General features: G+C 44.6%; 10 protein-coding genes and 1 pseudogene across 15 annotated transcripts; 4 read left to right on the forward strand and 7 right to left on the reverse strand.

Annotated features, from left to right (window-relative positions):
• The first annotated feature begins 7780 nt into the window (after positions 1–7780).
• On the forward strand, positions 7781–15905 carry LOC120660269 (ferrochelatase-1, chloroplastic-like). Its single transcript, XM_039938695.1, has 10 exons — positions 7781–8153; positions 8360–8447; positions 9850–10147; positions 10443–10586; positions 10789–10890; positions 13129–13232; positions 13310–13436; positions 13924–14076; positions 14580–14680; positions 15286–15905. Exons 2-10 carry the CDS (start codon positions 8371–8373, stop codon positions 15599–15601), a joined length of 1422 nt encoding a protein of 473 aa, XP_039794629.1. The 5' UTR covers positions 7781–8153; positions 8360–8370; the 3' UTR covers positions 15602–15905.
• A 3085-nt stretch (positions 15906–18990) lies between these two features.
• LOC120660272 lies at positions 18991–22745 on the reverse strand. 2 transcript variants are annotated; one of them, XM_039938698.1, is made up of 2 exons: positions 21473–22745; positions 18991–19361 (listed from the first exon to the last, which is right to left on the reverse strand). In XM_039938698.1, the coding sequence occupies exons 1-2, from the start codon at positions 22251–22253 to the stop codon at positions 19345–19347; spliced, it is 798 nt and encodes a 265-aa protein (XP_039794632.1). In that variant the 5' UTR covers positions 22254–22745; the 3' UTR covers positions 18991–19344. The 2 variants fall into 2 exon arrangements, with proteins under 2 accessions (XP_039794632.1, XP_039794633.1); XM_039938699.1 differs by having other exon boundaries at positions 18995–19349.
• A 6089-nt stretch (positions 22746–28834) lies between these two features.
• On the reverse strand, positions 28835–31887 carry LOC120660273 (ubiquitin-conjugating enzyme E2 variant 1C-like). 2 transcript variants are annotated; one of them, XM_039938703.1, is made up of 4 exons: positions 31691–31887; positions 30033–30172; positions 29323–29448; positions 28835–29210 (listed from the first exon to the last, which is right to left on the reverse strand). In XM_039938703.1, the coding sequence occupies exons 1-4, from the start codon at positions 31728–31730 to the stop codon at positions 29070–29072; spliced, it is 447 nt and encodes a 148-aa protein (XP_039794637.1). In that variant the 5' UTR covers positions 31731–31887; the 3' UTR covers positions 28835–29069. The 2 variants fall into 2 exon arrangements, with proteins under 2 accessions (XP_039794637.1, XP_039794638.1); XM_039938704.1 differs by lacking the exon at positions 31691–31887 and adding an exon at positions 31419–31442.
• A 5425-nt stretch (positions 31888–37312) lies between these two features.
• LOC120660271 lies at positions 37313–41433 on the forward strand. 2 transcript variants are annotated; one of them, XM_039938696.1, is made up of 2 exons: positions 37313–38890; positions 38975–40364. In XM_039938696.1, exons 1-2 carry the CDS (start codon positions 38620–38622, stop codon positions 39892–39894), a joined length of 1191 nt encoding a protein of 396 aa, XP_039794630.1. In that variant the 5' UTR covers positions 37313–38619; the 3' UTR covers positions 39895–40364. The 2 variants fall into 2 exon arrangements, with proteins under 2 accessions (XP_039794630.1, XP_039794631.1); XM_039938697.1 differs by adding an exon at positions 41124–41433 and having other exon boundaries at positions 37314–39571.
• Positions 41434–46142: 4709 nt separating this feature from the next.
• On the forward strand, positions 46143–47857 carry LOC120658805 (sugar transport protein MST6-like). 2 transcript variants are annotated; one of them, XM_039936983.1, is made up of 2 exons: positions 46143–46560; positions 46663–47857. In XM_039936983.1, the coding sequence occupies exons 1-2, from the start codon at positions 46242–46244 to the stop codon at positions 47796–47798; spliced, it is 1455 nt and encodes a 484-aa protein (XP_039792917.1). In that variant the 5' UTR covers positions 46143–46241; the 3' UTR covers positions 47799–47857. The 2 variants fall into 2 exon arrangements, with proteins under 2 accessions (XP_039792917.1, XP_039792916.1); XM_039936982.1 differs by having other exon boundaries at positions 46143–47857.
• A 471-nt stretch (positions 47858–48328) lies between these two features.
• LOC120658806 (phosphoenolpyruvate/phosphate translocator 1, chloroplastic-like) lies at positions 48329–50645 on the reverse strand. 2 transcript variants are annotated; one of them, XR_005668850.1, is made up of 6 exons: positions 50114–50645; positions 49850–49972; positions 49301–49462; positions 49155–49223; positions 48694–49051; positions 48329–48551 (listed from the first exon to the last, which is right to left on the reverse strand). XR_005668850.1 is itself a non-coding variant. In XM_039936984.1 (5 exons), the coding sequence occupies exons 1-5, from the start codon at positions 50285–50287 to the stop codon at positions 48917–48919; spliced, it is 663 nt and encodes a 220-aa protein (XP_039792918.1). In that variant the 5' UTR covers positions 50288–50645; the 3' UTR covers positions 48329–48916. The 2 variants fall into 2 exon arrangements, 1 of the variants encoding a protein (XP_039792918.1); XM_039936984.1 differs by having other exon boundaries at positions 48329–49051.
• Positions 50646–51483: 838 nt separating this feature from the next.
• LOC120660274 (phosphoenolpyruvate/phosphate translocator 1, chloroplastic-like) lies at positions 51484–55299 on the reverse strand. The gene is made up of 9 exons (XM_039938705.1): positions 54800–55299; positions 53461–53583; positions 53226–53378; positions 53043–53128; positions 52663–52747; positions 52405–52524; positions 52253–52321; positions 51956–52085; positions 51484–51862 (listed from the first exon to the last, which is right to left on the reverse strand). The coding sequence occupies exons 1-9, from the start codon at positions 55145–55147 to the stop codon at positions 51786–51788; spliced, it is 1191 nt and encodes a 396-aa protein (XP_039794639.1). The 5' UTR covers positions 55148–55299; the 3' UTR covers positions 51484–51785.
• Positions 55300–59695: 4396 nt separating this feature from the next.
• LOC120660276 lies at positions 59696–60374 on the forward strand. The gene has a single exon (XM_039938707.1). It carries the CDS (start codon positions 59715–59717, stop codon positions 60258–60260), a length of 546 nt encoding a protein of 181 aa, XP_039794641.1. The 5' UTR covers positions 59696–59714; the 3' UTR covers positions 60261–60374.
• Positions 60375–60975: 601 nt separating this feature from the next.
• LOC120660275 (hsp70 nucleotide exchange factor FES1-like) lies at positions 60976–63864 on the reverse strand. Its single transcript, XM_039938706.1, has 8 exons — positions 63515–63864; positions 63271–63362; positions 62760–62910; positions 62301–62428; positions 61982–62140; positions 61721–61903; positions 61413–61619; positions 60976–61328 (listed from the first exon to the last, which is right to left on the reverse strand). Exons 1-8 carry the CDS (start codon positions 63798–63800, stop codon positions 61290–61292), a joined length of 1245 nt encoding a protein of 414 aa, XP_039794640.1. The 5' UTR covers positions 63801–63864; the 3' UTR covers positions 60976–61289.
• A 24502-nt stretch (positions 63865–88366) lies between these two features.
• Positions 88367–89456, reverse strand: LOC120662550 (annotated as a pseudogene).
• Positions 89457–120100: 30644 nt separating this feature from the next.
• Positions 120101–121995, reverse strand: LOC120660277 (cytochrome P450 99A2-like). Its single transcript, XM_039938708.1, has 2 exons — positions 121003–121995; positions 120101–120923 (listed from the first exon to the last, which is right to left on the reverse strand). The coding sequence occupies exons 1-2, from the start codon at positions 121882–121884 to the stop codon at positions 120297–120299; spliced, it is 1509 nt and encodes a 502-aa protein (XP_039794642.1). The 5' UTR covers positions 121885–121995; the 3' UTR covers positions 120101–120296.
• Between the last annotated feature and the right edge of the window lie 19382 nt (positions 121996–141377).

A 141377-nucleotide genomic window follows, 5' to 3' on the forward strand; every position in this document is an offset into this window, starting at 1 on the left:
CACTTGTTTCTGCACTCACCTGCTCACCCCCACTTTAAAACCACTTTAAAACATATAAGAGTTTCTGTGGTTCACTTGATATGTATGCCAATTGTTGATGTGTTAAGTCAAATTTGAAATTCAAAATTCATGGCATACATCAAAGGGGAGCTCTTATATGTCAGTACTTTACCGCATTATGATTATCAAATGAGCTACATGTGAGTTGTCATCAATCACCAAAAAAGGGGGAGAATGAAAGTGATCTAGGCCCCTAAGTGGGTTTTGGTGGTTAATGACAGAACACATGTACATTTAATTGTGGAATTGAGCATGTGTGCAGGTGATAAGTTTGAATAGATAAAACAAGTGATGATGGATGACTCCTCAAAAAGGGAATGAAAAGGCGGTGTTCAAGCGTGCTCAAGAAAATAGTTTTTATATTTGAAGTTTGAGTATAGGAACGCCGTACTATCAAGAGGGACTTGATTCAAAGGTTTTTATCTGGAACTAGTGCTCAAGAGAACCTAGAAAAACATGTGTGAGCCACAGATTCTAGCTGTACTCATGTATAAGTTTACAGTGCGAATCAACCTGTAAATCTTCACTTCTAGGAACCCCTAGTACTTATATTTTTGCTCGATCTAATTTTCATACATAGATTCTAGCTGTTTACTTTCAGTAATTTTATACCCGGAGTTTCTGGGCTTATACTCGGAGTTTCCGGGCTTAGTCTGTGACCGACAGTTTTAAAGTGCCTTTTAGCTACAGATTGCCTATTCACCCCCCCATCTAAGCATCTTAGAGGTCCTTTCACCCGCCATTTCATTTCATTCCGCTCGAGTCCCGACTCTCCTCCATTGTCCATTCCCCACTGCCTTCCTGGGTCGACCGGTAGAGGTTGTCATCCGCAAGAAGATCGTTGAACTGCTTCATCTTCCTCCTTAGGTGGGTGGGCTTGCTGGTCTCCTTTGTTCGTGTGGCAGTCCCGCCTAAATTAATTCGGCTTAAGTGTGCTAACCATCACCGAAACAGCAACCAGAGTTAACACGCACTTAAAACGGAGTAATCCGGCAGTGCTGTCGGATAAAATCCCGATGAAACCACTTGAAACAGGATCGACAAAGCAGTCCAGAGAATGCAACATTCCACAAATTTTACAGTACAGAGTATGAAACTGAATTGTTATTATTACAAACCGAGTTTGAGTTTATAAAAGTACAACAGAGTTCAAGTTTGACGAAAAACGAACGATAGTCTAGCGACAAAACCAGACGTCATGATGAAGCCCGTACATGACGTCAACCGTAACCTCCGATGTATCACCTGAAAAACAAAGCCACAAGTAAGGCTGAGTATACTAATACTCAGCAAGGCTTACCCAATTAAGGGTATACTTAGCCCACTACCTAGACATGCAAGGCTTTTGGCTTGAGGGGTTTATTTTGCCGAAAAGCATTAAGAGTATATCCTTAATTTCAGATTTTAGCTTCTAGGTTCTAGTTCCATTTACCATTCTAGGTGAGCATCTATCCAATAGCATACAAGGTGAAAACAATTATCTTTCATTATCCAACCAGCCATATTCATCATCATCATCTTCCACTTCTTACTCTATGTGATAAAAGGGTTAAGCAGTCTCATTGTCCATGAGCGGCGGAACGATACGAATCGATTTTGTTAACCTGGCCAGGCAGATCTAAACACACGTCACGTGGTTACTCCCAGAGTCACACGTGCAACTTTTCCCTTCAATTCCCGCTTCATGGAACAGGCCCACCGCCCTCGACTATAGAGCCCGGCTCTGCACCCGTCATCCCAGATGAGACCAAAGTCAAGACAGTGGGGAGTTATGTTCCGGCCTCGGTTCAATCCAGTAGTTAAGCTTACCGATTACCATATTCTCGGCATGTGTCTAGTACGTTCAAACGCTTAACCACCACTACCATACACTGCGGCCTTAGCATTTTCTTCACTAAACAGACGGGGTCTCATCCAGAAACATAGTACCCTGACCCCACCCGTAGACATTATATTCTGCAGTATGTAATAGAGAACCTATCATCTCGCGAGTGGCAGGAAACCACTCGACTTTTACCGGTCCTAATTAGCAGGGCATCTACTCGCACTTAACTTCTAGTAATCAGTACCTGGGTACCTAGGATCATGCATCTAAGGTTCCAGTCAACTCCTGTAAACGTAAATGCACAGATACATAATAGGAACATAATTTGAATAGCATTTAAAATACTGGGATTGATGCACCGGGGCTTGCCTGGGATTAACACTAGGTTAGTGTTAGTTAAAGGATAATTGCTCGGCGAGCATCTTCCTTCGGTCGTGCACATCGGGATCCATTCGTCCATCTTCTAGATATGTCCACCATTCACCGTCTTCTGGCTCGGCTCCAACATCACGTCATCCATGCGGTTCATCTATCGCACCTGAATGGAATGCAACAATGCATATGTATGAATGCAAAGTCCCGAGTTGCTTAGCGATTTAGATGTTATTATTTTTTCTTCCCGATAAAGTTTTAGTCCAACATGATGTGAGTTTGAATGTAAAACTTCTTAATTAACATTTCCTGGGCAGTCATTTATAGAGTAGTAATTTAACATGATTTAGTTCGTACGAGGAACGGGTGGTTTTCAAAATTTTGCTAAGTCATGCAAAACCACACCACAAGATTAAGTTGTACAGGCCAAACTATGCAAGTGCTGGTACAGAAGATTTAACTGAGTGTGATGATCCTATTATGAGCCTACTGTAAATTTCTCATATTTAAAGGATCAGTACACAAAGCATAAAAAAACAAGTGATAGCTACATTAATCAAGTTTAAATTGTACAAGTAGTTATACTGAGTTCCAGGGGCTCAAACTTTACTGTCATGATTATGTACTCAAGGAAAGGCTCTAGTAAAAATATTATATTTTTCCAGGCATAAGAACTATTTTTCATTATTTAGTACATTTCTTCCTACCAAAAATCAATATTTAATTAAAACTAAAGCTAAACATGAGAAGTGACGATGAAATTTTTATAGTAACACTAGAATCACATGTACATAATACCATGTCATGGCTCCCAACATCAGTTATTAAAATGATAGGAACAACTAGCATTTATGCACTATTAAATATAAATCTATTTTTGCAGCAAAAATTTCTAACTAAAACTTGTCATATTATGTAGATATTTTCATAAGGATTCCAAAAAGTATTTATTTGCTATTTTAGGATTTTTCTACGATTTTTAATTGAATTTACAATTTCACTGCAAAAATATAAAAACAAAACTAGATATTATGAATAGGTCCTTGGTTTTGCGCTGGTGTCCCTGGAACATCTTCTATTCTTGCCATCGGGTCCCTGGGCCGGCCAAAACAGAGGAGGCCGGAATCCGGCGATTTCCGGTGGCTCCGGTCACCGGCGGCGAGAGCCCCATGGGGGAAACGCAAGAGGAGGGCAGAAGCTACCTCGGGGTGGTCTTATTGAGGTCGGAGGCGGCTGGAACAGGTGCGCTGGCAGCGCACAGGGAGCGGCAGCGGCAGCTACAGCGAGCGGCGGCACTCCGGTGGCTTGGGGCGGCGGTGGAGGGGTCGGGGAGGACCAGTGAGCGACGAAGAAACTCTCGGGCGGGTCGGTTCGTGAGGATGGAGGCCAGAGGAGGGGTCTCCGCAGAAGCATGGCAGCGGCGGCAATGGAGTGCCGCGGCGGCGTCAGTTCGGCGGCGAAGGGGTGGTGCAGCCGTGTTTGGGAGGTCCGTTGGGAGGCGGTGGTCGTGCTGGGGTGCTTGAGTTGCAGAAGAAGAGGGCGGAGATGCGGGGCGCCGTGGTGGCTGTGGGCAGCGACGCCATGGGCGCAACGGCGAGCTCGCTCGCGAGCTGTAGGGGACAGGGCCGGGGTGCTCGAGCTCTGGCTCTAACGCGAGGAGAGGAAGAAGGGAAATCGAAGTTTGCTTCGTAGGACAACTGGAACAGTGGCGAGGGCAGTGGCGCGGCGACGCGTGTGGCTCCGACGTCGAGAGCGGCGACGGCGTTCGGCGGCGTGTCGCGCGGAGGGGCGACGGGGGCACGTGGCGAGCGCGGAAGGCGCCAGGGATGCCGGTGTGGGGGCAAAACCAGGGGCGGGAGAGGCGGTTTTGGCCGGGGCTCGGCACGTGACCGGCCAGCGGCGGCGCTGGCGGCGAACGCCGTCACGGCGAGAAATAGAGAGGGAGGAGTGGAGGTGATGGCAGACTTGTAAATAACTCAAAGTTCCAAAGTTCAGTTTCTAAATTCAGTTTTTCTCCTTGCTCCCGAGGTCAAACGAAAAACTTTTGAATACGAAAGTTGTTCAAAACTTCAAATACTACAACTTTTGTTTTGGGGACTTTTTCATTTGAAGCCTACATTAAAAGTTAATTTTAAACTCTTGCAAATTCGAATATGGCCCTTTTTAAAATTCAAGTTTTGCGTGGCAACTTGAAAAATCATGAACATGAAAGTTGTTCATCTTTCGAAAAAATACAACATTGGCTTTGGACAAAAGTTAATTTGAGCAATGGTTTAAAATTTATTTTTAAAACCTGTTCGTTACAATTTGAAAGATAATTTAAATGTTTCAAAACTGTAATTTGAAGAACTCGTCATTTCATATACAAAATTTTACTTTCTCACTTTGACTTCAACTAGACTTTGGTTTATCATGACATTAGTGACATGCCAACTCAATTTCTTATGCACATAGATACACATACACATAGACATTCATGCATGCACATGCATTCATTCTGATGCTTCTTGGTTAATGATGCATGATGATAGGTTTAATTTCTTCTGCTTAACATTTTAAAAACCTGGGCCGTCACAGTTCGGCTTGGCTTGGCTTCCTCTTCCTCGACCTCCGCTCCCCTAAGGCCAGTCTCAGTGTGGAGTATCATCGTATAGTTACCAAGACTGTGAATTAGGTAACCGAGCTGTCAGCCCATGACACTACAGACACAGCAGTCACGGGTGAAACAGAGCAGATTCTTGCTACAGTAAGCCACATGTGAATGAATAGGAAAGTGATAAGCATCCCGTGTTTTTGCTGAGAGATATTTCAGGTAATTTTGGTGTGGGATATCTACTTGTATTATTTTTCTGGGATACTTTCTAAAAAAGATGTCTCTTAGATATCAGATCTGATTTTGCTTGCTTATATAATCAGAATAAAACAAATGCCATGACTTATATTCTTAATTCCAAATCTTAGCTCGGGGGATTCCCACAAGTATTGAGATTTACATTTAAGGCTCGGGGGCCGTGGGATATGTGGCATCAAATGTTTATTTTTCAAATTTTCTAGAAACTAAAAGAAGAAAAAGACTGAAGAGACCCTCAGCCCGATTCTACGATTCAACCTAAGGTTCGGGGGATACTTCATATGGAGCACGAATACATCACACACCATCTAAGAGAAGAATTCGGGGCATTAAGCACCTCATAGCTTCGAAGCAACCAAAAGTACTTGGAAAACTACTTGAAGCACTTGATGAAAGACTCAGAAGCGCTCAAAGGGATGTTCAGAGCACTCGAAATATTCAAAGATGCCTCCACAAGTACTCGATGCCTGCAAGGCTCGGCTACGAAGAGCTCGAGGGTTTGTCAGACCCGGGGCAGCGGGATTGCTCATAGACATAAAATGTTCTAGAATAAGAAATAAATCAGGAATGTACCTTACTTCTATTGTAATTACTCGAATAGGTGTAGAACTAGTTGAAGTACAGGGAAACTACCCGACCCAGTTGAGGTAGGACTCCAACAGTACTCGGCTAGGACTTTCCATATAATCCTTTCCCCATACTATATAAGGGCGGGCGGGGACTCCCTTGAAACATACGACATCACATCAACCTCTTAGTCAATACAAGCAACCACATAGGACGCAAGATATTACGCACCTCGCGGCCTGAATCTGTCTAAATTCTTGTGTTCCTTGCACCATCGGGTTCCAGAGCTAGTCGATCCCTTACCTATAATCCTACTACTAAGAGCATCCCTGAGTAGACTTGACAGCTAAACACCGACGCATCTATCATCAATTCTATGGATATCTAAATCCTAACACCCCTCCTTTTTACATGTACTGAAATATTTTCCCTTCGTTGTTAAATTTAGTTTTTAATTATCATAACATAACAGACCTTTGGTGACTGTTTAGTAGACTGTTCGGGTTTCTTCAAAGACCATTGGCCAAACTTATTTCTACTTTTAGAGCCCCCAAGAGTAAGAGCAATCCCAACCCTCCAACTCAACTAGTTTACATAGCATTAAATACGTTGCCATGTAAACAAAAAATTGAGATGGCAGCAAAATTAATGAGGAGAGAAAATAAAATAAGAAGAAATCATGTCTCATGCAAGAAACTAGATTTAATGCAAGAAACTATGTCTACACGAAAACCAGGACAAAAAGAGAGATGATTGGAGAGGAATAGAAGAGAGAAGAGATATAATTGGATAGCAATTTATTTTGAAGAAACTATCCATTGAAGATATAGTTTCTATCTATATCAAGTATAGAAACTACTAGTAATTTTTTGGGTTAGGACTGGACTAAAGAAGGGTACGTATGGATAGGTGGTGGACACCTTAGAAAGATTTTCAGCAAATTTTGCCATAAATGATACATACGTCTTTTTCTCCACCTCTACATACAAGTGGCAAAGAGTTTTAAAATTTGACTTAGATAATTTAAAGGTTAGATTATAAAAAATCCGACTCTAATCTTATATAATTATAATTTTAAGATAAAATATATAAAAGTCAAAGTTAAGTTGGATTGTAACGAGACTAATATAGTCATCGTCCATTACCACATACAGTAATATACCAACGAAAGCTAAGACGACGGATGGACCATATGGGGGCAAAGCTAGTTTACGGGCGCCCGTAAGTTTTGATCCGTACGGTCGATTTTCCGATGGTTTTCATTAACTTTTTTGTTGTTTTGTGAGGGAAAAAAATTGAGGAACCGGAAAAATTTGAAAGAAAAAATTTCAAAAAACAAACTTAAAAAATTTGACGAGAAAACTTTTATATTCAAAACAATAAAGCTTGGATAAAAAATTTTTCATCCAAAACCAAATAAAAGTTTGGGTAAAAAATTTTTGTATCCAAAACAAAGAGAAAATCAGATAAAAAATTTCTAGAAACAATTTTGAAAAAAAAAACCGACTTACCTAGACGCGCGCCGCTGCCCCAGGCCTCTCCTGCCGCGCCCGCCGGAGCATCCCCACCGGCGGCGCACCTCGGAGCCTGCCACCGCACTGCTCGCTGTGCCCCCAGGAGTAGGATCCGGAGAAAGGAAAAAAGGAGAAGAGAAACATAGTGCCATGGGGGAAGTAGTTTCCCTCGCGAGATCCGGTTCCAGTCCGGGGCGGCGACCTTCTACCGACAAAGGAAAGCTCGAGCTCTGTCCTTCGTTGTGCTGCGCGTGCTCAAGCTCTGATGGATCTAGATCGAGCTACCGGCGGCCGAGCTCTCAAACAAATGGAAAGGGAAAAGGAGAAGAGAGAAAGGAAACGGAAAGACCAAGAGAGAGCGCGCTGGTCAAGAGGGGGAAACGATAAATTAGATGGACGTGGGTCCACCACGTGGGTCTGTTCGACCGGAAGTTCTGGTGGGAGCGAGCGATCGTAGATTGAGCATTGGGTACTATATGTGACGATGCTGTCCGTTCCATACGGACCCCGCGGTCGCGGAAGATCGGGAGTGCCGACGGGGACGGGGTAGTTGTGGATTCGGCATTTCAAGCTGTCACGTTTGACCCTGCATTTGTTGCCGCCTTCTTTATTCTTCGTCTTCTCCACACGCCCAACCGACCCCAAACTCCCAAAGCAGAGAAGGCGCAGGGAGGAGAGAGATCCGCCGCCCCCTGCTGCTCGCGCTACCCCTGCTCGTCTTGCACCTCTGCATCGCGCCGCCGTTTTGGCTTGCACGGCACGGACGCCAGGGTCTCGAGCGCCCCAAGGCCCAGCGCTCTCGGCCCCTTGCCTTCCCCCCTGCCTCGCATAGCCGCCGCCTTCACCTCCCCCAGCCCACCCTTCCCTGGCGCCCCCATCCCCGCGGGCCCCCTCCTCCGCGAGCAGGCATCACCAGCGGATCTCCCCCTCCACGCTGCGCCGCCTGTGCTTTCCCTTGTCCCCGGTTGGTAGCTTCTCTTCGCCCTCCATCTCCTATTTCTTCTTCACGCGCTTGGGCGGGTTCCATTCCTCTTACTGGATCGGGGACAGGAACATCAGCCACAAAGCTCCCCCCCCCCCGCCCCCCCCCCCCCCCCCACCCCCACCGCCCGGGCGGGGAAGTTCTTGGTTAATTGACCTTTTCAAATCGTATATTAAAAAACACTGCAGGACGGTGGATCATGGAGCACGGGGTTCTTGGCTCCAGGTGCGCCGCCGGGGCCGGGCAAATCTTGACGACCAAGTCCAGGGCCGCTGCGTGAGTGCCGCTCGTCCCCTTCTCTTTGTTGCCATTTTCCTTTCCTCCAGATGTTTCCTTTCTCGTGTGAAGGTTCATCTGCGACCAGAATTGGGATAGTATAATGGAATTAGCGCTTCAGGTTCTGTGCTGTTGGAACAGTTTTAGCTAAAGGTGTCCTGTTGAATCCTAGAATGAATGGATTTTCTGGTGCTCTTAGGATACAAACTCCATCTTCATGGGATTCTCGCATAATTTAGGATTTCTTGATGGGTTTATCTTCTCATTTTTTCTTTCTTTCAAGATGTTCCCTTTTTCTTGTGATGATTGATCTGTCATCAGAGATGGCACAGTTTCCTTCCATTTACTATGCTGGATGGAGCGGTTTTATCCAAAAAAGTTGCATTGAATTTGCCAGTGTCCTTGCGACGGTAAATCTGTGGGATTCTAGCACCATTTATGCTTCCTTATTATTTTTATTCTAGTAGTTTTATCCCCTACTGGAGGGGCACTCATTTCAGTACATTATTACTTGACTAAGATCATTTCATTAAAATCCTGAAATCATGATATGTTACCTGACATGATGTGATCTGGAGGCTAGATCCCACATTATTGTGTGTTTGCAAGTCACTTTGTTGGATTCAGATTTTCTGGAAAAAGGTTGATGTTATGAGATCTATCCCAATTTTTATCCCTTATTTGTTGATTATTTTGTAAAAAACACTTAGGTTTATGAATTTGATAGTAACAATTCATAAGGTATATGTAATCAGTTAAGTGCTGAAACAGTTGTATTGCTAGTAAATATTTTTTCTTGAACCCAGAATAAATCTTGACATATTCAGAATTTTATCCTTCCAGACACTAATTTCCATATCATTTAGAGATGTGTTCATACATGATATTGCCACTAGAAATGGACAGACAAACAGCCTTTGTTTTTAAATTGGATGATCTGTTCCGTTGGCATCCAAATCTACATCATGTTTTTAATATTGATTGGTTGTAGCTACTATTGGCAGGTCATGTGGCAAAAGAACTACTACAAGTTTTGCTTGTGGCTACTATTTCTTTATTGTTTATTGTACAGCACAGAAAACTCGAGGTTTTTTAAATTTAATAGGAACAAGTCATGAGATTTGAGATATATTTAAACAGTTAAGTTATATTGCTAAATAAGTTTTTGCTACTAGGGTTTTTATTTGAGTCCTGGATAAATGTTGGCATAATGATATACAGCTTTTATCCTTCCACAGAACTGATTTCCATATCTTTCAGAGATGTGTTCAAGCTTTGCTTAAACAATATTGCCACTGGGGATGGAAAGACAGAACACCTTTGTTCAATTTGGATGATACCTTCTGTTGGCATCCAAGTATACATGTTTTTAATATTGATGAGCTGTTGTTATTATTGGCAGGTCATGTGGCTATAGAACGTCAACAAGTGTTGCCAGTTCTCCCAAACATGATGTTAAGCCATTTCAATTAGCAGCAAATGGATCCTCTTGTTTGGCTAACACAAGTCCAGTACTTAAAAAGCAGCAGAATCTTTCTGTTAGGTCTAGCTCCGCACATGTGGTTACCACTTTTGATGATGCCAAAGGTGTATCTTCCAGTGTTGTTGAAGAAAAAATTGGAGTCCTCTTGTTAAATCTTGGTGGACCAGAGACCCTGGATGATGTTCAACCATTTTTGTTCAACCTATTTGCTGATCCAGTAAGTAAAACATACCCCACAATTTTATTACCACTGTACCTGTTCACTCATTGTTATTATACTCCCGTCAGCTGAATGAGTGCCAACAAACAGTAACTGTTTTTCAATATAATTGAACATTGGCCAGCACTATATTTATAACACATCTGTCATCAATTATATGGATATCTAATCCTGACACCCCCCCCCCCCCCCGCCGCCTCTTACATGTACTGAATTATATTTCCTTTTTCCCTTTGTTGTTAAATTCAGTTTTTATTTATCATAGGATAACAGAACTTTGCTGACTCTTCAGGATATCATTCGACTCCCTAGGCTGTTCAGGTTTCTTCAAAGACCACTGGCCAAACTTATTTCTACTTTTAGAGCTCCCAAGAGTAAAGAGGGGTATGCATCGATAGGTGGTGGATCACCATTGAGGAAAATTACTGATGAGCAGGTAAAAGTTCACAAGGTTGACTGTTCTGAAATTGCTGCTATTCTACTTTACTTTGGTCCGGAATTGATTGTAACTTGTCAGCTGGTCATAAACCTGGTGACCTCCTCTGAGTCTTGAATAACATTTTGACTTAATTTCAGTGTAGTTCTGATTAAAAAGTCTTCCCCATTCTCATTAGAATAACTGATAACTGATATTCCAGGCAAATGCTCTGAAGATTGCACTGGAAAAGAAAAACTTGCACACGAATATTTATGTTGGGATGCGTTATTGGTACCCTTTCACAGAAGAAGCCATTGATCAGGTGAAACTTCTTGACTCCATTGACTAATTTTTGCTTGTTGTAAATCCTTTTTCATAGGTTTCATCCTTTATATCTCTAGTAGCATAACTTCAGTTCCAAATGCTTGTTATTCTAGCGTACTGCAGAAGAACATAGTAACCTCATTAACTGGCATACATAGAGTTTTTCTCGAACACACACGAGAGCTGTGTGTGCTACTACATTATAGAAGAAGAGAGGTGGGCACACCCTGAAAAACCTCAAGTTACATTTGCGCCTTTTTTCTGTAAAAGAACGACCTGTAAATGACCTAGACGCGACGGGATGGGGCTGTCAAGAGGCAGATCCCTATAGCCCCTGCCAGGACCAAAATTGGGCTTCCTCTTCGGCAAGCAGTAAGATGGTTGACATATTTGCTATGGCGCCATCAAAAGACAACGGTTTTGCTTCCAAAGAGTCCTAGCGCCAAGAATAATAAGAGAATTGACCCCTTGTTGTTGTTGGCTGTTGGCAGCTTCATTGGTTCTATGCCACCAGTCCTCGAAAGATGCATCTTCCATTGCGGGAGACAGTGCTTGCAGACCATACTGTTGCAGGAGAGAACAAAAATTGTCTAGCAAATAAACTGTTATGAGTTGGTGATCCAGTGTCTCCTCGACCTGGTCACAATGTGGACAGCGTACTGGATGAGGCAATCCCCATTTTGCAAGTCAATCCGCAGTCCAGCAGCGCTTGTGTACCACAATCCACATAAAACATCTGCCTTTGCCAGGTGCCCAAGACTTCCATATGTACTCCCATAACCGGAGTTGAATAGATCCTTGGAAGAACCCCTCATAAACCAATTTAGCTGAGAAATGACCTGACAGTGCCAACGATGCGACTCCTCCACACCAAGGCTGTAGAACAATACCCAAGAGGTCCCAAAGATAAAAAAGATTCAGCAAGGATCCCCACCGAGATTGCTCCCTGGATATCCCGAATCGAGCTCTGATGGGCTAGGGCCTGCTGTATCGTGCGTTTGTTAGCTTTCCTGATAGGGACAGCAGCAAACAACAGAGGTGCAGTATCTTCAATCCGCTGCCCGTGTAACCATCTGTCCTTCCAAAATAAAGTGTTTGCTCCATCACCAACTGTAGTCTCAACTCTCAACTTCCATGGAAAAGAAAGACCGAGCACAATCATGGATCTTAATTTGAAATCTGGACCATGGCTTTCCAGGCTCAGTTCTTTTGAAGCCATAACCATGTCATCTTCAGAGACCACCCAAGTATTTTATGTTCTCAACCCTCCAAGCTCATGGAGCTGTTGTACCTTTGTCCTAGCAATTAACTAGTGAGCGCCTTTGGCATCCTTTTCTCTCCATAGAAACCTCTTTGAATTTTTTCGATTGCCTTGATAGCCCAAGCTGGTAGTTCAATGGCCATGGAAAAATATACAAGCACGAGTGTGAGCACACATACTGAACTTGTACAGCCCGACCAGCCTGTGTCGTCAAATCCACTTTCCAACCAGGAAGTTGATCGGCTATCCCGTTGATAATGGGCTGTAACTGAGCCTTTGTCAATTTTCTTACAGAGAGAGGTAACCAAAGGTATTTTCTACGGAATTCCTGCAGCTCACAAGGCAAATGCTCTTGGATCACTGCAAGATCTATATCTGAACATAGGATTGAAAGGACATTGCTCTTTTGCACATTTGTTGAGGCCCGAGGCATTCCCGAAAAGCTGAAGGATGTCTAAAACCATATCAATTTCATCTGCAACTGGCTGGAGAAAAATCCCCACATCATCCACATATAACGATATCTGATGTTGAAGGCATACATAGAGTTATCCTGATTAATTCCCACATGCATATGAACTTTCAACTGTACATGTTTGCACTACAATAATATATGGTAGCCAGATCCATTATTGCAACCAGCATTAATGGCATGGTGCTATATTTTTTGTTGAAAATTAGTATTCAGTAATAATAACATAGTGTAAGGGTGTATAAGAAACGGAATGCTTATTCATATCAAAACTTTAAAAAATTTGAATGACGTAGGTGGGAACAGGGAGGCTGTTTTTTTTTCTGATCTAATTTTCTTGAATGGAGTTAATATTTCGCATATTTTAGTTGAGATTTTATCTGCACTCATCTAATATATGTAATTTCATATGTTGAAGTATTCCATAAAATGCATTCACGGTACTGTTGTCCATCCAACTTCTTAATGATGATTAATTGTTTCCTGTTTTTGGTTGACAACAGATTAAGAAGGATAAGATTACCAAGCTAGTTGTTCTCCCACTTTACCCTCAGTACTCCATATCAACAAGTGGATCAAGCATTCGTGTTCTCCAAAACATCGTCAAGTAAGATGCCGCCTTCTTACAGAATCCAATCATGACACTGCAGGAACATAAATACTGATACGAAGGTACCCATGCAGGGAAGATTCATATTTTGCTGGCTTGCCAATTTCTATCATTGAATCATGGTACCAACGTGATGGCTATGTGAAGTCAATGGCTGACTTAATTGAGAAAGAGCTATCTGCCTTTTCCAATCCTGAAGAGGTCTGCTCATTCCTAATTCCTCATACTTCTGTCTTCATTCGAATTTTGCATATGATTGCAGGGGATTGCTTGTTCCAAATAAACATTTTAAATTTCATTACAGCTATTTGCATAGCTGTTACATTCCTTGTACAAATTTTATTGCAACTATGATTTAACATTGTTATATACATACCTTTCTCTAGATAAGGTTAGCAAGTAATATACAAAAAAAAAAGTATTAAAGGTGATCAAATGCAAAAAAAAGTGGTAGACTTTCAACGATAATACTTTGATAACATTGCATCTTTTGTTACCTTTACTAACATATCAGAACAAAATCAATATTCAGAGATGTATTCTGGGCATCAGTTAGTGGCAGAGTCAGTACTATATATTGTTTGCTGAATTCAGTATTGCAGTTGGTTTAACTGATAGCTGGAAAAAAATGTATGTGCTGGAGTTTCATTTTGACATTCCTTTATACTGTTATGAAAATAAATGCCAGGTTATGATTTTCTTCAGTGCACATGGTGTGCCTCTGACCTATGTTGAGGATGCTGGAGATCCTTACAGAGATCAGATGGAGGACTGTATTGCTTTGATCATGGGGGAATTGAGATCCAGAGGAATCTTAAACAGTCACACTCTGGCATACCAGGTACTCCCTCTGTCCCAAAAATATAGCTATTTTTAGTTTTTTCGTAGTCATATCTTTTAAACTTTGACTATGGATAGTAAAAAAAATCATAAAGATTGACAACATAAAAATGATATTATTGATTCAAAATGAAACCAACTATCAAAACATGTAACCTTTTCTATTTAAAATTAATTATTTTTGAAGATATTATCGGTCAAAGATGAAAATGTTTGATTTTGACCAAGTCTAGAAGTTATATTTTGAGATGGATGTGGTATATAGGATATTAAAATTTAAAATTTGATAGGTACTTGTGTCACTAACATCCTGAGTTGTAAAAATTTATTTGAGGAAATTCGAAGCAGATAATTTTTTTCCCTTATGTTCAAATGATTGAAATCTATTCCATCCAAAAAGTTTATAAGTCGAAAAAAATTCAAGTTTATGCAGCTCTGGATTAAACCCCTTTTTTATCTTTCTGGTTACTTTTTACCAGTGCTAACATATCTGTGTACATGCAGAGTCGGGTGGGGCCAGTTCAATGGCTGAAGCCATATACTGACGAAGTTCTAGTTGAACTTGGTCAAAAGGGTGTAAAGAGCCTCCTGGCTGTTCCAGTAAGGTAATCATCGAGTTTAGTATTATAATGTTTCTGTTTTTCCACATGTCTTGTAATTTTCTCACATTGTTTTCCCATACAAATGAGATGGGTACTGGAATATCTTCATTTTCTTGGGCTGTATGTAAAGCACATCGTCCTTCATTTCTGCCTTTATTTTATTGCATTGGTACCACTGGCACAATCTGGTATGTCTCATTGTCTCTGTGTTTGGGTTCCATTTCACGAGCCTTCCAGGTTTTGACACTCATATCACAATGACATGTGGGGCCAATCTGAATCATTGACATGTGGGTCAGGGTGTGAAATCCTGAAAGGCTCACGAATTGGAACCCAAATTCTGAAATTTCTTGTGTTAAAACTGGTACTTCATTCAGTAAATTGTGAGTTTCATATCTTTTTCCTTATTGGATGTTTTGCATGATAAAACAATCTCAGACCTGTTTTTGTATTACCAGTGCATGGCTATTGATTTTTTGCTTCATGAAGGTGCAGTATGCTAGTATCTGGTTTACTCTGCTTACAAGACAAGATTGACCTGATGTAGTTATTGGTACTTTTCTTACCATCCTTTGACCGCCTCTAATCTGAACCATCTAATTATACAGCTTTGTGAGCGAGCACATTGAGACTCTGGAAGAGATCGACATGGAGTACAAGGAGTTGGCTCTGGAATCTGGAATCGAGAACTGGGGCAGGGTTCCTGCTCTTGGATGTACTTCCTCATTCATCTCTGACCTTGCTGATGCTGTTGTCGAAGCCCTGCCTACTGCCTCGGCACTCGTGACCAGAAAGCCCGATGACACCGACTCTGACCTGGACCTGATGCATTACCTGACTAAGATGTTCTTCGGCTCAATCTTGGCATTCATCCTGCTGTTATCACCAAGACTAATTTCTGCTTTCCGGAACACTATGCTTTAGGTTGGTTAGGTAAGTAGAAAAACGTGTGATAAGCACTTATCCAAAACTTAGTTTTGAGATTGATAAGTGAAGAAGAAACAACTTGTTAATCATAACTAGAGGTTGCCTTTGACTTTAAGGTGGAGGCTTGTAGTTTGCTGGTTGTAATATTGCTCACAGGAAAAACTGAAACTATTGTTCACATAGCTCGACTACAGATCAAAGTTCATTATAGTTCCTTGAACTTCCTTCCTTTGGATGATTTGTCTGAACACTCCATCTTTAGTTTTGCTCACTGGTAACACCGAAGGCTGCTATGCGTGTATATGCTATTGCTACAATTGTTTATGCTTGTCAATGTGACCGTTAGTCCTTTGCTTATATTAAATGACCACAAATTAGATCTGTGGATCTGACCATCTGCATAATAGTAGGTTATGATTAATTCAGAGTGTTTCTAATTGAAGCCATCTTTACTGCAATTCTGGGTGAGGTGCAACGCAGCCTGCACCGGCTGCTGCTGCGGGGGTTCGTGACGTTAAATCGAGGATATTCATCTGAAACCAGGCCATGCGCCCGACAGCAGTTCAACATGCTGACAAGAAAGATGTACAGCTTCTTCCTCCGTTCCAAATTGTAGATCGTTTTGAAAAATCTAGATATATGATTTTTGCCATGATATAGTGTTTATCTATGTGCATAGTAAAAGTTATGTATTTAGATTTATCAAAACAACCTACAATTTAGAACGGAGGGAGTACATGAAGAAATAAAGGTAGCTCGATCTCAAGTTCTCAACTTATTTCTCGACTGAAGGAGCTCAAGCTAGACTTTGTTCTTTTGAAGTCGATCTCATGTATTTTGGGCGGAACTGAGAATACCGATGCTTTCGCAAAAGAGACACTGAAACACTGCATAATTCTGAGGGATAGTACATAATTCCACGATACTAGGATATCAAAAGGTCTGAACTGGAGCAAACTACTACTTCAGCTGCAGACAGAAATCATGGTCATTCATAATTATAAACTTGTGCCCGGCAATGTCTCTATTGAATATGATCTCCGTATGCTGCCCGGCTGTCCTGTGCGCACTGTTCGCTCTTCTTGTGCGGTCGTGCCAATGTGCCAAAGCAGTAAACGAACAAAAGATCGATGCATAAGAAATGAATCAAACAAAAGCTAAATTTATGTTGCAACATAAAGATAATATGCAGTCAAACAAGCTTCAATCTGTCAGCAAGTATCTGAGAGTTGATGCTACTCCCAGTCTTCAGAAAACAGGGTACAGAGCGAAGTAGAAAGGATAGCTCGCACCAGAATCAAAACCACCAACAAAGATAAATATTCTAGAACATTAACATTAAGGGGAATGGGCTTGCATGTCCCAACATTAACAAGAGAAAAAGAAGGGAATTTAACATATCAACCTGGCACAGTGGAAAACATGGAAGTTTGTGTGTAGGAGCTAGAGCAGGGAAAGGTACACAAGTCAGAAATGTAGGAAATTCTAACATAACTATTTATGGATTTGTTCATTCATCACGTACCTATACAAACAGCATAAGTAATATTTCATGCGAAAAAATAACAATTAAGATCGCAATATGGCGCAGTAGCACAGCATTATTAAACATGTAGCAGTTCACGCAGTGCATGAGCTGATGGATCCTACGGTAGACGGTTGCCGCATCTTAGACTTAGGAAGTGATAACGAAGGTGGCACACTAGTACAAAGTGATGGACTATGGATAAAAGTCCCCACCCCTCCCACTATAACACCTGGGTTTTATGGTCGGGTTGGCTAGGTGGGGCACGCTAACATGGTACCAGAGCCGAGGTCTCGAGTTCGAACCCACCTGGCCACGCATTTCCGCTGCGCGATTTCCCATGCGCCTCTCATGTGCTGAGACCTGCTGCGGGCTACGCCGGGCTCGCACGCCGTAGGGGGAATGATGGACTATGGATAAAAGTCATCACCCCTCCCACTATAACACCTGGGTTTTATGGTCGGGTTGGCTAGGTGGGGCGCGCTAACACAAAGGTTGAGTTTTAACTTTTAAGGTTTACTCTGGCTCGTTCACCTAAACAGTAAACGCGGTCGGTGTGGATCTATGTAGCATGTAAACTGTGTACACAGTATTACACAGATTGCATGTTTTTGTACTATATTGATAAAAATAATTATAATAACATGTATATATGTCTAAAATCAGCTAAAAATAATTTTAATGACAAGATGCAAATAAATAATTTTAACTGACAACACGACTATTGAAATGATTTGCATGCGCCTTGCACGAATTAAAATTGAATCCTTAAACAAGGACTACAAAAGACATGCTCTATCTCATAAACAGGATGCTACTTACCCTAAACAGCATGCTACTCACCTATTTAGGATGTTTTTCCCTGTGCCGTGTAGCCCATTTCGGTCGTGTACACACCGTGTAGCCCGTGTAACGTGTAATGTACCGTTTTGGACCTAAATTGCACAATAACACACTATGTACCTTTTACACGGCGTGTACACGACCGTGTAGCCTGTGTAGGCGAACACTACTCTCCCTCTTCCATATATGGAGGACAAGTAGTTCTTATAGTTCTTGGGAGGAAGGTTGAAGATAAACACAATGGAGATCTCAATAAACTATTTGGATTGCTTATAAGATCAGTACAATCTCTTGTATTGAAGGAAACTGTATGTAAATTATTAGTATTAGATTTCTAACTGTTTTAACTTTGTAAAAGAAACTATGAAGTTAAATAGATATGATCATAATATAGCCTTGTCAAGAAGTAAAAACTACAATCCTTCAATCTACCAGCCTATGTGCCATTGTCTACTGAAGCAATGGAAGGAATCGTGCAAGGCAATATTTTTGACATGGATCAGAGGAAGCTATCTGGGGCGAACTATGATACATTTGATGATTCAGAAGGTGATGATGTTCAATATAGTGTTCAAAGTAGCATGATTGTTGCAAAGTGCATCAGATCAGTGCTGAAGTCCTTGGTTGTGTGCCATTTTGGAGAAATCATACTTGACGAATTGTTCATGGAGACCACATTAGATTAGTGAATAGTGATAAACACCAAGAAGAGGACCAAGTTTCCAATCATAGCCATGTCATTGGAGAAAATATCATAGAGACATACAGGTGTTGTTTCTTAATTTTCTGATATTCAAAGATCAAATGATGCATGCGAAAATGAAAGCAAGTTTGGCCTGTTTTCTCTGCTTGTAACATAACAGTCTAAGGCCTGTTTGCAACCTCAGAAATAAGCAGAACTAGAATCACTTTCTTGGCTGTTTGGCTGCCGCAATGCATTGGAAAGTGAGATTCCAAGCCTTTCAGAGCCTGGAATGTTAATTTACCGGCTAAAGAAACAGAGACCAATTCCAATCCATGCCTCATCTCCTCCAGACCCACCTCTATCCCTGAGCACGAGGCTTCAGCAAGACAATTTGCAACATGCACCAACTGAAGTAGTAGACATTAGAACAATTGAGCAAAGCCAAATTTCAGTCAGCCAATTTATGGCCAATACAAATTGTTGCACTGAACTTAGACAAGAAATATCAAATCACAAAAAACACACTTATAGTTGAACATCAGTGAGCCTCCATAGGAAATCAGATTGCATGACCAATTCAAGAAACAGAAGAAAAATATGGCATCCACCAGCCACTGCAACCGCATGGCAAAGAGATATCAAAAGTTTGACACTTACACCCTTTTTCAACATTTTGCTGTCGAAACCTTAACCTGAAAGAAAAACTATTTTCTTTGTTAGTTATTTGGGTATGCAGAATGTATGAAGAAAAGATACAATGATACATGCACTATTCAGCCTCTATGCTTAAAGAAACAAATACAATAGTCAAAATCTCGTAATCATCTGGAACATATTTTCTGAGGAACTAGTTTGTGAAAAACATCTGAATCTTATATACAAAAGTCTACATGCAGCTTACATGAGGGCTAAGTTCAGTGATCATTCCAACCCATAAAGATAAAAAAAAAGAATCAATTATTCACTTCACACCATCTCAAATAAGGAATACACTAAGATCTTGACCACTACTAGCATCACACTAACTTATTTCGATATTGACCTTATATTTGCAATAGACATGGATATTGAATACATGTACCATTCCAGTCTACTGATTTAAACAACAGTAGTCCCATTCTTGAGTTGATTTCATGATTCTCCAATGAAAGAAGAGCCATTTATTTTCTGTTTTCTCATATAGGACAGTGACCCAAGATCTGTGCATAGGCCCATACATGTTGAATATATCTACGGCCTACGGGGTGAGAAGCATCAGAGAAAAATGACTTTGTCTACATGATTTATCAGTGGAACTGGCAAGAATCCTGTCAGGTTAACTAGGCCTGTCTGTGCAATTGACTAAACATGCTAAACGAACTAGAGCATGGCAAATTCCAAAACATTTGTTATATGCTATACTGATCCCTTATGAATTCCCGCCACCATGTTATTCAAAAAATGTTCCTTAATAGAAAACAAGCAATGGACACCTTTTTTTTGTCAGAACAGCCAGTGAGCATGTGCTCTATGCCTCTATAAGACATGCACAAGAATTATGTATCGTGTACACTGGGTGAACTAGCATTATCTAATAAATGTCAATCACATTATCATTAATGCTTTAGTGCCCTTCATAGAGTAAACAGGACAAGATTAGTTTAGGAAAACAGGATAGAATTTGAAGAAAATGCATTGGTCGTTGTAAGCTATATAATTGGTGGCTTAAGTTCAGGTGTTGAGATATTGGTCTTCATATACAAGCATTTATGGCAATAACATCAGGGAGGATTAAGATCATTTTCTGACAATAAAAAAAGGAGAGGTGAAGACGTGAAGTGCAGGTTTCAATTCTTTATATAAATGATTGTGTCATGGATGTTAACAGAATTCAACTACAATACCATGCAAAAGATATGAATACCAATGAAGTAAGTCTAGAAACTCCAACTGTATCCAACCAAGAAATTAAAAGATTATGTTGTGAAGATAGATATAGCATGTCAGAAATACAGAATAGGTGAAATATTGCAGAATCTATGTAGGCAACCATCTACACTACAAAAGAAATAAATGAAGTTGAAGGAGTTTGATATTATAAGGGCAATCCCAACCCATGGCGTCCATAGATGATGTCTATGATGCCACATAAGCAAGACATCACCTTCAAAAACTACACTCTACAACGCATGGTTTCTTAGTGCGGAGTCTAATAAATTTATTCTCCTCTCCACCTATCATATTTGTTTTCCATCTTATCTATGATGAAGACACTACATTCTCCCAATGCAAACTTACTAGTTTCTAGTGTGTTGGATTTCGTGTTGAAACCGAGTCTTGCATGAGACCCGGTTTCTTCCCCTCTCTTCTCTCTCTCGTTTATTATAGTGTCACATAAACTAAAAGTCCTATGTGACTATATTTAATGCCATGGACACCATCCTACATGGAGGGTTGGAATGCCCTGATGGACTACTAAAGGTGTTGCAATAATGGAACGGTGTCATACTAGTACTAGTAGGGTTGGCCCCAGAAAGGGATGGGGCTGTTTGGTTGACATCCTAAACCAAATCTGCTCAGTACGTGATGTACCATCTTATAACCTAACAATGCAGATAAATGTACAAAAAAGTAAAATTTACATAATTATCAGTGCGTGGAAAAAAAATTTAGATATAACCAATGGTGTCACACTAAAATTAGTTTCCCACAATTGCTCTGGTTTGATGTCAATTCATTTGAAAGAATAAGTGATCATTGCATCATGCACAAAAGTGGAGATACGATTATTACATAGAAACATAACAAGTATTACAATGTGTTTGGAATAAATCACCTTGAAGGAGAAGTCTTTGTTGCTCCGCAGGGCTAAGCAATGGTGGAGCCCATGTCATGAAGAAAGGAAATGCAGGACCTCGATATTTGTCAGTAGTATTGTTGGCAATCACCCTCAGCTTCATGGTCTCCCAGTTGAGCACAAGAAGATATGAATTGGGCTTTGTTATCGACCAGAACTCCATGTAGACACATCCATCCCTCACTGCCAGGATCCGCACCCTCTTCATCCACTCATCCTGCCGTAGCCTCTTCTTCTTTTTTTTTCTTTTTTTTTTTGAAACTTGCCGTAGCCTCTTCAACAACACAAATTGCTTTAGCAATGAGATCTGTTTTTTTATCACCCATCCTCCATCGTTGTCACGGACCCAGATCTGCACGACCTGGTCCTTGCTGGCCACAAGGCACAGCCCACCATGCTCAGCCATGTCCGCGACACAGTAGGACTCCTTGGCAGAGAACGGCACCTGGATGAGCGTCCATTCCATGGTAGTCGTGTCGAGCACCAAGGATCGCTCGATCTCTTCAGAATAGATGTACCTTTCCAACCTGGTGTTGGACTGCCAGTACGCGAACCGGCCGGCGCGCATGCCACCACGCATTCTCCAGGGCTCGGGCGCGCGCAAGAATGGGAGCGGTGCCCACTGGCCCGTTCGGGAAGAAAAGATGGCGGCCCTGACGCGGCCGTTCCAGAACTGCGCGCCAACCACCCGGAAGGAAGCGTCAGCGTCGTCGACCAGGAGGGCGTAGTGCACGGCGACGAACTCGAAGTCGAACTGCATGATGTAGGGCCTGCAGACCAAGTCGGCGGTGCGCGCGATGGGTCGTACACGGCGAGCTCCTCGTACTCCAGGAATCCGTAGGAGAGGAGGAGGAGGCCGCCGTCGTAGCCGCGGAGGAGCCAATCGTCAATGACGGAGCCGGAGCGGGGGTACATGTCGGCGAAGTCCAGGCAGTGGAAATCAGCGTTGGCGGCGGCGGCGTTGAGGTGGGGGTTGCGCGAGGGGGCGGGGACGAACAAGCGATCTGGGGCCTCGTAGGAGAAGGCTCGCGGAGGCGGCTCCGACATGATGAAGCCGAGCAGCGGCGGAGGGCCGTGCAGGGAGTGGAAGCGTCGGAGAAGGGGCGGGTCGGAGGCCACGCGGCGCCACCGCTTGCACGCGACCGCGGCGCGCGCGAGGGTCGCCGTGTCGGGGAGGCGGAGGAAGATGTCGCCGAGGAGTTCGTCGCCGATCGACGCCACAGCGGGGGACGCCGCTGCGCCGTTCGGCTTCTTGCGGCCGCCCTCCGGGGATTCCATTTTTTCGGTTGTTCTGGTTTTTTTTCCCCACCGTTTCCCCGGGCTAGCTTTTATGTGAAGTGGAAAGGGTACGGTTTAGGCGGGAGCTGAAATTGGTTTCGCGGGGCCTGGCGCCATTTTGCGTGTGTGTGTGTGTGATTTCAGCTGGAGCCAATTAAATTTAGCACTTTTTTGATTCGTTCAAAGAAATAATGAAATATACTCTTCTCGTTCCAAATTATAAGTCATCTCAAGAATTTTAGAGAGTCAATATTTTTCAAATTTGACCAAATTTATACAACAAGATAATAACATTTACGATATCAATTAAGTATCATTAGATTCTTTATTATTTATATTTTCATAGTATACCTATTTGATGTCATAAATCTTTATATTTCTCTCTATAATTTTGGTCAAACTTTGAGATGGTTTGACTCTCCAAGATTCTTGGAATGACTTATAATTTGAAACGGTTTCTGTCTTTTTATTCTCTTGTCGCCCCATGGCTATATATGAACAATGCAATTTGTAATCAACACACCCATAATGATGCGAGAAAAACAGGAATGATTGTTAGATTTGGGTGAAACTTTGTTATTGAATTTAGGATCAAGGCCGGATCGCTATCCATAATCTAAAATTCGTTCTAAGAATTCTTGTAACTTTTTTTTTTGCTATAGTCATTCACTTGTGAATGATCAAGGCCGGATCGCTATCCATAATCTAAAATTCGTTCTATTCGACTGGCTGTGGCTGGTTTATTGTGAGAAAAAAAAATACTGCTGGCCAGCTGGTGGCTAGTGTTAATTTGGTGTGAGAGAAAAAACACTGCGGCCTGTTTCGCTGACCAGCTGATATGGGTCCACCCACAAATAAAAAAATTAGACTGAAGCATGCAGTCCGCAGGCCGTGCACACCAAGCAGGGAGCAAGAGGAGATAAGAGAGAAATTGTTTGTTTATTTCTTATGATTGCACCTTACGCTTGTGGTGCACCTACGTTTTTTTCTCATAGAGTGCAGCTCTGTAATGACTATTGCCACTACATTTATTGTTTAATGTCACCTTTTGACCACATTATGGCTACCCTTACTGCATCTAACAACTCCTATATAGTCCGTTTAATTCGAGATTTATCCATCCTCTTGGTATGCATGCTCGCCATATGTTGCAGCTCGCCAGGACAACCAAAAGTGAATGTCAAAATATACAAGGTACTCCCTCCCTCTCAAAATAAGTGCATTTCGTTGACTTTCAGTAATCATATTGACCATTCATTTTATTTAAAAAATTTACATAAATATTATTTATTTTTTATCACTTATTATATCACTAAATATATTTTAATAATAAATTATTTATTTATAATTTATGTAAAAAAAATTGAATAAAACGAATGGTCAAACACGATGTCTGATGGTCAAAGAAATGTACTTAATTTGGGACTGAGCGAGTAACGATTTAAGAGTGGCCGGCCACGTGGAAGCGCTCACGCACGACACCCACGTGGCTTCCGTGTCTGCCCCGCTCTGTGAGTGGGTCCCACCGACGCCCAGCCTTACCTTCCATATCCCTTCGCCACTCATGGCCTTGTTTCGTTTAGGGGATGGAAAAAATTTCTTGGTAAACTTTTCATGTGTTTCGTTGGAAGAGTTGGAAATTTGGGCCTACGAGATGGGACCATAGGCGGGACCCACGTCAGAACGTGTTAGGTGTCCTCGTTTGCCGCCCACAGCGCAACGATGCGCCCACCTCCCACCCATACTGTTTCCGCCCGCACCTCCCTCCCTCGTCGCCGCCGCCTCTCCATGCGCCGCCACAAGCCGCCGCCGCCGGCTGCTGTTTCATGCTTTTGGGGATATATAGGTGTGTGCATGTAGTAATTTTTGACTTTGCATGCAATTCTCCTAACCAAACATATGGGAATGTTTCCATGAATTTTTTTTACACCGTAACCAAACAGGCCCCATCTTCCTATCCACTCCTCTCCCTCCCTCCTCTCCCGACGCCGATGCCCCTCCCCGCCGCTGCCTATCTTCCTATCCCATCCTCCACCGCGGCCTCCCCTCATCCCCCACCTATGCGTATGTCTTCCTTGCATGGGCGCAGCAGCTCGGCTCACTGCGGAGCAGGCGTAGCGTAGTGGCATGGGGCGGGCTGCGCTGGGCCTCCACAAGAGGCACAACAACCTCGAGGAGGTGCGATCCATCAAGGGATCTTCTGACGCGGGAGCATGTCATGCCCCGGCAAGGGAGCAGCGCGGTGCTCCCCGGCGATCGGCAACCCCCTGTGGCGGAGCAATGGTTTTGCAGCGACCTCTGACGAGGACGCGCATGGCGCCAGCCCTACTGGCCCCGCAAGGCGCGTCGTGCGCCCCAGCGAGGAAGCACCTCGGCGGCGGCACCCCGTCAGCTCAACTGCCTCAACATGCTCAGGATGGAGGTGAGATTGGCGTCCTTTTTTCTAGTTCCAGATTCACAGCCACTACGCTGGTATGGTGAGGCCTCCTATGCTCCTCCTACTCCCTCTCCCTCTCCCCCCCTCCTCCTCCCTCTCCCCCATCTCTACTCTTATTTGTGGCAACTTATACTAAATAAACAAGCAAATTATTCAGTTTAGTATTTTTTGTTTAAACTTTAGCATTAACCGTATGGGGATGCATCAAAGCAGGGATGCAACAATGTAGGCTACTTAGTGCATTTATCCAGGTAATAATGTGTTAAAAACATGGCAAACTCAGCGTATTTATCTGGGCAATTTTTTTTCTGATTTTTTCAGATATGCAACTGAATATATGTATTCAAGCAACAATGTGTTAACAACTAGGCAGAATAATACAAGCAACAATGTGTATGCAAGCAACAATATGTTATCAATGCATTTCATATTAAAAGTAGTGCTACCTGTTCCTGAAACCGGAAGGCCCCCTGGCCATTCCCTACCCTCTTGGTATGCTATCCATGTGTGTCATCCATTTCATATTAAAAGTAGTGTGTCTTTCTAATAAATTATCTAGAGTAATTATCATCCATCCACTATTTGATTCATATGTGTTTGATAACCTGCTGCATGTCCATGTACTGTTGATGTGCGAGCCACGGTAGCAAAAGTTGGGGAAAAATTAAAAGAAGGTAGCAATTGTTAATTGGTATAGATGTTGATTGATGATAGAGATGGAACATAGATAGTTTGATAGTAGCCGCTGCAAGCATGCTGGATTATAGACAGATGCAGATGCATCTTATTAGTTACCGAACTTCATTAGGCAGTTACAAAGCAATAATAGCTATGAGAATAAGCAAATAAATGTACTATAATCAAGTAATATTATGCCAAATTCAAGGCAAAACAGTTCAAGTTGTTGGGTAATTCTTACAACATTTTTTCTTCTCTAATTCTTTCTTATTTTTGTGTTCTTACATTGTAGGTCTCCAAGTTATCATGCATAAGCAATCACTGTCCATCTCTAGTTGTGTGCTCCCTGTGCTGCTTTTTTTCTGGCGGTCGGTGATGTTTTTTGTATGATCAGAACTGCTAGTCACCAATTTTAGCTATGTGCTGGTTGAATTGTCTTTTAGATTTTTTCTTTAATTGATAAGTATGTATCAGTAAACATGTTAGACCTAGTTCTATTAGAACACGATCGGCTAGAACTAAGTCATTATTGTTTTATTAGTGGTATTCTCACTGTAATTTTAATGCAATTTCACCTCTAGAAACATGAAGGTACATCGTTGTTTGCTAGCATTTTTGCAATATAATTCTAGAATAGGCAAAATGGTGTACTGCATTAGGTAAAAATAAGGTTTGATCATGCAGTATTGTAATGTTGGTCTGGAAGAGGCCAATTAGCTCATTTTTGCTATCAATCATTTCGATTCTACTGATCAACTTGCAGAATTCATTTGTAGGCAAGTTATGCAAACTCAAAAGGCAAGTTAGCATTTTTTTACAAGCACAAATGTATTTGTAACAGGATGCTATATTCATTTTATTTTAGGTCTAGTAACATGTACAGTGACAGTTTTTTTCATTGTTCATTAGGCAAAAATATCCTAGTAAACTAGGCAACTTATGTTACACCAACAAGCAATTTACCCACTGTGGTTCAACACTTTTATGTTCTAATTCTAGCAATCTTTTCATAGTACGGTGAATTTTATTATTTTGGTCTACTGAACAATTTCAAGCAAAAATTCATTCTTACTTTAGCATTTCATATCATCATTATTTGCGCTCCTTTAATAATAAATCATTTGAAAGAAAAAATTCGGTATTAATATTGATTCAATTCCTTGTTTCGGTGCCACAGCAGGCTCACACAATTTGATGATCGTGCCATTCCATGTTTTTCGCTTCTAGAGAATGTGGCCTGAAGACTTGCTTTGTCTGAATGTTTAGATGCGTGAAAAATACAATTGTAAATGTTCTAATTTTCTTAGAGTTCTTAAACTTTGCTTATGAGATCCCAAAAAGTTGCTTCATTGTATAGCCATTGAGTTGAATTGGTAGTATTAGGGAAGTAGAAACGTACAGAAGTGAGCAGGCTAGGAGAGGCGGCGGTGGATCTCATTCAAGCAGGAAAATTGCTTGGTATGCCAAACTTTGTGTTGTATTGACTGGAACTGGAGCAATTTACCCTTATATGGAAGATAGCATGTGCTTATTTCTATTGCTTTTCCTAATCAGGGCAGATGTACGGCTGACCTAATTTATGACGGTCGTACATTAGTTGTGTCCAATATATAAAGCCTCAGTATCAACCTAGCCATAGCCACAGCCCACAGCTTTATTTTATTTCCTGTCAATATGTTGCCCAACCCCTTGTCATATCTTCTTACCTTATCAAATGTAGTTTTGCTTCCCAAGTTCTAATAATGGTATGGTACATGTTTGAGAACAGGGCATTAACTGTTCTTGCTCTTAGAAGTAGAAGATTTGCTCCACGTGACCTAGCATCGATTACAGTCGTGTTATAAGGTTTAAGAAATTGAGGCTAGAAATCCTCATGGAGTGGCTATTCTATATACATGGGCAATTCACTTATATTCACCAATCTTTTAGTTTCCTCAAGCGCAATACATGTCAGTGTAGCCTTTCAACAAGCAATATGCAGGTGTCAGAAGGCCATGCATACGGTGACCGAACTGTCACATTATATGCATATTGAACTGACTTTTAGAGAATCTTGAAGTAAACTGATGGTCTACACTCTAGAGTGTTGCTGATGTTGTGAGGTTTTCAAAATAATTTGTTTCTTTTTAGACTAGAATAGTTTATTTCCAAGGTAATACTCTATCCATTCCAAATTATAGATCGTTTTGGTATCTTTAATTGCATAGTTTTTACCATGTATCTAGACATATTACATATCTGGGTGCATAACAAAAATTATGCACCTAGAAATACCAAAATGAAATATGCTTAATGCATCTTTCAGTGTTCTAGGTGAGCACGGTAACTGAATCATGTCCTCGCTTTTGAGCACTGTAGACTTGCTCTTCTACAGTTTTATTGTACAGAATCAGTTAGTTTTGAGACACATGACAATGCTTGTGGATCTGATGTCAATTGGTTATTAGAGTTGGCACCTGTAGATTCCTTTGACAAATAGTTGGAAAGGAATGTTTGGCATTACCAACGGTAGTTCTTGTATGGATCATTGGTAATGCCGAGGACTTATGGCTTCATCTGCCATCTTGAACATTTCATACTGAGTTGGCATGCGTGGTACATTTGCTATTGTACGTGTGGCTGTTTATACCATGTTGTATGTTCTAGCGTTGTATATTGATGTCATCTCACAATATATAGTTAAATTTATGAAAAGCAGCTTTTGGTGACTCCACCTTGCAAAGTGAGGTTTCTCAATCACTTCAGTTGATTTGCTTTCGTATACTTTTATACCAACGGACTATCCATTGGTATAGCGACTTATCCCCAATAGTCCGTAAATTGCTGTTCTAGGGTTGTGGTGTAGTATCGACAAGATAACCATGGTCAAGGAGAAAAAATTCAACCAGTGTCCGGCAGATGTTTGCTGCCGAAGCAGCAATTGCAGCAGCAAACCCAAAAGCAACAGATAAAGAAGACCAGCCAAACTGGGAACCATTTCATTCCATCTCTTTAGCAACCACCAGAAAAATTTGAAGGAACCAAATTCACTCGTACGCTTTCGAGGCGGTGGGTCAACAGATAGTAGGCACACATACTAGAAATCAACCATAGCTACCAAGTGAAGAAGCTGTTTTTGGAGTCACCATGGATGGCCATGAGATTCTGCTGTTGAATCCGCAGATGGGGCAGCAAATAGCTATTTCAGAAGAATGTTCCTTCTGGAGGCTGCACTAGTTTGCGGTTATGCGGGGAGGCCATCTCTTTCTTGAGCTGGGTCAGAATGTACTCCATTGTGTACTCCCGCTGCCAGTTTGCCAGTATACTGAACTTCTTTGGGTCAACCTGCATGCCCACAATAAAAAAGGATGAAGTGATGAACCACCGAAAACTAGCCAAAATCAAATCCAAAAGTTACATTCTGCATGAGAACCACCAAAAGAAAGAATGTTGTTACCACTCCAGTCTCATGATTAACACATGTCATGTTTATTCTTGAATGAAATCTAACAGATGGTGGCTTCTCAGGGTAGTCCTTGTCACAGAACAACTTCAGCTGGTAGATGCGACCCTCATGGACTGTCTGCCAGTTGAGAAAGATGCAAAGTGCAAGACAACTCAGTATACAAGTAATAACTGAAAGAAGCAATACAAAAGGGAGCAGAGTGCAACTTTTTGTCTACTCTTATCATTTATTAAGCTGAGTGATTTCCAATATGAGCTAGACCTTGTACGTGGCTTTGCAGGCCTTGTGCAAAAATTGGAAGGATGTTGAAAGGCTGAAGTGCATCTCTACATATGAATAATATGCCATGACTCTCTTCATGCATATGTTGCAGCCTCTGTCAGTTCTTTATTTTTTCCACTAGTCAATGACTAAGGCAGTATAAATGCATTATTGAACGAAGAACAGCATAAAAGAGGTTTTTTATATGTAGTTTCCAGCCTGGTTTTTTAAGAAACTATATTTGCATTCTTTCATGATCCCTAGTGGTTTGGAAACCAGATTTGATTGGAATTCTACAGAATCTGAAACAACAGAAATTACACTCATAAATTCTTGACCAAAACCTGCATCCAGATTTCCTGAGTCCTGACACAGGGTTATAGAGAGGAGGGAAATGGGAAATATACTGACAGATGGATTAAGAGTAAAGATAATCTCACATTATGTGGGCCAATGATAGTGCCAGTCCATGATCTCATGTAGATGTCATCTGCATCATCCATTCCATAGCTCACTGTACCATCTCCAATGCCCTTCTCCCCACGCTCGAGCTCTTCTAGTAGTCTGAAGTTCCGAGGAACTGCGGGAATTTTGCATTTCAGTCAGCTCCATAAGTATTGTAATAAACTTTTGATACCTTTATACATGCACATTCTTCTGCTATTAGGAAAAAAAAGGAATAGTTTCCTTTGTAATTGAATCAAAGATGATTAAAAGTTAGCCTTGAATATGCAACCTGTTTGCACGGAATCTAAACTCATAAAATAGAATAGCTGCTTCTAGAAATGAAATAAAAATGCAAATGAGACTCAGTTGCATTATGCTCTAATGGGATTCATTTGCACAACAATAGCTGACTTGCTATTTCGAATGGGATACAAAAGAAATGGAGTTGTTGCCAACAAGGGTCGGAGGATTGGTGCTATGCTGCTGAAATATGCAAACATATGGATAAACAAACACCAAAAAAAAGTATTAGAAACGGTTGCTTAAAAAAGTAGTATACACATAAAAAAATGTAAGTCGATTTGTGATTGGGAAAAAGAAGAAAATCAAGGAGTGATCAAGCTGTCTTGCAAGAAAGATCTACACTCAATAAACCATCTGACTTCTTTTCAACACCAAGAATTTGTGAATAACATCCTATATACACATGCCCAAAAACTAAGGCAACAAAAGAGGATTAGTGCAGTCTCGCAGCAGGTATAATGGTTAAAACTGATTATACACAATATTAGAAATGGATAGCGATTTTTAGTGGTCATGAGTTGTTCTCTGATAAGTCTGAGAATGGGTGTTACCATATGTTTGAATGTCAGGTGTAAAGCACTCGGAAAACCCAAGAACAAAGGGGATATTATGGTTTTCTTATAAACAGCTGCAATTCATTTGGCAATGACCTCAGCACAATATTTTTTTGCTTAGATCCTGAGAACAACAAATATACACAGCACAGGTAGAATAAGAATAGTGACAACACAATAGTCAGTGTGCAGCACAAACTAAATACCTAAATTGTGTACATGTCATGGTATAAAGATACCCAATGGACAATACACACCCACTTCACAGCTCAAAAGGATACCTAAAGGCTAACGGACAGCACAATAATCAGCTCTAAACGAACCCAAGCAAATTACTCGAAAATAACAAGCCGTTCTGATGTATCCGCACTCTACGGTTTGCTATAAATTATTAAAGGCCGTGAAATTGCATTCACCCCTTGGATTTCATCCTTGCCTGTATAACAAATTCCACCTCCCCAAATAAAGCAAAACAGAGAACGAGCAATCCGAGCCCACCGCCACAGCACGCAGTTTCCCCACCCCGTTGATCCAAAACCGCTTAAAGACAATCTTGGTGGCCAGTCAATTAACGCGTCCAATCGCTTGAAACCCCAAAATTGCCGCGAGTCGCATGGTACGAGCAAGAAATACGCCGGCGTCGGACCAAGAAACCACCAGATCAGACCCGCAGCGGACCACGGAATCAGGAGGGCAGGACCGGACCGCGCGATTTCCCGGCTGAAAAACACGAGCAAAAAACGGAGCAAGAAGGAAAGGAGGAGGAGGAGGAGGGGAAGGGGGGGGGGGCTTACCAACGACGCCCGATCCGGCGGCGGAGCTTCGTGGCGTCATCGCCGATGGATCGACGGGGCCGAGAGGAGCAGGAGCAGGAGCCGACGGGGTTGGGTTTGAGGGTTTGTTCGATCGCCTTGGCCGGAGAAAGGGGAAAGGTCGTTTCCACGCGAATCTTCTCCCGATGTTGGATTCGCTCCATCCTTTGGCGGCCTGACTCAGGGTTTAATTATCCGGCCGGTGACTGGTAACCGCCGGTCTCCGGTTCCGGTATACCGGTCCGGTTTGGCCAGTTACCGGTCGGAACTGGTCAAATTCAAATTTGAATTTAAACTTCCCAGTTCAACCGGTTCGTACCGGTATACCGGCCGGTTTGACCGGTATACCGACCGGTTTGGCCGGTAACCGGCCGGTTTGACTGTTAACCGGTCAAATTCAATTTTTTTCTTTTTTGGTTTAAATTCAAATACTAAATAAATGTTTGTATAACATATTTTAGTCTAAATGAACCCTCCAATCCTCTTTTGTACTACTTTTACATTGTATTTGTATACTTTTGTATGCACGTTTTTTTGTTTAACTTCAAATCCCCGCAAATTATACTAAATGAACGAATTTTTGAGAAAATTTGACACCATTAGATTCGTCGCACCTTAAAGTATTTTTAGAAATTTTTTCATTTTTTTGAATTTAAATTTAAAATTTGAATTTGGGCCGGTTTGGTACCGGCCCAAACCGGAACCGGACCGGTTTGACCGGTAACCGGTCAAATCGGACCGGTTCCCACCGGTTAGGGAAACCCTGGCCTGACTGCGAGTACAAAGGAATGGAATTCATTTTCAGGACGACTACCAACCGTTGGATTCGACATCAACGTCTCTGATGGCCAGGCAAAAGAGAGATTGTGGTGAATGAAAAATGTGTAGGATAAAACTCGAGGATAGGCTCTTCGGATGGTTTGTCGGTCAATAAGCTAATAGTATTTTTCTTTCATACCAAATTAATATTAGTCATCAGCCAGCAATATTTTTTTCTCACAACAAATTAGTACCAGCCACCAGCCACATCTATCCAACAGAATGAATGATCTTCGGCACTGGTATATAAAATCTGAGATGATTTAACAAACATATAAACTAAACTCTCCATTTCCATCTAAGGGTAAATTGATTGCCCTTCTGTTGCTTCCATAAGCACATAAAAGGAAGTAACTACCACGAGAAGAAAGTAACAACAGGAAAGGAAAAAACACTCCAGTGATGGGCGGCGCCTTGGCAAGTTTTGGTTTTGGGTTGGGCGTTGGGGGAGGGGTTACCTGTGCTTGCTGGACATAGAGGGAGCTCCGCGTGGGTGGCCGGCCCGGCGGGTGGCAGGCGGCGATGGCGCCACTGACTGGGGCCATGGAGGACGTTCGGTGGACGGTGCCGGGGACGGGGGCGTTGCTACGGAGAGCTGGAGTGGATAGGAGTATACCTATCATCTGTCAGATCGGATCGGGTTCGGGTCAGGTCACTTCGGGTTTTGTGTAAAAAAATGTTGGCCCATGCCCAGCCCATGACATGGTCGGGTGGGGTCGGGTTCGGGTTAGGTCGGGTTGGCCCGTAATTATGTGTGTAATTTTCGGGTTGGATCGGGTTCTTTTTTGAGTTTCGGATCAAATATTTCGGCCCGTACCTGACCCGTCACTTGGTCAGGTCGGGTTTTTTTCGGGCGGGTTGGATCGGGTTTACCGGGTTGGGTGGCCCGTGATCAGGTCTAGATAGGAGGGGTGGGTTGGGAGGAGGGCGGTCCTCACTAGCGAGGGAGAGGTCGGCGGCAGGGGCAGAGTCGGACGGATGAGCATCGCATGGCTTGAAGAGAAGGGGAAAGGGAGGGGAGGGGATGGGATGGGAGGTGGGTAATCCTCCAACATCGGCAAGCACATGGGCAGGTCGGGATCAGGTTGCTGGTGGTGCCGCGGCTGGTCGGTGTCGGAATTTATTATACACCTTGCAGGGGATCCCTGATCACATGCCACGCACAAGTTCCATGACAACTGCACGCGGCAACCTTTGGCAAGGAAGGCTAAACCCTAAACCAAGCTTACCCGGATTCGGGTTCGCACCCCCATGCAGGACCCCCTGTCGGGCTACGACCTCGCCAACTTCCCACGCCAAGTGGGGTAAAACTCGATACAAGAATTTAGGTTAACCAAGTTACTGGGCTTATCGGCCCCATTCAGCCGGCATGCAAATCAGTACGTTCAATACTTGATTCACAGGTAAATATACCATAGATCCTTTTTTTTCTTTGAAAGTGAGGACAGAATCGGAACTCCTCTTCTGTTCTGCACTCAAGGACTACCATACCTGTCATATGTTTCCTTGATTGAATGGAGTGAACCTTTTGCTAGTACCTTTATTATTATTGCTTTTAAAGTAATACACTTTTAGACAACTGGGTTGAATCTAAACTAGTTGAAAGGGGGCATAGATATCCTTAAGTCAAGGAAGTTAAACATGCATAAGATGGGTATTCAAACAACTCCTAGACTAAGCATTCAAATGTAGCGCGTAAATAATAAAATAAGTTAAGTCAAATTAGTAGGCGTAGATGCTCTGATACGCTTGCCTTGTTCTGCTTCGGAAGATGAAGCTTCATCTTGAAGTTCTTGGACAAGCTTTATCCCGATCAGTCTCCTTTCTCCTCTTCTGAAGCCTTGGACAATGGCTCGACGAGCTTGACTCAGACAGCTTCGCCTTCAGGCTCTAAGCGTATGATATGCAGAGTCAGTGTATGCAAAACATTTTAGAAAATGGATCACAACTTCCTTCTCGATTATGTTGCAATCCAACCCTAATTACCCTTCTAAAAACCCTAACACATTTTTATCCTATTTATTTAAACCCTAAGAAAATTTTTGAACAATTGATTATGGTTATCTTGAATTATTATATACTAAGAAAATCCTAATTTCCTATTTATTATTATTCCTAATTATCTCTAATAATTGGTTATGAGTTATCCATATTTTATAATTGTATCAAATAAGATCCATTAGCACTAATCAGTCTATGGAGGAATCTTAAGTAAGAAAGTATGAGGCACCGCGACACTCAGTTTCTCAATAGAGAAATTCTGGAAAATGAAATGTGAAACATTTTCCTTTCCCATGCTCAAGTTGAAGGTTTGCTTCATTTCCCAAAAAAAAAGTTGAAGGTTTGCTTCTTTGGAATCTTGGACGAGATTCTTTTAAGGGGGTAGGCTGTAACATCCCGCATTTTTAAGAGCATGGATCAACCCTAAATAACTAGGGTTAAGAAGATGAAAAGGAGAAGAGAAAAGAAAAGGAAAGGGAATAGAGTAAAGGAAAGTCAAATTTGGTCAAATTTCAACCAAATTTGAATACCAAACCATCTGAAGAATGTTAAGTAGTAGAAAAAAGTCAACAATAATCAAATTTCAGGATTGACATTCAAATTCAAAGAAAAAGAGTGAGAATTGACTGAATTACATGAAGTGATAAAAATGGATGACTATCCATGTTTGACATCTGTTGGTTTGAGGTTTTGTTGACTAAGTCAATATAGACAGCAAAAAAAAAGGAGTCAGTGTAAAGTATGTATTTGCAACGGAATTGAGTTTGAAGGGCTGGAATAGTGTTTTGACTTTTGATTATGTTTGAAAGCTCCAAAGTTTGAAGAAAAAGAAGGATCAGCTAAAGACTTAGAAAAATCTCTAAGTTCAGAAGTTGCAGCGGAAAAATGGTGAACTTTGAGCACAATAAAGTGATATTTTGTGTAGCAATTTTGGATGACAATTTTGGATGCTCAGGCTTTGCAAAGGTATCATTTATTTTCGTGGGAACAATCAACAAGGTACTTAAATTTGGATTCAAAGACAGTGATGACATTGCTGAAAACTCTGAAAAACAGCCTGCACCCTATCTATTCAGAGAAGTTTTTGTATAGATTAGAGTCCAAATCAGCAAATATGACTGAAATAAAAGTTGTATAGAATTGTCAAACCTAAAACTTTGTTTCTTGGAGATTTTATAGTTCAGTGGAAGAATTTGGACAAAAGTGCATTGCAAGTTTTAGGTTCAGAAAAGTTCAGTCTGAAACCAATGTATACAGCCAACTTTAGAGTAGTTTCTAGCTATGTTAGAGGCTGAATTTGAAGAAGTGCCTGAAACAAAAAATGTATACAAATATCAAGTAAACAACTTTAACCATTGGAGATTTTGAGGTTTACACACAAAATCAGGAGATAAATAGATCCAAACTGGCAGGTTTGGGCAGACAGTTGAAACACTTCATTTCAGCAAAAACCCCCAATGTTCAGGGATGTTTTCAGCAAGACAAAGACAAAATTACAGAAAGTGCCCAACATAAAAAGTGCAAAGGAATGTTCCCCCTAAAGGTTTGGTGTTCACAGTTTTTTGAAGTTTAGTAATCAATTTCGAAGATAAAACGCAAAGATGACAGGTTTAAGCAAGTTAACTGAAAACCCTGTATTTCAGTTAAAACCAACCTGTTCAGGGCCATTCTTGCGCAAGTTTGAGGCTGAGTTAGGGAAAGTGTTCAACACGAAATACTTAGAAGGAAGTATCCTCTACAACTTTTATATTTTCCAATTTCAATGTCCAGTGATGAAATTTGAAGATCTTTGGACCCAAAGACGGAAGGTTCAAGCAAATACACTGAAACTCTGAATTCAGAACAAACCCAACGATTTCAACAATATTCAGAGCTATTTTGATCAGGATTGAGGAAGAATTAAGACAAATGTTCAACATGAACGTTACAGATTGATGTTTCTTCTACAATTGTTATTTTGGCCAATTTGAATGTTCATACACAAATTTTGGTGAAAATGAGGGATGAAGGTCCAGGTCCAGAAGAAGCAAAGAGGAGTAGACTGCAGAGACATCAAAGCAGATAAGACTTAGTTCGTTCTTATCCTCGCCGCAGTCCAGTTCGCGGCAAAATTCAAAGAATCCAAGTGCAATTCATGGGTGAGGCCACGAGCAGGCAGCCAAGCAGGAGGTGGCCGATTTTGGGGCTGTGCTGATGCCTATATAATCGCCGAGGGGGCCTTCATCTTCCTCCTCCCGCCATTTGCTCTTCCCAGCTCAAGTTCATCTCGTCGCCGATTCTGACGCCGTGAGCCAGCCCAGTTCGATTCCTCTCAACCACAGCTGCACTACGACACCACAGTCCTGTTCGAGCAGACCCGAGCCATAGCCATCCCTTGCAGCAACCAATTCACGGTCGTCTTCTTCCTCTGACTGTCGCCGAGCAGGAAGAGCCAAGCCGCCGGTGAGAGTGCCTTTCCCGGCCATCCTAGCTCGATCCAGTACCACACACCACATCACTTGTACACATGGATGGTTTGGGGTTGATGAGCCGGCCTAGACCAACGGGAATATGCGCTGCCGCCATAACCAAGCCGCATATTGGGAGTTCGGCCCCAATAGGTTCTGGCCTCAGGAAATAGTGGGCTAGTATCTGGGCATTGTCGTGTGTCAGGACCAAGCATACTGGGCTGCTCAAGCGTGGCTAATGGGCCTCCAGTACGTGGGCTCGGCCCAGAACTAAGAGAGTTCCTGTGTCACCCGGTCGGCATGTGATCGGGAAGGATTTAAGCCGCCCAAAGGAGGCGCACAGGACATCGATTAGAATTTACCCTGTTCTTGGTTGCTCTGTTCTTCCATTCTTCTGAATCTTCTTCTTCTTTTTCCTCTATCCGGATCGATTCCTAGCTGTCTCATAACATTTGGTATCCAGAGCTTTGTATCCTCGATTCCGCTGTGTTTTGCCTAAATTTTGTTTTTTCGGACTCGCACTTCCGCCCTGACCTCGGCACCTCACTGGTGTGCTTGGTCGCTCCGCCGCGTTCACCCCGACCTCGGCGTCCACGCTCCGCCCACCAACTCCCAGTCGGCGGCGGCCACCGCATAGCGACGGTTAGCTTCTCCAGCGCCGTCGGCCACTTTTCCTCGCGCCGCTTAGGTTCTAGTTTGGCGGAAACGCATCCGCGGCCGCTCTAGCGTCGTGCAAGGCCTCCAAATTCGAGAGCCTCGTCACCACATCCAACGTCCTGCGACGACTCCTCCCCAGCCCCCGTCTCGGTGGATCAACCCGTTTGACCTCAACACGGCTCCACAGTAGGAGGCGCACCCACCTGCGTCTTCCTGGGAGCGGCCCAGCGGGCACCACACCGACATGAATCACCGGGATGCTGGCGGTGGGATTCTCGGATCCCGTCAGCCTCACCCGGTCACGAGTATGTCCACTCAACCCTCCCTTGAATTGTCGCTTGATTCTCGCACTGGTTCTTCTCGCTTGCCTCATCTCCCTAAAATGGAATTTCCCAAGTTCACCGGCGAGAACCCTAGGCTCTGGGTAGATAAGTGCGAGACATACTTTGAGCTGCTCTGTGTTAGCGGCAATTTGAAAACTCATTTCGCGGCTCTCAATTTCTCTGGCTCCAAACTCTTGAGTTGCGTGGCCGAATCACTAGTTGGGATAAGTTGTGTCAAGCTGTTTGTGCACGTTTTGATAAGGATCAGTATCAGATCTCTCTCCGGCATCTGGATAATCTGATACAGACTGGCTCGGTTGCTGAATATTATGATACTTTCGAGCAGTTGTCTCACACCATCTTACTTTACAACCCTTCTTATGACGACATATACTTTGTCACACGTTTTCTCAGCGGTCTTAAGGATGAGATTCGCATTCCTATTGCTCTTCATCGTCCTTCCAATGTGGATACTGCTAGTACTCTTGCTCTTCTACAGGAAGAAGAATTGTTGAATCAGCACAAGACCGGGCTTACTTGCTCTTCTATACCTGAATTCACCAAACAGGTGACCAAGACAGTTTCTCATACTGGTAAACAGAAACCCAAATTTGACAGCAAGAAACCAACTGAGGCCAAGCAACCAGATAAGCTGGAATTCTTAATGGCATACCGCAAACAAAAGGGTTTATGTTTCAAGTGTGGTGAACCTTGGAACAAGCAACACAAATGTCCTGCCCAGGTTCCATTACATATCATCGAGGAATTGTTAGAAGTCCTTGATTATTCAGATTCTGATATCTCTGATGACACTGAGCTAGGTTCTCCAGCTGAGGATTCCTTGATGGCTGTGACAGCTACTCCGCAGAAAAGAAGAACAATGCAATTTAAGGGTTTGGTAGGCAAACAGGAAATTCTCATATTGGTCGACTCAGGTAGCATATACTCTTTTCTCAGTACTCAGATGGCAGCTCATTTACACTGTAATTCCCAGTCCATTCCTGCTGAGCATTTTTCAGTTGCTGATGGAGCCAAAGTGCAGTGTACTAGCATGGTTCCAGATTTCCAGTGGTGGACACAGGGACATTCATTCACCCAAGATGTCAGAGTTCTTGATTTGGGAAGTTTTGATCTCATTTTAGGTGCTGATTGGTTGGAGGACCACAGTCCTATGTGGATCCATTGGAAATTGAAGAAAATGAGATTCGCACATATGGGCAAGATAATATTGTTAAGAGGCATTCATAATGTTCCCATTTCCTGCAAACCTATTGGGATCCATAAACTCAAAGGTCTTCTTCGCAGACAGGCTGTAACACATGTAATTGAGTTGACAAAGGTGTTTAGACCTACTGCACATTCTGATGTCCATCCTGTTCTTACTATTGATTCCACTCCTGACCACACTACAAAGCACCTTCCACCAGTCATTCAGCAAGTCATCCAAAGATATCCTGTGGTTTTCAGTGATCCCAATGATTTGCCTCCTCCACGAAAATGGGATAATACTATTCCTATGTTACCTGGTGCTACCCCAGTGCACACCAGGGCTTATAGATTCCCTCCTGATCAGAAGGATGAAATAGAGAAGCAATTAAAAGATATGATCTCCAAAGGTATTATTCGGCCCAGTGCTAGCCCTTATCCCTCTCCAGTGCTATTAGTTCGAAAGAAAGATGGATCGTGGCATTTTTGTGTGGATTATCGAAAATTAAATGCTCAAATAGTAAAGAACAAACACCCAATGCCAATTGTTGAGGAATTACTAGATGAACTTGCTGGGTCTTCTTGGTTCTCTAAGTTGGACTTAAGGTTTGGTTATCATCAGATTAGGATGTCTCCAGCAGATGTAAGCAAGACAACATTTAGAACTCATCAAGGCCTGTATGAATTCATGGTTATGCCATTCGGCCTCACTAATGCTCCAGCTACCTTTTAAGGCCTTAGAAAGGGTAATTAGGGTTGGATTGCAACTTTATCGAGAAGGAAAGTTGTGATCCATTTTCTAAAACATTTTGCATACACTGATCCTGCATATTATACGCTTAGAGCCTGAAGTCGACATCGTCGAAGTTAAGCTCGTCGAGACATTATCTGAGGATTTGGAAGAGGAGAAAGGAAGTTGATCAAGAGAAAGCTTGTACAAAAACTTCAAGTTGAAGCTTCACCTTCGAATCGGAGCAAGACAAGCACCGAAGCATCTACGCCTACTAATTTCACTTAACTTATGTTATTATTTAGATGCTGCATTTGAATGCTTAAGTCTAAGAGTTATTTGAATACCCATCTTATGCACGTTTAACTTCCTTGACTTAAAAACATCTATGCCACCTTTCAACTAGTTTAGATTCAACCCAGTTGTCTAAAAGTGTACTACTTTAAAAGCAATAATAGTCAAGATACTAGCAACACTCCATTCAATCAAGGAAACATAGGACATGTATGGTGGCCATTGAGTGCAGAACAGAAGAGGAGTTCTGATTCTGTCCTCACTTCCAAAGAAAGAAATAAGGATCTATGGCATGTTTAACCGTGGATCAAGTATTGAACGTACTGATTCGCATGCCGACTGAATGGGACCGGTAAGCCCAGTAACTCGGTTGACCTAAATTCTTGAATCGAGTTTTACCCCACTTGGGGTGAGAAGTTGGCGGGGTCGTAGCCTGAAACACGTGTTGAGATCAGGCCCGACGAGGGTCCTGCACGGGGGTGAGAACTCGGGTCTGGGTAAGCTTGGTTCAGGGTTTAGCCTTCCTTGCCAAAGGTTGCCAGTGTGGTTGTCATGGAACTCGTGCGTGGAGTGTGATCAGGGATCCCTTGCAGGGTGTATAACCGATTCGAATCGCCGCACTTCTCAGTTATGAATACTGCTTGATCTCGCTTAAACATCGTAAACTAAATAGGATGCAACCTTGATAAAAGTTATGGTTTGCTGAACCTAGAAGTATCTTAATGAATGTGACAACTAAAGTTTATCTTTCGATTTAATCAGTAATTGGATCTATTGAATAAAAGTTAGTATTTAGTAAGTCCAAACGCTTCCACCCAACAAACCAGTCCACTCAACAAGCCTTGCATATCCTTGAAACCTATATATTTATACTGGTTAGTTGGGCCAGTCTTGCTGAGTACCTTTTGTACTCAATGTTTGTGCTTTTGTTTGTTCAGCTACTACAGGAGGAGTCCGGAAGTCAAGATTTCAAGACCTCAAGAAATTTTGTGAGCTAAGGCTTGCATGTTAACCAACCCTACGGCTGGAGGATCTACGCTTTGAAACTCTAAAGTTATGGCATGCATTAAGGGTTGTGCTTATTATGTAATAACTCTTGTCTTGTATTATGATCTATAAGCAATGTTTGTGTGTAATATCCGATGCTCCAATGCAAAACAATCTTGTACGCATATCTGAGACATGGTTGTATGGTGGTTCGGGTGAAACCCGATGGACTACTGGATTTGTTTCATCTTAAGAGCGTTAGCTAGATTGTCTTTGTAAAAAGGTGATCAAGCGCTCTTAAGCCAGGAAAATTGGGCGGTTCCGCCATAGATAGTATCGGGTGGTTTGCGATCTGTTTTTCTCTCTCCCCATGAATGGATAAGGCAGTAGAACACTCAGGGGAAGGGGACTCTTGCTAAATAACAATCCAGAGAGTCCTCTCAAGGGAGATAACTCCTTTAACAAATACTCCCTCCTTCCCTGTTTGTAGGGCGCATGAGCAAATAACACAGGTACCAAGATTTGCATTAATACTGTGAAGAGCAAACGGCATCACTTCGATCTTAGAGTTGTTGCATGGCCGCATGCAGCCTTGCATGGCCACATGCAAATGGAATTCTGCATGGCGGCATGCAAATGTTCTCCCGCCGCGAAATCCTGCAGGCTTATTTTTTCCCTCGCCAAATCTAAATCCCTTTCCTTCAGGCGCTTATTTTTTTTCCCGTCGCCAAAAACTTTCCCGTTCTCGCGCTCATCCCTCTCAGGAGACGTCAGTTCCCACCGAAATTTTGAATTGCATCTAAAATTTTCAATCCGCGCCAAAGCAAATGGAATTCATGTGTACAAATAGGCCTGCCCAGCTATCCTGTTCCCATCGCCACTCCTTTCCTTCAGCTCCACTTAGCCATGGCAGATCTACACCCTGTTCATGGAATTGATCTCAATGTTCCAGCGTCTGAAAATGAGCCTGAAGAGGATGCTCAGGAGCTGCGGCAAGAGGATCAGGTTCATATAAGTAACCCGATTGACTGGGATCAGGTGCAAGAGGATTTTTTTGATTTGGACAACCCCATATTTTTTCATCAGACTGAAGAAGGTTGCTGCATTACTTGAAGTTATGTCTTTCTTTTCGCTCTTGTTTTGGTCGCTAAACTGTATGTCAAATTCTTAGATCAAGATCAGGGCGCTGCACAAGATGCACAAGCTCAGGACACCGGAGAAGATGCACCTGCTCAGGGCGCTGGAGAAGATGAACAAGCTCCTGATGCTAGTGGTGATGGACACCACAATGGCCAGGGATCAGTACTGCCTGATCTGAATGCAATGCCTGGTAATGCCCTTTATCTTTTACACAATTGCCGTGCATTAGTAATTCATGATCTGAATGCAATGTAATGCCTTTTCATGATGTATTGCCTTACTGTACAGATGTTGAGGATGGTACTGAAAACATATTCGAGGACTTTGGTTCTAATATTGGTCAAGGTAGCAGCTCCGGTAAGATTATCACTTTTTTCATGATAAAGGATGGTGTTCATAGCAGTGGATGACCTATTTTATTGCTCAGGTACAAATATTAGCAAACGGAAGCAATACAGTGATGACACAAAGCGAGCAGTATACGCCATGCTATTAGAGGGATCAGTGCGAGGCCATTTGCCAGAAGGGTTGTCGTTGCATGTGTCTTTGGCTATGGATGTTTCACTCAGATGTGTCCAGCGCATTTGGAAAGAAGGCCAAAAAAGGGGAGGAATACATGCTGTCATAAACAAGAGAGTGGGGCATTGTGGACGTAAAAGAATTGAACTTCCAATGGAAGCCATCACTGCCATACCATTTCAAGACCGAACAACTCTAGAAGATCTAGCAAGAAGGCTGGGAGTGTCCAAGAGTCATGTCCATAGGCGGCTGAAAGAGGGAAAAATTGAACGTCACTCGAGTGCCATCAAGCCATTTCTTACAGATGAAAATAAGAAGGCACGGGTGCAGCATGCTCTCAACATGTTAGAACCAGGTACAGTTCCTCACCAGCCGGTCTTTAAACTTATGTACAATGTGATCCATGCGGATGAAAAATGGTACTATAGGACTAAAGCGAATCAAAAGTATTATTGTACGCCGGGTGAAGAAAGACCTCGTCGAACTTGCAAGAGCAAAAGTTACATTGAAAAAGTTATGTTTTTTGGTGGACAATCTCGACCTTGGTTGAATGATCAGAATGTCTGTGTTTTTGATGGGAAGATTGGCATATATGCATTCGTTACCACTGAACCTGCTAAAAGGAAGAGTCCTAATAGGCCACGTGGTACTCCGATCACAAAGCCAATCACATCAGTGACAAGGGATGTAATCAGACGGTATCTCATTGACAAGATGTTGCCCGATATCAAGGCAAAATGGCCAGCTGAGGGACGACATGAGACAATATGGATTCAACAGGACAATTGTCGAAGTCATATCCCAGTTGATGATCCTGAATTTTGTGCAGCGGCTCAAGCTGATGGATGGGATATCCGTTTGACATGTCAACCAGCGAATTCCCCCGACACAAACGTGCTGGACCTTGGATTGTTTGCAGCCATACAGGCATTGTTCCAAAGGAGTGGCATGCCAAAAACCATTGATGAAATTGTGCAAAAGGTTGAAGCAGCTTATTGGAATTTTCCAGTTGGTCGGTCGAATAGAGTATTCCTCACTCTTCAAGGTTGCTTACGGGAGATACTCAAAGAAAAAGGAGGGCAACACTACCCTGTGCCTCACATGAAGAAGGCGACGTTGGAGAGATTAGGAATACTGCCAAAAACTTTGTCATGTGATCCAACGATTGTTCAAGAAGCAATAGAGTTTCTAGCCTCTGTGTGATCATGTTTAGTCAACTTTGTAATCTCTGAACCTTAATCGATTATGTAAGCTCTGAATTTTGTAATCCCTTAATTTTAATGAACTTATCATTTGCATCTCACTCTGAATTACTCGCATGAAAGCTTACAGTAGTCACACATATCCTTGATGTAACAGTACCATGCATATTGCCGGCGGGGTACAATTCCATGCATATTGTAAACACGGATGCTAAGATTGTTTCATCAACCTAAAAATGAAATCCTAACATTCTTGAAACATGGATAGCATCTTCTACATTCTCATTTGCCAATACGTCTAAATCATCTTTCATGGTTGCACCACGGCGGATTGCATCCATTGCAAACGCAGCTTCACGTACATCGCTTGTGTGGGCACCGAAGTAGGAAGGGATCAAGAGCGGCCCCATTATCCTGAAAGCTTCGTACTTGCAGAAACTTGACATGTACACTTCCAAGGGCAAAGAAGAGAGATGCACGAGAGCTTCCGCTGCCTGTTTATCCTCGTCGGAGAGGACCACCTTGTTGCCGTCGGAGCAGCCGTCGGAACGGACGATCTCGCTGCCGTTGTCGGAAAGGACCTCGTTGCCGTTGGAGCGGACGTTCTCGCCGCCGTCGTCGGTGAGGACGACCTCTTTGCCGTCGGAGCGGACGACCTCGCCGTCGTCGTCGGAGAGGACGACCAAGTTGCCGTCGGCGCGGGCGATCTCGCCGCCACCATCGGAGCGGACGACCTCGTTGCCGTCAGCGCGGGCGCCATCACCATTGGAGCGGACGACCTCGCCGCAGCCGTCGTCGAAGAGGACGACCTTGTTGCCGGCGGCAGGAGCGCTAGCCATGGGAAGAAAACAGAAAGGATCAGGATGGAATGGATGGAGAAAATACAGAGATCGGTCCATTTTTATTCCCGTCGCTGGGCTGCTCAGCTTCTGTGAGTTAATTGCTTCCGTGAGTTAATTCGTACGTAACAAATCCCAAGGCTGCACGCCTTATATTGGGAGAAAAGCTGAAAATGGTCATGCGCCCTACAAACGGGGAAGGAGGGAGTAAACACTAAATTGTTTTATAAGTTATCTCGTAACAATTTTATAATTTTTTAATTTATGGAAAAAGATAGTTGCATTGCAATAATAACTCGTATAATGAAAGTAAAGTTATTCAATAATCCTAAAATTTAGCGTACCAGGTGGTTGTCTGTCACCTCAGCTCTCTCCTTCATATTGTAGAAGTCTTATATCATTGCATAAGGCAACCTACAATATCACCCACATGTGGTAATGTTATTTTCTTACTCATGGTGGAACATCAATAGATGCTTGAATGTGGGACGGGCCTGATAAAGCATGCACCTGCTGCTACCGGGCTAGGCAAACCACGAAGTCGGACCATGCTGTAGCAGAACATGGGCTGATCCCTCAGGCCAGACCTGGCATGAAGCCCTTTTTGCGGGGACGGCATGAGTGGCACAATGTGCCTTGTCGCCCCACTAGCTTGTTACTACGTAATGAAAACTTTTGAAATAAAGTTTACTATATACTAGCGTCTCGGATTTTTATCTATTGCAACATAGATAAATAATCATTGCAGCATCAGAAATTAACCTTTGCAACATCAGAAAATATATATATATATATATATAAATAATTTTGACTTCTGAACTCGAGAATGAAATTTTCACCGCAACATTGACACCATGTTTCGTACCTCATCCACAGCGAAACAAAAATAAATAATAATTGCAATATTAGTTTTTATGTCTTGTAATGTGTGTCGGGTGTCTGACCGATGAGATCGGTAGCATTACCGTTTAGTACTACTATATAGTATGGATTCAAACGAAGCCTATGTACGGACACTACTGTCCAAATCGGATATACGTAGGCACAGTTCTACAGGCCCACTCCCGTTGCGATGCAATTGGTCTGGATACGAGTCCGAGCAGGAGCGTATGCACGCGCGTGAGCGAATCCGATTCGGGGTACCTCGTCAGAAGCCCGATCGGAATCGCAGCTTTCCCGCCGGCCCTATAAATCCGCGCGACGGGTTTCCCTCCAAACCACAACGACAAAGGCAAATCAACGAACTCGGCTCGCCACTCGTGATCACACAAGACAATAAAGACGCGCCGTGTGTTCCTGTGTCATCGTCGATAGTTCTCGGTTTGTTGAGTGTGTACGTGTGACGGTGTGAGTAGCAGTTCGGCTCGCAATGGCGGGCGGCGCGGCTGTGGCGGCGGCCGGGCGGCGGCAGGACTACCCCGGCGGGCTGACCCCGTTCGTCTTGATGGCGTGCCTGGTGGCGGCCACGGGCGGGCTCATCTTCGGCTACGACATCGGCATCTCCGGCGGCGTCACGTCCATGGACCCCTTCCTCGTCCGCTTCTTCCCGTCCGTGTACCGGAAGCAGGCGGAGGCGGCGGACGGCGGCAACCAGTACTGCAAGTTCGACAGCCAGCTGCTGACGCTCTTCACCTCCTCGCTCTACGTCGCCGCGCTCGTCGCCTCGCTGTGCGCGGCCTCCGTCACCCGCGCCGCCGGCCGCAAGTGGTCCATGTTCTACGGCGGGCTCACCTTCCTTGCTGGGTGCGTGCTCAACGGCGCCGCCATGAACGTGGCCATGCTCATCCTGGGCCGCGTGCTGCTCGGGATTGGCGTCGGCTTCGCCAACCAGAGCGTGCCCGTCTACCTGTCGGAGATGGCGCCGGCGCGGATGCGCGGCATGCTCAACAACGGCTTCCAGCTCATGATCACGCTCGGCATCCTCTTGGCCAACCTCATCAACTACGGCGCCGACAGGATCGCCGGCGGGTGGGGCTGGCGCCTCAGCCTCGCGCTCGCCGCCGTCCCCGCCGCCATCATCACCCTCGGCTCCCTGTTCCTCCCGGACACGCCCAACTCCCTCCTGGAGCGCGGCCGCCCCGAGGAGGCCAGGCGGATGCTGCGGCGCGTGCGCGGCACCGACGACGTGTCCGCCGAGTTCGACGACCTGGTGGCGGCCGGCGAGGCGTCCAGGGCCGTGTCCCGCCCGTGGCGCGACATCCTCCGCCGCAAGCACCGGCCGCAGCTGGTGATGGCGGTGGCGATCCCTCTGTTCCAGCAGCTCACAGGAATCAACGTCATCATGTTCTACGCGCCCGTGCTCTTCAAGACGCTGGGCTTCGGCGGCAGCGCGTCGCTCATGTCGGCGGTGATCACCGGCCTCGTCAACCTCGCCTCCACCCTCGTCTCGGTGTTCACCGTGGACCGCGTCGGCCGGCGCGCGCTGCTCCTGGAGGGCGGCGCCCAGATGCTGGCGGGGCAGCTGGCCGTGGGCGCCCTCATCGGAGCCAAGTTCGGGTGGAGCGGCGTGGCCACGATCCCGCCGGGGTACGCGGCGGCCGTGGTGGTAGTCATGTGCGCCTACGTGGCTGGCTTCGCGTGGTCGTGGGGCCCGCTAGGGTGGCTGGTGCCCAGCGAGGTGATGCCGCTGGAGGTGCGCCCGGCGGGGCAGAGCATCACCGTCGCCGTCAACATGCTCATGACCTTCGCCGTCGCGCAGGCCTTCCTCCCCATGCTGTGCCGCCTCAAGTTCGTGCTCTTCTTCTTCTTCGCCGCCTGCGTCGTGGTCATGACGCTCTTCGTCGCCTTCTTCCTGCCGGAGACCAAGAGCGTGCCCATCGAGGACATGGCCGGCGTCTGGAAGTCGCATTGGTACTGGAAGCGGTTTGTCAACGACGGCGAGGACGCCGACGGCAGGGGAGACGTCGAGATGGGTATACTAGCTTAGCGTAGTTAGGTTTTTTTAGCTAGAATTTATCAATTTAAATCAGGATCGAGCGTGTGTTCTACTGTTCATAGGTACAGGAGTATAGAGTAGCTGCTACCTATATTTTACTTTGTTAAGTTGAATACTTGTACTATGTTCATTGAATTTTAATAAAGATACATTTTAAGCATCTCCATGCTGATCCCAATTTCCCGATCCAACTACATATTGAGAGAGTTTGTATCAAAATTGCACTCCAGCATATTCCTTTTATCTTTCTCTTTTCTCAATAATTATTAGGACAAACCAATAATCCGTCCCAACTCTCACGAAATAGAGGGAGAGTTGAAGCTCTCCCAAAACAGTAATTGGCTTGGGATAAGATTATTTGGCAATAACCATGAAAGAATAGTTGGAGTATGGGAAACATTTATTGAGGAACCGGTGGAGATGCTACCTTTTCTCCTTACGCAATCACATACTCCTATTTAGCAAAAGGGATCCCTTAGCAAAAGTGATTCCACAATGAGCGCTATTACATACACAACTAGTTTGTCCAAAGGGGGAGTAGATTTATTAATATAGCTACTAAACAAATTCGCAAATATGCTAGCAACTATATATATCATAAATGGGCTAATGAATGAATTCTCCAGAAAATATTGTTCTAATTAATACAGGGTGCTAGTTCTCCTGAAAATGTGATCTAGCAGCCTTAGCCTTGAGCCTTGTGAAAAATTCTCTTCAATTGTGATCTAGGATCATGTATCGTACCTTCAACCAAACAAATGTACGATCACAAAGCCGATTTCAAGTCATGACACACATATCCGATTTGTGATTGCAATAACACTTTCCTAAAAAACGATTACAATAACTCAAACATATCATGTAACAAATCGAAGAGATGCCTAACCTGTTGGTGCCCATGAAAGCAGAATGCATCAAGCAGAAAATATCGTTCCTGTGCATGTCTGTTTTAAGTTCGAACCATACACACATAAGACTATATATAACAGAGAATAGTAGTGTCAAAAACTCCAAAGTGTCACCACTAACCATGCCAGCCTGAAAGGCACAATGGCTGTTCCCAAAAAAAAAGAAAAAAAAAAGAAAGGCACAATGGCTAAATAAACACCCTATATGGTCCTCAGCAGGGACTGCAGGAGTGCAGGTGTGACTTGAACACCTTCTGTTAGAAAGGTTACCGGTGTCAAGAGGAAGAATGACATGACTGTGACTACTGAGAAAAAATTAATGGCGCCCAGAGATCCCTGGTCAGAAGAGGGGTTAGAGTAGTGGACATAAGATTGAGGAACTAGCAAATGAATTCATAACTGATCATTGAAGAAAGTTGCAGGTTGGTTATGCGGTTACCCTCATCACATTCCTTGACTGGAAGACCGCAATTGAAACGAGACACAATACAACCAACGGAATAAGTAACTGCAAATTGATAGAGATGTTCATGAGCGGTAGCAAAAAAGAAGGAAAAATATATGTTGGACAGAGATCGAAATCACCTGACCGAGGAAGATTGGAACGAGAACCGGATAGGTAGCAGGCTTCAGCTCCCTGTGAGCCTTGTCGACATGTGTAAATGACACCGCAACCTTCCCGGGGCTCATGTTTGTGAAAACATTGGCCATGGTATGGACAATAGCTAGAGGGAGGATAGCAGAAAGCTGGGAAAACAAGAGCGTACATACAATTGCAACAGAGAGGTAAGCTTTGAAGCAATAATATATACTCCCCTCCTTTCCATATTGTAAGTCATTCAAACTTTCTTGGAGAGTCAAAACATTTTAAGTTTAACAAGTTTATACAATAAATTACTAAAATTTGTAATACCAAATAAGTAGATCTTTATTAAACATAATTTCATAGTATATCTATTCGGTGCTTTAGATCTTTGTAATTTCTTCTACTTAGTATAATTTTAGTTAAATATAAAAATAGTTTGATTCTTTAAGAAAGTTGGATTAATTTACAATTTGAAACAGAGGGGTACAATATGTAAGCTAGTTCACCAAATTAAAGGAAGAAAAGACAAATGAATTAGTAATATTTACCTGTGCACCGGACACCATTGGTCTTTTAAGGATACCGGTGTTCCACATGAGCAAAGCGACTAGAGTTCCAACGGCGAACTGCACCGCCGTGACGTTTATCGGGTACGGGAAAACCTTGAGAACCTGCCATGCCCATGCGTTTACAGGAAAGGTTTAAAATCAACTTGCCGGTAATCATTGGTATCATCTAGAAGTTGCTCAGACAAGCAACTGAGAATGAAGCACCAACATCTAGATGTCGGAGCCGTCGGTCAACTCACTCACCTGCTTGCTGTAGACGACGGTGAAGAGGTGCCAGAGACCGAAGAGGGCCCCCAGCCGTAGCATCGTCTTGGCGTGCCCTCCTCCGGCCCTGGCCTCTCCTCCTCCAGCAGCGTCCATGTTCTTGGCCGCCTTCGTCGCGTCGTCGTCTTTGTGCCATAGGCCCAACGAGGACATTTCTGTTTTCTGGGAGGAGAAACCGAAGCGCTTCCTCGGCAATGACGCTGACGACCGTGGGGACAACGAGATGGGTACAATTTGTCGGATGATCTTTTCGCTGTGAAATTTGTTGTCCGGACTCCTGTCCTGAGTGAATGAATACACAGTGCCCAGGCCACAAGAATTGAAGCAACAGAGCCAAGGATCCCAGTAGTGTAGTGTAGTATGCCGTCCATGCCGAAACCATCACGATGTACCACGGAAGAATAATTCCGAAGATCATGTCTCCACACATTTTTTTTTGCTGTCCATCTTCCTAGTTTAGAACAGGACTAGCAGATTGAAAACAGCACCACGGAATGACATGCCGAAAGGATCACGACCAGGGTTTACTTTTTCGGCGAAATTTAGCCGAAATTTCGGTAAAAAATTCGTTTCCGCTAGTAACCGGGAAGTGAAATTTCGGTATTTTTCGTTTTGAATTTGTAAAATTCAAAAAAATTTGTAAAAAAATGGGGAAAAATATAATAAAAAACTAGGTGTTTTTCTGAGCTTATTGATGTCATGCATGATAAAAAACATAGAGATTTAGTCAATCAAATAAATTTTTTTCCGCAGGTAGTAGAGCAGCTCGGTGCGGCGTCGTGACAACTCGAAAAACTTTGAACACGAAAGTTGTTCATCATTTACAACTCTACAACATTGGTTTTGGGCAAAAGTTTATTTAAGCCACGGTTTACAATTTATAACCAATTCACATGAATTGATAACCAATTCAAATCATGCTTGTCCTAGATTTAAAATAACTTTCAATTAGATCAACCAATATCCCTGAAATTTTATAGACATATCCGCAATAACAAGACTTTTAATTGGTAGTTTTTGAAATAATTAAATAACTTTCAAACCATTGCTCAAATAAAAAAATTTCTGAAACAAAAGTTGTAGATCTCGAAAAACTGAACAAAGTTGGTATTCAAAATTTTTTCATTTGACCTTGGGAACAGTAGGAAAATCACAACTGACATCATTTTCCGGTCGAAAATCACCGAATTTCAGTCGAAATCACCGAAATTTCGGTCGGAATTCCGTTTTTGAATTTGAATTATCTTTCCGTTCGGAATTATCGAAATTTCGGCTGAAATTTCGTTTCCGGCAATTGGCGGGATTCAGTAAAAAAACGAAAAGATAAACCCTGATCACGACACACCACGAAAGAATTACTCCCGAGGATTACATCTCCACCACCACTATTATTTTTGTCTGTCTTCCTCGAAGTTCAGTTTCAGAAGCGTACAAACAGCACAAGAAAAATGGCACCACACCAAAATTATTAATACACCAACAAACCATAAATCCGTTCAAAAACACTAGTAATTAAATCACGAACAATCACTTCAAGTCGTAGCAAACCAGAGGGACTTCTTGCAATATCGCTCTAAACTACAGCACTCGCTAGTCACTCAGACGGCAGGTCTTCCACAGTTCTAATGGATGGATCTGATAATATATGTCATTAAGCAGCCTTGGCCTTGGGCTTAAGCCTCTTCAGTTGTGAGTACAGGAAAACTCCTGCGAGGGCAACCCCGGTACCTGGACAAATCAAATTTTCCCAATTCAATTCGTGAGGGAGAGCGGAATAACATGATTGACTTAATTAGAGTGGTGAAAGAAAAAGATGCGGACCTAGAGAGTTGACGGGAGAAACAGGAGTCCTGAAGAACAGAACGGAAGTCACAATGACCACCACACGCTTGACGCAGTTGCCCACTGAATGGGTGACTGGGGACACCCTTGCAAGGATCATGTATGACACCTTCAACAAATTAAGCATAACAAGATCAGTAAGTAAATTCGAAATTGTGAACGCTCAACACTGAATATCAAATAATCTGACTCAGCACCAAACATGTAACTAAAGGGGAAAACAGATCCAATAATTCCAACAAGATGGGTCATCAGATAACTGAATACATGGCTGACCTGTTGGTACGCATGGAAGCAGCATGCAGCAATCAGCGACCTCGTGTAGATCTGTTTTAAGTTCAAGCCCTGCACAAGATTTTAATTTTTCAGTAATATAAAATTGTCCTCAACACAGTCCGCAAGATGTCATAAATAAATGGAGTACTCACAGCAGACTGCAAGACTGCAGGACTGACTTTGACACCCTCTGTTAGTAAGGTTACTGGGGCCAAGAGGAAGAATGACATGACTGTAATGATTGAGAAAAGATTAATATTGTCCAGAGATTCCTGAAGTGAGGAAAAGAAAGAGTTAGGTATACTCTCGAAGGGAAAGACATAAATACCCATAACTAAAACTAACAATCAATTATTCATGACAAAATTGCTAAACAATTCAAGAAAACTGCAAAGTGATAGTTCAGAGACCTCTTTCTTCACCATAAGCTTCTTGCTTAGCACATTCCTTGACTGGAATGTTACATTTGAAGCCATTGCACTCCAAAAGCCAGCCCTGGACATAGAAATTCGAGGTTACACGTGACAATGCAATGACATAACAAGGAATCCATTGCTTCTGCCTTCCTGATTGTGTGTAAGAGCATGCACACACACCATACACTATGCAGAACAGAGAAAACCTAACAACAATTGTAGAAACAATGACACTAGAACATTGATCAACTAAAGTTTGAGGTACATCAGACGATTGAAGCAATAAAGCAAAAGACAGGAAAATTAGTATGCAATTTGCACAAGAACCATCCAAACACCTGCTTGTATTCTAAAAAGGCACCTGTATTGCTTACCAGTTAAAGGAAGCCTCAGTAAGAGATGCCAAAGCCACACCACCAACGATGGGAACAAGAGACAATACAACCCAAGGAGTAGGCAACTGCAAAATCGTTCATTTGCCGGAGTAAAAACAGGAAAAGTTTAATCATATTGCCAGAAGTTACTATCAGACTACAGAGCTGAACAGATGAAATTACCTCGCCAAGGAAGATTGCTGAAAGGAGGACTGAGAAGAAAGGCTCCATGGCCTTGATAGTATGTGTAAATGAAACTGCAACCTTTCCAAGGCTCATGTTTGTGAAAAGATTGCCCATGGTGTGGACAATAGCCAGAGGAAGGATAGCGAGAAGCTGAGAAACAAGAACAAAACTGATGTCATTTTGATGCACTATGTGTGTACTGAATGTTTGGCCAGAGAAACTTAATATTCACCTGGGCACCAGAAATCTTTGGTCTTTTAAGGATACCGGTGATCCACATGAACAAAGCAATGGCAGTTCCAACAGCAAACTGCACAGTTGTGATGTTTATAGGGTATGGCAAAACCTTCAGAACCTGCCAAGCATAGAAACAGTTTTAAAAACCTGTACTATTTGCTAGCAACTGATGTTCACCATCTAAATGTTTCTCACATAACTCAAAGGCGGGGCGGTGTACACCAACAAATTGAACTACTGTGATTTACCAAAACATCACTTAAATTTCTCTTTAGTTACAAAGAAATGATTGTTATCAGTAAATAAAGCCTTGACAGCGTCACCAGAAAACATCCGAGTGAATGTTGAAACAATGGACAACATATCAACAAGGAGTCAAGGATCTTGTGAACATAACCACTTACCACAGTAGAGATGCTATTCTGATCTACTAATCACATATATACAAAAATGAAGACCTATGTGCGTATGAATAAAAATGGAAAGACATTACATGGGTGCAGTCTGCAAATTCATCAACAAAAGCTTGCTATGTAAAAGCTTTTCATATATATACACATATATGAAAGAGGCTTAATTGCATCATTATTGACTATGGACTATGGTTAAAACAAAAGTGTCGATACTTCCTAGGTTTGCTGTTCTTTACAAAATTGAGCAAAACCTTGTCCAGAATGTGTAGTATGGGGACTTGGGGAGCATATATAAAATGAAGAAGAAAAAAGAAGCAAAGCAAGATTTTCTTCTTGAGCCGTTTTTGGAGCCTGTACCAGTAGAATATCATGATGACTTTGAGCAAATTCTTGCATCTACACAGAAAGTGGGTTGGCCTACATTTGTCAACTCAATTGTCGTTTTTACAAATTTTCTGGTGACTATGTAGCAAAAGGGAAATCCACTACAATTGATCTATAAATTTCTCAAGACAATAAGCTCAGGCCAGTTAGCATTTCACCGAACCTAGTGAAATGTCCATGTGGAAGATTCAGCAACACCGGTATGAAAGAAATATGGAATAATAAATTAACAAACCAATACATGCCTCCTCTCAGCATACTGCATAGCTCAAGCATGAACGGAAAATTGCAAAAGCTATGTCCACGCCATCATCGGAATTACACAAATGCAAACTAAGAGAAGGATCTGTCCTTGGTACTTACGATTACTGATAATCCGATATGCGCGATTCACTGATCTGCGCAAGAGAATCACTTGTGCGCGGACATTAGAGGGAAGACCAGCAGTCCACCCCCTCGCACGGCATAATGCAACACAAGAAAACAGGGGAAGGGGACATGGCGACGGCAATGACAGTTTGTCGTCAGTCAGCTCACCTGCTTGTTGTAGATGTTGAAGTAGATGTTGAAGAGGTACCAGAGGCCGAAGAGCGCCCCCAGCTGCAGCGTCTTCACTAGCCCTCCTCCCGCTTCCTCCCCGGCCCCCTGCGCCGCGGCCGCCGCCGACGCCGACGCCGCCACGTCCCTGCATCTCCGCTTCTCCTCCTCCTCAAGCGGTGAGGCCGGGACGAGCCCGGCGCGGGCGGAGAGGCGGAGGCCGCGCGCCGGGAGGACCGGGCGGAGTCCGGCGCCGGCGCCGGCGCCGCCGCGGCGGTAGCTAGGGCAAGCGGCGAGCGGCCGGGCGGCGCATGGCCGGACTAGCCCGATGGCCGCCGAGCTTTGCATTGTCCTGGGGAGGATCGCCGCGGCGCCCCGCCGAAGGTCCGGGAAGCCTGAGCCTCGGGAGGCGGGCGGAGGGATCGAGGCGGAGGCGGCGGCGGCGGAGAGCACGAGGTTCCCACCGGGTTTGGTGAGGTGGTGCCGGGCGAGTGACAGTGCGCGAGATTTGGAGGAGGACTTTTATGCAGCGGCGAGGCCGCGTTGAACTGGCACCGTGTCACTGGCATGCGGGCCAACGGAGCTCGTGGGACCCACTTGAGTGGGCGGGTGGATCCGACGTGGGCTTGGACCGCATCGCCGCTCCGTGGAGCGCAACGAACAGCTGTCGCTGGCAAACAAGCAGGCCGTGCGGGCCCAACCGCTCGGCGACTGAAACGCCGGGGGAGCGTGCGTGTTGCGGCGGTTTCGAGGGGAAAGCTGAGATGTGGACCCGCACGCACAAACAAACAGGCTTTCTTACCAACAGAATTTTTAAAAATGAACTTTGGTCTTATTTAGATGTCTTTAAAATTCAAAAATTTTACAAGATTTTCCGTTACATCCAATATTGAACACATGCATGAAATATTAAATGTAGTTAAACAAAATAATTAATTACACAGTTTATTTATAATTTACGAGATAAATCTAAACCTAGTTAATCCATAGCGGGACAATAATTACCAAATACAAACGAAAGTGCTACAGTGTTTTACGATCAAAACTTTATGCATCTAAACAAGGGTTTTGGCGTTATTGTCATGTTTTGAAGCGAAACGATGAAATGAAGATTTTCTCTATTTTTAGATTGTAGGAGTTTACCCTGTTTTTTTTTGAAAATGAAGAGACCGTTTGCCACTATCAAAAGCAGATAACAGTGTTAAATTACTATGAAATGATCTATCTGCCGGATCCAAGGCGCCCGCCTAAGCCCGGCCCGCGTTAGAGGGGAAGATTAGCAAAGCGGAAAAAGACAGAGGGAGGGGGAGCAGCATCTTATTCTCTTCGCGTTCAGGATCGGAGAAGCATTCGTAAGGGGCGAGGCCTTCGTTTCGTTGGCAGAAGCAGAAACCATACAATCCATTCCATTCGGGGCTTCGGGGACCAAAAACGAACTCTGTTTACTTTTTTCATAGATAGATGATATATATAGGAATAATATATACATCCCTTTACTTTAGATGTCTATGTATCTTTTTCATCTCCCGATTAGGGTTATGATACCTGATGTGGCGCTGATTGGTGGTACTTCTCGAGTACTATCTCGATTGAAGTATTACCAATCGTTGGTGGTAACATCGTGTGTCGCTACTAATTTAACCAGCAGCAGCACAAAAAGGACGCTGGGTATGCTGAACCTCACGAAAGAATCTGCAAGCGTACAGATACCGGTGTAACTTTTATTTTAGTGTATTTCAAGGGTTATTGAATCTAAGGGAATATGAGTACGATATCTACGATTCAGGCTCATCAAAAAGACACAACACTGGTAGGATCAAGCGATCGAGAGGACTATTTAGATTCAAGGTAAGATTAGACTAAGAATCAGTTGTTTACGTCGAGCATTAGTTTCGCCTGGTCAGACAAGAAGTTCTGGCATAGGCTGCTATCGTGCAACCGAACATGGATGATTATGATGGCACAAAATAGGGTTGTCACAATCTGAAGGCTACCGCACAATAATCGAATGGTAAAGAGTCTAGGCATCATGCCTACACTATCGTTTAATAACTCTAGTCCTAGTCAAGAACATCCGTCTCTATCGGGAATCTTAGACTAGAGCTAACCACAAATACTAGCAAACACTCAATCCAATAAATAGTAAGAAACTACTAACTGATGGCCCTCCCATTGGTCCATGGCCGACCGGCCCAAGACGCCACCGCCTTTGCCCTTTGATGTGGCACCCTCCCATTAGCCACTGATGTCGGTTCCAGCTGATTGGCTTCAGCCCTCACCCGTGCGAGAATAAGACACACCACAAGTTGAACCTCAAGCTCAATTCCTCTGTTGTTTAGCCTATAGACTAGTGGAGTTTAGGCTGAAGTAGTAGTATTTGGGTCCCCAAAGTTGCTTAGGTGTTTCGGTGTGGGTTCCGCTCTTATCTTCCTTTGTAATTCTCAGATAGCTGTAACAGATTTATCTTGTAGTTATTTATATTCGTTATTTATATTCGCGTGACCTATCCTGCTGTTTCAAACATATACTACATGATTAGTATGTATTCATATCTTTTGCTTTGCATGATTAGACAATTAGGTTTAGTACATCAGTATCCATTCCAATATTCATATGTTTGCTTTAGTATGATGTCTGTCCATCCGAATGGTGAGGGCTCCACACGAGATACTAGAGTATCGCTTATTAATGTAGACATGATGTTCAGGTTAATCAAATGTTGCTGGATGTTGCCCTTTCCCATAGTTTGTAGAGATAGCTTGCAAGTGGTGACAGTCCTTTTTTGTGCCATCGAAATCCTCCACGTTCGGATTGAGAGGTAGGAGGTTCATAAATTACCGTGATGATATAGATAGTCTTATCTATCAGTCATGAGCAGTCTCCTGGCAGTATCTGTTGTGTCTAAAGCTAGGATAACCATGTGTATGGTGTAATGTATAGCATGAGCTGTATAATTAACTGCAAGTACATAAAACCTGAGCTGCTAACTTCTTATTTTCTCCCTGCCTTACGAATATATTAACTTGAGCATGAAATTTGTGTGTCAGACTATCTCTATCCATTATTTATCTTACCACTATTTATGCAATTGAATATCCGAACAAAAACTATTCATCAACTTACCTATTTATTCTGCTTGAGTACTCTGGAGTACTCTTGAGTAAAATTAACAACCATGGAGTACTCTTGAGTAAAATGCTACATCGCTATTCTGTGCGCTTGCGGTTTTATTCGTAATTTACGAATACCCTCATTGGCGTTTGCGGGCATTGTCGCCTAGGAACACCAAATCTAGTGGTGACGCTAGTAAACGCCAACAATCATCGCCGCCACCATCATCAAAATCATTATAAGCATCAAACGTTCTGTCAAACTACGCATCTTATATGATATCGTTGAGTGGATTATCTGTTGGAGGGTGAGCATTCTTGCCATGATACTTTCAGATAATGTAGTTCTCAACAAAACCACCCTCCAACACGTGCGATCTGATTGTAGTTGTGTCGTTGAATACTCTCATATTCTGCAGGTTTTGCATGGACAAGGTATCCTCCATGTCTTCTCATTTCTTGCGTGGTTCTCCGCAGCTTGAATGAATTTATTATATTCTCCGAGAAAATAGGTGTCTGTCCTTCGTGCTTTGTTCATCCATGTCCTATCCATCTCTGAAAAGCAACAAATAATTTAAATGGATTAAAACAATCTCTTTAATAATTTGGTAAATAAATGCATGTGTGTAAACATAGAAAAAAAACTATCATGCATGTGTATAAACATCGAAAAATTAAATCAAATCTTTTTCTCTCCCCATGAATCTAGAAAATTGTTTACTTGAAAATGAGGCTAAAACATAGATTGGGCTCAAATGATTACATAATCTTCTTCTACTACTACAATAACATAACTTCATCCAAAAGTTTGAGGTAAATGGAGCTCCAAAATAATATATGCACTGATATTGGAAAAAGTCAATTTAACATATACTAAATAAAAAAATCAAGACCAAGACTATTATTGTACCACTAAATCTTGGGAAAAAAACTAGCATGCATTTGAGTAAATATAGAAAAAATAATTTCTTTATCTCTATCCTCCGTGGATCTAGAAAAACTATTTACTTGTGAGTGAGGCTATAACTTATTGGTTGAGCCCATATAATATTATAAGCTTGTTCTCCTACTAAAATATCACAACTTCATCCAAAAAATTGATGCAAATGGAGCCCCAAATGACAAATCCACTCCATGGAGATCTAGATCTAGCCAGAGGCAAATAGAGCTCCATTTGAGCTGTAAATTATCAAAACAACATAGAAAAGGCATGGGATTAGCATCTACTTATCTTTTAGAGCCCCCAACTTCAAGGAAATCATATTTAAAACCTTCCCACCCTCTTACTTTTTTATTTATTATTTTTGGGCAGCACCTCCCCGAGGAAGCAATGGGTTGTTAGGAGGAGGAAGAAGGTGATATGCTATTTTATCGGTTTCAAGGGTGGGTGACGGGTGACTCGCCCCTAAAAAGCCAGGGGTGGATCAAATACTATAGTAACCTTACTTCTTTTGTAGAAACGTGTTACATTGACCCACCAATGAAAAAAATGTGGCGTTGCTACAGATCATTTTTGGAGTAGTGCCAGAATTTTGGTTCTAGTATTGACCAACTCTTGGGTCCAGCATTGACACTTGAAGAGAGAAGACAGAGGTGGTACACGCCTGTTGTATAGCCGTATAGGGTAGCACAAATGTAAGAGAATACAGCTACTAATCAGCCAATGAAACTGCTAACTACCACAAATCTTTTGTCTACGACCGAGTACCCAGAAATAGCAACGGGCGCTATAAAACGCCGGTCACGCCCAGGAGCATAACCAGGCACCCCCGCAATCACAGCCCGAAGTCCGGCACCCACCAAGAATGGCACGCCTCGCCGCCGTGGCCGTGGCCCTCGCAGCCACCGCCGCGGTGGCTGGAGCCGCCGAGACCTACTACGCGTCCGTGGAGAACCACCTCCCGGCGCAGGGCATGAAGCTCGTGTGCCAGGCGATCGGCGGCATGTTCCTGACGGCGCTCAGCGTGGTGCCCCGCGGCCGCGTGCCCCACGGCCAGGCCGGGCGGCGCATTGCCGAGCTGATGGTGGAGGACGGCCGGAACGGGTGGGTGCGCTGTAACTGGGCGTACGCCGGCAACTACGTCGCCGGCCTCACCCTGCTGGACTCGCGGTGGCCGGACGCCAAGAAGTGCCAGGACCCCGCCGGCCAAGGCCTGTGCCGCGTCGTGTTCGAGCACGACGCCATGATCCTCAGGACGCCCGACGGCGGGGAGCGCGTGATCGGCGACCTGCCGGTGAAGCGGTGCCGCCGGCACTGGCTGCTGTTCAGCACTGAGTGCTCGTACCCGGACCACCCTCATCCCTACGTCGGCCGCCGCCTCGGCAACGCCTTCCAATACTTCGCCATCTGATTGCCGGCCTGTCCTCTCGGTGTCGGTTGTAATTGGGCCAGAGGGGTGCCAACCAATTTGGGAGTCCAATTTTGTAAACTTTTACAAGGCCTTCCAATACAATACAATACAAATTACAAAGACATGCGCCCACGGCAAAAAGGGCGACGTGGCCCAATGAGATTATCAAACGCGCAAGGTAACCCAAGTGCACGAAACCGAGTTAAACTTTGAACTCAACACACCAACAGCTTTCAAATTGAATCTTCAACTCAGAAATTCCCGGTTGCAGCATGAACTAGAGATCTTTTTCCTTGATATCTGATCGAAAACCATGAGCTTGGGATCCAGATTGAGCACGAAATTAAACTCGTTACACTAACAGAGGTAAACAAAAAGGGTAAAAGAAAAGCAGGTAGCAGATCGGCCAGGGCGCCATGGGCCCATGGCAGAAGATACCTGCTGTCCATGGCCGCAGTAGCAGCGACGAGCCGACGACCAAGTTAGCAGAGGCCAGAGGCACGGCTCGTCGGTGATGGACTTGGATCGTCGGCTTTCATTGCTATCAAAGGACGCTATTTCTCTGCTTAAGCATGACAATGGCATGCTTGCAGGACTAGCGTCGTTCAGAACTTTATGAATTCCAAAGCACCGTAAGTTTACTCTCATGAAAGTTTTTGCAAAAAAATGCTTATGTGTGATAGATCTGGAGCAAAATTGTGTAAACAGGAAGCCATTAAATTAGAGCTTAGGCTTGGTATAAAAAGCTTTGAGTGCTTCATACGAACAGCATCAACATCCAATCGGTTTAATATGAAACATTTGAGGACACGGAGCAGAATTGAGTGTCAAATTTGTGCCGTTGCAGTTCTTTCTTCTGTAACTGGATGGGGAGTCGCTATTTCATGACGTCCTGTATTCAATTAGCGATGGTTTCATGAAACCGGCATTAGCTAGGTTTAGGTTCTGCCATCCAGCTCTTAGAAATCCCATCAGAACCAAGGTTTCTACACATTACACGTGTTTAAATTATAGGGTTTGTATGTGGCTTCATTTGTCATTTTTCATGTCATGTTGCAACGCCCTCACCTGCACTCAGAGACAGAAGAAGGCATGCACGTCAAACATTATAATTTGCTACTCCAGTATCATCGAAGATATGAAAACAAATACCTGATTGAATTTCTGTTGGAACAGGATCTGGACTTCTCTCCGCAGGATTTCAACTTCCAGAGCATACTCTCTGCGTTCCTCATGAGATGTCAACTCATCCAATTGCACCCTCAATGCATACAGGGAATCATCCAAGCCTGAAAACTTCTGCAGATCTACTGCATCATCTGAAGTAAGCTGCAGCAGACTTTTAGCAGCTAACAAAGCCTGCATAATGATCAGTAAAAAGTGCGATCAGGAAGATTAACATCCCGTGCTCCATGCCAAAGATAAGGAAGTATTCACATAGAAGCCATTTTAAAGGGTACCTTCTCCTGAAGGTCAATGTCAGGCGCTGATATCATATCAACTACAGATTTTATGAATAGGTGGTTGCTTAATAATGATGCCTGTGACTTTCCTGTACTTAGCTGAAAGTCGGCTACATATGCCAGTAATGACACAACCTTTTTCTGAAGCCGAACATTGTTGCCATCAGTTGACAATATGTGCTGCAAACAAACAACGCATTGGTATACTTCAAACCTTGCGTTTGTCTAGATATTCAATGTTTGATTTCCTTTTTGTACCTGCAACATTGCATACCCGTTTTCTGAAAGGAAGAGCTCCTGGCCATGTTCATTGTCCCTAATCAAGGAGGATATAGCATACAAGGCTTTTGCAGCTTCTGCTGCAGAACTGGAATAACCCATGTTCACTAATCTTTTCAAAGCTCCATAACCAAGGATCTAGCCAAGTATAAAATGAGTTGTGTAAATAGTGATAACCAGTACAATGATGCATTGAGAAAACATAAGATAGTTTCTTGAGTAAGGATAGGACTAAAAGCAAGAGAGAAATCATCAAGGAAAATAGTTGGAGACCTGTTAGGTTGATACTTGATAGTACCTGGTTTTGGACAAGAACATTATTCTGACTGGCTTTACCCAGGACCCATGCTGATGTAGTCCTTATTCCTTCATCTGCATTGTTAAGTTCCTGAATCAATGGAATAAGGCCTCCAAGTTTTTCAAGGTCTGAAAATAGGTGTGAGAAAATCATGTGGCCATGAGAGAAGCATAAAAGATATAACTCCTTGTTTGCATAAATTGACAACAAACACAGAAATAAGCCACCAATTTTATCTAAGGGCCTAACAGGAAATGGAAACTTCAAAGCACAGTTCTAATTTTCAGAACAAATATGTACCATTCAGTAGGTACATGGACCATCTTTGCATGCATCAAATTCAGGTAAATAACTGCTGTGTCTGTAATCTGAACTGCAAATATTCTTTCTGGGTGGAAAGGAGGACTCTGGTTACGAGCATAAGTTTATATCAACAAACGTAAACATGATTTACATTACCATTAGCATTGTCGATGGGCTCAACTAGAACTAAAAGCTCTTGCAGTGCACGTTGGCGCTCCTCGAGCGAAACAGAGGAATTATTTAAGTCAGCAATGGCAGTCTTCATGAACTCAGCATCTGATGGCATCTTTAACTTCTCCATGAGCTCCTGCAGGGAAGTTGTTTGAATGAAGGTAAGGCAATCAATAGTAATTTGTATTTTGCAAGTTCCAACCACCTCTTGGGCATGGGCCAGGATTAGGTTGGTTTCTCGGCCGGGAGAAGCTGGGTTGCTTCCTCTTAATAAAAAATGGTGGGGTCTGTTCACCACCCGGTCGAGTTTTTTTTTTCATTTTCCAACCATTAGTTTGAACTCTGAAGATCAACTTTTATGACCAATACAAATAGGCTAGTTTTTATTCGGGAAATTCCTTTATTAATTGAAACTAAACTTAAAGAGAAGCAAAGAACTCTAAGGTCAAATTAAGAACTTTCCATCATTTCTTCAGAAATCTGCTTATTTAGTCACCTTAATCTCCATTTGCCGCTTGAGTAACTCATCCGCTGATAGGGTCTCCAATTCTGCAGCTTTTTCCCTCAACTTATCCGGATCAGAGTTCCCTGCATCAGGAATTCTGGAGTCAAATTCCCATATCATTCAATGAGAATGCAAACGGGTTGGATAAACATCAACAGGAAATTTCACCCAAATTGCAAATATTTCAGGTTCAAATTGGCGAAATCACTCAGCATGCTGAAGTCCAAGGCTGTACCAATCGCCCACTGCAGCATGCTGTCTAGGGATTCGAACTCGCCGCCTTGTTCCCCAGCCGCCGAGTCCCCTCCTACTCTGCCTCTGCCGCGGGCTTCCGCCTCGGCGAGTATCTCCGCCTCGTCCGTCCCCGTGCTCCACTGCCTCGGCTGCCCGAGCAGCGACGATCTGTTCGTTCCTTTCTCCAGCGCCACCACTGCCTGCGAGAACAGGAGCAGAGCGGCAGCCACAGCCGCGGCGAGGATCGCTGGGAGGCGGTAGCGCCGAGGCTGCTTCGCCCCCGCCATGGCCGCGAGGGAGGATCGGAATGAAGTGGGGTCGACGCCACGCAGACGCAATGCGGGTGATGGGAGGGAGAGGGAGGGATCGGGTTCGAACCGCCTAGAGTTTCAGGGTGGGATTTGCATTTTTATATAAATTTTGGTTGTCATTCACGGAATCACATTAAAATCTACTGCTGCCAACGCCGTCGGACAACCATGATTATTTGTTATTTGAATCATCCTGCTTCCGTCCGCCCCCCCCCCCTCCTCGGACGCACTATTGCTTGTACAGTTGCCCGCACGAACTCAAGTCACGGTCGATCCAAACCCACACGCCCCCCCTTCAATTAACAGAAACAACCTACACGACACCACAGGCCACGGGTTCTATTTCCCTTTTCTCGGTACCCACGCTGCTGCACATCTAATAGCTTCCATGCTTTCTGGCCCTAAACCCCAAACTTCGCGCCTCGGATTTTTTTTGCTCAGCTCACAAAAAATTTACCTAGTTATCCCACATCCAAAAAAACATATTTTCTATAAAGTTTGTTTGCTATAAATTTTTGCCATCAATTTTTCCACTAGACAAATTTATTTTATGTGGCAATTTTCCTATGTACAAAATTTTCAAAAAGCAAAAAAAAATCTATAAAGTTTGTTAGGTATAAATTTTTTAGTAAAAACTTTTTTACTTTAGATATTTTTTGGCATTCTCAGATATTTTGAAACTTATTTTTATTTCACTCCCCCACCCAAATTTTTACACGCACTTTTTCCCGTCACGAAAAAACAAATTTTCTGTAAAGTTTGTTAGCTATAAGTTTTTTACCTCAATTTTTCCGCTAAACAATTTTTTATTCACCAAAATTTTATTTATATACAAAACTGTGCAAAAGCCTAGAACAAATCTTTAAACTTTGTTAGCTATAAATTTTTTAGCAAAAAAACTTTATTCTACATTTTTACACGCTCTCAGATAGTTTGAAACAAAATTTTATTTTCACTCCCCTGTCCAAATTTTACAACCACTTTTTCCACATCCCCAAAAAGAACGGATGACTCTTGAAAGACAAGTAATTATTGGCTGGCGGCAGGGACATGGGTAATTTCTGCGCCTTTCGGATTCTTTTCTCTCAGGCCTTCTTCAGTGGTTGCAGCTAGTAAGGACGACATTGCTGGGCGGGACAACAGCAGCAGCGCCTAGGGGCGCATGCGTGTGAGGAGGGCAGCATTCTCGCTAGCGAGAACTACAGCGCTAGCAGTAGGTTTTTTTTACACTATTCACTGATTAAAAGATTAGTTCAGCTGGCGATGTCGTCGGCCTTTGGAGGAGGCCTCATGCAGATTTGCTGGCGCGCGGAAACCGAAAAGAGAATGGGGAGCAGCATCTTTTGTACGCACGCAGCCGATAATCACGGAAGCCGATACCGCTGTCGGAAAATCGACCGCTAGAATCTACTGCTACGGGCGACCGCAAATTAGCAGGGATCCTCCCGGCTCTTTTTTTTTTCCAAAACGTTACCCGACACACGGCCAACCATTCGCGCCGAGGCAAGCCCCTTCGCGGCCGCCGCTCTCCTGGTAGTTGAGCAAAGGAGTGAAAAAAATGGTAATCTACAAGACCGTTTTGTCCCTCAACCGCCAAAAATACAGTAAAGCTATATGCCCCATAGGAGTAAGGTGAAAGGTAAGAACAAGGCAAACTTATTCAAAATCATGCTAAGAGCATTTGGTTGCGCCTTGAGTATAGGTTAGGAATGCAATATTGTAGCAACTCCTGAACAACAATCTAAGTTCAAAACTTTGCTAGGGACGAGCAAGGGCTTGCTTGGGGGAGTTGTTGATGGTCCTTAAGCTCAAAATATAACCATCAACTATACTCATTAATAAAATGAAAGTGATTGGATCGTGCTTTAGTCTAAGAGGGGGAGGGGGTGAATTAGCCAAGTTAAAACCTTAACCTATGGCTCCAACTAAATTGTACAATGTTAAACTAAAACATACTATCTATGTGTACAACTACGGTTCTACTAGTGTGAAACTCCTATCCCAAAAGAGTTTAGCAACCTATAGCCTTTCCTATCAAGAATCTACTCTACGAAAGTAAAGGCATACAAGAATTGCTAGTATGAAATGCGGAAACGTAAAGAGCTGGATAGGAGGAAGCAAACTCTCGACGCGGGTGTTTATCTCGTGGTTCGGTTAGCCACAAAGGCACAACTGCATCCACGTTGTTAAAGCACTCACTAAGAGTATTACTTCTCGGTAATCAAGTCTCTTCCGCGGACTCAACCACGGTCACCATGATCCCGATTTCCACTAAGGAGCTTCTCCACAAAAGATGGGGGTCTCCACGTCCCCGGCACAAGATCGTCCACGCCGCTCCACACCAAGTCAGAGGGTTGTTGACGTTGCCGGCGAGCCTCAAAGCTTCAAGGGGCCGGCGCATCAAGATATCTTGTTGGTTCTACAAAGAACCATAGCACAAGGGCACAAAGCCTTGCTCTCTCACTCTCTAAAGAGCTAACCTAGCACTAACACTCTCAAATATGTGCTAAGGACTAAAGATATGATCACAAAGCTCTTGGATGGCTTGGAGATGTTTTTGGGTGTGGGTGTGATGTTCCTGAACTCCAGCAACCTTGAAATGCCCGGAGGATGGTATATATATAGCCCACCAAGTCCATAGTGCCGTTTGTAGCAGTTGGACCTTTTCTGCGCAGGGCACCGGTTAGACCGGTGGTAGGGCACCGGTGTATCCAGTCACTCACAACTTTGCACTATCCGTTGGCCTTCTGACAGCAGACGTGGCTGTCACCGGTTAGACCGGTCCATTGCACCGGTGGTCACCGGTTCAACCGGTCCTGAAGGAATCTCCAGCTTCTTATGTGGAATTACACCGGTGCCTTGCACTGGTGCACCACCGGTTCATCCGGTGCTGAAGAAACTTCTTGTCGGCTCCTTGACATGCTCTCTGAAGGATAGCAGGGTCCTTGCACCCTCAATTTTGACATCACCGGTGCATCCGGTGACACTTGCTTCTCTCCATGTGGCCTTGGCATTGTATGGTCCATTGCACCGGTCATAGCGCACCGGTGTATCCGGAGCCTACCGGTTAGACCGGTGCTCGGTCACCGGTGTATCCGGTGCCACTGTTTCTGCAGAACTCGTCCAATTCGGCGTTTCTTTGAGTTCTTTATTTGTGTTTTGCTTTGCTTGGCCTTTTTGCTTCATCTCTAGGATCTATAATTGTTTACTTGACAAACTCATTAGTCCCATTGATTACGTTGTTACTCAATCACCAAAATCACAAACAATGGCCTAATGGGGCCATTTTCCTTACAATCTCCCTCTTTTTGGTGATTGATGACAACACAATCAAAGCAAGCATAAATTTTGCAAAAATTGAAAAATTGAACCACTTACACTTGCTTGGATGCTTACCATCATCCAATGTTGGCTTGGCCTCCCCCTAATTTCATCATCCCCTTTGTTTCTCCCCATGTTTGCTAATTTCCCTATTATCAAAGCCGCTTGCAGACTTCTCCCCCTTTGATAACCTTGTTTTGATCCAAACTTCTCCCCCTTTGGAATCGAATCACCAAAAAAAGCCTTGCAAACACAATATAGCTTAAAGTGAAAAGTTAGTAGCCTAGGGAGTTAGTTCTATGAATCATGATCCAATTGTATGATATCAATGAAGATACCAATTGAGCAATTACTAAGGTGGATCACAAAATCACAAAAACTTATCATGACATGAGCTAAGTTTTCCACAAAGTATGTGCACAAAATGATAATGTGAAATTCATATGCACAACTAGACATTTGAATGAGAAAGATTAGATAATATCATGCACGGAGGTAGCTCTATAAAGACAAAGAATTGACAAAGATACCAATTGAATGAGTTTTAGAACCTTGCATACCTCCGAGGGTAATAGTTATCTTGCATGTACCAAATTGAAAGTCTTGAAGAGAAGAACACTTGGTACATCAAGGTGAGCAAATGTAAGAGCACCTAGCCTATGAACTTAGATTTTAAGTTCAATAGACATGGCTCAATATGCATGAACGCACACTACTTTATCTAATCACTCTTATAGAGTTGTTAATTCACATGGAGAGTGAACAACATTCTCTTAGAGTGTTATCTCCGGAAAGAGGCTACAAAAAATAAACTTGTAAACATGTTAGTCTTAAAATCACAAACCATAGGATGAGCTCCCCCCTAAATGTGTGCATTTAGTGTTTAAATTACTAATCAAATATATGCACATTGTTTTTGACAACAATGGGGAGTTTACCCTATAGCTTGTGCTCATGGTACACAAATAAAATACATACCTCATGAGGTCCATGTACCATGAATGGGAACCTTGTGTAGCTTTCTACACACTTATCAAACCATGTAGGTTGCTCATGAGTTAGATCATGACACAAGCAACCCACCATATATAGCACTAGACGATACAATGCAAATAATCTAGTAAGGGCAATGGAGCTACTTGATGATTTGAATTGAAATCTAGCTACCATTACCTTATGTGGGACTTGGGCAACAAATGTCTAAGATGTGAGCTTGGCTTCTTTAGCTTGAATCCTTCATCTTCTAATTAGCCAAGCCTCCAAATGCCCCGAAGCCATTCTTGAGCTACAAGTCTCCTTTGGAACCCACACCATTTGAGACCCCTTCATATTGGTGATGACATCCTTGGACACCCAAATGGAGTGATTCCAACTCCTTTCTTACTTTCCAACTTTGTGAGCAACCACCTTGCCATTTGTCTTCTTTTTGATCACATAGGAGGTGCTATGGCTCTTGTTCCTCCGGTTGGGCTTGGTGTAGATGAGAGAACTCTTGATTGTAAGCTTCTTCTTGTTCTTCTTATCCAAAAGCTTCTTCTTTGGTTGAGAACACTTGTTGGACTTGTGCCTTTTTTGATGGCACTTTGAGCAAGTCACGGTGGACCCCTTCTCAAGCTTCTTCACCATGTCTTCACGGTTATCTTGAGAAGGTTGGACATTGCTCTCTATGCTCTTGCCCTTCAATCTAGTCAAGTCCTTCATGAGCCTTTCTACTTCTCGCTTGAGCTCATCATTTTTCTTGGCAATGAGGTCATCACATGATTCTACAAAAACATCCTCATGGCATTTCTCATTGCAAGAGTTAGAGGTTTCCAAAGAGTCATTAATTTTTGTAATGCTTTCAATTTTTAGTTTGAGCTCTTCATGCTCCTTGCCAAGCAATTGGAATTTGCACGACAAATCATCATAATTTACGGCAAGAGTAGCATTAAGATCATTGAGTGCACTACAGTTTTGAGATTGTTTTTTAATTACTCTTTGGTGCTCATGTACTAGGTCAAGAAGCTCATCATATGAAGGAGAGTTGGAGTCATCATCACTTACATCGCTTTCCATACCTTGGGCCATAAAGCAAGTGTTTGATGATGATCCCATGTTGGTGCAGGTGGTGGATTTCTTGTTAGATTCATCACTTGAGCTTGTGCTTGATTCTTCACCACCACTAACCCATTCACCAAAAATGGCAAATGATTCATGTTTGGGCTTCTTCTCCTTCTTTTGTTTCTTCTTCTTGAACTTTTTCTCAACCTTCATGAGTTGATGGTGATGCTCATCCTTGAGAAAGACCATATACCCCATTGAGTTGATTTCCTTCAAGCACTTGTTCATCTTTTTGACTTGCTTGTAGAGATTGGGGGTTCATTGGCACTTTTTCATCATTTGAGGATCTTTGGCATGCCTCCTCTTCTTCCTCTTCACTTGAGCTACCTTTAATGGCCATCTTCTTCAACTTTTTGACTTGCTTGTATGCAAGTTTGCTATGTGTTGGTGAAGAAGGTGGCGCTCTTGGCTTGATGTCATGCCGTAGCTCGTGGGTGATCACCTTGTTGAGGACTTGATTTGGTGTCAATGTGTCGATTTTCTTCTCATAAAGAATTGTGATCACCAAATCGTAGTCCAGTCTTCGTAGAGAGTAAAGGATCTTGCGAATGAGCTCCATATCATCCATTTTCTTCACACATAAAGAATTGATCTCATTCACAAGAATATTTAACCGTAAGTACATAGAATCGGCATTCTCATCATCAAGTTGCTCGAAGCTATTAAGTTTATCTATGAGAACATGGTATTTTTCATTTGCAACATCTTTTGTGCCCCCCATGATTCTCACAAATAATTTTCCATAAATCTTTAGCATTTTCACAAGCAAACACACGGTTAAATACGGTGTCACCAAGAGAACTCAAAATAACATATTTTGCAATAGCATCATATTGCATCTCTTGTTGCCTATTACTCTTCACTCCCTCACTCGTTACTCTCCAAACATTTAGACCCTTTGCTTGGAGATGTGATTGCATTAAAATCTTCCATCGTTGGAAGCCCGTGCCATCAAAACGTGGAGGAGGTCCTAATGAATCCATCCCTTCCCCAAAGAGCTAACTCACTAGGCGGTGAAGCCTAACCGATCAAGTGAGCCGGTAAACACAAATTGCCAATGGAATTTGCTTTCTTTGTGAGAGAAGTGAGTCCCGGCTCTGATTCTAATTGAAAGTGATCGGATTGTGTTCTAGCCTAAGAGGGGGATGGGGTGAATTAGGCAAGTTAAAACCTTAACCTATGGCTCCAACTAAATTGCACAATATTAAACTAAAACATGCTATTTATATGTGCAACTACGGTTCTGCTAGTGTGAAACTCCTATCCCAAAAGAGTTTAGCAACCTATAGCCTTTCCTATCAAGAATCTACTCTACGAAAGTAAAGGCATACAAGAATTGCTAGTATGAAATGCGGAAACGTAAAGAGCTGGATAGGAGGAAGCAAACTCTCGACGCGGGTGTTTATCTCGTGGTTTGGTTAGCCACAAAGGCACACCTGCATCCACGTTGTTGAAGCACTCACTAAGAGTATTGCTTCTCGGTAATCAAGTCTCTTCCGCGGACTCAACCACGGTCACCTTGATCCCAATTTCCACTAAGGAGTTTCTCCACAAAAGATGGGGGTCTCCACGTCCCCCGCACAAGATCGTCCACGCCACTCCACACCAAGTCAGAGGGTTGTTGACGTTGCCGGCGAGCCTCAAAGCTCCAAGGGGCCGGCGCATCAAGATATCTTGTTGGTTCTACAAAGAACCATAGCACAAGGGCACAAAGCATTGCTCTCTCACTCTCTAAAGAGCTAACCTAGCACTAACACTCTCAAATATGTGCTAAGGACTAAAGATATGATCACTAAGCTCTTGGATGGCTTGGAGATGTTCTTGGGTGTGGGTGTGATGTTCCTGAACTCCAGCAACCTTGAAATGCCTTGGGGATGGCATATATATAGCCCACCAAGTCCATAGAGCCGTTTGTAGCCGTTGGACCTTTTCTGCGCAGGGCACCGGTTAGACCGGTGGTAGGGCACCGGTGTATCCGGTCACTCACAACTCTGCACTATCCGTTGGCCTTCTGATAGCTGACGTGGCTGTCACCGATTAGACCAGTCCATTGCACCGGTGGTCACCGGTTCAACCGGTGCTGAAGGAATCTCCAGCTTCTGACGTGTAATTACACTGGTGCCTTGCACTGGTGCACCACTGGTTCATCCGGTGCTGAAGAAACTTCTTCTCGGATCCTTGACATGCTCTCTGAAGGATAGCAGGGTGCTTGCACCCTCAATCTTGACATCACCGGTGCATCCGGTGACACTTTCTTCTCTCCATGTGGCCTTGGCATTGTATGGCCCATTGCACCGGTCATAGCGCACTGGTGTATTCGGAGCCTACCGGTTAGACCGGTACTCAGTCACCGGTGTATCCGGTGCCACTGTTTGTGCAGAACTTGTCCAATTCGGTGTTTCTTTGAGTTATTTCTTCGTGTTTTACTTTGCTTGGCCTTTTTGCTTCATCCCTAGGATCTATAATTGTTCACTTGACAAACTCATTAGTCCCATTGATTGCGTTGTTACTCAATCACCAAAATCACAAACAATGGCATAATAGGGCCATTTTCCTTGCATAAAGGAAAACTATACACCATACTGCCATATTTGTATCCCTAACCTAGATCCACTATTGTTTTGTATACCTAGCCATTTTAGGGGTACAAGTACAAATAAGATGAAAACATGCAGAAAGACGCCACAAGAATACACAGAAGATTGTATCTGGCGTCACACTTATAAAGAGGGCCCACCTAGCAGACCAAACAAGCGTGCCAAGAAAGATACACCTAAAGAACATCATAAAGGGCCCACCTACCAGTCACCCGGAGGAAGGTGGACCTGGGGGAGCACCACCTAGGGGCGGCCGACCCTACAGGTCAGCCAAACCTGGACGGCCTCCCGTCCAGGTGCACTTTGGGGTGGAGTAGCTCCTACTCCACCTCTACCCTCATCGCTAAGGATTCCACTCAGAAGATGGCGGGAACCATCCTAAAAGGCTATAAAAGTAGCCCTCCCCCTCTCATTTCAACACACACCAAATCAAGGCTGTTACACTCTCTTACTCTCTTGTTACTTGTAACCTTAGGCTAGTGAAGCTAGGCTAAAACTGCTTCTTAGAGAGTGCAAGTCGTTCTGGACGTCGGAGTGGCTGGGGTAGGCAGTATGTGGTGACAATCATTTCTGTCCGGCACGCCTTCGACAGGTCTTGTGAAGTCCCTGATGTTTGGGTACTGTGTAGGAGTCCATCTAAAGATGTAACGCTGTTGTTTGGACCTAGCTCGGGACATTCTCCCCAATATCCCTAATCCTAGCTCTTATAGCCCTAACCATGAATAGATGCCTTAAGACCCTATTATTTGCCTAAACTCCCACTAACCTTAGTGTTATTCTTTTATTGTTTATTTATTCTTTTATCCTTGAGAGTTGGCTAAGTGTGTGTGCCGCATTACCCTGCTATCATTTGTTATGACTTACCCCTGTTTGAGTTGTGGACTAGCTTATGCATAATGTAATGATTATGTACCAAGTAAAGTAACTTTACCACATTCCATCCTTTGGGAAATATAAATAACAATACCCGAGTACTCTCTAGGTGAAATGCTATAACTGTATATCCGTGCGCTTGCGGATCCTTTTGTAAACTTTAAGTCATAACTTACGTCATTTCCTAGCGCCATTGCTATGGACTAAAAATCCTAGTGATGACGTTAAGAAATGCGAACAATGACATGGGAACATTGTTCGACCTTCGGTCTTAAGGCGATCCTCTCCTTTTGCTCATTGATATTGAGCCGATTTTCTCCGGCTTCCACATCAATGTGTGCATTTGCTGTGCTCAAGAACGATCTTCCCAAATGAGAGGAGTCTTGGTGTGTACTTCCATGTTGGGGACGAAGAAAGAAATCCCGCATTTTCATCAGAATATTCTTTACAATCCCCGTGGGGTAATGAACTAATTGGTCCGCTTGCTGCAAGCACATGCCAGTACGAGCATGCCCATGATAGTTAAGTTTATCAGAAGCTATCTTTGGCATGACGCTAACGCTTGCACCCATATTTGCTTAAAGTGTTGAGCTCCGATTGAACATGTAATGGGCATCCTAGGTCCTTCTTGATGTGGGCATGACATGCATGGATATGACCATTCAAGAAGAACATATGGTGAGCTTGTTCCTATGTACTTTTATAAATTTTGAGAATAGATTGCTACCTAAGAAAATTATTATAATTAGAATAATAAAGAATCTCAGGAAGTGCTTGGAGGGAGGCATGGAGTAGGAGAGTACTTGCTCGGGCATCCAATCTAAGAGGAAGGCCCACATCATATCAAATTCGACTCCAACTCGGAGTCCTGGAACATGCCATCCCCAAAATGACGCCTTGGTCGCATACAGAGTACAAATTTGATGTTGTACATATGTATGGAAATTTGAGGAGATGAGCTTTCCAATTGTACTGGTCCCACCTCATTATCAGGTCTGATTCATCAGAAGGCATCAAAATAATTGGACATCGAGAATCTATCAGGGTATTGTGCCGCTGTCTTTTATGCCATTGGGCCGTGTATCATTTTGGAACCCATTAGGGGTGTGCTCAGGGGACTTGCATGCCCTAAACCTTTATATTTAGTAACCATCACCCAAGTTAGGTTTGGGTTTTGCTTAGATTAATCTGTCAAGAATTGCTTTACCGTTATCGGTTTGTGAAACCCCACATTCGAGTGCTTAATCCAAGGATTTCTGCAATCGAGTTGGGTTCTTCCTTTTTCTTGCTTGTGTTCTTCAATTCCCATCCAAGGATTAGCCTTCACGGCAAGGTCAACCGGGTAGTGCATGGTTAATAACCAAGAGACGACGTGGTGCTTCGATTGTGGGCTTGGGCCTTGTTGATCAGAAGCTGGATCGCTTGTGTCGGGTTGTCGACAAATGGGTAGTTATCCTCGTGACAGAAAATCGTGCATCCTTGTGTAACTATCAACAATTATATTGATAAATGTCAAAGGGAAAGATACAAGAGCTTATACTAGACTTCCGATGATGACTTCGTAACCCTGAGATAAGCTCATCTCTACTCTAACTCCCAGACTACTAAACCTACTTCTTGGTGTGTATTGCAAGTGATGGACGACATTCTATTTATAGTGCTTTAGGGTCGGTACTGACGTAGTTGCATAGGTTGGAAGCAGATATGTCGGTTGAGGTAACCGTCAGGCGAAGGAGGACACGTGGCGTTGAAGTGTGAGGCATGCCGGCCGACCGGCCTAGGATTCATGCCACTTGGCAACAAACTTCTCCTGGATGCTCTTGATGCTCTCCTGGTGTTGGTAACAATTGTGTTTGCCTGAAGCTCAACAATTGGAGGTCTGCCGGCCTGGTCAAGCGCGGTTGGTCTGACTCTAGCGTGTCTTATCCCTCAGTTGCACTGACTTGATAATCAACGCTTGTACTTCATCCAGGGAGGCAGTTCTTAGGTGTTTTTCCTAGTTTTGCATGCAGGTGGGCCCTTCGATCCATGGGTGAGGTTTTTCAGTCCTTCTAATCAAACCAACTTCAAATGCACGGCTCAAGAGCAACGTAAGTGTTTTTCCTTGCCCCAGGATCAGTGACGTGGCAATCTGAGGAAGTGCCAGGCCGACCGGCGTAGGTGAGACTGATTGGCCTAGGATTATACCCATTTTTCTTCAATTTTGTTTCACTTGTTCCTACATCACAAGTCATCCAAACTTTGTGAAACTTGTTAGAAATAAGTTAATATGTATGGAACATAGTGCAAAGCTCTGTTTGTTTTCGAGAAGCGATAAAAACATGAATTAATGGCCATTGACACATAGCCATCCCAAAGATATCACCAGGGCATCTTCTCCTCCCTGGCCCAAATGGAAAGTACTCGAACCGGGAGCATTTGAAGGCAGGCATGCCATCCTCAAATCTCTCCGGTCAGAACCTATACTAACAGAAAAAATGGTGCAGGAGGGATGTAAATCACCCTTTGTGCAGCCCCGGACTCGATGGCTTGCGCGTGGCACCATATTGCGTCCAATGCTCGCGACGAGGCGGCTTCTTTGATGGTGGAATTGATGTGAGACTGGGCTCGGCCACAGTAACTGACGCGGCTCCAGGCATAGTGAGCCAACTTGTTGTGGTTGGCTGTGAAATCCGTCTTCCTCATTTGCCGTTGTTGCCTCTTTCACTTGTCTCCGCCGTCCCCCTCATCTACCGTACCAATGCAGCCTTCTTGACCGGAGCAGTCCCTCTCATCCGCCAGCCACCGGGGCGCAGCTTCCTTGGCGCACTATCTCTATCTCTGCATGGTGTACGATATGAGGTTAATGTTTGATATTTTGTTCTACTGGCCGAATCATGTGGGTGGTGGTGTGACTTCGTTCTATATGCTCATAAACTATCAGAAGTGGTGCCAGAAGATCATCATTCTTCTATGGTGATGGTGGGGGCGTATGTGCATTCACATATGAAGTAGTGAGCAACTGTAATTAAGTTATGTGAGCCCCAAGTAGATGTAATAGGCACCGTATCCTACGGAAACTAATCATCTTGTGCAAACATTGAAAACTCCAATCAAAGCCATAGGATCCTCATCCAAGGGCTCCATTTAGAGGTGGCTTCATTTAGCACTTAAACCCCCACCATTAGCCATAGTAATCACACTTTTCTAGATAACCCCCTGCACCTCATCCCCCTCTAGCGCCCAGCCCCTCTCCCCTGTTTCTCCCCCGACCTCTGCCGCACCTCATGCCCCTCTAGCGCTCTACCGCCCCTCGCCCGGCCGGTGAGCTCCGACAGCTGTCGACCGTCATGGGGCGCCACCCATGGAGGTCTACGGCCCCTCGGCCGTCAAGAGGATGCCGCCCCTGGAGGTCCAGGCCCCCTCGCCCAACATGGGACCCGCCCATGGAGGTACACGCCGCCCTTGGAGGTCCTCTAGCCCTTGCCCAAGTAGCTCCGCCGGCCATCGCCCTTGGAGATCTGTAGTCCCTTGGCTGTGATCTGCCCCTGGAGGTCCGCCGGCCCTGTCCCAAATCGCTCCGCCGACTGTCGCCCTTCGAGCTCCACAGTCCCTCGGCCGTGATCCGCCCTTGGAGGTCCGTCGGTCCTTGCCCAAGTCGCTCCGCTGGCCGTCGCCCTTCGAGCTCCGCAATCCAGCGTGCAAACATGGAATTCAGGATGGGTGCGCTAGCCTCCATGGCGCCGTCGGACTCGATCGTAGACTCGGGTGGCGAAACTCGGCCGGGCTCCATGGGGATGCCGGTTTCCATCGCAGAGTCGGGCGGACGGCCGCCGTAGCGAGCGGACTCGGCCAAAATTGATGCGGGCGGCGCAGGCCCTAACTCCATGGCATCGCGGTTGGCCCCTGGCTCCATGGTGAACGTAAGGTCCATGGCGGATGGGAAACAAGGCGAGCGCTCCGTCCTCCCTTGGAGGTCAAGCGCCACCCCGGAGGGCGCCGTAGTTAGGTTGTGTGAGCGGCGCAAGCTGTTGCAGTCAGAGGCCCCCTAGGGTATTGATGAGGTCGGCGGCGCCTATATGCCATGACTGAACGGACGTGAACAGATGGGAGGGGGCTGGGCGCTGGAGGGGGATGAGGTGTAGGGGGTTATCTAGAAAAGTGTGATTACTTTGGCTAATGGTGGGAGGGGGGGGGGTTAATTGATAAATGAATCCACCTCTAAAATGCGCCCTTGGATGAGGAACCTGTGGTTTTGATTGGAGTTTTTAAAGTTTGCACAAGAGGGTTAGTTTTCATATGATACGGTGCCGATGTAATATGGGAGCATATTTGTAAGAGCTGCAGTATTTATGATTTGGTGCTGGTGAAAATTACGTGACTTCAGACTCAAGCTCGGAATCTTCTTCAAACAGATGTCAGTAACCTTTGTAACAGAGAGATTGTTGCTCCGTGCAAATTACTAGACATACACAATGCACAAACAGAACAACATAAGAATTTTTTTCTATAAACTAAATACTGTAGCAATTTGAAATCATTCTACCGCAACAACTTTAAACTGGGGAAATCAAGAACTCTGACTATGTAGCAGTTATTGAGAACACATTCATGTCAATTTTATAAAGGGTTAATTGGAGTTATGCGATTGTAATTTTCCAAGTTCTTTGATATATGTGACACCCCAGGTGTTTAATTAGCTAAACCAGGGTCATTAGCACCAAATCATGCATCCTTAACCAAGAAGCGTCGAATTAGATGTGTATGTATGTGTGTCTATGTGTATATATGCATAGGTCAGAAACCTTAAATAATTTTTAACCCAATGCAAGTATGCATATGAAATTGAATACGCATCTCACTAACGTCAGGACAAACCAAAGTTTAGTTGAAGTCAAAAGGAGAAAATGAATTTTTGCACATGAAATGACGAGTCTTTCAAACCACAGTTTTCAAACATTTAAACTGTCCTTCAAACTTTAAACAAATATGCTTTAAAAATAATTTCTAAAATATAGCTCAAATGAACTTTTGCCTAAAACCAAAATTGTAGGGTTTTAAAAGATGAACGACTTTCATGTTCAAAGTTTTTCAAGTTGCTATACAATCATTGAAGAAAATTTTGAATTCAAACTTGAATAGGGCAATAATGTACATTCCTCAAGAATTTAAATTTAACTCTTTAACTAGGCTCCAAATGAGTTTGTGCCTAAAATGAAAGATGTAGGATTTTGAATTTTGAACAACTTTTGTAGTGAAACTTTTCGAGCTTCCATTGAAAATTTTGAGAAAAATCAAAGTCAACTCTCTCTCTCTCCCTCCTTTCTCCCTCCTCAGCTCTGCTTCCCTGCTTCCCGAGAGCAAAGCCGATCACGCCGCGGCCAGCACGCCCAGCACACAAGCCTGCTCGCTGCCTCTGCCATGATAGCACCGCCTTGCTGTGCCCCTGCCTGCACCGCTACTGAGCCTCTGCTCCTCTGCACGCCACCACCCAACGAGCGCTCGGCGACAACGCCGTGGCGACACCGCTGGCCATCAATGCCATTCCCTGCACCGCGCCCCTCTCTTTAACTCACCGAGCCCCGTTGCTTCGAGGCAAAGCCTCCTTGCCTCGCCTCTCCACTCCTTTCCCTTTCCCTAGAGCCGAGCTCAGCTTTTCCCTGCGCCAGGGAGTTCCCCGCCGCGCCATGGCTGCCGCCCACCTAGGCCGCCGCCGAGCCCCCACCTCCGCCCTCCCTCACCCCCAATAGACACACCCACGAGCTTCCCTTCGCCGCGACGAAGCTCCCCGACCCGAGCCCGCCTCCCCGGGGCTGCCAGAGCGGCGCCGCCGCCGTCCGCCACCGGCCGTCGACCCTGCTCCACGCCGGCGAGCCGCCTCCGGCCACCCCGAAACCAACCCGAGCCGCCCAGGGGTAGAGCTCGCCTCCCTCTTGCCTTTCCCCTACCTAGCCCTCACCGCCGGCGAGCTCCTCACCGGGATTTCGGCCGCCCGCTGCCTCCTCTGTTCCAACTCCGGCCAGGGGCCTCCCTGCAATTTGTTTTAATCTTCCAGGGGCCCAACTGCAAAGTTCCGTTTTCTTTTTCTTTTGTTTTGAAAAACAGCAAACTTGTAAAATCAATAATAAATCACAGAAAAATCGTAAAAATTCAAACTCAACTTTTCTGGAATCCTTGTGACTAGATCTACAACTTTTGTTACATGCACTTTTCATTTGCTCAATAGTTTTTGCTTTATTTAAATTACAAAGAATAGGTAGCTTTTATTGTATCTCAAGTTATATGCATGTTCTGGTTCTGATTTTTGGACAATGTTGTACTACCAAATAGTATGGCTCTGTGTAAAAATTTCATGACTATAGGAGAAATATAGCTATAGATTTTAATAGATCTTGATTTATGCCTAGGTTAAATAGTTTTATTTATCCAATTTGTTCTGATATGATTCATGAGCTGAAATTTTAAAGTTGCTCTATTGCGATGCATGTATTCTTCATAAAAAGTCTGGTAATTTTTAGTTAAGTTAAATTGGTCCAAATAATTTATGGTAGGAAGAAATGTACTAAATCATGAAAAATTGTTCCTCTGCCTAGAAAAACCTAATATTTTTAATACAGTCTTCACTTAAGTTGGGAACCATTGCTGTAACTTTTGAGGCTCAGAATCTTGGTATAACAGTCTATGGAATGTAGTTTTGATCCATGCAGCTATATATTGTGGTATTTTTAATGCCTTGTGTAATGCTTACTTAAATCTGAAATTTTTACAGTAGCTTCATAATAGAATCATCAAACCTCAATTTAAGTTTCATTAACATTACTTGCATAGTTTGACCTGTACAATTTATTTTTGTTTCTAGCAGTAGCTGCTTACTTTATTTTTTCATGGTTATTATGCTACACGAAATTAGCTCAAAATTTCACAGTAGGCAAGTTACTCCGATATGTACCTTGCATAAATATTTCAATACCAGAAAGTATATGCAACCCTAGTTATGGCTTTTTCATGTTGTTATAGTGTTAATTAAGGAAAATACCAGTTCTACGTGTTAAGAAAATGAAAAACAGCAAATTCCTAGTCCTTTTATGAATAAAATCATGTTAGATAGTACTCTATTAATGATTGCCCAATAAATAGAAAATATTCTCCAACTTAACTTGAGTTGTGTTGGATTACAACTCTATAGTGAATTAAATTAAGTTTGTTACCATCACCACAACTCATGCATGTGCATTTCATATAGATTTGACTACTCTCGCTGACGGTACGTACGAGCTGGTACCGGAGTCCGAGAGTGAGCAGCGTGAAGCTCAAGTTAATCTAACTGAAATTACTGAAGACCTAAACCAAAGTTTAGAAGAGCCTAAGGCTAGCTCCGCTCAGGAAGGCAAGTCCCGGAGCATGTCCTATCTATTTTAAATTTATGCAACTGTTTATATTCATATCTACTTGTGCATTTAAGTTTGTAGGAATTGTTTGGAACCCTAGTTGCATAATCTTAAGTACCTATGTTTGAATACTAGCATGTATAGGTCGCTAGTTGGCTATGCTAATGGTTCGGTAGAAGTCGAGTGCTTTCATGTCAATCGCGAGAATTATAGGAGTTGGATGTTTACTACACACTGCAATATAAGGTTTACGGGCGGGGTTGTTGTACTTGTGATACCCCGTCTGTTTAGTGAAAATGGATAAGGCCGCGGTGTGTGGTAGTGGTGGTTAAGCATTTGAACATACTAACCACATGCCGAGAAATATGGTAATCGGTAAGCTTAAGTACCTGATCGGCCCGGGGAGTGGACTTTTCCCTCACCCTCTTTGAACATTGTTTCTCATGCGGCCACATGCGGGTGCAAGCGTGGTCACGACCTGGCGTCGACCGTGGCGTGGGGCTCTTGTAGTCGAAGGGGGTGACCCTGATCCACGAGCCGGAAAGAAAGAGGAAATGTTGCATGGGGACTCGGTTCTCATGCGTGTGTTTAGGTCTGCCTGGCCAGGTTAACAAATTCGATTCGAATCGTCCGCCTCTCACGTATATTGGGACTGCTTAACCCTTTTGCCACATAGAGTAACAAGTGGAACGTATGATGATGAATCTGGTTGGATGATGAAAGATAATTATTTTTCTACCATGTATGCTATTGGATAGATGCCAATGTAGAATGGTTAAGTGAACTAGAACATGAAAGCTAAAATCTGAAAATAAGGACTTACTTTTTATTGCTTTTCGGCAAAACCAAACCCCTCCAGCAAAAAGCCTTGCATGTCTAGTTAGAGGACTAAGTATACCCATAGTCGGGTAAGCCTTGCTGAGTATTAGTATACTCGGCCTTACTTGTGGCTCAACTTTGTTTTCAGGTGATATGTTTGAAGATCAGATAGCTAGCTTGACTTGGCCGTGTACTTTACCTCCTGGTTGGTCGGTGGAGTGGGATACGACTCTGGCCAATGATGACAATGCCGAGTGATGTCATGTACGGGCTTCATCATGACATCTTGTATCGTCATTTAGAACTCGCCTTATTTCCGCTGTAGTTAAACACTGAACTACTTTCAGTTTGAATTTCAAGTACCTTTCTGAGATTTCGAACTTGGTTTGTAATAATTAAGTTAAGACTCTATAATATAATATATTTGTGAAATGTTGTACTCTCTGGACTCACCTTCGTGTGGGTTGCATGTAAGCTTTGGGTTCGATCGACGCTTAGGTGGATTCTTCGGGACTTTACCCGACAGCACTACCGGATTACTCCGTTTTAAGTGCGTGTTAACCCTGGTTGCCGTTTCGGTGATGGTTAGCGCACTTAAGCCGGATTAATTTGGGCGGTACTGCCACAGCTGGTATCAGAGCCGAACAAAGCGCACACCTGAGATTGCAACAAGATTTCAAAAGTTTTCCTTAAAACTTAGCCACACAATTGCGTTTGGAAAATACGTTGGTTCTCTAAGGATCGTGCATAGTACGTAAAGCCCTAGGGAAAATTATGGGAGTTACTAGGTAGCTATCTAACTTATGGTTTATTTATGACTGACTTCCAGCACATTTCTTTCAGTAATTTAAATTCAGTACTTTACATTCTGTAACGACGCACCTACGCTAAGGTAAGACGGTAAGGATCCTCAGTCAACTTAGAGAGCTTGACCTTCCCGTCGGTGATGCGAACCAAACACTGCGCTCAAGCAGTGGCCTACTTGAGCTGCTGCCAATATACCGACCATTGGTCGATTATATTGGGAGTAAAAGAAACAGTAAATACGTCGCCTCGGTAGCATATGAGCACTGTCCATGCAGTGTTGGACGCATGGATGCCGCTTCTATAGTGAGCGGTAATGTATGGGAATGCTTTCATGAGTGCTGGTATGAAAGGTTCAATGAATATATATGCTCTGTCAATCTTCTGCAGGAACACTAACCACGATTACCTAAGTTAAGAAACGGTTAGATATTCGACTAGATATATATAGGGAGAGCTGTAAATTGTGCCATGCCACCGGCGCTAACCCCATAAGTCCAAAGCTATTTGGCAGTAGTTTTCTTTTGTGAGGACGAATAGGACCTGCATACATCATGATCATAAACTGAAAGCCAATAAAAATGGATGTGGGTTAGTTGGGAATATTAAGGCTTGCACCTGAGCACGGTTCATTTCTCTCGATCAAGGTCTATCTAGAAATCTGTCTTTTCTGCCGTAACTAGAGAGATGAGACTTATTGGATATATCAAGGACCTTATGTGCTGAAGTGCACAAAGAGAAATTTACTCCAAAATTTTTCTACTACCTGTTGTTAAAATTTGAGAATTTTTGGACATCAACTCCTTGAGTTATGGATACTTTAGTGCACTACCTAGAATCTGTTTTTATCATCTTGATTCACAAGTTTTTCCCATATCACACACCAAATCATTTCTTTAGAGGGTCAACCCTGTCTAGGGGAAAATGTGTCACCTACCTCCTCTATGATATTGAGCATTTATAGTTTTCTCCACTTCGAGTTATGATCAGCTTTGTGCCACTCCTTTTCTGAATTTTCGGAACGAGCACCTAGCAGCCCGCACACTTTTAGCCTAGCTTTGAGATTGAATCTGGTAAGTAGAATCCGAGAGAATTGTTGGACAACAAGTGGAGATAGAATTTGAGAAGGATATTTGCGGGGACCCCAGGATCCAGCCTGGCTCCCTAGTCAGCCTATCAAGTATGAGTAAAGATGTTTTTCATGGAGGAGTTGGAGGAAATCTCAATTGCCCTTCTTGCTCATATAATTTTCAAAAAAAAAATGGTGCATGAAAATACTAGAATATCATGCAGGATCATTACATGCATGGTTGTTGCATGGCCATTGATAAATTATATGCATCTTAGGACTCAGTCTCAGTTAACATCCTATGCGTCTTGGAAGGACTTTTGATTACCACCTGGCTCCCTATCTTCCTTTCCAGCCACGCGCATTATTCGGGTTGCTATATTTTTACCTTGTCGTGGTGTTCATCACTGACCTATGGTGCTGCGACGGAACCTAGGGCCTCGTATGTGCTGCAGCCATACGTTGCGCTACTAGGTGCGCGCTGGTATCTTGGTCCGTGATAGTGACTCCATGACAATCTATTCTCCGTAACCTGAGTATTCCATTGACTTGGGTTCCGATTCGGGCCAACAAAAATAGTAGGTACTTGCATAACCTTCTGGATTACTAACCTGCATTGCAGCGTGTGCATCACATGCCCATATGCACACCGTGCGCATAACCATGTGCCCTATCATCATACATCATGACCGGCACATCATAACCAAGGCCTCACGCCATGTGCATTATTTAATCAACACATAGGTTATCGCATCCGTGCATTGCGTCATCGCAAACATTGATCCCATGGGTGCATTAACTAATTGCAACAACACATCTGCTCCATAAGTTGCCACCTCGTACCAACAGTCTCATGGCATATTGGCATTTCTATAATACATCATGGAATTGAATAAGTGTGCATCTTTCTCAAACAAACATCAACTCCATTAAATAAAAGAACCATGAGCAAGAGTGTCTTGAGAAAACTTTGTTTATACCCAAGAATAAGATCTCAAGCCTAGAAAAGGAGTGCCTCAAGTGGTAGTAGAGTTGATCCTATTGTTTTCCATGCTACGCATGTGCCAGTGCAACTATTCAATTATGTAAGTATAAGATCCTCAGGAGTCACCATACCGAAGACGAAGCCATGTGGGACACTAAAGGTTATCTAAACTAAATTTTTTTGTGTTTTCCAAATCTCACTCCAAGGCACACACACGTTCCCCTCTAATTTTACTCACCCGAATCTCGGGACGAGATTCTTTTTAAGGGGGGTAGGCTGCGGCACCCCAGGTGTTTAATTAGCTAAACCAGGGTCATTAGCACCAACTCATGCATCCTTAACCAAGAAGCGTTGAATTAGATGTGTATGTATGTGTGTCTATGTGTATATATGCATAGGTCAGAAACCATAAATAATTTTTAACCCAATGCAAGTATGCATATGAAATTGAATAGGCATCTCACTAACATTAGGACAAACCAAAGTTTAGTTGAAGTCAAAAGGAGAAAATGATTTTTTGCACATGAAATGACGAGTCTTTCAAACCACAGTTTTCAAACATTTAAACTGTCCTTCAAACTTTAAACAAATATGCTTTAAAAATAATTTCTAAAATATAGCTCAAATGAACTTTTACCTAAAACCAAAATTGTAGGGTTTTAAATGATGAACGACTTTCGTGTTCAAAGTTTTTCAAGTTGCTATACAATCATTGAAGAAAATTTTGAATTCAAACTTGAATAGGGCAATAATGTACATTCCTCAAGAATTTAAATTTAACTCTTTAACTAGGCTCCAAATGAGTTTATGGCCGAAATGAAAGTTGTAGGATTTTGAATTTTGAACAACTTTCATATTAAAACTTTTTCAAGCTTCCATTGAAAATTTTGAGAAAATTCAAAGTCAACTCTCTCTCTCTCTCTCCCTCCTTTCTCCCTCCTCAGCTCTGCTTCCCTGCTTCCCGAGAGCAGAGCCGATCACGCCGCGGCCAGCACGCCCAGCACTCATGCCTGTTCGCTGCCTCTGCCATGATAGCACCACCTTGCTATGCCCCTGCTTGCACCACTACTGAGCCTCTGCTCCTCCGCACGCCACCACCCGACGAGCGCTCGGCGACAACGCCGTGGCGACGCCGCTGGCCATCAATGCCGTTCCCTGCACCGCGCCCCTCTCTTTAACTCGCCGAGCTATGTTGCTTCGAGGCAAAGCCTCCTTGCCTCACCTCTGCACTCCTTTCCCTTTCCCCAGAGCCTAGCCGAGCTTTTCCCTGCGCCAGGGAGCTCCCCGCCGCGCCATGGCTGCCGCCCACCTAGGCCGCCGCCGAGCCCCCTCCTCCGCTTTCCCTCGCCCCCAATAGACCCGCCCACGAGATTCCCTTCACCGCGACGAAGCTCCCCGACCCGAGCCCGCCTCCCCGGGGCCGCCAGAGCGGCGCCGCCGCCGTCCGCCACCGGCCGCCGACCCTACTCCACGCCGGCGAGCCGCCTCCGGCCACCCGAGACCAACCCGAGCCGCCCAGGGGTAGAGCTCGCCTCCCTCTTGCCTTTCCCCTACCTAGCCCTCGCTGGGATTTCGGCCGCCCGCCGCCTCCTCTGTTCTAACTCCAGGGGCCTCCCTGCAATTTGTTTTAATCTTCCAGGGGCCCAACTACAAAGTTCCATTTTCTTTTTCTTTTGTTTTGAAAAATAGCAAACTTGTAAAATCAATAATAAATCACAAAAAATCATAAAAAATGCAAACTCAACTTTTCTGGAATCCTTGTGACTAGATCTACAACTTTTGTTACATGCACTTTTCATTTGCTCACTAGTTTTTGCTTTATTTAAAATACAAATAATAGGTAGCTTTTATTGTATATCAAGTTATATGCATGTTCTGGTTTTGATTTTTGGCAGTGTTGTACTACCAAATAGTATGACTCTGTGTAAAAATTTCATGACCACAGGAGAAATATAGCTATAGATTTTAATAGATCTTGATTTATGCCTAGGTTAAATAGTTTTATTTATCCAATTTGTTCTGATATTATTCATGAGCTGAAACTTTTAAAGTTTCTCTACTGTGATGCATGTATTCTTCATAAAAAGTTTGGTAATTTTTAGTTAAGTTAAACTGGTCCAAATAATTTATGGTAGGAAGAAATATACTAAATCATGAAAAATAGTTCCTCTTCCTTGAAAAATCTAATATTTTTACTACAGTCTTTAGTTAAGTTGGGAACCATTACTGTAAATTTTGAGGCTCAGAATCTTGGTGTAACAGTCAGTGGAATTTAGTTTTGATCCATGCAGCTATATATTGTGCTATTTTTCATGCCTTGTGTAATGCTTAGTTAAATCTGAAATTTTTACAATAGCTTCATAATAGGATTATCAACTCTCAGTTTAAGTTTCATTACCATAACTTGTATAGTTTGACCTGTACAATTTATTTTTGTTTCTAGCAGTAGCTGCTTACTTTATTTTTTCATGGTTATTATGCTACATGAAATTATCTCAAAATTTCACAGTAGGCAAGTTACTCCGATATGTTCCTTGCATAAAAATTTCAGTACCAGAAAGTATATGTAACCCTAGTTATGGCTTTTTCATATTGTTATAGTGTTAATTAAGGAAAATAACAGTTCTACGTGTCAAGAAAATGGAAAACAGCAAACTCCTAGTCGTTTTATGAATAAAATCATGTTAGATAGTACTCTATAAACGATTGCCCAATAAATAGAAAATATTCTCCAACTTAACTTGAGTTGTGTTGGATTACAACTCTATAGTGAATTAAATTAAGTTTGTTACCATCACCATAACTCATGCATGTCCATTTCATATAGATTTGACTACTCTCGCTGACGGTACGTACAAGCTGGTGTCGGAGTCCGAGAGTGAGCAGCGTGAAGCTCAAGTTAATCTAACTAAAATTATTGAAGATCTGAACCAAAGTTCAGAAGAGCCCAAGGCTAGCTCCGCTCAGGAAGGCAAGCCCCGGAGCATGTCCTATCTATTTTAAATTTATGCAACTGCTTATATTCATATCTACTTGTGCATTTAAGTTTGTAGGAATTGTTTGGAACCCTAGTTGCATAATCTTAAGTACCTATGTTTGAATACTAGCATGTATAGGTCGCTAGTTGGCTATGCTAATGGTTCGGTAGAAGTCGAGTGATTTCCTGTCAATCGCGAGAATTATAGGAGTTGGATGTTTACTACACACTGCAATATAAGGTTTATGGGCGGGGTTGTTGTACTTGTGATACCCCGTCTATTTAGTGAAAATGGATAAGGCCGCGGTGTGTGGTAGTGGTGGTTAAGCATTTGAACGTACTAACCACATGCCGAGAAATATGGTAATCGGTAAGCTTAAGTACCTGATTGGCCCGGGGAGTGGACTTTTCCCTCACCCTCTTTGAACGTTGTTTCTCATGCGGCCACATGCGGGTGCAAGCGTGGTCACGACCTGGCGTCGACCGTGGCGTGGGGCTCTTGTAGTCGAAGGGGGTGACCCTGATCCACGAGCCGGAAAGAAAGGGGAAATGTTGTGTGGGGACTCGGTTCCCATGCGTGTGTTTAGGTCTGCCTGGCCAGGTTAACAAATTCGATTCGAATCGTTCGCCTCTCACGGATATTGGGACTGCTTAACCCTTTTGCCACATAGAGTAAGAAGTGGAACGTATGATGATGAATCTGGTTGGATGATGAAAGATAATTATTTTTCTACCATGTATGCTATTGGATAGATGCTAATGTAGAATGGTTAAGTGAACTAGAACTTGAAAGCTAAAATCTGAAAATAAGGACTTACTTTTTATTGCTTTTCGGCGAAACCAAACCCCTCCAGCAAAAAGCCTTGCATGTCTGGTTAGAGGACTAAGTATACCCATAGTCGGGTAAGCCTTGCTGAGTATTAGTATACTCAGCCTTGCTAGTGGCTCAACTTTGTTTTCAGGTGATATGCTTGAAGATCAGATAGCTAGCTTGACTTGGTCGTGTACTTTACCTCCTGGTTGGTCGGTGGAGTGGGATACGACTCTAACCAACGATGATAATGCCGAGTGATGTCATGTACGGGCTTCATCATGACATCTTGTATCGTTGTTTAGAACTCGCCTTATTTCCGCTGCAGTTAAACGTTGAACTACTTTCAGTTTGAATTTCAAGTACCTTTTTGAGATTTCGAACTTGGTTTATAATAATTAAGTTAAGACTCTATAATGTAATATATTTGTGAAATGTTGTACTCTCTGGACTCACCTTCGTGTGGGTTGCATGTAAGCTTTGGGTTCGATCGACGCTTAGGTGGATTCTTCGGGACTTTACCCGACAGCACTGCTGGATTACTCCGTTTTAAGTGCGTGTTAATCCTGGTTGCCGTTTCGGTGATGGTTAGTGCACTTAAGCCGGATTAATTTAGGCGGTACTGCCACAATATCCCACTACAATTCACCTATTTGGAGATATGCCATTACACTTCGTTCTTTGCTTGAGATGTGTCATTTTGTACGTATTTAATTCTCTTGGACCCACGTGTAGGCTCTAATATTTTCGTATGGACTAAAGTACCCTTAGCTACATCTTATCTCTCCATCGCATTAACATGTGAACATGGCATCACCTTCATTTTTTGGCTAACCCATCTTCGCCGATGGACCGATTGCAAGCATGCCGCAGTGGAGCTCTGGCGTGGCATGGCACAACGCTTTGTGGAGAGTTGTGCGCGAAGACTATGCTAGTCTTGAAGGGCCTGTCGGTGTGTGGGATGATGGGCTCCCATGCAAGCATGATGAAGCAGGTGACGTTGCCGGCATCATCCTGGATGTCGTCGGCAAGCACCTGGAGGCCGTAGAGCTCGGTGGCATGGGCGGAGGCAATGACGGCGGTGTTACGGAGCCCTCCCGTGGCGACGTGCTCAGCAGTGCCGGTGGTATCATCGAAGGGCTCGTGGGCAACGTTGAGCTCCATGGCGTTGAGAGTGAGCTCGCACTGCACGAGCACTTGCAGAGCTGACCCAGGTGAGCAGCTCTTAGCGCACCCCAGGAGAGCGAGGAGATATTGTTGGATGGGGAGTTGGACCTTGCCGATGATGTGGAGGCAGTGGCGGATGAGGTCCTAGTTGTGGTGGATGTTGCCGTTGAGATCCAGATCCAGCTCCGTCGGCCGCCTCCATCGCGGCGTGGGGCAGGCAAATGTGGCTTCTGCCCGTTCACCAACGGCTATTGACGGTCTATTTTGACTCTTTTGACTGTCAAATCCTTCACAAAATTGAAGCATCAAAGAGAATAAATGCTAGCATAATATGGTTTATTGACTAATTCCACAGTTTCTGGTTTGAAAAGGAATAAATGCTAGCATAGAATGATTTATTGATGAATTCCACAGTTGCTAGTTTGAAAATGTGTGTAGATGAATTTGGGCTAAAAATACAAGAAACTAGCAAGTTTGATCCAAGGCAAAAATTTCCAAGTTCATGAGCATGAACACATCATCAATCCAAGGCAACACCTTCTCGACCAGTCAGGCGTGAGTACGGGGATTCATGGACCCACATGGTAGCCTAAACGCAAGAAGACATGGCATGCACGCTTGCACTGACATTGGGTCCCACCAGGTAGCCTCCAGACCATAGGCGAGGTCAGTTGGCCACCCAGTTTCGGTCCGACAAACCACCCAGGTCGCCTAACCATGTTTTGGTGCCACCGACCTCCATCTTGCACGTGGCAACTCCCCATTGGATGACAAAGGCGGTTCTAGGTGATTGGGTTTCTACACTCGGCCGTGCACACCAATGTACCACTCCTATAAATAGTAAAGGGGGCTCCAAATGAAGACACAACTCTCCTCTTACTTTTGGAGTTTGGAGCTTACCTTAGAGGTGTAATCTAGGTAGTGCTAGAGGAATAGGGAGAGTCGGGGATGTGCCGGGTTAGCGCTACCGGCACGCTCCTCCAGCTTGTATATCGATGGATGCTTATCAATCATAGTAAGTGTTTGTGATTTTTTTTGTGTGAAGTAGTGCTAGTTCTCTAGTTGTTTACGGAACCACTAGTCCACTAGTTTAGTATGTGCCTCTAGAGTAGGACTCTTGATAGAGATGGATCCTCTGATCAACTCTAGAGTTAGTAGAAGATGGTGTAGATGTGGTGTCCAGACTAGACTCTACCTTTGGTTGTGGTATAGTTCAGCGGTTTGTAGAGGTAGAATGCAGGTGGTGATAGCCCTGTGTTGGTTAATGAAACCCTCCACATTCAGATATTATTGTAGAAGCTGTATTTACAGAACACGCTAGTCTTATCCAAGGGAAGCTGGTAATCCGAAGTAAACTACTATTTAGTGCTATCTTACCTTAGATTCTTAGCCAATACGGGATCTAAACTGCTCTTGTGTAGATGTAACACCCTAAATTTGAAATCAGGAACCCAAATAAATTTAATTAGTTTTGTTATAGGCCGATAAGATTTTTATTTGCTTTATCTTGCATTTTGGAGCATTTATCAGGAATTAAATAATTTATTTAGCCTTAAAATAAATATAAGAAAAATAGGTTGTGAGCATTCATGCCGCATTGCATCTTTTATTTGCCTGCTATTCAGATTGAGTTTGAATTCTTGAATTCAAATTTAATTTGAAGGTGTTTGAATCAGTTTAGAAAATGGAAAACCTTTTTCCTGTCCCTTCTCTCTTTCCGGCCCAAACCAGCATTCTCCCCCTCTTTTCCTTTTCTTTCCGTGGCCCAAACCTCCTCCGCCGGCCCGTTTTCCTAGCCCAGCCCATCTCCCGCGCCATCCTCACTGCTCTCGCTGCCACGTGGGACCCACCCGTCAGGGGGCGTCCCCTTCCACGCGCCCGACCTGGACTCAGAGCAGAGTCTGAGTCCGGCTGCCGCCCGCCATCCTCGGGGGCCTTCCTTTCGGTGCACACGCCGAGACCCCTTGCCCCCCTATAAAAGGAACCCGAGAACCCCCCTTAAACCCACAAACCCGCAGCCGCCGCCTCTGCGTCGCAAAACCCTAACTCGCGCCGCCGCAAGCTCGAGCTCGGGAGCCACCGCCACCGTCGCAACGCTCCACCGCCGCTCCACGATGACTTCGCCGCCCCAAAGCTTCTCCGTGGGGTGAGGAATCTCGCCGACCTCTTCTCCCTCTCCTTTTTCCTCTCGCGCGCGCGAAATCGCTCGCCGGAGTTGGTTCCGACGGCGCTCGCCGCCTCTCACCACTGCATTAGTTCCCCGCCGCCTTAGCATCATCCCCAAAACACCCAATTGAGTTCGCAAACTCGTGAGCTCGCTTCCTGTCCAAACCATGCTGCAAACCATGCCCGGAATCGATTTCGGCCTACGCCAGCAAGCTGCCGCCGCCCAGCCTCGCCGCCGGCGCTCTGCGCCGCCGCCCGCACCACCGCGTTGCGTACCAGCCGCCCGATCTAGATCCAAGGGTCCAGATCTGTCCCAAACCCAAGTCAAACCCAAAGTACCGGTCAACCGTGGTGTTTTTGCAAAAGAGCCCCCCTGTTTTAGTCAAATTAAATCGCAATCCAAAGATGAGGACTCAGTGAACTCCCCAGCGTCGCACAGAGATGCACGACAGCCGCCAGAGTTCCGGGCACAGAGGGAGATCCACTACATAGATGACGCTGATGGCCCCTACCCCAGGATGCTATGGGAAGCACTGCAGATCATTGGCGCCAGCAGGGAGAGTGGCGTGTGTCAGCTGTGATCACCATACAGGATCCTAGGTATGGAACCCGGAGGGAAATCCATGCAAACAACGACCAGGTGATGAGGAGGTCACTGGAGGCAGGAGTCAGTGAAGCCGCAAGGAGAGCCCTTGCGAGGATCTGCTACATCTACCGTGATGAGCTTGCGGACTCTAAGTTCAGATTCTGCCCACGCCACAGTAGGGGTGCAGCCAGTGCTCAGATCCCTCGTCCACCCACTGAGGAGAGGAACCCCGCTATGGATGTTGCACAGGAGATGGTTGCCGCTCTCAGCACTGATCTGGATGCGGCAGGAGTAGAACTGGATGAAGTCAAGGATGAGTTGAGGAGACTACATCACCGATGCCAGATCTTGGAGGCTCGTCAGCGAGGAGAGCAGGAGCCGCCCCCACTAGATGATGATGAGCAGGAGATTCGCAGGGTAAATTCACCAGCACGCAAAGCGCGTTCATTATGGAGAGCCCGGCTACCGCACCCGCTACCTCTAGATGATTAGGCTTAAGAGTCTTAGGAGAGTCTTGTCAGAGTCGGTTTGTAATCGTTAGATCGAACGTTCTTTTATGAGTGCTAGTTTAAAATTAGTGTGGTTTATATGCTTGTTATTATGAGAACTAAGTGGTTTGCCTCTTTGTAATGATTGCGATGGAATTGTGGAGTGATTACCACAATTACATCAAGTTTAATAAAGATAGCTAGTTTAGTAAAGCTTTTGAGGTTATCTATTTTATTTATCGCCTTGTCTTATCCTTGCTATCCTATTGTTTCCATGATATATTCATGAGTCTCACTTGTCTAACCGATCAGATGGTGAACACCAGGTCCGGTTCAGGAATTGATCAGCCACCCGTTTAGCGACAGAGAGGAGGCAATAGCAACATCAACTCCGGTAACATGCAGAACAACAACAACCAGGGACCCCAGAACCAGCAGCACCAGGTGCCACCACCACCACCACCTGCAGGAATGGAGCAGTTCCTTGCTGCACAGATGCAGTTGCTCACTAACATGGCCCAGACAATGACCCACATGTAGGCGCAGATGAATCAAGCGTCACCGCCGTAGCAGAGGGACCGTCATCGTGACTTCATGAGTCACAAGCCCCCTACCTTCTCACTTGCGCCAGATCCTGTCCAGGCAGATGATTGGATAGAGACCATTGAGAAGATGCTGGACATCGCTCAGTGTACTAATTGGGAAAGAGTTCTGTATGCTTCGGGAAGACTGGAGGGAACAGCTGCAGCTTGGTGGGATGCATACACCGCAGCCCACAATGCTCCTAACACCATCACCTGGCAGGAATTCAGGGTCAAGTTCAGAGAGGACCACATACCCAAGGGCCTCATGAAGCTGAAGAGGCAGGAATTTCTTGGGCTTAAGTAGGGAGGCATGTCAGTGGCTGAATACCGAGACAAGTACCTCGAGTTGGCTCGCTACGCCCCAGCAGATATTGTGGATGATGAAGATAAGCAGGATCACTTCAGGAATGGCCTGAGTAGAGCCATCAAGTATCAGCTGCTGTGTCACACTTTTGGGAGTTTTCAGGAGCTGGTAGACAACGCCATCAAAGTGGAGCATGCTCGCAAGGAGATGGGCGAGATTAAAAGAAAGATGGAATCACAGGGACAGTCAAGCAACAGCCGCCCTTGCTTTGCATCGCCACAAGGAGCACCTTTCCGTTCTGGGGGCCAGAATGTCAACTACGGGCAAAATCAGTATCAGCCCCAGAATCAGCAGACTCCGCAGACTCCTCGCACCGGACAGCAGGCGCCACGCCCCAACTACCCTCAGAACCGTCAGAACACTCCCGCCGGTACACCTGTGAGGAACAACAACTCCGCCCCTACTGCGGGCAACAGATGCTTCAAGGGTGGAGAATTGGGGCACTATGCCAACCACTGCCCTAAGAGGACTGTCCAGAATACCTCAGGACAGCAGAACAACAGTGGGCAGAGGCAGAATCCACAGCAGCAGCCATGGAACAATAACCAGACCCCGCAGAGCAACAGAGGACAACAGAACTACGTCCGCGGCAGGGTCAACCACATGGCTGTAGACACCGCTCAGGAGGCTCAGGACGCTGTGTTCGATATGTTCTTAGTCAACTCAGCCCCTGCATCAGTTTTATTCGATTCTGGAGCATCGCATACTTTTATATCCACTCAGTACATAGCCAAGTACTCCATACCGCTTTGCTCCATACCTAGCGCTATGCTAGTAAACTCACCGGGGGGAAACATGAGAGCTGTGTACCAGTGCCATGGAATTAAAATTCAGATTATGGGTAGAGAGTTTGATGCAAGACCTATAGTTCTAGATTCAGATGGAATTGATGTTATCCTTGGGATGGACTAGTTAACCAAGCACGATGCTATCATCCAATGTGCCAAGAGATCAGTGCTCCTTACCAGCCCAACAGGTGAGAGGTTTGAGTTTGTTGCAACCCCTCCAACATCAGCAGATTGTACGGTGAATCAGATGAAGGCTGCTCTGATAGAGGACATCAGGATAGCAAGCGAGTACTCAGATGTGTTCCCCGATGACTTGCCAGGTATGCCACCTGAACGTGACATTGAGTTCATCATATATCTTTTACCTGGTACTGCACCTACTGCTAAGAGGCCATATAGGATGTCCGCTGGTGAACTAGAAGAACTTAAGAAACAATTAAAGGAATTGTTAGATAAGAAATTTATTCGAGTTAGTTCGTCACCATGGGGAGCACCAGTGATCTTTGTTGACAAGAAGGATGGCACACAGAGAATGTGTGTGGATTACCGGTCATTAAATGAGGTCACTATCAAGAATAAGTATCCGTTGCCTCGCATAGAAGATTTGTTTGATCAGCTGAGAGGAGCCAAGGTATTCTCCAAGATCGATCTGAGGTCAGGATATCACCAGTTGAGGATACGACCGTCGGATATTCCCAAGACTGCTTTCACTACCAGATATGGGTTGTATGAATATACGGTTATGTCATTCGGGTTGACCAATGTACCAGCCTACTTTATGTACTTGATAAATAAGGTGTTTATGGAGTATCTCGACATGTTCGTAGTGGTGTTCATCGATGATATTTTGGTGTACTCCAAGAATGAGGAGGAACATGAGGAACACTTGAGGCTTGTTTTGCAGAAGCTCAGGGAGAATCAGTTGTATGCCAAGTTCAGCAAGTGTGAATTCTAGTTGAATGAGGTTTCATTTCCTGGTCATGTCATCACAGATGGAGGAATTGCAGTTGACCCCAGCAAGGTCAGAGATGTGTTGAAGTGGGAACCACCTCAGACAGTGTCAGAAATTCGGAGTTTCTTAGGACTCGCCGGATACTACAGGAGGTTCATTGAAGGCTTCTCTAAGATAGTGAAACCCCTTACTTCACTACTAGAGAAAGGTAAAGTATTTGTGTGGTCAGAAGAGTGCCAGGCCAGTTTTGAAGAATTAAAGAAGCGGTTGACTATAGCTCCAGTGTTTCTATGCCGGACATTCACAAGAGTTTTGATATATACTGTGATGCATCTCGTTAGGGACTTGGTTGTGTTCTAATGCAAGAGGGACATGTGATTGCTTATGCGTCTCATCAATTAAGGAAGCATGAGAAAAACTACCCCACTCATGATTTGGAACTAGCAGCCGTGGTGCATGCCTTGAAGATATGGAGACACTATTTCTTGGGACACAGGTGTCAGATCTACACGGATCACAAGAGTTTGAAGTATATCTTCACCCAGAATGATGTCAACCTGAGACAGAGAAGGTGGTTAGAGCTCATAAAGGATTACAACCTGGAGATACACTATCATCCAGGGAAAGCTAATGTGGTTGCAGATGCCTTGAGTCGCAAGAGCCATGTAAATGCAATGGGAGCTAGCCAGATGCCTCAAGAGTTGTGTTGGGAGTTTGAGAAGCTCAATCTTGGGTTCGTTGCTCACACAGAAGGGATTACCATAGAAGTGGAACCGACACTTGAGCAGGAGATACGAAAAGGTCTGCTTGAGGATGCCAGAATCAAGGAGATAAAGGAGTTGATGGAAATAGGCAAGGCACCAGAGTTCACAGAGGATGAACATGGAACAATATGGTTCAGAAAGAGGATATGTGTGCCAGAGGTAGAGCATCTTCGTGAGATGATTCTGTAAGAGGCTCACGATTCAGCTTACTTGATCCATCCTGGAAGTACCAAGATGTATCAGGATCTGAAGTAGAGATATTGGTGGTATGGTATGAAACGTGATGTTGCAGCTCACGTAGCTATATGTGATGTGTGTCAGAGAGTCAAGGCAGAATATCAGAGACCAGCTGGATTGCTACATCCTTTGAAAGTGCCAGAGTGGAAGTGGGAAGAAATTGGTATGGATTTCATTGTGGGATTGCCTCGTACAAAGGATGGTTACGATTCGATATGGGTCATTGTGGATCGATTGACTAAGGTAGCTCACTTCATTCCAGTGAAGACTACTTACACAGGAGCACGACTGGTAGAACTATACATATCTAGGATTGTGTGTTTGCATGGGGTGCCCAAGAAGATTGTGTCAGACAGAGGTACTCAATTCACATCTCGGTTTTGGCAGAAATTGCATGAGTCTATGGATACAAAGTTGAATTTCAGTTCAGAATATCACCCACAGACGGATGGACAGACAGAAAGGACCAATCTGGTGTTAGAGGATATGCTTAGAGCTTGTGCACTGAAGCATGGAGGCAGTTGGGATAAGAGTTTCTCGTATGCAGAGTTCTCCTACAACAACAGTTATTAGGTCAGTTTGAAGATGGCACCGTTTGAAGCATTGTATGGCAGGAAGTGCAGGACTCCATTATATTGGAGTGAGACAGGAGAAAGCCAGTTGTTTGGCCCAGAGATCATCAAAGAGGCTGAACGATAGGTGCAGATTTTCAGAGAGAATCTGAAGGTGGTGCAGTCTCGACAGAAAAGTTATGCAGACACTCGACGTAGAGAGTTGTCATTCGAAGAAGGAGAATTTGTGTACCTTAAAGTGTCACCCATTAGAGGTTTGCGCAGATTCAAGGTCAAAGGGAAGCTGTCACCTCGCTACATCGGTCCATTTAAGATATTATCTCGGAAGGGTGAAGTGGCATATGAGTTAGAGTTACCATCTCGGTTGTCCGATGTGCACAATGTGTTCCACATATCCCAGTTGAAAAAGTGTTTGAGGGTGCCAGAGGAGGAGCTGCCACTAGAGGAGTTAAATGTGCAAGATGATTTGACTTATACAGAACATCTAGTCAGAATTTTGGATACCTTAGAAAGGATTACTAGGAGTAAAAGGATAAGGATGTGTAAGGTTCAGTGGAGTCATCATGCAGAGGATGAGGCGACTTGGGAACGAGAGGATGAGTTACAGGCAGAATTTCCCCAGCTCTTTGCTAACCCGGCTGAATCTCGAGGACGAGATTCATTTTAAGGGGGGTAGGTATGTAACACCCTAAATTTCAAATCAGGAACCCAAATAAATTTAATTAGTTTTGTTATAGGTCGATAAGGTTTTTATTTGCTTTATCTTGCATTTTAGAGCATTTATCGGGAATTAAATAATTTATTTAGCCTTAAAATAAATATAAGAAAAATAGGTTGTGAGCATTCATGCCGCATTGCATCTTTTATTTGTCTGCTGTTCAGATTGAGTTTGAATTCTTGAATTCAAATTTAATTTGAAGGTGTTTGAATCAGTTTAGAAAATGGAAAACCTTTTTCCTCTCCCTTCTCTCTTTCCGGCCCAAACTAGCCTTCTCCCCCTCTTTTCCTTTTCTTTCCGCGGCACAAACCTCCTCCGCCGGCCCGTTTTCCTAGCCCAGCCCATCTCCCGAGCCATCCTCACAGCACTCGCTGCCACGCGGGACCCGTCCGTCAGGGGGCGTCCCCTTCCTCGCGCCCGACCTGGACTCGGAGCAGAGTCCGAGTCCGGCTGCCGCCCGCCATCCTCGGGGGCCTTCCTTTCGGCGCGCACGCCGAGACCCCTTGCCCCCCCTATAAAAGGAACCCGAGACCCCCTTAAACCCACAAACCCGCAGCCGCCACATCTGCGTCGCAAATCCCTAACTCGCGCCACCGCAAGCTCGAGCTCGGGAGCCGCCGCCGCCGTCGCAACACTCCACCGCCGCTCCACGACGACTTCGCCGCCCCAAAGCTTCTCCATGGGGTGAGGAATCTCGCCGACCTCTTCTCCCTCTCCTTTTTCGTCTCACGCGTGCGAAATCGCTCGCCGGAGTTGGTTCCGACGGCGCTCGCCGCCTCTCACCGCTGCATTAGTTCCCCGCCGCCTTAGCATCATCCCCAAAACACCCAATTGAGTTCGCGAACTCGTGAGCTCGCTTCCCGTTCAAACCATGCTGCAAACCATGCCCGGAATCGATTTCGGCCTACGCCAGTGAGCCGCCGCCGCCCAGCCTCGCCGCCGGCGTTCTGCGCCGCCGCCCGCACCGCCGCGTCGCGTACCAGCCGCCCAATCTAGATCCAAGGGTCCAGATCTATCCCAAACCCAAGTCAAACCCAAAGTACCGGTCAACTGTGGTGTTTTTGCAAAAGAGCCCCCCTGTTTTAGTAAAATTAACCCGCAATCCACAACAATACGAGAATCTTTTTAAAACAGTCCTTTTTCTTTGTGTTTTAACCCCTGTTGTTTTAAAACCTCTACAAATAAGCCCTTAGAGCCTTGTTTTAATCATAACTTCACCGTTTTAAATCCGTTTTCAACGATTCTTGAGCTCACGCGATCCTTGTAACATGTAGAATAGTTGTATACCCTCTTTTTGTACTGTTTATATTGTTTGGTGTACTGTTTCTTATTTGTTGCCTGTGTTTGTTGTATGTGCTCGTGTGAAGCGTAGACAACTCGCCGTTCGAGGGTCAACAAGAGCAAGACTTTGAAGATGCCGATCAGCAGCAGCGTTTCGAGGAAGGCAAGTGGCCCCTTGATCATACTTTGTCCCCAAATCAATCACAAGTTATTGACATTTACTTTATTGCATGCATGTGTCTATAATATGATGGCAACCTAATTAAGGATTTTACCTAGATTGTTCATCCGTGCCTTGATCAAACTGGGTTCTTTAATTAAGTTGTGTAGTATTGCTAGTTGCTTATACATAGATCATGGTTAGTGATACTGTTGTCGGTCGAAACCCACCGGCGAGCAGCGACAGGCAACACGAAGAGCCGGGAGGTTGCTGGGGCGCTGGCAGGCACTGCTCCCTCGTCGACGGCCCGCATATCCATCACGCGCCCGGAGAATGTGTGGAAAGCCGGGCGTGCCACCTGACCTATACCCGATCAGGAGGGTGCGAACGTGCTCCAAACAGTTTCCTGCATACAAAGACATGTGTAGATATGAGTCCGAGCCGTGGTCGGCTCCCCGGGACAACTCTTGCATCGGCTTTATAGAGCCGATGGAGTCCCGGTGTCAGATTGGATCTGATTGTATCCAGATATGATAAAATAAGCAAATAACTGTAAAACTGCTTCAATTAAATCTAGTTAATCTAATCTACGATGGTAAAAGCTTCACTGCTAGATCGGAACATCCTACACGTGACTGGGCCTAATGAACGTAACAGATAACTAAACCAGAACCCAAAACAGAGGCCTAAGAACTAGCGAGAGTCGATTCCCGGAACAGTCCCTATCAAGGCTAAGATAAAACATCTACTACACCACCGAATTATCCAATCCGTTTGCAAGGCCTAACCTAGCAGATATTACGCAAAATCTTAAGATAAGAGCAAACCATAACAGATCGGATCTATTAAACTTAAAAGAAGCAGGGTGTTGCCTCTGTGCAACTAATTCTATGCAACGAGAACTAGCATGAGATTGAAACGTGACTGCACAGAGACAACATGATATTCGTAGATGATAAACAATAAAGCACGACAGATCTACTAAAGACCATGCTATGAACATCGGGATAACTAGTATTACTCGCCATAAAAAATGCTTCAGTACGAGTAATACCAAGGTAAAAGTAAGAACAACGCTGCCCTGATCGCGAGAAGCGATCAGGGCAGCATGGCGCTTACTTGGATGAAACCCTAAGATTAGGGGTGGCGATGCGCCGCGAGTTGTTGTTTGCGAGACGTGATGACGCTCTCCCTTTACGAATAACAAAGGGTACATATTTATGGTCCGGAGACTTGGGAAAGAATCTAAGCTAATCTTGTCCCGATTGGACTCTATCTCTAATCTTGAACTAAAACTAAGATACATGGTGTAATACCCTAATTTAAATTTCATATTTAATAATAAATTTAATTGGCTTTATTTAATTTTCTAGTATTTAATTTGCTTAGCCTTGCATCTATAATTTATTTTTGCTTCATAAAATAATTAAAATTTATTGTAGGTTCAACATGTTTGTGCATTCATGCTGGTGCATATTTTTAATTGGTTGAGTGCATAGGGTTTGAATTCAAATTTAGTTTGAATTCAAATAGTTTTGAGTGTGTTTGGAAAAGAAAAGAAGAGAGAAAACTAGAAATAGAAAAGGAAGAAACCTTCTTCCCTAGCCCAGCCCGTGCCCACACTCCCATCCAGCCCAAACCTCAGCAGCCCAACCCAGGCAGCCCAAACCTGGCGGCCCAATTCCTTTCCCCGCGGCCCAGAAGCCCAGCCGCTCATCTTTCCTTCCCTCCCGCTCGCCCCGCACGGCCCAACACTGCTCACCAGGCCCAGCGCCCAAGCCCCCGCGCTCCCACTCACCCGCGCACGCACTCTTCCTCCAACTGACAGGGCGGGACCTCCCGTCAGCGCCCATCCTTGGCAACCCGTGCGCCAGCAGCCCAACTCGCCGTCCCCACCTGGCAGTCGCAACGGCGTAGCGCAGCGTTCCCCCATCCCAGGCCCACGAGTCGGCCTCAGCAGCATGCCCAGTGGCCCATGCGCCAGCGTCCGCGCGCTCACTCCTTTGCGCCGACACCTTGGCCCCACCCCGTCAGCGTCTCCTTGCTCCGTTCCACGCCGCGTCAACCAGCGCCCGCTTCTCTCTCTGGACGCCCGGCCCCACCTGTCGGCCCCTTCTCCCTCCTCCCGCATCCTCCGCTCGCGCACCAGTCTTCTCCCGTGATCCTCGCCGTGACACTCGCCCGCGTGCCCAACGGCCCGCACGCCGAGATCCCGGTGCCCCATTCTTTAAACGCCCCAGCCGCACCCCCTGGTACCCTAGTCCCATCACCTCCGCACCCTAGCCACCCTTGCGCCGCAGCTCCGCCGAAACGCAATCCCCGCGCCGCCGTGGTCCGGCCGTTCCGCAACACCTCCGCCACCGCAGGCCATCGCCGCCGCTCCGCCTCGGGACCAGGACCCTCTCTGAGCCCTTCTCCTCCACCCTCGGACCCGCTGCGCACGGGATTTTTCGTGGAGGAGCGCCGTCGACTCACCCCTGCGCCGCTGTGATTCCACCTCGACGACCACCCTGCGCTGCCACTCGTCGACGTCTACGGGTGGCCACAGCTTCTAGCGGGGGTGAGAAACACGTCGTGCCCGTTTCCCCTACTTTTCCCCCTTTGTTCCTTGTAGATTTCCCTGTCGTAGTTTAACCGCGCCGCCACGCCATGGCCGAGCCCCGCTCCGCTCGCTGCTGTGCCATAGGGTATCCCAGGTAGCTTGGCCGTGTTGCGTAGGTCACCCCAGAGCCTAACTCCAGTCAATTTGACCACGGGCGCACCAGTTCGGCGCACTCCGGCGACCCTACCGCCGCAAGCGCCGCCTCGCCGCCCGAAACCCCTGCACCGGTCACTGCTGGCCCGCGCAACCACTTCCAGTGGGTCACGCGTGCCGCGGGCATGCTCCAGAGCCACACCACGGCCCGAACCGGCCACGGGAATGCCGGGAGGGCTTTCTCCGGTGGAGCGCCGCCGCGGAGCAGAGCTCCGGCGAGCCGCACCGCCACCCCGCGCGCCCAAACCCCCCTGACCGCCCGATCCCGGATGGACGCCCCAGATTAGATCGGCGTACCCCTTCGTCCTGAACCCTCAAATCTCGATCCAACGGCTGAAATCCACCCGTACCCCTTCGCCCTGGCGATTTTGTTAAAGAGCCCCTCAACTTTTCCATATTCAACCCGCAGACCAGCTGTATTCAAAAATAATTCTTTTTCAGCCCAGAACTTTACACGAAACCCCCTGAACTTTCCCAGAATAGAACCCGCCGTCCTGACTTGATGTTTTTGCGAGTTAGACCCCAGAGTTTTATGTTTAATTACGTTTAGGCCCTCGGTTTTTGCAGAAAAGCCCCTAGAACCTTAGATTTCTTGCAGTTTAGTCCCTGAACCTTGTTTTTAGCCTAGAAAATGTGTTTTAGCTCCGTTTTAGGTGTTCTTTATATCCACGCGATCGTTGTAACGCATAGAATAGTTTTAGACTAGTTTAGTGTGTTGTTTTTATGTATTGATGTACTATTTCTTAGCTTTTGTTAGTGTTTGCTTGTATGCTTATTGTTGTGCCTTGTTTTTGGCCATGTGTTCGTGAGTAGACGTCGAGCTACCGGAGGAGCCCCAGTACCAGTACCTGGAGCAGCCATCTTCTGACCACTTTGAGCAGCAGCAGCAGCAGGAGCAGTATGAGGAAGGCAAGTATAACATGAACAACCTATCACCTTTAAATACATTTTCATGGTGCATTTTAATACTGTATGCCTATAAGGATTTCCTAGCCACTTTATATCCTCTATATATATCCTTGGGTTGCATTTTGGTTAGTTGTGCTAGGTGCCGCGCTATAACACACTTGGCCCTTTTTAATTAATTTGATTAATGGTATATGCAACTTATTTCTGAGTGACTTGAGTGGTTCACGTCTCGTTAAAATTGGTTTTGTTAGAAACATGGTTTAGGGGCCAGCACGGTGCTTACTGCCTGGTTGGCCACTCTCCATAAGGACCGGTTCATAGAGCGACAACCTGGGACAACAGCGCTACCACAAGACTGGAATGGGACAGGAGGCTTACTAATTAGGTCATTTTGGTTCGGGAGTAACTTACCTGCGGGGCAAGTGGGGAGTCGAGCTTCAATGGTGGTCAGGCTACGAGGCTGGTCTGTGTGTCTTGTACCCCCTCGAGGTGGACACCATCGTTGCATTGACTGAATCCTTAGCGGTTACACCTTACCAGCGTGTCCTTTGTAACGGCCTCGTAGTGAGTCGCTAGTCATCTCACCTAAGGAAGCGTGATGAACAACTAGCGTAGCTCATGACTTGTGGGTAAAGATGTGCAACCTCTGCAGAGTGTAAAACTGGTATACTAGCCGTGCTCACGGTTATGAGCGGCCCAGATCCTCCTTTTGATTAGTGGGGTTGTCTCCTTCCGACGAGGGAGGTGCCTCTCGGGGTTACCTTGGTGGTTTCGGTTTGGTTCTCAGTAGTAACATGATTAATCTTGATTAATTACTATGTAACTGGGTTTATGGTAATTCATCAACTCGTAGTAAACAGCTTTAATTAAAATTTTGCCAACGCTTAAAAGCTAATGCAGTTGAGTCAGCCAACCTTAGAGCCTCATAGTTTGTGTTATACTTGTTGAGTACAAGTTGTGTACTCACCCTTGCCTCTTCTCTACTTTTTCCTCTTGGATACGCTACTGCTTCTCAGTTCCTGCCGACGCGAAGAAGTTTGCTCAGCGCTACCAGGACTACGAGGACTTCTAGGCGTTCGTCTCCCAGTCGACGTCCCTGTGGCGCCCTGCTCAGCTTCGGAGAGCTTTTATCGTATTTGTACTTCGCTTTCGCTGTATCAGACATTTTTGTCATTAATGTAATAAATAACATTCGTATTCGCTTTATTATGTCTTTTATGTGATATGTGCTGTGATATACTATTCATTCTGTTGTATATACGTGTGACTTGATCCTGGCACGTATATGATCGCTCGGTTTATGTCCTTTTATAAACCGGGTGTTACACATGGCCCGTGTGGCCCAGATGCTCACGCAGGAGCCGATTTACAAGTCTTCTTCAATCTTCTGCTTTAAGCCCATCTTGCTTTCGGCCCATAAATTAATCCTGTTAATTTATGGCAATAACACATGCCCCCCTGGTTTTGGCAATGATAGTTCCAAAACCAATCCGTCACTTCATCTTCCCGTTAATGCTCATTTAAATTGCTGCAACCACCAAGGAAGACACAACATCTCTGCAACTGGCTCCTCGTAGAATGTGAAACTGCCGATCCATCTTCCATCTTTTCGCTATTTAATCTCACTCCGAATCGGCTCTTCTTCACAGCGAACTCCTTCTTCCTCCCAAAGCCAGTAGTGCAGAAACTCAATCCTTCACCAGCCATGGCCATGTCTTCTTCCTCCGGCTCCAACTCCTTTGGAGATTCCACTTCTTCCTCTTCTCCCTCTTCCTCTTCTTCCCTTTCCGCCTCCTCCATTGATCCTATCTCAGAGAGCCGAGAGCCGACCCCGAATGGGACCCAACGGCAGCCTATGAGGCGCTGGCTCCTCTACACTAGGACGCAGAGGAGTTCGACTTCGGGGTCGCCTCCGAGGAGGACGAACCCATGACTGAGGGAGAGGAAGACCTCCAGTTCCTGTTCCAAGAGGAACTGGAAAGCAGCGAAGACGACGCCTTCTCCCGGGAAGGAGCCGACTCCTCCGAAGAGATCGGCTCCTCTTCCAGCGATGACACGGCGGCAGGAGGAAACCCCCACCAATTCCTCAAAGCCCCCACGGAGGGGAGCGAAGAAGGAAGCAGCAGCGGCGGCGGACAAAGCAGCAGCAGCGGCGATGGCAGCGGCAATGGCAGCAGCGACGACGATGACGACGATGATGACGACGGCGGAGACGCACCGTCACGAAGCTCGAAGCGCCGTAGGTATTCAGATACCTACGACTGGTAGATGTAGGTAGCATCGTAGGGGTAGGATCACAAAGCCGAAGGATTATTTCCTTTGTAAAATCGGCTTTCCTTGTAATGATCTCGTATCAATGAAATCAATTTCCTTTAATTCCGTGTGTCTTCTTTTACTTCCCAAAAAGCCGATGGCAACGCATCAAACTTCTATAAATATCCAAGAGCCGACGGAATTCAAACTTGAAGCAACCCACAGAAGAATAGAGTAATACTTCCAGCCTGAACCGAACTTGACGAACTCTCGAATTCGAGCGTAATTCGAAAACCAAGCTCTACAAATCCGAGCAAGAACTCTCCAAACAGCCGGAATTCGAATCAGAACCCCCAGCAATCAAACCCTAAGACAACGAATCTGACCCATGGCAGATTCTGCAGCTCAGATGACAAGCTCTGCAATCGATGATGCGGCAATCTGCGGCCTGAAGGTAATATTCGGCCTAATCCTTTAGTTTTCTTCAGCTTACCAAGCTTCTGAAACTAAAACTCTGAAACATGACACCATACGCATACTTCTGAATTTCTGAACTTCAGGTGTCAGACATTCTTCTGCCGCATCCCTCCAATCCAAAATCTTTCTGTCTTGGCCCACAAACCCATGAAAACCCCATAGATTTGATCTCTTGTGAAGCAAATAGGATCCCTTTTGTGAGTCAAAACATCGATCTGAACCTCTGGGCCGACTGCTTAAGAGACTAGCCTAATCCACCTGAGAGCTGGATTACATGGTATAGCAGAGTAGCAAAAGCTCACATGCACTTATGGCAGGATTTGAACATAGCCGATGCACTTAGCTTATCACTGTCACCCCTTGACAAAGATGAAAATCTTCTGAAAACCATCAGCTATTTCTGGTCTGATACTCTGAATTGTTTCTTCTTTGGTCATGGACCCATGACCCCTACTCTGCTGGATGTCACCATGATCACTGGCCTAGACATTAGCTCTCCTAATCATGCTGCTCACAAAATGGCAGAAGTCCCCTTCAAACTTTCTTCCAAGGTTAACTGCACAAACTGGGGCACTTACATGAGTCAGCACATGAAAACAAAGGGTCCAGTGACTGAGAAGGAACACACAACCATCTTAAATCTTTGGCTAGAGCACTTCATCTTCTGTGGTCCTTCTTTAGCCCCAACTAAGAACTATCTCCCCTTGGCCTATCACTTGGCCCATGGTAATCACACCGGCCTAGGCAAACTCTTCCTTGGAGAAACCTACAGATATCTCCATTTAATGACATCTAACCTGCTTAACCACAAGAAACTGAGAACTGGAGGCCCCTGGTGGTTTATTCAGTTGTGGGCACAACTGTACTTCCAGCACCATATTCCCAACTTCCAAGGCCTGACCAAGAACTCTTTCCCTGATGAGAGTGACAAACCAATTAGATGTACAAGCTACGGCCAAACTTTATTTAGTCTCCCTGGCAGTAAACTGAATTCAGCAGATGCAGCAAACTGGTTTAGAGTCTTCTACAGAGGCTTAGAAAATCCCCTCTATTTTCCATTTACTGAATCTGAATCCTTTGAAAACCCAACTGCCTTCAGACTAGATAGTTTTGCCAATGACGACAGCACTCGGCATCTGTATTCTTTGATGATTCGACCTGGCTTCCTTCCTGTTGGCATCAACACCTCTAATAGGATTATCAAGCCAGGTTATGAATCTTACCAACCAGTCATAGCAGCTCGACAATTTGGCCTAGGACAAGTCCCTCCCCACTTCCATATTCACCACTTGGTGGAGAGCAGAGCCGATCTGCCTGATGGTCTCACTAGCTCAAGATGTTATAACATGTTCGATGACCTCCACATTCCAATACCAGCCGATCTGTCCTTCACCTCCTCATCAACCGGCTTCAGCACATGGTGGGGAATGTGGAAAACACATGTATTCAGGAAAGCTCTAGGTCCTCAACTGCAGCAAATCGATCCTGAATATGTAATCTCCGAGGAAGAGGTACTGAATTTATGCATTTTATTCCTTCCAAATCTTCCATCCCTTTTTCTTGGCTAATCCTGCTCACCTTGTTAGCAGCAACAAGATGATCCAGAACCTACGACTAGCACTGGGGAACCATTCCACTTTCTTCCAACTGCTCCTGATGTACTCTTCTACAAAGGATCACCACCAATGAAGAAAGTGATAATGACTGTTCAGCCAGACTTACTTCAGTCGGCTTCTAAGCGAAGACAAACTTCTGCAAGCATTGCCCCCCGAGTCTTGACCAAGAAAAGGAAGATGATCACAAGGCGAGTGATCAAGAAACCAGCACCAGCTTCCCCGAATCCATCAGAGTCCAACACCAACTAGGTATTTCATCATTCTAAAACTTCTTCTTTATTGCATACATATGCACTCTGGCTGACTGTAATTCTATTTCCAGGACGTAGTTGATGACATCTCCAATGCAGAAAGCCTAGTACAGCATGAAATGACTGCAACTCGTAATGCACTGATGGAGGCAAACGAGGAACAAGCCAATTCAGTTGATGTTCTTGATGTCAACACAAGCTCTAACAGAACGATTGCTCCTGAACTGCCCAACGCTTCCTCTTCAGAACAGGTAATATCACAAAACCAATTCTGAGCCAGCCCATAGCTCCATAAATGCATCTTGCTCTAACTCCAGATATGTCCATAGGATTTTGACATTTCAGGTTTACTTTCCTTTGACCCGGCATCATTGGGTCTGACTATCCCTGGAGCAGAAACATCTTCTCTGCAGCAATCGGCTAACTTGGCACATCAGCTTCAACTCATCAAGGATCTTCTATCTGCTCCGATCACTGCTCTAGTTGATGATTCCAGCAAGATAAAGAACATCTTCGAGCAAATAGAATCCCAACTCCCGGAGCCATTGCAAATCAAGCTCTGGCCAGCCAGCAACCTTCCATTCTTTCGGATAGAAGTGAGTAAAGCACAACAAAGGATGGAAGCACGTCGCTCTCAAGCTTCTCTGAAAGCTGACATTACCCAAAAGTGCAAGGCCCTCAACCAAAAGAAGGCAACTCTAGATATCAAAGCTGATGTGTCTGCCAACATGAACCGACTCGACCTCCTAAAGAAAGAACTGGCGGAACTCGAAGAAAAGGTCTGCACCACCAAGGAACTCATCCAGGCCGAGGAAGCTTCCATTGCAAACTCCAAACAAGAAACCCAGGAAATAGCCGAGCAGATACAAGCAGAGTTTGCAGAGATCAGCACCTTGAGTCGGCAGATAGTTACACGCGATGACAAGGATGACGAAGCGATTGTAGCACGAGCAGACGCCGTCCATACTGAAGCCATCCATGCCATAAAAGAATTCCTGAACCAGTAGATAGGCTCAAGAAACAATTAATGTTGCCTGTAAAACCTGAAACTTGTATTTGTTTAAAAACATCTTAAGTCGATGGTTACACATCGGCTATCTTACTTCTCATATGCATTTTTTTTGTCGGCCAACTCAACGTGTTGGCCTATCTCTTTTTTTTACCGACCAACTCAACGTGTTGGCCTGTCTCTTTTTTTTTACCGGCCAACTCAACGTGTTGGCCTGTCATGATTACAGCCAGATGGATCTCATTGGCTCTTGTTACTCGCCTTCCCACATGCTCGGAAAATACTTCTTGAGATGTTGACCATTGACAACAACAGGAAACTTGACGCCGTCCAATTCCCTCAAGCATGTACGCATTCCCAGGCAAAACCTGATCAACCTTGTACGGCCCATGCCAAGTTGGAGTTCACTTGCCATACTTTTTATCTTTAGTTCCTAATGGCAATACTGCCTCCCAAACCAAGTCTCCAACCTGAAAATTCTTTGGCTTGACCTTCTCGTTGTACGCACGGGCAACTTTAGCCTTATTTTCCTTGATCTTCTCCAACGACCAAAGTCTTAGCTCTGTCTGGTCCTCCACGTTGTCGTTCATCAAGGCTGCATACTGTTCAGCAGATAAATCATTCTGAAATTCAACACGCCTTGATCCATCCGTGATCTCCCATGGTAGCACAGCGTCTTGGCCGTAGACTAAATGGTACGGCGATGTCTTGGTGGGCCCGTGACAAGAAATATGATACGCCCACAAAGCTTCCGACAACACCTCATGCCAGCGCCTAGGATATTCATCGATCTTTCTCTTTATGAGCTTGATGAGGCTCTGGTTAGATGCTTCAGCCTGTCCGTTAGCTTGGGCATAGTACGGAGATGATCTAATCAGCTTAATCCCCATGTCATCGGCAAACTTTCTGAACTCCTCCGATATAAAGACCGATCCTCCATCGGTCGTAATAGTCTGAGGGATCCCAAATCTGTGAATGATGTGCTCTTTGACAAAGCTGATCACATCTCTTGACGCTACTGACCTCATGGGCACTGCCTCTACCCACTTTGTAAAATAATCTGTGGCAGCTAAGACCCATTGGTGACCCTTGCTAGATGACGGGTTGATCTGACCAATCATGTCCATGCCCCAACCTCTGAATGGCCACGGCTTGATGATTGGATTCATTACTGATGCTGGCACTATCTGAATTTTGCCAAACCTCTGACATGCCTGACATCCTTTGTAATATTTGAAGCAATCTTCAAGCATGGTAGGCCAGTAATAACCTGATCGCCTAATCAGCCACTTCATCTTATGAGCCGATTGGTGAGTACCGCAAGCTCCTTCATGAACCTCATGCAAGAGCCGATTTGACTCTGAAGGTCCCAGACATTTAAGTAGTAGTCCTTCCAAGATCTTGTAGAACATGTCATCCCCTATCATAACATACTTCATGGCCTTGAGTCTTATCCTTCTGGGTGCCCCCCGAGCCGAATCCTTCAAGTAATTGAAGATATCGGCTCTCCAGTCTCCGGGTTCTAGAAACTGAACCTCCACATCGACTCCATCGGCTGCTTCCCTGTACCCGGAAGCCATCTGTGCCAAATCATTGGCTTCATTGTTCAGAGTTCTGCGTATCCAGTGGAAATTGATGTACCTGAATTGTGACATCAACTCACGGCACTGCATCCATATCAGAAATAGAGCCTCGCTCTCACATCTATATTGTTCCGTGAGCTGAGAAATCACCAACTTTGAATCTCCAAAAATTTCCACCGCTTCTGCACCAGCTTCGAGGAGCAGTTCCATCCCTTTGCGAACGGCTTCATATTCCACCAAATTATTGGTGCATGGGGCAGTCATTCTGATGGAAAAGGAGTAAGTCGCTCCACGAGGCGAGACCAACAGAATTCCCACACCGCACCCATCATCACAAGCCGATCCGTCAAAAAACATAGCCCAAGCACGAATAAATAATGCAACAATATCAGTGCTGATCCTGTCTGCAACAAGATCCGCCAGTGCTTGTCCTTTGACTGCTTTTGCAGGCTGGTATCGGATATCGAACTCTGACAATGCAAACATCCATTTTCCAAGTCGGCCTTTCAGGACAGGAGCCGACAGCATGTGCTTTATGACATCCGATTTGCATATGACAATTGTTTCCGCCGAGAGCAAAATATGACGAAGCTTTGTACATGTAAACTATAAGCAAAGGCAAAGCTTCTCGATTTCAGGATACCTGGTCTCGGCGTCTAACATGCGTCTGCTGAGGTAGAAAACCACCCTCTCCTGACCGTCATGCTTCTGGACCAACACCGAAGCAATTGAAGTGTCACCCACGGATAGGTACACGTAAAATGGCCTATCATGCTGAGGAGGAACCAACACTGGAGGCTCTGACAAATATTCTTTGATTTCATCGAAAGCTTGCTGCTATTCTGCCCCCCAGCAAAACTCATCATCGGATTTGATCTTCACTAAACCCATGAATGGCTCAATGTGTCCAGACAGATTAGAAATAAATCGTCTGACAAAGTTAATTTTACCGATGAGCTTCTACAACTCTTTCTTTGTAGTAGGTGGCTTCATCGTTTTAACAGCTTCTTGACTCTTTAGGCCGATCTCGATTCCCCGTTCATGCACCAGGAACCCCAGAAATTGACCGGCCGATACACCGAAAGCGCACTTCTTTGGATTCATTTTGAGCCCGAACCTTCGAGTCCGCTCCAAGACTTGACGCAGATCTTCTAGGTGCCCCCAGCTGATTTGGACTTGACCACAACATCATCAATATAGATCTCTACCAGTTTGCTGATGAGATCATGAAAAATATAATTCACGGCACGTTGGTACGTTGCACCGGCATTTTTCAGTCCAAAGGTCATCACCAAGTAATCGAACAAGCCGACCGCGCCTGGTACTCTAAACGCGGTCTTGTTCACGTCTTCTGTGGCCATGAAGATCTGGTTGTAGCCGGCATTGCCGTCCATAAAACTCATCATTTTGTGGCCAGCAGCTGCGTTGATCAATGTTTCTGCAACAGGCATCGGGTATCCGTCCTTTGGCGTGGCTCTATTGAGATCTCTAAAATCGACGCAGATGCGCCATCGGCCACCCTTCTTTTGTACCGGTACCATGCTAGAGATCCATTCTGCATACTGGCACGGCCTGATGAACCAGCATCCAGCATCTTCTCCACCTCTTTCTTGACTTCTTCTAGGACTTCGGCCTTCATCTGACGTGCTCGTTGCTAAAACGGCCGAAACCCTTTCTTGAGCGGGAGCCGATGCTCGACGATGCTTCTATCCAGACGGGGCATCTCAGTGTAGTCCCATGCGAAGCAATCCCGGTACTCTTTCAGCAGTGCAATCATCTCCTCTCGCAAGGCCGGATCTAACTTTTTGCTGATAAATGTCGGCCGTGGCTTATCCCCAGGACCGATGTCAACCTCTTCCAAATCATCAGCTGACGTGAACCCGTATCCTAGTTTACCGTCGTCTGAAAAACCAGCTGCCAATGCAGGCGAGTCTTCGTTATCCACAAGATCAGCGGCAAACACAGGGAGATGACAAGAAAAATTATTTGGCCAACCGCACGGGCTGGCCGTTTCTATACTTCTATCATTATTCGACACCACATAGTCGATGAGTGGCCAACTGCCAGAGCAGGCCATTATGTGTACATAATGTGACAATTCCAAACACAAACAAGATTTTTCCATTTTTTGGGGCCGGTCACTGGGATCGGCCTCTCTATCTCTATTACATCCCGTGGCATGCCAGGATGCGTCTACTCTATGAGGCCAGTGGATAAGACCAGCCTCAGTCCATTTTTTGTCGCTTCGATCCGATCACAATCTTCCAGGGCGATCCCTGAGATCGGCTCTTGCCCATCCGCATCCCAAGCGTTCATGTCTGCGAGCGAGACCTCGCTGGAATCATTTGCACGGACCACCTCCACTTCATCGCCATCCCATTGGACAAGATACTGATGCATTGTGGAAGGGATACAACAGTTGGCGTGGATCCAATCCCTCCCAAGCAATACCGTGTATGTACTCTTGCTGTTGACGATGAAGAACGAAGTCGGGATCGTCTTGCGGCCAACTGTCAGCTCCACATTAAGAACCCCCATTGCCTCTGATGGTTGTCCGTTGAAGTCATTGAGCATCACATTGGTCTTGATCAGGTCAGCAGAAGAACGACCCAATTGGCGCAGCACAGAGTATGGCATCAGGTTGACTGTGGCGCCAGTGTCGAGAAACATCCTGTTTACAGGCTTGCCGTCGATGAAGCCCTTGAGATACAATCCCTTCAGGTGCTTGTAGCTTCTCTCCTTGGGATTCTCGAAGATGATTGGCCGTGGGCCGAGATCTAGCTGCGCGATGGCCAATTCCTCCGGTTGGGGTGCCCGAAACTCCGATGGGAGCACGAACACCATGTTCACATCAGCCGATGGCTTCTCATCGGCTTTTGTCTGCTTGGGGCGCCACTCTTTTCTTGGAGGGCACCTTTCCTCCCTTCGCGGTCGCCTGACTTGCTCCGCGAGATCCGGACGTGCCTTCCTCAGCATGTCGAGGTACTTTGCTTCTGCCTCTTCCAGATTGCGCAAGCGCTGCACTCTGCGCTTCTGCGAACGATTAAGCCCGTCAGGACACCACCGTGGGCGATGGTACCTGTCTTCTTCTTCTGGCTCGGAATCACCCCTGGATGGGCACCTCACATGGTCATCCTGACGCGTTCTGGGCCCTAAGCGCCGGAACACCGATGTCTCGTCCTGCTGGCGTCCTCGAGGCCTGCACTCCAAGCAATCATCTATAGTAGGCAATCGGCTCATGCCGGAATTCCAGCAATACCTGAAGAATGGGTAGTGCCAGTGGTCGCGTATAGCCTGGCGTCTCCCCAGTGTCCTCCCTGTGCGGTGCTCGTACTCATCTTCTTCCGATTCGTACCGACGGCGCAACTTGTACTGGTACTGGTACTTTTCCAGAAGCCGATTAGAAGCTGGAAGCTAGTTGCGGATGTGACGCACTTGCTCTTCAGTCACATGCTGCTGTTCCAGCTTGTGTTCATCCTGCGGCCGTTTGCCAAAAGCGGCCTCTCTCCTCTGCTTGTCATGGCGGCGCATGGGTCCCACCATGTTGATCTGGAATGTCAAACCCTGGCCCTCGAATCCGAAGTCTGACAGCTCTACCATGTTAGCTTGTGGGAAGTGCTTTGTGTCAACCTTCATCGTGTGCTGAGCCAAGATTAGTCGGCCTTGCTCGATAGCCGATTGTATCTAACGACGTAGCTCCTAGCATTCGCCAGTGGAATGAGTGAACGAGTGGTGCCATTTGCAGTACAGCCTTCCTTGCAGCTCTTGTACCGTCGGTAACTTGTGATTTTCTGGGAGCTTCAGCTGTTTTTCTTTAAGGAGCAGATCAAATATCTGCTCTGCTTTGGTCACGTCGAAGTCGAAGCCCTTTACAAGCCCCTGCTGCTTGATCCATTTGCACGGGACGGGGTTTGCCCCCCCGAGTCTACTCTGTTACGGCCACCTCTTGCTCTTGTCATCAGATTCTTCTGCCTGGGCCATATTTACATGGCGCTTGAACTTGTCCTGGTACAGCTCAGGATGGTAATGCTTGTATGTTGTAAGCTTCTGCACCAGGTGCGCCAGAGACGTGAACTCCAACTGAAAAGCCAGATCCTTGATCGGCTTAGCAAGTCCCAGAACAGCCAAATCGACTGCCTCCTTCTCTATGATGTGCGATGAGTAGCATCGGTTCTTGACTTCTCTGAAGCGCTGTATGTACTCCGACACAGTCTCTCCTCGCTTTTGCCTGACCTGGGCGAGGTCGGCAATTGCAGCTTCAGCAGCCTCTGAGTGGTACTGGGTATGGAATTGATCTTCGAGCTGCCTCCAAGTTCGAATCGAATCCAGAGCCAACGACGCGTACCAACCAAAAGCTGGGCCTGTAAGGGACTGGACGAAGAACCGGACCCTCAGAGGATCCGATACTGAGATCATCCCAAGCTGCGTTAAGTATCGGCTCACGTGCTCTATAGAGCTGGCTCCTTCTGACCCGTTGAATTTGGTGAACTCAGGGAGCCGATACTTAGGTGGCAATGGGATCAAGTCATAATCACTTGGGTACGGCTTGGAATAGCCGATCGCTTTCCTCTTGGGCAGGATGCCGAACTGGTCTCTCAGTATTGCACTGACCTGCTCCACACTAAGAACTCCTGGGGCCGATGGCTCAGCACTCGGCCCAGTAGCGTACTTTGCCAGCCACGCTTGTTTCTCCTCGTCTGCTCTAGAAGCTCCTGGGTTTACCATCTGCACCGAGCGTGTTGGATTGACGCTGTCAGGGATGTAGGCGCACGTGTAGCCGTGTGTGATCTCCTTGGGTGGCTCGGTGAGGAATTGGCCTTCTCCAGGATCACCGCCGATCTTGTGGACGACGTAGATCGGCGAATTTTGTGGTCTTGGGGCCGCAAATGAGAACGGCAATTGCGGCCTAGAATGCAGTGCAGCTTCCTCTGTGTGACTCCCCAGGGTTGGTCCCGATGGAGAGTACTGATTCTTGATTACCTCCTGGATGACGCGGTGCGCCATGCGCTCAAGCTCGTTCATCTGGCTCTGAGAGTGCCGATGAAGCGAATGGGCCACCATGTAGTTCATCTCCTGACGCTCTTCTGATGGCACAGATAGGTCTACGTTGTCGAGAGCGTCTTCAGGCGAGAACCCCTTCCACCAGATGCCATGGTTGCGGGTCCTCTCAAAAGAGCCGATGAGATCGGCTTCCAGCAGAGCTTTGATCTCATCATACTTCTTCTTGTTTTTAGGAGAGAGCTCTTCATACGTGATGGGCTTGGGAGCAGGTTCTTAATCTTGAGCTCCAGTCATTGTTGCAGTGGACGTTGTTGGCGAGAAGTGTCCCACCAGGCGTGCCAGAATGTGTTGTCGGTCGAAACCCACCGGCGAGCAGCGACAGGCAACACGAAGAGCCGGGAGGTTGCTGGGGTGCTGGCAGGCACTGCTCCCTCGTCGACGGCCCGCAATTCCGTCACGCGCCCGGAGAATGTGTGGAAAGCCGGGCGTGCCACCTGACCTATACCCGATCAGGAGGGTGCGAACGTGCTCCAAACAGTTTCCTGCGTACAAAGACACGTGTAGATATAAGTCCGAGCCGTGGTCGGCTCCCCGGGACGACTCTTGCATCGGCTTTGTAGAGCCGATCGAGTCCCGGTGTCAGATTGGATCTGATTGTATCCAGATATGATAAAATAAGCAAATAACTGTAAAACTGCTTCAATTAAATCTAGTTAATCTAATCTACGATGGTAAAAGCTTCACTGCTAGATCGGAACATCCTACACGTGACTGGGCCTAATGAACGTAACAGATAACTAAACCAGAACCCAAAACAGAGGGCTAAGAACTAGCGAGAGCCGATTCCCGGAACAATCCCTATCAAGGCTAAGATAAAGCATCTACTACACCACCGGATCATCCAATCCGTTTGCAAGGCCTAACCTAGCAGATATTACGCAAACTCTTAAGATAAGAGCAAACCATAACAGATCGGATCTATTAAACTTAAAAGAAGCAGGGTGTTGCCTCTGTGCAACTAATTCTATGCAACGAGAACTAGCATGAGATTGAAACGTGACTGCACAGAGACAATATGATATTCGTAGATGATAAACAATAAAGCACGACAGATCTACTAAAGACCATGCTACGAACATCGGGATAACTAGTATTACTCGCCATCAAAAACGCTTCAGTACGAGTAATACCAAGGTAAAAGCAAGAACAACGCTGCCCTGATCGCGAGAAGCGATCAGGGCAGCATGGCGCTTACTTGGATGAAACCCTAAGATTAGGGGTGGCGATGCACCGAGAGTTTTTGTTTGCGAGACGTGATGACGCTCTCCCTTTACGAATAACAAAGGGTACATATTTATAGTCCGGAGACTTGGGAAACAATCTAAGCTAATCTTGTCCCGATTGGACTCTATCTCTAATCTTGAACTAAATCTAAGATACATGGCCCGTGTGGCCCAGATGCTCACGCAAGAGCCGATTTACAAGTCTTCTTCAATCTTCTGCTTTAAGCCCATCTTGCTTTCGGCCCATAAATTAATCTTGTTAATTTATGACGATAACAGATACTTGATACAAATGCTACACATGTTACTTCATGTTCTAAGGTTATTGTTGTTAAGCAAGATCATATGATTAATTGGAACATCGAGAATCACCCAGGAAAACAGTACAACCACAATACTACATGGCTCTGGTCTTGGCTAAGTAACTAGATGAACTATATGTGGTGTTGGGGTGGCTAGTTTGGTGGTGTTTGGGCTTGTGTCGTGGAGCAGGAGAAGGAAGCGGCGTCTTCTGAGGGACTGCAATTGTTGGGACCAACACTTACATATAGGGATTCTTTGGAAAGGCCTCGTAGCGTTTCTATGCAACCATACCTTCGAAGTGTGGTATTGTGTCTGATCAACACATGCGTGGTTGGGTTCAATATTCTTCGGGACTTTTACGCGAATTGTGGGGAAAGTGTACAACCTCTGCAGAGTTAAAACTAACCGGTTAGCTGTGCTCACGGTCAAGAGCAGCTTGGACCCTCACATGATAATTGAATTTGAAGATGATCTAAATCGATGCTTTATTTATGTTGGAGATGATTACTTATGATATTGATGGTTACTTTATATGCTTATTTGTGGGATTAATGGTATAAACTTACATGTAGATAATGCTTGCTTAATAAAACTTGATTAATTAAAATAGCTTATCGCAGTTAAACCATGTCAGTTATTCCTTGTTTCAGCCTTGCATGTAATATATAGATGTTTTCTAGCCACTTGTTGAGTATCAACCATAAATGTACTCACCCTTGCATAACGCTGTTCAGACCAACATAACGACTGCCCGGAGTACCCAGAAGACTTCGAAGATTTCTAGGCGTATGTCTCCCAGTCGACTGCCTGTGCTAGAGGATTCCGCTGTTACTCTGAGACGCTATTTATTCGCTTAAGTTTAAGACATTCGGTTATGTAATAAAGTCTTTAATACTCTCTTTCGGTATCACATTGTTATGATATTTGCTTTATTGTCTATCGTATGTGTGTAAACTGATCCTGGCGCACATATGAGAATGCATTCGGTTTCCTTCATAAACCGGGTGTGACAGTAGAGAAAAAAACAACAGTGCATCCACGGAATACATTGCATGAATGATGAATCGAAGCATGCAGGTTGTAGGATGCCTCCACGGATAGCAGAAATCAGAGCGCGCAGGAAGATCCTTTCTCCCGGAGTTTGTGCGGCAGTGCAGGAGCACCACGGTAACCGAGGAAGGCGGAGGGGGCGTGGTGGGTGATGGGCGGCGGCAAGCGAAAGGGACAACAATAGCAAATGAGGAAGAGGAGAGCCTCGCGTTGATTCCACCATCCGAAGAAGCTGCCTTGTCACGAGCGTTGGATGCAAAAAGGAGCCACACGTCGGCCATCGAGTCCGGGCTGCACGAAGGGTTTTGTACAGCCCTCTGTACCAATTTTTTTTCCATACTAACGGCCAATTCTCTAGTAAAGTTGCAGCCAACTACAGGTGACACGAGAAAAGCACCAAGTATTTGCAGGCAAATCACTTTCTGTTTTTGATGAAACAATGATATTTTCTGCAATTTGTAGATCCACTGTTAGAGATAATAAATTATTGTGAAACCAAAGGAACCTAAATCTTGTGGATGCATGCACTAATAAATTCAGGAATTGTTGTACAAATTGGCGTTAACCAATAGGGCCAATAGGGAGAACACACAAATAGACGTGCATCATAGGCTTTTTTGTTCGTTTCTTATTATCAACATGGGCTAGGAGAAATTTTTAGTGCAACATGATCGACAGGACCCAATTACCAAAGAGTTTCAGTGTGTTTGGGCAAAGATAAGTTTTTGAGCTCTTTTACAATGATTGTAAAGTACCAATGGGTACTAGGTACTTTTACCTTGAATTTTTTCTAGCCGTTGATATATAAAAAGTATATATAACAAAATAAATTAAATTGGTATTCGGTCCCACTTTTTGGTACTTGGTATCACATTTTGGAAGTATCAGATACTTTATTCTAGGTACTTCAAAGTACTTCCTTTCACCACCATAGGATGTCATAAGGGAAAATTTTACAATGCTTGGAGAGGCGTCGGGAGACATTTCATATGTTTATGATTTGTGGGTCCAATACGAGAAAAGACGTTGAGAGGCATCAATTAGGAGGCGTTAGATGTGTCTATGGTCAGTGGGTCCATATGTGTCGTAACGCCTCCCAACGCCTTCAAAATTAAGAGGATTAGGAATTTATAGCAATTCCATTTCTGTAATTTTTTTTAATCAAAGATAAAAGGGTAAATTCCAACATGACGACGGGAGCCAGCGCCACCGTGCCCTGCTCCTGCACACCGGGAACCTCATCCTGCGCGGTGGCTCGGCCACCGGCATGCTGTGGTAGAGCTTCGACCACCCGGCGGACACCCTCCTCCCCGACGCGACGATCAGGCTGGACAAGGTTACCGGCCGTGCGCGCCGCCTCGTCTCGCGGAGGAACCTGCTGGACCAGTCCGACGGCGCGTACTCCATGGAGCTGGGCCTGGCAGGCGTCATCCGAATGATGTGGAACCCGTCCGTGCCGTGCTGGTCCCGCAGCGACTGGAATGGGCAGTACCCGTACTTCAGCTAGGTGCCGGTGATGGCGGCGCGCCACCTGTTCGACTTCACCTTCGTCGATGACGGTCGGGAGGTGCACCTGCTCAACGGGACCGGCGATGTGTACGGCTTCCTGGACGTGTCCGGCTAGAGGAAGATCCTCTGGCAGGATAGCACGCAGGAATGGATCACCATCTACCGGCACCCGGAGCTCCGGTGCGACGCGCACGCCGCCTGCGGGCCGTTCGCGGTCTGCGAGACTGTGACGACAACGCGGCCTCGCCGTCGCCGTGCTGCCTCAGGGGATTCTCCATGGCAGCTCCCGATGACTGGGAGCTGTGGCGACGGAACCACCGGGTGCAAGAGGGACGTCCCGTTGGATTGCAGCGGCGGTGGCAACAACAGCATCGCCGGGGCGGCGGACACAGGTGGGGTTGGTGGGGATTTGGGGGTATCCCAATTATTATTCTACTCTTCAATAATTAAAAACAATATTATGGATAGGTTTTGGGAGGTATTAGAAAGAGTTAGAAAGTATTTCCAAGCATCGTACAGATGGACAGCTCCTATTTTTTTCAATCAATGTAAAATTTCTCTAAGTTTTTTGATGTGTAGTGGTAAAGATTTTTTTTTTGAGTGTCCACGACCTAATTTTGCCCTTCTTTATTGCTGAAAACGATGGTCAAGATGCACAAAGTCTAGTCTCTGTTGCGGCAAGCAAGGGAAGCAAGGGACCTCCAATTCATCATTTGTTCCCCTGCGCTGCGGCAAAAATTAGTACTCGTCAATCTGGTCGCAGAATGATAAAGTAAATTTGGTCTGCTTGAAATATAGCGGAAGCCAACCAGGATTAGATCTGAAACAAAATCGATTTAGTTTGGTGGTTGTTGTTGCTATGCGGCAGCTCACCTGGATCCCCTTTCCCCGCACGCGAGGCAAGCGGATGGCAAAACGCACGGAATCTGTGACAGGCTAAAGGTGAAGCAGCGACGATTCGTGAAGAGGACGCCGTAGGAATCGAGGGATCTCTCATTGCTACGTAACTAATTCCTTGCTCATTGTTCCTCATTTCCCTTGTTTTTTCTGGAAGCACAATGAATATGACTATGTTGGATATTTTTTAATCATTTATACTTGGATTTTTTTTGTAGCCATAACTTTCTGTTGTACATGTAGAAACAACAGCAAGCAGGAGGAACAGATCGGATTGTGGTGATTGTGATTTTTTATATAATTGTAACTTTGTTGTTGCTAAAAAGTTTTGCATGTAATTTTTTATTTTCTTGTAATATTTTTGGCCATTTTTGTTAAACTTATTAGCCTCCAATAGATAACAGAAGCATCAAACAGACATGTTGCGGTTAGTTCTGTTCTTGCTCCTTGGCCACCATAGACCAGACACTTTTTTATAATATATATGCTGTTATTTGCTAGTATTATAGGTGATATAAATATCTGGAAAATATTTATACTTGGATTTTTTTGTTAGTATGTCGTGTACAATCATATCCATAAAGAATGAGTTCGGCTGTTAACAATTAAAGTTGAAGTCTTTAACCATTGCTTGATTGATTAATAATAGCATGTATGGACAGAACAAAAGCCGTTAGAAATTACTAGTTCGTGAAAACAGTCGTTTCAGCCTAACGGGTACAAAGAAACAAAACGGACCAAAATACCCTTTTGTACAGCACAACCACGCTTTTGTCAGCCATCCACACGTTAAAATCAGTGATAGATGGATACCACAAATATCAATTGAGTGATGTCTAGACTCTCTCTTGAAATTTACCTTCATAACATATGCATAATTATCTTTGGAGAAATTATTTTTAGTACACACATAGTTTTTATATTTATTCGTCTATTCCCATTATACAAACAAGACAGGGACCTTATAAGGTCCAGAGGCACAACTGTAGATGTTGGCCAGCACGCATATACTAATTATCCCATGAATCAGCCTTGCATGGGAACCTTATATGGTGATACCACTAGCGGCAGCGGGTTCTTCCTCCTAGTTGTTGCAGCAACGATCATTTCCATATCAATGTCGCCAGGCTGCATCCCTGCTGGGAGGCTCCAGTCGATGTAGTAGAGAAGGCGTGCAACAATGAGCTCTAACACAGCCAACCCGAAAGTATCACCAGGGCACCTTCTCCTCCCTGCCCCAAATGGCAAGTACTCGAAGCGAGAGCCTTTGAAGTCAAGCATGCCATCCTCAAACCTCTCCGGCCTGAACTTCTCTGCGTCAACCCAATACTCGGGGCTCCTTGCCATAGCCCACGCGTTGATCAGGACCCTGGTGCCCTTGGTGACTTGGTACCCACCTACCTCGCAGGTCTCCTGACAGAAATGGGGAACCAGCAATGGCACCACTGGGTTCAGCCTCATACTCTCCTTGATCACCATTTTAGTGTAGTGCAGCTCGTCGATCTTGGCTTCATGGTCTTGTGGGCTCACTTTATCAAATACTCGTCGCACCTCAGCCTGTGCCTTGACCATCACATCTGGGTTCCTCATGAGTTCTGAGATGATCCACTCTGCAGCTGACGACGTCGTCTCCGTCCCTCCAACGAACATATCCTAAAAGATTCAACACTACGTGAGCAATAACAAAATTAAAAAAAACTGCAATTAGTGCGATTCTTCACGGGTAAATTACCAATATAATTGCCTTGATGTTTGTTGTGCCGATGGGGAATTCCAGCTCCCCCTTGTCCCTGATCCGGAGGAGGACGCTCAACAGGTCATCACCTCGCTGCGCCTCACATCCAGCAATGATCTTGTCATAGACGTCGTCCAGCTGATGGCGTGCTCGCCACATGCTTCGCCTCAGCCCAGTGACGACGTCAATGAAGCGCAGCGATGGAAAGACATCCCCAACGGTGAAGCCTCCGCTGAAGCTCATTGCCACAGCAATCGACGACAGGAACTTGTCCCGGAGCTCGCTGCTGGAAACCTGGCCGAAAGCCGCCTTTGTCGTGATGGAGTTCGAGCAGGCTAGGAGCAGGCTCGCGAGATTGGTCACAGGCTGACCACCTCGGCCAGCAGCTTGGATATTTCTGATGAGGGACAACGTCTCGTTATCCCTGATGGGTGCGAACTGCCGCACCATCTTTGCACTGAGGAGCTCCACCGTGCAGAGCTTGCGCAGCGTCCGCCAATAGGCGCCATATGGCGAGAAGCCGACATCGAGGTTTCCGTAGCAGAAGACCTCCGAAGCCACGATGGTCGGCCTCGACGCGAAGATGACATCCTTGTCGCGGAGAACCTCCTGCGCTGCCGCCGGCGAGGATATCACGAGAGTGTCAACCTGGCCCATCCGGAGGAACATCACAGGGCCATACTTGTTGGCCAGGTCCCGAAGAACGATCGGCGGATGCGACTTGATGAAGTGGAGGAGGCTTCCAATCAAGGGGAGGTTCCACGGGCCAGGAGGCCGCCTCTTCTTGGAGGTCGGAGTTGATTTGCGGCTTAGCAAGGTCACAAGAATTGGCAAGGAAAGGAGGAAGAAGAAGAGGAGCGTTGCTGCACTTAGCTCCATGATGGGGGGTGTAGCTAGCTTGTCGAATTTGTGTTACTTTGCAGTTTTGCTTGGGAATGAACCGAGAGGATTAAGGTCCTTTTATAAGCCTTCACCCTGCCATGTCCCAGCTTCCTCATATGTGGCGGCGAAAATTTTCCAAGCACGTGATATGATATTGAGACGGGGACATCTGGGCTAGATACTCAACATCTGAACTGTTAAGTGCGGGACATCTAGTAGCAATTCTTCCTACAAGAATTTTCATTAGAAGTCAAAAGTTCATGTCAGGTTGGACAATGACGCAACGCTGGGTCTGTCCACAACTTTCAAGATATGCGATGGGACAATTCCCTGTTTTCTTGTACCACTGACTATTCAAACTGATAGGGCTGCTTCTGAAAATGAAATATCCTGATATTTATAAGAAGGAAAAGCTTTCATTAGTCGAAAATTCAAATTTACAGTTCATATCTTGCTCAAACCTCTGAGCTCTTGTTCCTCAGGGTTACCAATTTTGAACTAGCTCATATATACTCTGAATTACTTTTCTGAATGCCAAGCAGTTTTTTTCAAGTGCTCTTGCGATATCAGTTCGCAAGCTTCACCTTGTAGACGAATCAGATATTCCGGTCTGGAAAAATTCAAAGACATTAAGCTTCCAGATTACAAGGCAAACAGTCAAAAACACATGACTGGAAGAATGCAGAACTGGCTGAAGACTTTTCATGTCCCCCGCCCGTTTGATGGAACAAGACCACACAATTCGCAAGACTCAAATTAAAACTGACGACAACGGTATAATGGCGTGCAAAGGACCGAGAACACGCTGGTAGACTTTCCATGCGCACCATGTATGACTAATCAAACCGACAGTGCTAGCTCTGATGATGACATGGGGGACCCTTAAGAAATTTAAGGCAGGAAAAGCTTTCAGAATAGAAGTCACGAAGTTTTGGATTACAGTCCATATATATCACGCTCTAGACCGTGACCTTTTTTCATGGTTAGTAACAAATTTATTGGAGAAGCTCATACTACCCTGAATTACTCTTCTGAATGCCAAGCAGTTTTTTTTCAAGTGCTCTTCCGATATCAGTTCGCAAGCTGGACTTGACACGCGAGATAGATTATGTTCCAGATTAGAAAAAACTACGGATCCTTCAAACTTCCACATTACAAGACGCGTGTTTGGATCCAAAGGCTAGAGCTATTTTTAGACTAAAATAGCTCAAAATAGCCCAAAGTCCCCAAACACGAGGGCTAGTTCTTGACTATTTACAAATAGCCTACCTCAAAAAACTATCCCACCCAAACAGTGATTATTTGGGCTATTTCAGGTGGAGCCCACCATAGTAAGAGAGGTAATAGGGCTCCAATGATTGGTAAAATATGTTTTAAAGACTAAATAGCTCTTGGATCCAAATATGTCAAGGGCTATTTTATTGGAGTACTATTTGCTTGAGCTAATTAGCTCTAACCTAAATAGCTCTAGCTCTTGGATCCAAACACGGCCAAAATCAGAGCAGATGAACAGTCAAAAAACATGGCGAGATTGGAAGAATGCAGAACAGGCTGAACACGATTCGTGTCACAGACCGTTTGATGGAACACGACTGGACCATTTGCAAGTATACTCACAGTAGACAAGTATAATGGTACGCAGAGTGTTGGTGTGAAAATATATAAGTGACGTGTCAAATACTGAGCACCGAACATGCAGCAACACAACGGATGCACCTTGCAGCGTCTCCAGGTAAACCGGTCGAACCTTGGTGGTAGGCCGGTCAGGCTGGTCTCGCTGGGGCAGTCTGGTCCAATGCCCACCCACCTAGGAGGGGCCCGTCAGGGTAGATGCACTATAGATTGTTTAGAGTCGGCGGACCACCTAGAACGTCCTCTAACACTATACATCTTGGATTGTTTAGAGTCGGCGGACCACCTAGAATGTCTTCGAAGACTATAGAGACGAATGAAAAAAAACATGTTGGGGTTGTAAAAAATTAGGATTTGGAAAAGGTAAAAGGTATAAAGTAATATATTGATTTGTTTTTGATCGATTAGATATGCTCAATTAGCTGCAATCCTTTATATTTATAGGGAGGGAAGGTCTTACCATATTAAAAGTCGAAATACTAATAAATCTCGTACAAAATACAGCTCCTACTTTGGATTTCAAAACTAAAACTAGTCTGACTGCCCTATTAAACTGATCTGTCTAGTCCGACCTAGGTCAAGTCTTCCCAAAGCCATCTCTGTCTCATCCAAACTCCAAATTGGACATCCTATATCTTTTTTTCCACTATTGGCCATGCCCGAATTTCATTACTTAACAAGCAACGAAATTACAAAGTGTGGTAGAAGTTCAGCGCAAAAGTAAACAGCGTGCAATGAAAAATGTAACAGGTCTCAACCCAGGGTTTAACACCAACGGGGGACGCAGCCACCCATGCCAAGAGAGCAAAGCTCAGAAGGAACAAAGGAACTTCCGAAGAACAGAACAGACCGAGGGGACTAAGCCAACTTAGACTAGGAACCAAAGCCTTTTTAAACGAGAGGTATCTGCACGCGCATTGTAAAACCATCCCCGCATCATCAGGTGGGGCTTCCTGTGGGTGGAAGAGCAACGCCATGTTCTTGAGGCTTGAGGGCCTCGGCACCCACCTCCAATTCCATCTTGTCGTCGGAGTTCTGCAGACCAGACCAGTACAAAATAAACGAGGAAGCCAAGCAAATAATTTCAGTAGGTGATCTGCACTTTTTATCCTCAAAGCAAATGGAGTTTCACTTTCTCCAAATTGCCCAGCAAATGGCGGCTAGACCAATCATATGAATTTTTTTATGAGCCGGCATATTTCTATTAGCTAAACCCAGTATTGGTTGAAAGAAGCAAGTCTAAAATCAGCGCCAATCACGATCAAAACAAGACTCCAACAATATTTAGCCACCACAGCCAAAAAATAAATGTTCAATACTTTCAAGATTAGCACAAAAGGAGCCGGTTTTATTACCCTTCCACCCTTTTCTTGCCAAGTTGTCTCTGGTTAAGATTGCATTCATTTTGATTAGCCACATAAAGATTTTGATCTTCAATGGAATCTTTGCTTTCCATAAATTTTTATTCCTATCTTCAGTCTCAGCTTCACACAAAGCTCTATATTGAGAATTGACAGAAAACTTCCCATCTTTTTCACCCAACCATTTCGGCTGGTCTCTGCTACTCGATAATGCACATGGGACTAACACATCTCTCATTTTTCTCAATTTCTCTTGTTGCGGCTCATCCAGCCACTGTCTTAAAGATAAATTCCACTCTTTACTAGCAAAAAGTGCCACCGATCCCTCAGTTTCATTACAGATATAAAAGAGGTCTGGGAACTTCTCCTTGAGGGAGACCACCCTACAGGGGTCTCTCCAGAAATCAGTAAGATTCCCATCCCCGACACACAAAATTCTCCCATTTACATAATGGTGAATGGTGAAGTTAAATTTGCATTTGAACAAAATCACATAAACTAAACTAGGCAGACCGGTCTAGGACCGATCCGGCCAGTCCTTGCATGCCAGTCAGACTAGTTTGAGCACTGTACCAATTTTGATTGTGAACACAAAGGACAGACGATACACATGTCAATAACAGACCTCGAAGATTTGTGGTGGCACATGTCAAGGAAAACTGCTTACTGCTGATCATTCATGAATCTTATTTCACATCGGACAGGGACAGAGTTGCGTACGCAGGGCTTCTGGACTTGTAGAAATTTGTTCTCTCTAAACTTGTACACGAGTCTCTTGAAGTGAATTAAGTCGCTAGTCATACAAGTGACTTGCAGCATATGGCCACTCAAACTAATGGTCCAAGCACGGCACACCTGTATGACCTTTTTTTCTTGTTTTTTTTGATAGAAAAACTCTAAGAGAAGTCCTCAGAGCATAAAGATACGGCACCCAGGATTTGAACTCTGGGTGGGAGCACTCCAACCAGTGGCCTTTGCCACTGTGCCGTGAACCCCTTCGCGACCTTTTTTTCTTGTTAAAGAGCAATGTGTGAACATATATGATGAAACGGGATTACTACTGCAGAACTGGTTTATATAGTCGGGTTAAAAAAAATCAGCACTGTCTCGATTTTGGCTCAAGTAACATGTCAAATGTTGTACACAGTCCATCGGAATCCATCATCATATGACCTAGGCTAAACAACTGTCACACACCAAAATTTCAATTTTGGGATGTGAACATCTTTTTCGAAAATATTTACCCATCTTCCGGCTATTCTATGATTTTTTCAGATTTTTTTGGAAATTATTCTCATTTTCTATAGAGCTAAATCCGTTTAATGAAAAGTCCTAGAATATTTTTTTCATGATATTCAAGTATTTTATTTGGATTCCTCGTGCCCCAAAACTATCTCCATGATTTGCCATGGAAATTTTGGGGATATATTTGTCACGGATTAAAATATTTTTCTAGACTTTTCTATATTTATTCTAATCCTGAAAATATATTCTAAGCAATGAAATCCTTTCCCTTTTCTTCTCGGACTGGATTTAACTTGTTTTGCCCCCGTCGTGTTCACTTGTTTTGCCCCCATCGAGTTCTCGGTTCTCTAAACTTGCTCTTCAATCAAATCACGCTCGAAACGGAGTCTTATCTCGCTCTCGGAGCTTTTCAGCTCCAACAGGCAGCACTAACACTCTAAATCCCTAATCCTAATTAGATCAACCCGATCTGTGCAAAACCCTGGATCAACATGTCTTGGCCGCTGTCCTCTTCTCCAGTCCAAACCAATATTCATCTTCCACGGTCTGTTGAGACCAAGCCGACGTGCTTTCGTTTTCTTGGATTCATCTGGCCACCTCTCGGTCTCTCCCACTTTCTCTTTCTCATCGTGATCTGAATTCTATCCTAGACCCAAATCAATCTCATGCAAACCACGAGGCACATAAGGGTCGGCCAGCATGTACGGGCTTGCAAAGGACCAACTAAACCTGCTCTCTCTCCCTCTAAGCGTGTAGGTGGGACCTGTTTATTGGGCCAAGCCCAAGAAACCGTTTCGATCCCGTTCCTCTCCACGCCTTTGCCATCTAAAGTCACGAGGCCAATTAGCCTCCTGCTGCAGCCGTAAACTCTCTTGCTCACGTCGCCTGCGCAGCGCTCCGCCGCCTCTTTGCCCTAGACCCGCATCATCCTTCCTGCTCCTTCTCCTTTGCATGAGATGCTGCGCGGTCGCTCGTTTCTTGTGCGTCGCCGTTCGCCTAGGTGCGGGCGCCGGACCCTCCCCTGGCTCCTGTGCGCCTCTCCTGTGTGCGCATGCATGCTAGGGTGCCGTGCCCTGTAGACCACGAGCAACCAAGGCCAGATGTCCCATGCTCGCGTTGCGTGGTGCAGCACCGTGGCCTGAAGAGGTCGATGGAGCAGAGTGCCATCGCCCCGCCGCAACCTTCCGGCCGCAAGTTCGGCCGCCACGTTGCATCCCGACGTAAGTATGGTATAAATTCCAAACTTTCTTTTTAGCTTCGTTTTAGTCGCTCTCGTTGCTTTAGCTTTGTTTTAGCAAGAGCTATAGTTTAGTAGTGTCGTTGTATCGTAGCTTCTGTTTTAAATAAACCTAGAATTAATTTTGACTAATGACTACTTTAAACTAGCTTTTCTAATTAAAAGCAATTTAGAGCTGTACATCGGTTTTCATAACTAATGTTAATTTGATTAATATCAACATGAATGTTTATTTTATATAACTTGTTTAGTTTCAAACCACGGATCATAAAGTTTTACGATGCTCACACTTGTCTTTTATTTGCTAGTTAAATAGTTAACTGATTTAATTTATAATGAAACTCGATAAATAAAACTTGACCTAAGTTTATCTCGTCTTTACAAATATAGATTAAATTGAGCTAATTAGATATATCATTTTACATGTGCTTTCTTAATTAAAATAAATCAAGCTTATAGTTTTCTTTTCCGCTATAATATAAATCTTTCGATAGTTGTATCTCTTTAACCATAGCCCTGTTTCTAGCATTTCTTGCACTCTTGCGATCGTAGCTTCGAGCCCTCTCCTTCAGTGCGCTTCTTTGTGCTTTCATCTGTTTAGTGCTATGTTCTTAGTTGTGCTTGTTTTCCTTGTGTTTTGTATGTTTGCCCCGATGTTTGTTGCGATTAGAAGAAACGCAGTTCGAGAGTTATGAAAATGAAAGATCGAGATGCAAAAACAAGAGTTGAAGACTCTGAGCAGCTTCCGGATCCTGTGGAAGGCAAGTGTCCTCGATGCATACCCGCTTTACCTATACAACATGCATTTCAATTACATTGTTTATTTATTGCTTGCATTAATTTTGATGGGTTCCTACCCAGGATGACTAGACTCTTTTACCCTTTACCTTGTAACCGGATTACTTAATTAATTTTGATGGTAGATGCTGCTTAGTTTGCTTAACTGGGATGGTATTAAACAATATGAATACTTATTTATGCTCTATGTTCAACTGTGATGATTCAATTACAAGACCATAAATATTAATCGGAACATGGAGCGACCACCCAGGACAACAGTGCAACCACAAGGCCATATGGCTCTGGCTTGGTCAATTAATTAGAAACCTTAGTGTGTGATATGCTTTACCTGAAAAGGGTTGGGGGGTGCCAGTAGTTGGTGTATAGACCTGCTCGTTTGGGTTGTGGGCTTAGCTAAGACACATTACCCTTAAGGGAGCTTTATACACTGCGCTGTCATGTAACCTAGCGAGCAGTCCGCACTAGGGAATCTTTGTAAAGACCTCGTAGTGAATCCCTAGACACTCACTAAAGGAAGTATTTAAGGGCTTTGCAAACCCAGGCAACATGGGAAACACGACTTGTGGGTAAAGATGTGCCACTTCTGCATAGTGTAAAACTAACCGGTTAGCCGTGCTCACGGTCATGAGCGGCCTGGACCCTCACATGAGTAAACTATGGAAGATGGACTTAAATTGTGCATTTAATTTATGTTGGGGATGCTTTACATTAATTGTGGAATGGTATACACTTATACTTGCTAGTAATTAAGCTGCTTAATAAAATTTGACCAACTAAAATGCTAACCGCTTAAACCCATCAGCCTTTCCACTTATAAAGTCTTGCATGTTTATTATATAATTCTTCCCTTGCTGAGTACGACATGTGCTCACACTTGTGTTTATTTATTTGCATCTACACTACCCGGACTGCTGCTCAGACGAGAGATTTGAGGATTTCCCTGAAGATGTTGCTGAGTTATAGGCATACGCAACCCCCGGTCTATTGCCTGTGAAGTGCGGAGCCGTCGTTTCCAGTTGAAGCTGTGTATCTCTGATAGACCTTTTAATCGTTGTAAGTTTCTTTTACGTGACATTGTTGCTCATTATACCATTATGACGTCACTATATGTATGGAACTTAATCCGGGCATACATATAGTTATGCATTCGGTCTTCTTTTAAAAACCGGGTGTGACACAACCGATTGTACAAATGCATTTGTGTATATAGGCGGTTCAGCCACAAACTTACCGTACAAAAGCACTAATTTATGCCGTTTGTGTTTCTTAGAAATTGGCTACGAAAAATTTATGGTAATGACTTTGTTCCGGCCAGCCGTACATTTGCCCTATAGCACGTCAACATAGTTTTTCATCCACCCGCATGCATTTTATCCTAGTGGGCTACTGAGCATATGCAAACAAATTCAAAACTTTAAAAAGTTACAGTTCTTAAACCATCAATCAAATTCAAATTTCATTTGCACAACTGTATCTCTCTGGAAAAGACCTTCGAAACAAGATCCCACTTGCATATATTTCAACAATAGTTTTCGAAGACCAATAAATTGCTTAATATATAATGAAAAAAATACCAAAATAAATTAGTTAAAATGCTCAACTTTTCTGCTAAAGTTGTTTATTATTGTTCATGCAGTCAAAGTTGTTTACCTCCATCCACTAACCACACCAAACCATCTATCTTCATAACAAGAACACCAATAACCACTTAACTGAACTCAGACGTGCAAAGCAACATTCCATAAAGCCATTAGCAATTTTTGAAAATATCATAAGCAAATTAGAATGGTGTGAGATCTTGTTCCGAAGCTCTTATTGAAAGAAACCCAACTGTAATCGTATTTTGATTTCGATGCTCCGTTTTGAAACTATATTTTTTGAAATTATGGCATGTATTGGCTATCCACACATTCTTCTTCTCCCACACATATGCATGCATGCCCTTACATCATTCCATTTTTCCATCTTTCCTTGCACCTCACAGTTTATAGTATCAGAAGTGCTTTGCAATGGCCGGCCTTACAGATGGGCCAATTTACGGCCCGTCGTAAATTAGTCACGTCCAAAATTTATTTCCACATTTGGTTCATCTCTTGAACTCTCCGAGAGATGGATCTCTATTGACACTTTTTAGCGACGCTACTGGGTTTTGTGTCCCCGGTAATGGTGCCCTTGTTGTTATTTCTGAACTTTCACAGATAAGATCCGCAAACGCACGGAGATACTATTGTAACACTTCACTTGTGAGTCAAGAGTATTGTATTTCCACGAAGATAGGATGTTAAGGTCTTTTAGCTAGTTTGATTTGGGAAAAGAAGGTAGGATGGTCTTTGGGTAACGTGGTTGTCTAAGAGAAAAGATACTTAAGAGAGTTAAACCAACTCTAAATCGCTTACTTCATGCACTAACTTATTCCGGGTCTACCAAGAGTATCCGGCTATTAGCTCTGCACCCAACCCGAATGTGGGGGACTTTAAAGGACAGATAGGGCTATCACCACCTGCATTCTATCCTAATAGACCGTGGGGACAAACAAAGGTAACATCAAGCCTAGACACCACATCTACGCTATCAATTACTATTCTAGCTCTGGCCAGACTCCGTCTCGAAACTTGAGCTCTCAAGCTTAAACACCCGTCACAAGAACAAATGACGAACCCGCAAGCAAAAGAAAACGAAAGCTTAACTCTAATAAGAACTCACCATGTAGACAATAACCCGAATACTTACTCAAAAGAGGCTCGTATCTGCCGAGGTAGAAGTAGAGGGAAGCCGACAACTTTGGCACTTTTCCTGAACTTCTCCTCACACACTCCATAACCTACTCTACAAAGTAGCTCTAAAGGTGGAGTCTCTTCTTCTCCTTCTCCAAATTGTGTTGTGTTGTGTGGGGTGAGGGAGGCCCCTTTTATAATGGAGGAGATGCCTTGGGGAGTGGAGATACTAGGAATATTCCCTTTATTCCCTTATCCCCTGAAGATTCTGCGTTCAGGTTCATCGCCTTCGCACCAGGCACCCGAAAAAAGACAATGTAGATTTTGCCATCAAGGTTTGGCACGAGCGGGCCTGATGGGGGTTCGGCTGGCCCAATGAGCGACCGACCCATGGGTGGCCCACCTCTCTACCGCCTTTGGCCGATGGGCTCCCTGATGCGCCTGGGCCGTAGCCTTGTGTGTTTCGCCTTGTTTTGGCTCATTTTACCCTAGTGTGTAGGCCCTTGATCTTCAGTGCACTGCAATGTGCAGTCTTTTGTGTGTTTCTTGCACGTTTCTCCCTATTTCCGGACTTGTGCCCCTGGAATCAACAACACATCAAAGCTAGTGGAAAAGGTTAGAATTAAACTCCTACATGTAGGCTGGTGTTTGTTAATTCACTATTGTCTATAGGAGTTGACTATTAGTAATATCACTTGAGGACCGTCAACAATGTCGATGATAAGGTGGACACCATCCACAAGAACGTTTGTTCTAAGATCAAATGGCTTGCGAAGGCAAATAGGAACAAGGATCTTTACAGGGCCTCGAACACGATGGATTAGGGTGGTAGGCTAGTTAGTTTTGGTTTAGGTTAAGGTGCTTAAATTTACCTTCCAAATTTCTTTCATTTATTTGTTTCAATTCAGTTGTAATCAGAAACACCTAAAGTTTGAATAAATAAAAATAGTTTGCTTGGTTCTTGCTTTTTCACTAGTGGTTGGTGCACACTTGTGTGCCAACCACACCCTTATTCTAATTTCACATCAAGTGCGCAGAGAACTCAAAAGAGTAACGCAAAGGCGAATCCCTAGAAAAATTTGAGCGCAATCCAGTGCAAACTTAGGCCGCCCCCGCGGCCTGCGGTTAACCTGCACCCTGTGCAAAAACGACCGAGTGCACGTTGCAGTTGTTGACGCAAAACATCTACCGGTAGGATTCCCGCGTTGATCAACACAAGGACCTGGGTGATATGCTTCACTGCATTGTACAGAATCCAAATCTAGCACGCGAGGTGTGTGTGGGCATGCCGGTCACTTTGACCATTCAACTGACAAGGTGAGAATAATCCTTTTGAAGTCAAAGGCGATCAGCCGATCAAGCCAATGTGATCCTAGCACCGGTAGTAATAATGATATAGCGAAGTAAAGCATGATATATAAATTATCGACCATGAGGCCTATTCAAGTCTTCTAATGAACATAACAACTCATCGGCTATTGAAGCCAAATCCACATGATCGATGATAATAAAGCATGAAAGCTATTGGCTAGGAAGCCGATACAAAATAGAGCGTCGTTGGGTTCTTGATCCACTATGAGTAGCCCTATAAGCCATTAGTACGAACGGTCCGCTGGTCACTTGAGAAAACTATCCAGAGACGTTTTCATCTCTGGTGGTCAGGGATCTTGTAGTACAGACGGTCCATCCCTAGGGCATGGACAGTCCGCCAGGGGTGTAACAATCATCTCTGACACGTAATGATTACACTCTGACTCACTTGTTTTTGAATGGCAGACGGACTGGTTTTTCCGAGTCGGACAGTCCGCGAAAGCTCTGTTTCAACAGGTATTGAGTGTAACGGTTAGATTTGGAGAGGGGGCCTATATATATCACATATCTGATCATGGGAGCTCTCTCTGTCTCTCACATTTGAGCCGGTCTCCTCCTCTTTGTCTCTCACTCCTTGCTTAGAGGGTGCATTCTTGTGAGTGTGAGAGCTTCTTAGTGCATTGCATCAATAGTTTGAGCTTTGTGGCACTAGTGATTCTTCAAGCAAGAGTCATCAACTTGTTACTCCTTGGAGTTGCTACTCCCTAGATGGCTTGGAGAAGGTGATTTCGTGGAGTCCTTCAAGAAGATTCTAGAGGTGCCCCGAAATTGGTTGTGAGAGGTTCTTGTGCTCACATCGTCGGAGTGAAGAGCAACTCTAGTGGAATCGAAGTTTGGAGAGGTTCATTGATTCAAGCCGGCTCAAGATCAAGAGGTTTCTTGATAGAGAGGAGCGGTTGACTCTTTGAATCCACCTCAACATTGATTAGGGGTGACCGGCAAGTCATCGACACCACGGGAAAAATTTCTTGTGTCAAGCTCGTTATTTCTCTTGCTCATTTCAATTCTTACAATTTTCTTTGAGAACTTTACTTTACTAGAGCTTGAATTGCCTCTTGTCATCCTAGGTTGCAAACCATACTAGTGATAGTTGTTGGTAGACATAGGAACTCTCTTGTGTTACTAATTAAATTTCTCTAGTGTTTGTGGTTTTAGTTTTAAGCTGCCTATTCACCCCTCTCTAGTCGGTGTCCTAGATCCTACAAGTGGTACCAGAGCTAAGTACTCCCTAATCAAGGATTTAATCATCCTGGAGTAGGGACAATAACTAGTGAAAAATGGAATTCATGTTGGGGAACCACTATTTTTGTGGAAATAATTATGGTTATTGGAAGACTAGAATGTCGGTTCATCTCAAGGCATTTAGTAGAAAAATATGGAGAATTGTGGAAGATGGTTATGTTATTCTTGATGAGAAAAACTTGAAGGTTCAAGATGAAGAAAACGAATTGCTCAATGATCAAGCAGTGAATGTGCTATTTAGTGCCCTTGATGTGAGTGAATTCAACCGGGTCAAGAATCTCAAGGTTGCAAATGAAATATGGAAGAAACTCATAGAAATTCATGAGGGCACATAATGTGTGAAAGAGAAAAAGTTATATGTGCTCAAAGGTAAGTTTAGTGAATTTGCCATGAAGAAAGAGGAAAGTGTGGCCGACATGTTAATCGGTTGAATGACATTATAAATGAGCTCAAGGGTCTTGGCTTTGAGGTGCCGGATGTGAATTTCTCTCCCAAGTTTCTCCAATGTCTTCCGGAGAGATATAACACCATTGTGTCTTTGCTTGTCCGGTAGGATTTGAAGACCACTATTCCCACACAAATCTTGGGAGAGGTGTTTTTTGATGCTTGTTAATGACCAATTTCAAGCGTCAATTTGATAAAAAAATCTCGAGTTTAAATATTTCATATGCATTTTAATCCCAAATAAAGTAGAAATCCACTATGCCCCTAGGAATTATACAAAGTAGAAAAAAGGACTAAAGTGCAGGTTATGAAGGCCTTATGATCCACGGGATCGTCGACCAATCAGAGCACAGAATTCAGGCAAACAAGGATCAAAATGCCCACATGTAGTGTCAAACTGACTTATCAGAAGCTAAGGCACGTGGAAAAGGGACAAGAGGACACGTGGGAAGCCACCAGACAAGACTGGAGGTGGTCGGGCCCACCTGCCAGTTGGCCGACGACCATGGTCCGCCGAGTGGGCCTCACCTCCACCGAGCTCTAGCCTTTTGGGGAAGCTTCCTATTGCCTTCCTTAAGTTAGTTTGAGGTGCCACGCGTCAAGTAACTAGGCCGAGAGACCCCCTTGAGCTCTCCCTATAAATATGAGGGGGGGGGGTAAGAATGAGGACAAGCACAAGCAAGCACTCTTCTCAATTTCTCTCTTGAGTAGTTCTAAGGCTAGTGGAGTTTAGGTGAATTAGTTGTCGGGTTGCCGGACATTCTTCAGGGAATAGGTATGGGTAAGCTACTAGATCTCTTTTGTAATGTTCAGTCATGTGTACTTGGCTTATCTTATAGGTATTTATATTAGCATGATTTATGCCCCATAGTGTCAGACATAGATTTCATGTTCAGTTTAGTTTGTTATTATATGCTTTGCCTGGTTAGAAACTTAGTTCTAGTTAATTTTTACATGCTCCAATACTTCTATGTTTGCTCTAGTATGATGACTGTCCATCCGAAGGGTGGGGACTCTGCGCGGGATACTAGAGTATCGCTTGCTAGTGTAGACATAGTGTTTGGGTTAGTTAAATGTTGATGGATGTCGCCCTTTCCCACAGTTTGTAGAGGTAGCCTGCAGGTGCTGACAGCCCTGTTTAGTGCCATCGTAATACTCCATGTTTGGTTAGGGGGGGTAGGAGGGTATAAATGTCTGTGATGGCTTGACAATCATATCTATCAGCCATTTGCACAGTGCTCCCTAGTATTAGGAATAACTTGATAGAGACTAATCACATTAAGTGTAAAGTATACAGTGCTAGTAAATGGTGTAGATAATTAAAGAACATTAGATAGACCTTGACTAACTAACTTCTGCCTAGCTCCCTGTCTCTTTTTACTTTTGTTAGATATAAGAGTTGCTTGTGTTTCACACTACCTTCATCCATATTTATCTTACCCCTATTTATCCATTTAAATATTCAATTGAGATAGTTCATGTTGCCTACCTAGACAACTTAGTCGCCACCTTCCCTGCGGAATTATAAATGACACTCCGGTATACTCACTGGGTAAAATGCTACACCAGTTATTCCGCCTGCTTGCGGAATGATTCATGGTTCATTATAGTTTGGTTATCAGTAATTGCTATATGAAATGTCAAGGCATTTGTTGGTGCCGATGCCAGGCATTTCTGAAGCCTTTGCTGAAACCAGGCTGAATGACCCTGTTTCTGAAGTAGATGTTACAAAATACCAACAGGATAATAAGGCAAACGAAGGTAACCCTTAGCCCAGACACCATGCTTGGGCTAATGGTTACTACTGTAGTCTAACTACATCTGTCGACCCGTAACAAACTACAACACTCCGTATAAATACAGAGCGATGAACCTGCGAGTAAGAGAACTGATCTCACTCAAGTAATAGTAGTATGCAAGAACTGAAATCACAAATATCAACTTACTTTACTCGGTAGGAAGCCAGCATCCGTAGAGGTACATAACTGGAGAAGAGTGCTGAAGAACTCAGCACTCCTCTGAGCGACTCCCTCTCTCTCTCTCCCCCTATACTATGCACTATCCTAGGTAGTGCTTCGCCTTGGAGTTGAGGACTACATCTTCAAGTGAAGACATTGATCCAAAATGGTTGTGTTTTGGATGGGGGCTCTCCTCCTCCTTATATAGCCCTCTCAAGGATGCATCCGAGGCAGAACTTCTGAGGTGGGCACTGTTGACGGTCCTTAAGTCAAAAATAGAACCGTCAACTCCTGCATCTTATCATGATATTTAGTCACCAAACTTAGTTGTAGGGTTTAATTCTAACCAATTCCACAAGTTTTGGTGATTCTTGATTTGCAGGCACCCATATGCGAAATAAGATGAAAACATACACAAGATGCAACACAAATACATAAAAGATCCAATCCTGCGTCACACTTACGAGAAGGGCCCATTTGATAGGACAAACCAATGTACAAAGCCCAAGCACACACATACCTAAGACCAGGGCCCACCTATCAGCCAGCCAGGGAAGGTAGACACGGGGAGGTGATACCTGGGGGTCGGCCGACCCCTAGGTTCGCCCGACCCCGTGTAGGCTCCATCTGGCCCAAGCTTTGGCGGGAAGATCACCCTTATCCTCCTGAAGGCGGTGCCCAGTGTTTTCATATTGATGGATGGAAGGAACCGACCTATCCAAGCTATAAAGGGAGGAGAGGAGAACCCTCTCAAGACACTACAAGTGAAGACACAACTGGGAGAAGAGAAGATGTAGGGGGACTCCACCTCTAGAGCTACTTTGTAGAGTAGGTTAGGGAGTGTGTGGAGGAGGAGTCTAGTAGGAGAGCTAGAGTTATCAGCCTCCCTCTACTTGTACCTCGGCGGGTACAAACCTCTTTCGAGTAAGTATTCAGGTGCCATCTAAGGTATTGAGTTCTTATCAAAGTTAAGCTTTTGTTAACATTAGCTTGTGGGATCATCGTTCGTCCTCAGATGTTTGCTTCTAGCCTAAGGACTTGAATCTTTAGACGAAGTCTGGCCGGGGTTAGAAGTAGTGATCGATAGCGTAGACATTGAGTCTAGGCTTGACATCGCCTTTGTATGCATCCCTTCCCTACGATCTGTCGGGGTAGGCGGCAGGTGGTGATAGCCCTATCCGTCCCATGTAGCCCCCCATGTTCGGGTTGGGTGTAGTGCTAATAGCCGGATACTCTTGGTGGACCAAGAGTAGTTAAGCTGGTGCCCGAAGCAAGTGAGTGAGAGATGGGTTTATCTTTCTTAAGTATCTCTTCTCTTAGATAACCACACTACCCAGGGCCATCCTATCTTCTTGCTTTTCCATGGGTAAACTAGCTAGAAGACTGTTACACCTCCGCTCCCTGAGAAATATAAGATACCCTGAATACTCTCTAGGTAAAGTGCTACAAGGTATCTCCGTGTGCTTGCGGATTATTCTATGAACGTTAAGAAATAACAACAGACACCACAGGACTGGCATTAGAAACACGACGGGGAGCTCCTGGAGAAAGATGGGCTTGATTGAGCCCAGTTGGGGGTCGGCCGACCCCCTTTTGACACCGTGGGGGCAATCTTTGGTCAGTGCACTCTTTGTGGGCTCCTTGTGTGGGTCTTGGGTGTGCCCATGAAGTCTCTATTGGTTTAGTATGTCATTTGGGCCGTTGGATCCATTTGCTTGCCGCTAATTTGGTCAGCACTATGATTTGTCTTGGACTTGGGCTGTTTTGCTTCAGAATGTGGGCCCTCCAATTCTTGTGATCTCATACAATGCTTTGAAGTGTACTTTTACCTTTGTTTGAGCACAATTTTCCTCTGTATGCAGACATGGTCTCTTGAAAACAATGATTCACCAAAACTTGTGGAAATGATTAGTATTAAACTCCTATCTCTAGTTTGGTGTTTGTTTTGTCACTGTTCTTTACAGGAGTTGACGGTCAGATTTGGCAGTAAAGGACTGTCAATAGGAAGCAGTCTCATACAAGAGGAAGTGTTTTGAGGGTCGAGGCCAATAGTTGATTCACTAGGACGAGACTCAGAGAAGGCGCACTCCTGTCCATGATCGGCTGGGAAGAAGAGTTTCCTCTCATGAGCGATTGGAAGAGGAAGCCAATGCTCATGTTTCTACTGAGCCATATGCACAAGATCCTAAAGCTCAGGGAGATCACTAGTATGACTCCATGACCAATCCAAATCAATGGTGTCCTGGAGGTTTGACTCGATCCCAGAAGAGACGCGTACAGAGGTTGCATCATGGGAGTAGCAGCGAGAAGAGTATGCTCATCGAGATCAGCGCCCCAAGTCACAGGTGTGGCACGCTAAAGGGAAAGCCGATGAAGTTGAGGCAGCATCAGTTAACATGGTTTTCATCCTGCCAATGGAGTTCAAAGCCCATCTGATGAAGACATTGAGCAGGTCGTGGCACAGTTATCATTGGATCCTGTTTCGGCCACGTTTGAGAAGTTAGAAGACAAAGAGCGCAAGCATTTGAGGCCATTGTTTCTCAAAGGATACATCAACAGCAAGCCGATGACCAATATGCTTATCGATGGAGGTGTTGCGATAAATCTCATGCCATATGCGACATTCAAAAAGCTTGGGCTCAGGGAGGAAGATCTAGTCGAAACTGACATGATGCTTACTGACTTCAAAGGAGATGTATCGCCAGCTCTGGGGGTAATTTGTGTTGACTTGATGATTGGAAGCAAGACTCTACCCACCACATTCTTCGTCATCAACGGTAAAGGTTCATATGCTATACTCCTTGGAAGAGATAGGATTCATGCCAACTGCTGCATTCCATCTATGATGCATTAGTGTTTTATTCATTGGATTGGAGATTCTATGCAGATGGTCCGTGCAGATTCATCCTTTAGTATTGCAACAGTCAATCCTGAAGTTTGGCGGGGTGTTGGTATGAGGTGCATATCCAGTGAAGCCCGGCATGGCGACGCCCTAAAGATGGCTGATTTCAAATTGAAACAATTCAAGAAATCGGCTCGGAGAAGTCATCCTGATCATCTGATGTAGGACAAAATATAGTTGATACTGTATATCGCCTTTAGTATAAAAAAAGAAAAAAAGGATTTGAGTGCTTCAATTCAATTGGATCACCAGTTATTTTGGAAATTAATCCTTTTATAGCTGATATTGTATATCACTGCTGAGGATCGACAATTCAGTATTTTAAAGAAAGGTGAATTCATTCTGTATAGCCAATTGTTACGAGCATTGGTCGTTATGTGGCCGATATGATATCTATCGCCCTTAGTGCAAAAAGCATTAATAAAACAAATCTTTGATGGCTGAATGGTTTGGCCCTGATGCTGTCTTGCTTATCAAAAAAGTTTGGATGAGTCACCTAAGTTCTTTCTGAGGCAATTTTCACAATTCCTGGTGTTAGCCGGTCTCTAGTTGTTCATACTATTCTCGTCTGAGATCAGCAAGTTAGTATCTCGAACTGAGGGGATGAAAGGAACTCCTTGGATTTTTGCATTGACGACATAAGCTGGATTGAGGGCATCCATCAGAGTTCAAGTATCCTTGATCGCTCAGAGTCAAAGGATTTATCCTTGCAGCCGATCAACAGGAATGTAAGATGGATTCAATAATTTTTGGCCTTGATGGACAACCTTCATTTTATTTGTTAAACATTCTCTGGGTTGGTAGAAGGTTTGATGAGTTTTTCAGAGAGCCTAATATTTGGATTCAGAGGTTCAGATCTCAAGAGGCTGTTAGTTTGTCATAATCCGGGGATGTTCCAAATGTTGGTTTGCCGATTTATTTACTTGGTACAAGTTATTCAAGGATGAGTTTCGGTGGTATATTGCTTGGCTGGTTGCGAAAAGATACATGTTTAGTTGGACATTCCAAATCAATCAGGTTGCTCAATGCTGAAAATGATCGGTAGAAAGTAAAAATTCACGCATTGCTATCAAAACACAATAAGAGAGAAAAAGGAGCCGATTCATTCATCGCTAATTTTATTTAGAGAAGCCGATCTATAGATGAGGCTGATACATCGGCTACTTGCTGCTATCACCACCACCAATCTACTCCTCTACAAAGACATTGTTGATGACATTGGTAACATTGACTTCGTCGGCGATGGCGGTGGCGACAACTCCGAGGTCATCGATGAGTTCCTCGAAATCTTCCCGTGCCTCGCCTTCAGTGAAGATGGGATGCAGGGTCCAGAGGTCGTTCCCAAATAGGTCCCGCACTACCGCTAGAGCGATGGCGGCTCCCAGGTGAACTCCGTGGCCAGCAACTTCCTAGACGCGGTTGGGGATGTCCTGCAGCCGGGTGGCGACGGTGTCGCCCTGAGCATTCACTGTATCGGTGGCAGTAGTTGCTGCATCGAGAAGGGCTTGGACTTGGGATTCAAGGGCTAAGAGAGGAAAAGGCAGCTTAATTAAAAGTTGATGTTATATCAAAGAGGGTTTTCTTCGATAGAAAAAGAAAAAATCCTACTTGCGACTCGAGCGTTAGCAGCCACGGGTTGGGCACGGATGGCGTGGATTGTGTTCTCCGCAGCCAGTTGCCCGGTGTGAGCGACTTCCTGGCACGTCACCAAGCACTCATCAGCATCGGAAAAGGGATCCACCTACACTGGGGAAGGAATTCGGCGAGGCATGCTGGAAGACTCATCATTGCTACAGTGTTGCAGAGGGCCAGATTAGATCCATGGAAGCAGAGTGCAGGGGGCAAGAGAGAATGGGGATCATTACCCGAGGTGGCGACTGATGGCTAGTGGATGATAGGAAGTACCTTCGCCTGCGCTTGCTGCTGGCCATTGCTATGAGAAACACTGACGGGGGTTTGCACTCAATATAGTATTTATCCATCCCTTGCCTAAGCTGAAATCCATACCCTCAAACAATATTGGTGATTTCATTACACGGATGAAGCTTCAGGTGGAAGAGAAGGTGGAAAAGGTCCTAGTGGGGCTTGATCCCAAGAAAAGCCTCTCAGAGTTGGATAAAGATAGATAAATGCAAGATTGAGTTGGTGAATCTGGATACCATATGGTACAACAATCCATGGTGGAATAAGTCTAGTTCATCTACATGCTTCTAAGAAGTAGTATCCAACTCAGCTAGGTGCCATTGGATTATCTCTCTGGCTTGCAGAAAACCCCTTAGCAACAAGATTCATGGGGTTGGATTCGATGCACTTAATTTTCCTCCAAGAATCAACCGGTGGGGCTAATTCAAGCAACTGTTTCCCCCTTTCCCCCTTATTCATGTTCTTCTTCCCTGCTATCTCTGGTCTCCCGAGTTCTTTCTTCAACACGCTCAAGGGGCATGAGAGGGGGGGGGGGTGGCAACACGAATGCAAGGAAGAAGACACTGGCCACTAGATTGATGAAGTGGGGAGGCGGTGGAAGAGCAGATCGAGATCTAGATCTAGATCTGGAAATAACGGCGCTGGAGTGTAAGAAAAAGT

This window comes from Panicum virgatum, chromosome 2N, assembly GCF_016808335.1.
Source record: "Panicum virgatum strain AP13 chromosome 2N, P.virgatum_v5, whole genome shotgun sequence".
NCBI classification, from domain to species: Eukaryota; Viridiplantae; Streptophyta; class Magnoliopsida; order Poales; family Poaceae; genus Panicum; species Panicum virgatum.

Bases quoted from the DNA above. Each gene is read 5' to 3' on its own strand.
- LOC120658806 (XM_039936984.1), bottom strand. From the start codon at position 50,287: ATGTCCTCGTTGGGCCTATGGCACAAAGACGACGACGCGACGAAGGCG. The intron at 49,463-49,849 runs GTAAATATTACT...TTGTTTTCCCAG, and splicing joins CAATGGTGTCCGGTGCACAG to CTTTCTGCTATCCTCCCTCT. The intron at 49,052-49,154 runs GTAACCGCATAA...TCTTCTGACCAG, and splicing joins AGTCAAGGAATGTGATGAGG to GGATCTCTGGGCGCCATTAA.
- LOC120658805 (XM_039936982.1), top strand. From the start codon at position 46,242: ATGGCGGGCGGCGCGGCTGTGGCGGCGGCCGGGCGGCGGCAGGACTAC.
- LOC120660275 (XM_039938706.1), bottom strand. From the start codon at position 63,800: ATGGCGGGGGCGAAGCAGCCTCGGCGCTACCGCCTCCCAGCGATCCTC. The intron at 62,911-63,270 runs GTGACTAAATAA...ACTTCCCTGCAG, and splicing joins AGCGGCAAATGGAGATTAAG to GAGCTCATGGAGAAGTTAAA. The intron at 62,141-62,300 runs GTACTATCAAGT...ATACTTGGCTAG, and splicing joins ATGTTCTTGTCCAAAACCAG to ATCCTTGGTTATGGAGCTTT.
- LOC120660274 (XM_039938705.1), bottom strand. From the start codon at position 55,147: ATGCAAAGCTCGGCGGCCATCGGGCTAGTCCGGCCATGCGCCGCCCGG. The intron at 53,379-53,460 runs GTGAATATTAAG...CTTGTTTCTCAG, and splicing joins CAAAGATTTCTGGTGCCCAG to CTTCTCGCTATCCTTCCTCT. The intron at 52,322-52,404 runs GTGAGTACTCCA...AATCTTGTGCAG, and splicing joins CTGCAGTCTTGCAGTCTGCT to GGCTTGAACTTAAAACAGAT.
- LOC120660277 (XM_039938708.1), bottom strand. From the start codon at position 121,884: ATGGAGCTAAGTGCAGCAACGCTCCTCTTCTTCTTCCTCCTTTCCTTG. The intron at 120,924-121,002 runs GTAATTTACCCG...TGAATCTTTTAG, and splicing joins ACATCAAGGCAATTATATTG to GATATGTTCGTTGGAGGGAC.
- LOC120660276 (XM_039938707.1), top strand. From the start codon at position 59,715: ATGGCACGCCTCGCCGCCGTGGCCGTGGCCCTCGCAGCCACCGCCGCG.
- LOC120660272 (XM_039938698.1), bottom strand. From the start codon at position 22,253: ATGCAGTTCGACTTCGAGTTCGTCGCCGTGCACTACGCCCTCCTGGTC.
- LOC120660269 (XM_039938695.1), top strand. From the start codon at position 8,371: ATGGAGCACGGGGTTCTTGGCTCCAGGTGCGCCGCCGGGGCCGGGCAA. The intron at 10,148-10,442 runs GTAAGTAAAACA...CTGACTCTTCAG, and splicing joins TCAACCTATTTGCTGATCCA to GATATCATTCGACTCCCTAG. The intron at 13,437-13,923 runs GTCTGCTCATTC...AATAAATGCCAG, and splicing joins CCTTTTCCAATCCTGAAGAG to GTTATGATTTTCTTCAGTGC.
- LOC120660273 (XM_039938703.1), bottom strand. From the start codon at position 31,730: ATGACGCCACGAAGCTCCGCCGCCGGATCGGGCGTCGTTG. The intron at 29,449-30,032 runs GTGAGATTATCT...CTCAACTGGCAG, and splicing joins CTATCATTGGCCCACATAAT to ACAGTCCATGAGGGTCGCAT. The intron at 29,211-29,322 runs GTAACAACATTC...GTGGGCATGCAG, and splicing joins TTAATCATGAGACTGGAGTG to GTTGACCCAAAGAAGTTCAG.
- LOC120660271 (XM_039938696.1), top strand. From the start codon at position 38,620: ATGGCATACCGCAAACAAAAGGGTTTATGTTTCAAGTGTGGTGAACCT. The intron at 38,891-38,974 runs GTAGCATATACT...AGCATTTTTCAG, and splicing joins TCTCATATTGGTCGACTCAG to TTGCTGATGGAGCCAAAGTG.